General features: G+C 45.7%; 2 protein-coding genes and 2 pseudogenes across 2 annotated transcripts; 3 read left to right on the plus strand and 1 right to left on the minus strand.

Moving 5' to 3' along the window:
• The first annotated feature begins 28361 nt into the window (after nucleotides 1-28361).
• LOC146073490 (uncharacterized) lies at nucleotides 28362-51636 on the plus strand. Its single transcript, XM_083180669.1, has 4 exons — nucleotides 28362-29464; nucleotides 29980-30170; nucleotides 50526-51139; nucleotides 51551-51636. Exons 1-4 carry the CDS (start codon nucleotides 28466-28468, stop codon nucleotides 51634-51636), a joined length of 1890 nt encoding a protein of 629 aa, XP_083036795.1. The 5' UTR covers nucleotides 28362-28465.
• LOC146076104 (5S ribosomal RNA) lies at nucleotides 39421-39538 on the minus strand (annotated as a pseudogene).
• On the plus strand, nucleotides 44348-44465 carry LOC146076105 (5S ribosomal RNA; annotated as a pseudogene).
• A 17909-nt stretch (nucleotides 51637-69545) lies between the features above and the next one.
• On the plus strand, nucleotides 69546-99340 carry LOC146075998 (uncharacterized). The gene is made up of 3 exons (XM_083185756.1): nucleotides 69546-69915; nucleotides 79412-79534; nucleotides 92932-99340. Exon 3 carries the CDS (start codon nucleotides 93102-93104, stop codon nucleotides 94725-94727), a length of 1626 nt encoding a protein of 541 aa, XP_083041882.1. The 5' UTR covers nucleotides 69546-69915; nucleotides 79412-79534; nucleotides 92932-93101; the 3' UTR covers nucleotides 94728-99340.
• Nucleotides 99341-144179: the final 44839 nt, after the last annotated feature.

The following is a 144179-nucleotide window of genomic DNA, read 5'->3' on the forward strand; positions in this document are numbered from 1 at the left end:
TAGATATCCAAGAGGTGTCGCCAGTGGAATGATTGGCAAGTAGTCTACAATGCATGCAGTTATTCAAGTGGAATACTTTTGAGTATTGATAAAATATGCGGTTGTAATCAACTGGGATACATTGTATCAAGAGATGTTGTATATGTAACTGGTCTGTCACTGATACATGCTGAATAAAAACCAATCTGTGTAGTGTTGTACAGTGTACAATGGAGGACCGGTACATGCTAATCTGTTAGTATAATATTGTATAACTATAAATACAGTAATGTGCAATTGTAGCACCCCGTAAATTATAGATATTAGTAATGTTTGTATTGAAAATAAGGGGGAAGTAGAAGAAACGAGCAGAAGGAAAGAGAGGAGGAATATACCGTTCATTTCTAACTGTATTGGACAAGAAAAAAAGGGCTCGTGGCAGAGAGTGAGGACTCTGCTAATGTGATAGTATGTGAGATAGTGAAAACTGGGAAACTGCAAGCAGTGATGAGAACTCATAAAATGTGCGTGATCCTGGTGAGACTACCTAATAATAACATACTATTAGTGTGCCAGAAGTGTAAAGATCACTATGATACCTATAAAATATACATAGAATTTTTAACCACTAATCTATATTTTTATGAGAATGGACAAATAAAAGTGATTCGAAAGGATGGATAAATATATTTGTAAAGGTGCCCATACACGCTGCGATTATCACATGCACCATGTACAAAACGCATCACATGTGCGATAATCGCACCGTGTTTAGGGGGGGATGCGATGTGATGCGCGTACCCGCAAGTGCGATATTGTATAGTACAAAAAGTATGTGCAGGCAATACTTTTTGTACTACATCGTATCGCATTGCATTATACAAAATACAGATCGCTACACAATCTGTAGGAACATCGCACAGCTCCATTGTATGGTACAAAACGCACAGCACACTCCTATCTCAGCGTGTACGGGCACCTTTAGGTATTTACTTTCTTAGTGCAATATTGGTAAATGTGATAACATGTTTGTTACAGGAATTAAAATAATAATAATAATAATAATAATAATAATAATAAATGAATAACAAGAAAATAAAGAGATACAAATGAATGTATAAATAAATATAAAATAACAATGAAGATGTGGTAAAGCCTGTCTGAATAAGTGCCTGCTGTAAAGGGAAGGGATTTCAGACCATGTGATATGGTGATGACAAATGAGAGGGAACAGGTACATGAGTGGTAATCATGGAACAGTTAGTTTATATTGATGTGATACCTTGATGTAATAAGATACCATATCGTTTATATAGTGATTCAATATACGGGCTTACTCCAATGTATATGCGTGTACAGATAACACGGAAGTTTGATGTGTGGGTAGTTTCATGCTATTAATATTTCTGCAAATCTCTGGCACCAGAAGTGTCTGGGAGGTGCTAGATCTGATACAGATGGGTTACAGCAGTGGTTCCCAAACTGTGTGCCTAGGCACCTTGGGGTGCCCCAGGACACTTACAGGGGTGCCTTGGGTTGGTGGACCAGGATCAATTCATATTATTTATGGTCAATGTACCAGGCAAAATCAGTGCTGATGGCTGCCAATCATAATATATGTGGACAAACAGGAGCAAATCCTGTCCCTCACCAGATAACTGTGACATATAAACACAATGTACATAATTTAATTTTTTTTTCTCAATTTCTCGATAAGAAGCATTTGGCCTAGGGGTGCCTTGAAAATATTTTGATGCTCTAGGGCGCCGTGATTCAAAAAAGTTTGGGAACCACTGGGTTACAGGAATGCAGTATAACTGTTTTCTTCATTTAATCCCTTCGGGGACATGGTGTCCATGTTCACACATCCACATCATGGCGGCTCTCATGGACGAAATAACTGCAATAACACACGGTATGTGGTCAACGTTTCATTGCTCTTTTATCAAGAACAGAGCACTGAAACATTGAACACATACAGTGTGTTATTGCCGTTATTTCGTCCGGGAGTGTCGCCGTGAAGTGGATGTGTGTATGTATGTGTGTATATATATATATATATATATATATATATATATATATATATAACAAATGTACGTTGGGCTTGTTTGGGGGCTTTTTAGGATTGGGTTGGGCTTGCTTTGGGCTTGTTTTTCCTAACATTTCAGTTGCTTGTTTTTCATTTCAGAGTTGGCAACACAGGTGGGGACTGACACACACAGGAAGTACAATGGTAGCAGGGACCTTTGCATGGTTGCCAATTCCACTTATTTTTCCTGCTAGTTGTGGGTAGCTTGTTTTTGGACTTGTTGCCTTGTTCTCAGGGCCAGCCATGGATTGGACGCTGCAGAACAAATCTGACTTGTGATTTGCTGTGCAGGGATCAGATGGGTGGGTCTGCAAGCAGCAGGGTAGTGCTGACTGCTCCCTGTAGCTGCTGTATGGTGTGCTGCCTGTTATCTTCAGGAATCAGGGTGACGGATAGAAGCAGGTATGTGTATGTGTGACGGATAGAAGCAGGTATGTGTATGTGTGCTGCAGCAGCCTGTACATCATCAGCCACTCAGCCCTCCACATTCCCTGGGCTTCCTTATAGTTACTTAGCTCACACGGAAGCCGGGGCTGCTCTGGTCGTGCTCTGTGTATTCCTCAGCAGCAGGGAGGGGGAGGACGGGGGACTGAGGAGAGAAGGAGCTGATGAGGAAGTAGGAGATGTAAGTAGGAGACAGAAGCAGCACTGACTCCTCCTGTACTTACATCAGGGTTGCCTACCCTCCCGGAATGGCCGGGAGGGTCCCGAAAATCGGGGCACCCTCCCGGCCCTCCGGAAAGGTGGCCAACCCTCCCGGATTCTGGGGGACCCCTGCTTCCTCCCCCCTGATTGTGGCTCCCCCCCCCTGACCACGGCGTTTAAATTACCTTATGGCTGCAGATCTCTGGGGAGGAGCGGTGCTAAAGCGTCATAATCACGTCATTTAGCCCCGCCCCCTCCCCGGAGATAGGCAAATTGAGTAACTTTCCTTCATGGGGGTGGGGCTTAAGTATATCATGTTTAAGCCCCGCCCCAGAGCTCCTGCTGAAAGGCTCATCTCCGGGCTTCTCCAGGAGAGGAGCTTTTAAAAGTCGGCAACCCTGACTTACACATTAGTACCAGCAGCTGGGAGACCCGGATTACTGTGGTCCTGAGGGGTCTGTAATACCCAGCAAGGTATGTGATTAGTCTGACCATGCAGAGTATTGTGTTATATATGTCTGTTCTACTAACAACGGGCAGTGCTGGGTATAACAGCACTAACCACACTGACTGCTCTCTATATGGGAACCTGTGTGTGTGTGTCTGTGTATATATATATATATATATAAGATGCACACGGTGTAGACGGCACTCAGTCAGAGGGGATTTGTGTAGCGTTGAAAGAAGCTCACACCGGACAAGAGCTCATGTGCTGACAGTTTCGGAACGATTTATTCCTTCATCAGAGTACAATAAGCAAACACCAAGCACTCACCTAAGTAAGCTCCCCTCCACCTATCCCACCACCGTAGGCTCCGGTGTCCCAGCGAGAGTGACCAGGTGTGACGTCATCAGCGCCCCGCCCCGCATCAGCTCCAGCGGGTAACCATGGAGACCTAATAAACAAAATGTGAAAAATTAAAAAAGTGAGACATGGAACGGAGCGGTTACCGCTTAGGCAGTAGGTATCAAAGCTAGATAGATGTACAAGGGGATACTGATATATTATAAACACAAAATGCAACAGTTGCAATAATCAATTGATTATTGCAACTGTTGCATTTTGTGTTTATAATATATCAGTATCCCCTGGTACATCTATCTAGCTTTGATACCTACTGCCTAAGCGGTAACCGCTCCGTTCCATGTCTCACTTTTTTAATTTTTCACATTATGTTCATTAGGTCTCCATGGTTACCCGCTGGAGCTGATGCGGGGCGCGGCGCTGATGACGTCACACCTGGTCACTCTCGCTGGGACACCGGAGCCTACGGTGGTGGGATAGGTGGAGGGGAGCTTACTTAGGTGAGTGCTTTGTGTTTGCTTATTGTACTCTGATGAAGGAATAAATCGTTCCGAAACTGTCAGCACATGAGCTCTTGTCCGGTGTGAGCTTCTTTCAACGCTACACAAATCCCCTCTGACTGAGTGCCGTCTACACCGTGTGCATCTTGTATCTTTTGTTTGAAAGGCACCGGGGGTCATTGACTATGTTTTATGGAGTGCCGGTTACATCGTTGGATATATATATATATATATACATATAGCATTGTACTAACCACACTGACTGCCTTTTATAAGGGAACCAATATGTATATATATATATATATATATATATATATATATATATATATATATATATATATATATATATATATATATATATAAATGGGGACAGAGTACCCCAGCCGTGCTTCTACAAAGGTATGGCAGCAACTCTGAGGAGCCCTCTGTTAGACAGGACCCAGGATAGAGATAGAAAGAAATAGATTCTCAGAATGCGCCCTTCCTGAAGTACAGGTGACAGGATAATTATTTTTGTCCAATAACAAACAGAGTTATAATAACAATATAAAAAAAATTTTTTGACAATAAAAAATTCTTTATTAAAAGATGTCTTCTCAGTGATGGTATAATCCCAACGCGTTTCGTCACCAAATTGACTTCATCAGGGGCATTTTGACAGCAGAACAATACACAGGAATTTCACACCGAATAAGGTTCCTTTAGTAAGGTTCATATATAGCAGACAAAGGATAAGCAACCAACACCTAAGTGTAAGTTGCTTTTAAGAAGCGCAGTTCTGCTTAGTAATTATGACACAGTGAGATTAATTATAAAAATGAAAAATATTTATTTAAAATATATAAAAAAGGTATATTTCATTTATGGAATTGTGCACAATTATAACGTAGACAAACTAGACATACAACAAACAACATATAAGAACTGCAGTATTGCATAAGGTTTTTACTTTGAGGCTACAATAGCAATTCACAGTCAATGAGGCTATGAGGCATTTGATAGTTACCAGTCCTGCACTTGAATATGGACCCTTTTCATTGGGTCAGACGCTTGTGGCATAAACAGCAAAGTCAGTCTCTCCAGTTACCAGATGGTTATCCGGATAAATCTTTCCAAATAGGAGACTTACTCCTGCTTCCAGGCACCTAATTGTAGGTATTTATAATCCACCACAGCGCTGGTACTTGTAAACAATGCAGGGTCAGGTATCAAGAGGCTCACTTCAAAAACGCGTTTCTCCGCCTGATAATACGCTCGGCGGCTTCCTCAGTCATATATAGCAGTCTGTAAGCACCAGTCACTATTTTCTTGTTATTGCACTTAAACCTTGACAAAGGGGTGAATGATACCCCGAAACGTTGGTTTGCTTTAATACACGCTGTTGAAAATCCTTGGAGTGCCGCTGTCTGTTCCTTCCTACGAAACTACCTGTTTGTTCCAGAAGGCACCCAGGTACTGAATCCCAGCTGAGGGAGTGCCAGGCCGTCTACCTCTCTCTCTCACCATATTATCATTGCTATAAACTGTATTCTTGCGCCATAATAATCATGTGGAAACCACTTCTAGTCTCAATCCCTAGCAGTACTGCAGTCTCCAATAGTTCAGTGCTTTTATTTATATGTTGCAGGATCCTTTATAGACACAACTCCTCTGAATGCTGCCAGATATCAACTTTGCAGAAAGTCTTTTAAGGTGAGCTCACTTTAAACTTGTAGCATTGAATTTATATTTGTGTAATCCTCTGCGGAGATAGGTGTATAACGTGTAGTTCCCTATTACGTTATCAGAGTTATAACTTTGGATAGTGACCCTCTTGTATCGAGTCTGTCCCTCTCTATCACTATCTTAGCCAGTGGCGTAAATAAGCCTCCGCAGCCCCACGCTCTAACAGAGCCAGCAGCAAGAGAGCTGCAGCAGCCACTTCTCCGCCTCTGGCTGTGTGAGGACGCAGTGACAGGGTCACTGAGCGTCCTCACACAGACAGCCAGAGAGCGCTCCCCTTCCACCCTGCCTGCTGCCCACCCACCTTACACGCTGCGCTGGCGCTGCTAATTATTCCGGGCTCCCTGTGGCTTTACTGGCTGGGTGAGTGGCTGACTGCTATACACAGTCAGTGCGGGCTGGGCAAGGGACGGCCGGGAGGAATGATAAGTGCTCTCCTGGCTGCTCTGAACGTCTGACACCTGCCCCGCAGCCCCAGCATGTCCTCAGATGTAGAGGTTCAGGGCTGGAGCAGTTGAGGCAGTGTCAGTGTCACAGGCAGCTTCCTGATACACAGCTGCTGCTGTGTCTGTGATTATGGAGCCAGCCCCTCCCCCGGGACCTGCCACCAATGAGCAGAGCTCATATACAAAGTCTTCCCTTCCTGTCCCCTGACCTCCCTTCTGCAGCACTGACTCGTCTCCTCCCAGCCAGCATCAGCCCAGCCTCCGAGTCCTGCAAGGCTCTTCACTTTTAGAATACACTACAGGTAATTGCTTAAGTAGGGTCAAATATACTGTAGATGTGGAGTGTCAGTGTGGCAATCATTTGTGTATTTATTTGTTGTGTGTGTGTGTGTGTGTGTGTGTGTGTCTGTGTGTACAGTACATGGGGGCTGTTTTTTCCATTTATTTTATTTGTTTAAATATACTAAGTGTGAGGATCTCTGAAGATTTCTGATATTTATCATCTCTATATCTATATATATCAGATATATTTATTTATATAAATATAGTCCCAAAAGAATAAGCTCATCCAAAGTATTCATGCAATCCAGCACATACAGATGCACCCACGCGACCTGGGCACACATGGTGGTACATTTACTAAGATGGGCGTGCTATGGATGATGCCCATAGCAACCAAACAGGTTCTACTATTTATTTATTTATTTAGCACATTCTACAAGATAAAAGCTAGAATCTGATTGGTTGCTATGGGCAACATTCTATCTTCAATATAACTCACGTCTTCGTAAAATTACCCCATTGTTTGTTGTGCTGCGTGTGAATCTTAATATACTGGGCGGTGTCTAAACCTAACCTCCCAAGCCCCAAAGCCTGACCATAACCCCTGCCTTGCATGTCCACAAATCTCCCTCCACAGCCTAACCCTAAATCACTAGTACCTAAACCCAATCCCCCCTTGCTTGGTCTTTTTTTGCATATAATTTTGGCAGGGGGGAGCAAAATTTCTAGTTACGCCACTGATCTTAGCTGTATATAATAAAGGTGACAGAGGCTGCTGAAACAAGCGTTGCCTGTATGTCTGTTGATACAAGGAGCTGTCTCTCCCTAGGCAATAACGTATCCTACCAATTAGCTGGTCCTATAACAGGAACAGTCGCTTGTGCTTAGAATATGTTTGCGAAGTACAATAGAATTCTGTGTCTGTAAAGCTGTACTGACTGGAATGTTAGTTCCTAGATTATAACCAATAAACTGACACTTTTTATATTGCTAAAATATACAGTTCAATAGATATCTTCCCCCTCTCCTTCTCTCTTTCCTTATCTACATACTGGTGCTGGGGTAATACTGTCCAACAGGAATTCACTGACAGTGATCTTCACAGATCGTGTATTAACTAAGTAGTGTATCTTGTTCAAATGAGGCGATAACTTTACATCACTGAAGAATGTAACTGGAGCACAATATCTGTAATCTATACTCCGCCTCCTCCACATGCAAACGTGTCCTGCACTGAGAGAATCACTGAGATAATACCTTGCTATATAAGTAGAAACAGAGGATGGTATTATTGCTGCTGATTTGTCCTTTACTCCCACAAGCTCACTGAATTTCCACTCTGCCTTTGCTGGCTCAGGATATGGGTAAAAACCGGCCCAGGACAAGACCCCTGGACTGCCGGGGGGGTGTCCTGTCCGGGGGGGCTGTCTGTGACACCTGTCACCAGGGAGTGGAGGAGGGGGAGAATAAAGCCTCCCTGTATGGTCCGGGCATGTAGCAAAAAACAGAACGTTCCGGACCACACGGGAAGGCTGTAGTCTCCCCTTCCCCATGTCCCTGGTGATAGCTGTCACAGGGACCCCCCGGACAAGACACGCCCGGACCGGACGATACAAGCTCCGGACTGCAGATTTTGATGTCAGGTCCGGCAGTCTGGAGTCTGGTCCGGGTTTTACATAGTTCCGCTGGCTCAGTCTCTGTGTATAGAATTACGGAGGTCTCTGCCCTCCTCTGCTTTAGTGAGCGCTGCACTATCTTTGCATTAGATAACAAGATATGGAAACACTTTGTCCATGTGTAAAGTTAATTAGTCTCCTCTGCCCTGCTACACAAGGACGGGGCACACTGACTGTAAATATGTTCCTGTCGGGCTCTCTGTTAACCCCTTGAGTGGTGGGTTTTGCTGGGGCAGGGCATACCTACTAAGGATGGTTTGTCGTCCTTCCCCAGAAAAACCCACCACAGAATCTAGGAAGCCGCCGCTCCCCCCCCCCCTCACCTCCACTCCGGCGTTAGTACGCCAGAGCTTCCCTGTTGCCGCCGCTTCCCCCTGCCGACTGACAGTCATCACACAGGCGGCAGGCTCTGGGATGTTTCACGGTGGCTCGGGAGGACTCGGGTGCCTGAACTCTCCCTAGTCCTCCCAAGCCGCGCCGACCATCCCCGAGCCTGCCACCTACGTCACAGTGAATGGTGGCTGGCAGGAGCGTGGTACGTTCGCCTGAGCGGAGGGGGTGGGAGGCGACAGGAGGGGGAGGGGGGTGACGGGGGGACCCCTAAAGGTGTTCCCTCCGCCTGGCCACAAAGCCTGCTCACCCTTCCCCCCCGCCTCGTCCGCCCCGCTCTGTCAGGCAGGCTGGCTGGCTTGCTCCACACGGAGGCTGCTTCCTCCGCCCGCCACATAGCCTGCTCACCCCGCCCCCTGCCCTGCTCAGAGCATGGAGCCCTGGCCACCAATGTTATAAGCCAGTAATATATACATTGCTGGCACAGGGCAATGTATATATTACAGGTACCACTGGGCACCAATGATTGCTTATTAGTAGTAGTTTGTATTGCTTGTTTTTTATAAGGCGCCACAAAGTGTCCGCAGCGCCGTACATAGCAAACAAAAAAACAAATGACAAGGTAACTTACAGGGTGTGGTGATAAAATACAGTATAAATAGGGGTATAGCTGGTAAAACTAAAATCAGCATCAGTTCTGAAGTAGGTGTCAAAATGGTCGAGGAGACTGAAGATAAAGTAGAGGAAGGGAAGAACAGGGCAGGAGCGCTGGCGAGGTAAAGAGGTAGGGTGAGTACGTGACGAAGGAGGGCCCTACTCATAAGAGTTAACAGACTAAAAGGAGGTGGGTGGACGAACGAAAAACAATAGGATAAGTAGGAATGGATGGGAATGGATGGAGGAGTAGGGCAGGCAGAATAGGAGGAGCGAAAGAATGTTAGGAGGAGGTATAGGCTAGTCGGAAGAAGTGGGTTTTGAGGGAGCGCTTGAAGGAGGGAAGGGAATCAGAAAGCCTGATGGGTGGCGGGAGGTTGTTCCAGTGCAGGGGGGCAGCACGAGAGAAGTCTTGGACACGGGAGTGGGAGGAGGTGATTAGGTGAGAGGTCAGGGGGCGGTTTACGATTGAGCGAAGAGGACAGGAGGGAGTGTGGATAGAGATCAGTGAAGAGAGGTAATGAGCGGTGGAGGAGGAGAGAGCCTTGTAGGTGGTGGTGAGGAGTTTAAAGAGAACTCGGAAAGGAAAGGAGAGCCAGTGAAGAGATCGACAGAGGGGGGAGGTTGAGGTAGAGCGGCGGGAGAGGAAGATGAGCCTAGCAGCTGAGTTAAGAATGAATTGGAGAGGGGCAGGAAGTAGCCCGGAGAGAAGGATGTTGCAGTAGTCAAGGCAAGAGATGAAAAGAGAGTGAATGAGAATTTTGGTCGCGTGAGTGGAGAGGAATGGTCTGATGCGAAAGATGTTGCATAGGTGAAAGCGGCAAGACTGTGAGAGCGCACAAATGTGGGGGGTGAAAGAGAGGGAGGAGTCAATGATGACACCAAGGCAGCACTTTTTGACGGTGGAGATGATCTCGGGTTCACCAGTGCTGATGGAGAGAAGAGGGGATGTTCGGGAAATGGAAGATTAGAAGTTCAGTTTTAGCCATGTTTAGTTTCAGGAAACATTGGATCATTCAGGCTAAGATGGCTGTGAGGCATTCGGAGATCTTGGAAAGGAGTGATGGTGATAGGTCGGGGGAGGAGAAATAGATTAGGGTATCATCAGCATAAAGGTGCTAATGGAAGCCAAAGGAGCTGATGAGGGTGCCCAGAGAGGTGGTGTAGAGGGAGAAGAGGAGAGGGCCAAAGACTGACCCTTGGGGAACACGACTGGCTGCGGGGTAGTAGGAGAGGAGGAGCTCGGAGTGGAGACGGAGAAGGAGAGATCAGAGAGGTATGAGGTGAACCAACAGAAGACCGTGTGATGCCAAAGGAGCGGAGCATGTTGAGCAGGAGAGGGTGGTCAACAGTGTCAAAGGCAACCGACAGATCAAGCTGGATGAGGATTGAGAAGAGGCCTTTGGATTTAGCCGATAGTAGTACAGATGGAACATGCTCTTTGCAGGGGCTGGCGATTCTATCACCAGCCCCCTCCAGCGGCTGGCTCTCGCCAGGGGAGCGTGCGCACAAGACGCTCGCAGGCGCCCCATGGCCACCTTCCCCCGGTGCCTCTTGCCGCCCCGCCGTCCCCTATCCCTGCCCATCTTCCTGAAGAGGAGACGGACAGGATGCCGCCACGGCGCTGTCCTGAAACTGGGAAGCGTGTGCATGTGAGACGCACTCGTGTCCCAGTCAGATGGAGCACCGGCGAGCGCCAGCGCAGGCATGCTGGCGATCCTCGGCCAAGAATCAGAGGCTCCATCTGTATATACATAGCTGGCACAGACCAGCAATGTATATATTACTGGCCACCATGGGTTAAATTGAGCCAGAACGGGGTATAACTGCGTTCCGTCGGTTCATTTTGGAGGTGAAACGTCCGCTCACTTTGCCCTGCTGTCTGTCCATGCCTGCATCGTTAAAGGAGACAGCCTGCATAGCGGTGGTAAACCTGGCTGTCTATGAGCAGGTCCAACCATCCGCTGTTCGGCTATTTCAAATGGCACGCCTGCTTGCAACTCGCGAGCCACCGTTGCCTGATTGGCTGCGAGTCGCGGACAGATGGACCTGCTCTGAGACAGTCGGATTTCCCCACCGCTCTCCTTTACTGATGCAGGCAGGGACAGACAGCAGGGCAAGGTGAGCGTAAGGATGCAGAACCGCACAGTGCAATGCACATAGCATCTTACCCCTGGCACCGTGCATGTTACCCCTGGCACCGTGCATGAAAACCCTTGCAATGAGCATGTAGGTAAACGGCACTTATGTGGCATTATATGTAATGGGCATTACAGTGTGTGGCATATGTGTATTGGGCATTACAGTGTGTGGCAAAATGTGTAATGGGCATTACAGTATGTGGTATATGTGTAATGGGCATTATGGTGTGCATAGTCCCCTGTCCCACAAAGCCATGCCTTAAATTTTCCGCAGGCCAACAATGTATATGTTACCGCCGCCACTGCCCCCCCCAATGTATATTTTGTTATAGCGTAACGTATACATTGCCGGTGCAAGTGAATGGATTTCTCCCTACGTGCACAGCTACAAATGAAATGTTTGCCGTGCACATGGGAGGGATTTTGCTGCACGGGTGGAGTTTACCTAATTGCTGGGCTCCGAATATATTCAGCTCAGCAATCAGTTCTGAATCAGGCACCAAGAACAGAAATGCACTGAATAAAATGGCCCCTGCTCCCACCCTTGTAATTCAAACCCTGCCCATTATGTAAATCACCTTTTATATGAAAGATTTTTAAGGTCCATACACACTGAGCGACTTTCGCCCTGCCCGGCGCTGATGGAGGGGGGAGAATGGCTTTGCAGAGCTATGCAAAGCCATCCTGAAAGCCGCTCATCTGCTGGTATAACCAGCAGATGAACGGCTTTCCCCGCGATGATACGGGAGCGCGCAATAAACTCCAATAACATGAATTTCTATGTTTATTTAATTGTAACAAACTATATCTTAAATATATACCATATTCTTAATTTCATATATTCTTTTATATTTTATATTTTTTCCTCCTGTTGCTAATTGTGAATAATCGGTACTGCTTTCCGAGCACGGAGCCCACGATCTAGATTGTATGTGTGGGGCTGATATCTCAAGCATCTCATGCATCTTATGTGTTTGTGTGGCATAAGATGCATGAGATGATGCAATCGACGCGATAAACAAGATTTTTACATTGGAATCAATGTAAAAAGCCCCCAATTCCAATTTTAATTGCTAACCCTCCCCCCCCCCGTCATGGGTGAAATGCCCCCCCCCCCATTGTTAATGCCACCCCACTATTGACGCCAACCTGAAGCGTGGCAAACGCAGCTATCCCGCGAGGGGCGGCGGTATGCGCCCTCCGACCTTTTCATACCCCCACTATCCACGTTGGCGTGGAGTTGATTTTATATAGTGTGGCGAGCGCAGCGAGCCACCAAGCCCGAAGCGTGGCGAGCGCAGCGTGCCCCGCGAGCGGACGCGGATACCTTCACAGGTATCCGCGTCCCCTCGCGGGCTTCACAGGTATCCGCGTCCCCTCGCGGGGCTTGCTGCGCTCGCCACGCTTCGGGCTCAGTGGCTCTCTGCGCTCGCCACACTTTGTAAAATCAACTCCACGCCGAAGTGGATAGTGGGGGTATGAAAAGGTCGGAGTATGCGTACCGCCGCTCCCCTCGCTGGCTCGCTGCGCTCGCCACGCTTCGGGTTGGCGTTGATAGTGCTGGTGGCGTTAACAATGGTTATTGGGGACTCACGATTTTTTTTATCTCATGGATCTCATGCATCTTATGGATGCAACTGAATAGAAGGGGATTGACTTGCAAAGACGCAGGTCACAAAAAAGCAAAATGTGCTTTTTGGGCACACTCTTTGTATATAATTATGTAATGTAGTATTGATTCATTAAAACGTAACTTTTATTAAGACTTTACCTAAAAGAAGGATGACTATCTAACTCTTCTTTGAAAAGAAAAATTCTCACTTGAAAGAGAAAAAGATTAAAATGTCCGCAAGTGCCAGTCTTGCTCTGCTATGAATGAGTCAGAGCATATATTGGTCAGGCATGCAGTTAACGTTACTTGTCATAGGCATTCCTTTTGTAACGCTGCCTATTTATTGAGGCGTTGTATAACAGTGATTTCTCACTCCCTCTGATTATTTTTCAGGGCAAGTGCTGACAATTTTATTGTGACTAATAGTGGAATATATGTCCTATTGTGGTCACTGTCAGGTTGCTCCTTGTGTTCAACGCTTGTGGTTATGTATTGATGGTCTAATAGGTCTAAGTATTTGAACCATTAGTTTAATTATTCGCTGTGCAACGGACAATCAAAATAGCCATGTGGGAGTCTTGGCTCGCATTCATTAAAGGAATCTCACACACAGATGGAAATATTCCCCTGCAGTAGGTTTCTCCTTGGCATCATGTCATGACCAACCATGCGTGTACCATACCAGGTGTTCACCAGGGACTTGGCCTCTGATTACTTGTCTGGCCCCCTACTGTATATATTCTATTGTTATATAGAAATATTTAGGGGTATACAGGTACACTGTGTGTTGTGGTCTCTGTTATACGATGTCAGGTTGACTGCTATGGGGAAAAAATAGATAGAACACTTCTGCTGTCGGGTCAGATATATGTCATCCCTGATGCGTCTAGCAGTGCAGGGAAACTATTCATATAACCTGGCCGGATGAGAGAGTGTTGAAGAGATCACAGTTTACTGGAGCATAGTCGGGTAGCTTGTGAACCAAGGCTTCTGCTTTTGAGGATCTGTATTAATACATCGAATCCCCAATGAGAGAGCCTGTTGCTGGTCACCTGCTGATCCCGGGAATTATTAGATACTCTCAAACAGTGCACATACATACATGGGTAATTTTTTTGGGGGTATATTCCCAGTGTGCACATAGATTTTTTAGTAAACTTAATCGTTTGTCATAACAGTCTTTGACCACACTAATACGTATTCCTTATTTGAAGCTGCCTTATAACTCCTCTGTGCACATAAAAAGATGATTAGGTCGATGTCACCACCTTTTGGAGATCAAACAGCACCTGTAACAAAACGCTCTGCACACATAAGTTGTGCTGAATAGTGCTGTAGCCTTGTAGCCACCTGTATCCTATACGTCTATTCACTGCTGGGCTATCACCCTACACAGATAGCTCCACTGTGTCAGGCTACAGCCTGTGATCCCCTACCAACTACTGCTATTTGATTGCAGCTGTTAGGGTAGATTTACATACAAGATTGGTTACTTGCAGCGCATACACATCATGAGATGATTGGATCAATATTGCCACTTTAAGAAATACAGCAGTGGCAATATTGATCCAATCATCTCATGATGTGTATGCGCTGCAAGTAACCAACCTTGTATGTTAACCCCTTCACGACATTTGACGTATATATACGTCATGGTCGGGAAGTACTTCCCGACACATGACGTATATATACGTCATGACTTCTAACTGTCACTGCGTCTAGAGACGCAGTGACAGTTAGGTGATGTCTGCTGTCCCTGACAGCAGACATCCCCCCTCGCTGCCCAGGGGGGGCAGGGGTGCCCCCCCCGGTCGGCGATCGCTGTGATTGGCTGTTCAAATCTGAACAGCCATTCACAGCGTTTCCTGTGTTACCGGCGGCTAAGCCGCTCGGTAACACAGGGATCGGTGGTGATCGGTGCTGTCAAGTACAGCACCGATCACCTCCGATGTGCAGCCCCCCCCTCAAACCCGCCGGGCACTCACCCGGCAGCAGTGGCAGCAGTAGCGGCTCCCCCGGAGCGTCTGAAGCGCACGCAGCGCTGACCTCCTCCCCCCTCCCCCCGCAGCAGCAGCAGCAGCATCAAGCTGCAGAAAAAGTAAAAAAAATAATATATATATATATGTGTGTGTGTATGTGTATATATATATATATATATATATATATATACACACACATATATATATATATATATATGTGTGTGTGTGTGTGTGTGTGTATATACCGCACCGCCAGCCCCCCACAGGCAGCCCCCCTCCCTCCCACCCACCCGGCTGCCGCAGCACCAGCACCCCTCCCACCCCCCCGCCAGCCGCAGCGCCAGCCCCCCTCCCAAAGCTGGTGATTAAAATGGGGTCACTTGTGGGGGGGTTCCACTGTATTGGTGCTTCGGGGGTCTTGCTAATGCGACATAGCACCCACCATTCATTCCACCACCAAAAATCACTCCTTCCCTTCTGAGTCCTGCCATGCACCCAACTGGTATTTTTTGGTCACACGTGAGGCATTTCCGTACTCGGGAGAAATTGGGGCACAGATTTTGGGGTGCTTTGTCTCCTTCATTCCTTGTGAAAATAAAAAATTTTGAGCCAGAACTGCATTTTTTCTTTAAAAAATTACATTTTTTTACACAAAAATGCAGATCTGGCTCAAAATTTTTCATTTTCACAAGGAATGAAGGAGACAAAGCACCCCAAAATCTGTGCCCCAATTTCTCCCGAGTACGGCAATGCCTCATGTGTGACCAAAAAATACCAGTTGGGTGCATGGCAGGACTCAGAAGGGAAGGAGTGATTTTTGGATTTTGCAGCACAGATTCTGGTTGAATGACCCCCGAAACACCCATACAGTGGAACCCCCCCACAAGTGACCCCATTTTGCAAACTACACCCTTCAGGGAATTCATCAAGGGGTATAGTGTACATTTCAAACCCCCCGGGGTTTCACCAATTTTGATACAACTGAGCTGTGAAAATGAAAAATTATTTTTTTTTCATTTTCACTGCCCAGTTGTACCACAATTGGTGAAACCCCTGGGGGTTTGAAATGTACACTATACCCCTAGATGAATTCCCTGAAGGGTGTAGTTTGCAAAATGGGGTCACTTGTGGGGGGGTACCTAACTTTTAGCATCTTATGGTGCCTAGAAACCTACATTGTGCCTAAAAAATAATCTCATAAAAAGGAGGCTCCAAAATCAAGTAGGTGCTCCTTCTATTATGAAGCCTGTGGTTTGGTCACCGTGCACACTAGGGCCACATATAGGATATTTATGAAAACCAAAGAATTGGGGGAATCAATTTTTAGTCACATTTCTCTAGTAAAATCTACTGTGTTCCTTAGAAAAATGTATTAAAATTGAAACTCTGCAAAAAAAAAGAAATTTTGAAATTTCACCTACACTGTTTTAATTCCTGTGAAACACCTAAAGGGTTAACAAACTTCCAAAATGCTGTTTTGAATACTGTGAGGGGTGCAGTTTTTGAAATGGCATCATTTATGGGGGTGTCTCACATACAAGTCACTCAAAGTCACATCATAACTGACCTGGTCCCTAAAAAAATCAGAGTTTGAAATTTTCTTGAAAATTTGAGAATTTGCTATTCATATTTTAAGCCTCCTAGTGTCCAAAAAAATGAAAATGAGGTTGAAATAATGATGGCAACATAAAGTAGACATATGGTCTATGTTAGTTATTCACTATTTTGAGTGGTAAGATTATTTGTCTCACAAGCAGAAAATTTAACATTTTGCAAATCGCAAAATTTTCCATTTTTTTACGACATTTTGGTATTTTTCACAAAAAAACACAGACTGTATCCACGAAAATTTACCACTAACTTGAAGTACAATGTGTCACGAGAAAACAATCTCAAAATCACTGGGATAAGTAAAAGCAAAAAAAAGTTATCCCCACTTAAGTGATACATGCCAGATTTGAAAAAAAGGGCTCTGTCAGGAAGGCAAAAACTGGCTCTGTCATGAAGGGGTTAAATCTACCCTAACAGCTGCAATCAAATAGCAGTAGTTGGTAGGGGATCACAGGCTGTAGCCTGACACAGTGGAGCTATCTGTGTAGGGTGATAGCCCAGCAGTGAATAGACGTATATGATACAGGTGGCTACAAGGCTACAGCACTATTCAGCACAACTTATGTGTGCAGAGCGTTTTGTTACAGGTGCTGTTTGATCTCCAAAAGGTGGTGACATCGACCTAATCATCTTTTTATGTGCACAGAGGAGTTATAAGGCAGCTTCAAATAAGGAATACGTATTAGTGTGGTCAAAGACTGTTATGACAAACGATTAAGTTTACTAATAAATCTATGTGCACACTGGGAATATACCCAAAAAAATTACCCATGTATGTATGTGCACTTTTTGAGAGTATCTAATAATTCCCGGGATCAGCAGGTGACCAGCAACAGGCTCTCTCATTGGGGATTCGATGTATTAATACAGATCCTCAAAAGCAGAAGCCTTGGTTCACAAGCTACCCGACTATGCTCCAGTAAACTGTGATCTCTTCAACACTCTCTCATCCGGCCAGGTTATATGAATAGTTTCCCTGCACTGCTAGACGCATCAGGGATGACATATATCTGACCCGACAGCAGAAGTGTTCTATCTATTTTTTCCCCATAGCAGTCAACCTGACATCGTATAACAGAGACCACAACACACAGTGTACCTGTATACCCCTAAATATTTCTATATAACAATAGAATATATAGGGGGCCAGACAAGTAATCAGAGGCCAAGTCCCTGGTGAACACCTGGTATGGTACACGCATGGTTGGTCATGACATGATGCCAAGGAGAAACCTACTGCAGGGGAATATTCCCATCTGTGTGTGAGATTCCTTTAATGAATGCGAGCCAAGACTCCCACATGGCTATTTTGATTGTCCGTTGCACAGCGAATAATTAAACTAATGGTTCAAATACTTAGACCTATTAGACCATCAATACATAACCACAAGCGTTGAACACAAGGAGCAACCTGACAGTGACCACAATAGGACATATATTCCACTATTAGTCACAATAAAATTGTCAGCACTTGCCCTGAAAAATAATCAGAGGGAGTGAGAAATCACTGTTATACAACGCCTCAATAAATAGGCAGCGTTACAAAAGGAATGCCTATGACAAGTAACGTTAACTGCATGCCTGACCAATATATGCTCTGACTCATTCATAGCAGAGCAAGACTGGCACTTGCGGACATTTTAATCTTTTTCTCTTTCAAGTGAGAATTTTTCTTTTCAAAGAAGAGTTAGATAGTCATCCTTCTTTTAGGTAAAGTCTTAATAAAAGTTACGTTTTAATGAATCAATACTACATTACATAATTATATACAAAGAGTGCGCCCAAAAAGCACATTTTGCTTTTTTGTGACCTGCGTCTTTGCAAGTCAATCCCCTTCTATTCAGTTGTATTCTCTGAATGTTTGGGCGCACCACCAATTGATGACTAGGAGATTTTTCGTCAATAGTTTCAAATATTGGTCTTTCAAAATTAGTCTAACATAATTACTTGATATGAACCATAGTCTGTGCGGATCCACCCTCCACTTACATTACATCTTATGGATGCATAAGATCCATGAGATTAAAAAATCGGGTCCATCGCGTTGATTTTATGCCTTAAGTACCTTAAACTTAAGGCATACAATCAATAAGACGAGCGCCGTGCTAGGAAAGCAGTACCGAAAAATCATTATCAATAATCAGCATCTTTTAGATTAAAACTGTTTTTTATTAATATTATTTACTGTATATTTGGTAGTGGCTCACAGCACAGGATATGCTGTGATCTAGGAATCCTCTCAAAAATGCCTCTTTTGGTCAAAGTGGGACATGCATTGTGTCCCATACATTTTCTATTACCGCAAAAGTTTGTGTTACCATGGTAACCTATATACAGTAGTTCTTACGAGATTAGAAGTAGCCCGCTTGATGTGATAATATATGTAGTCTAAGTTTGCCCATTTTATAGTATTGCCTGCCTTATTATAGATGTAGATATAAGGTTCCTGTTGCAAATTCTCATATCAGTAGCGATAATTGTGGACGAACAACCAGAAACCGGAAGTTGCGTTCCACTCCATCTCTGTTCCCTCCTCCACTCTAAGCCCTATTAATGATACATTTCAATATAGGTTTCCTATGCATTTTTGTATTGCAGGCATGTAATATAAGCTACCTGCGTTCCACCAACCAGAAGTAGGACGCGGCGTGCGTTCCAACAACCGGAAGTGAGGCTCAATTAGATAAACCAATTTTATTTGTGATTCTCTATGAATTGTAATATATATATAATATTTTGACTGCCTCCTATAATGTCATTATTTACACAACCTTATTGTCAGTACCTGGGAATTATGTGGATCCGGGTGACAACCAGGAACGGGTGCAGCTTGAAGGATAGCAGGGTGTATATAGGTCCTTCTCATACGGGACCTGGGAGGAGCTCGGAGCTTGTGGAAACTGACGTGAAGGATGAGTCTCAGGAGTTAGCCACGGGAAAGATAATGAAAGAGCAGGTGACGGACAGGAATCAGGAACCAGTTGTGACCAGGCTGGGAGTACACAGGTGACTGTAGCGGATAGCACCCAGGCAGGGGGTGCGGAGGAGACTGTGTCAGGCTGTAGCCAATCGGGAGGCACACCGGTGGTTGAAGTAAGTTGTACCCAAATGGAAGGTGCACAGGAGGTTGCTTGCAGGCTGCACTCAGACTGGAGGTACACAGGTGATAGCAGGAGATTGTACCCAAACGGAAGGTGCACAGGAGGTTGCTTGCAGTCTGCACCCAGACTGATGGTACACAGGTGATAGCAGGAGATTGTACCTAAACGGAAGATGCACAGGAGATTGCTTGCAGATTGCACCCAGACTGAAGGTACACAGATGAGCAGGGCTGATTGCACCTTGAAGCAAGATGCTGGAGGTGCACAGATGATCAGGACTAATTGCACTTTGAGCAAGACGCTGGAAGTGCACAGGTAGTCAGGAGAGCACAGGACGCTGCTGTTTCCTAAGGAGTGACAAGCGAAGCACTGGCGCCAGCTTGTTTCAAACAAAAGTCCTTTATCCCCCTTGAGAGTCTCTGATAGGCTTCTGACTTCAGCCCGGATTGTTATTGGTGGACTCCAACAAGATGGCGCTGTGGCTGAGGTAGTATGCCCTGAGTCAGAGAAGTCCCCACAGACGTCTGGAAGCACTGCAAGTTCCGCTCCGCCACTTCCGCCATCCAGGGCGAGGAGACCGAGTCGGAATCCAGACCAGAGCACGCCACGCCAGTACAAGGCGACCAGTCAGAGCGGGCACTGTCACCCACGAACCATGGTGACTGCCCAGACTCCCCTGGTGCCCTGCTCAAGCGCCAGAGACCATGCACCTGGACCAGATCCCGCCGTACCACCCGGACTGGTAAGCGTCAGGAAACGGCTGTGACACTTATAAATGTTGTGTAAGATAAATAATGATATCTATTAAGAATGATCAAATGGGTATTTGAGTTATTGTCAAATGATGCACTTCCTGTTTAATGGTATATAAACCCTGACCAGATCCAGAGTGGTACTCCTTTGAAAAAGTTGTCTAAGGATGACGAAATGTGTCAGCCACACTCTCCTGTTGGACATTGGATTCTTTTATTTGCTACCCCACTTGGACCAGCTCTCCTCACCAACCTCCATCTTGGATCCCAACCTCTTGTTGTATACCATTTCAACTGGAAACTTCATTCTGGGACACCACCACCTGCTTATTCTTGGAGCCTATCCCGATTGTGAGTCAGGACCATCTGTATCTCACATGAGCAGAAGCAAGGTACAAGGCATCCAGTCAGGTCTATGGGCACCCACCATACCAGTTCATACATGGACTATCAACTGGGAGATCATGTTTAACAACTGGAGGGGAGCATTACTAGGAACAAGCGGGACTCACACTAAGTATAAATTCCATTGTCCTTCCCACAGTATTGTATAATTGAGTGAATTTTTTGTCTTTATTATATATATTTTTTTAGAAATTTTTTAACATGTCCTAAATATGCAATTACTATATGCTTATTATATGTTAGATTAAAATAAACTATTTTATATGTGATACCCAATTGATCAATCTATTTTTTACACTGCAATTGCAGCATATTCAAGTGCTCCACCACCTCTCTCCTGGTCTCACCAATGCCCTGTAACGAGGCACTATCACATTGGCATCCCTTGAATCCATACCCCTTTTAATGCATGCGTCCGGTTTGCTTTTGCTGCTGCACTTGAGCAGTGTGCACTACAAGCCCGGTGCTAGAGGGTTCGGCGCCCTCCTGCAAACTATACATTTTCGCCCACCCAAACTTTACAAGGGGAGGCGTGTGGCCACATAATAGTGCTCCCACTCCAAATTAAACCACACAGTAGCACAATCTTATTCACCTAACACAGCACCAGTGCCGTAACCAGCCATTTTGGTGCCATGTGTTAAAAAACAGGGACAGTGCGCAAAATTGTAGAAGCGTGGATTCATGGAGAATTGGCGTGGTCATATAAAAGTACCAATTACACCATAATCCCATAACACATTATGCTTCACACCTCAAAGCCCATAACACTCTACAGTAACATTATTCATTATGCCACACATCATGATGCCTCTTACACAATATGCAGCTCTCCATAATGCCCATTACAAATTATGCCACACACCATAATTTCCCTTACACAATATGTCATGCACTATAATGCCCAAATGACATTGACACACATTATGCTACACATAATGCCCCGAGTACTCCTGCATATGCCTACATTTGTAGCATTGCTTATTCTTAACACCCACACAAGTTGTGAAAAGTAGTTGCTCTGCTTATACGTAGTGCCCACACCAGTTGCCGACATTAGTAGCACTGCGTAACTATATGCCCACAGCAGTTGCTGACAGTAATAGCGCTGCCTATACACATGCCAACACCAGTTGCCAAAAGTAGTACCTCTACTTATACATAACACCCACACCAGTTGGCAAAAGTAGTTGTTCTGCTTATACGTAGTGCCCACACCAGTTGCCGACAGAAGTAACACAGTGCTACTTCTGTCGGCAACTGTTGTGGGCACTACGTATAAGCAGATACCCACATCATTTGCCGACATAAGTAGGGCTGCCTACACATGTGCCCACATCAGTTGCTGACAGTAGTAGCGCTGCCTATACATGTGCCCACACCAGTTGCCGACATTAGTAGGGCTGCCTACACATGTGCCCACACCAGTTGCCGACATTAGTAGTGCTGCCTATACACGTGCCCACACCAGTTGCCAACATTAGTAGGGCTGCCTACACACATGGACACACCAGTTGCTGACTGTAGCAGCACTGCGTAACCATATGCCCACACCAGTTGCCGACATAAGTAGCGCTGCCTATACACGTGCCCACATCAGTTGCCGACATTAATACACTCACACTTTACAATGGTGGCAGATCATCCTCCCCTGTTTCCTTGTGTCTTCAGTCAGTCTTGCTCCCTTGTAGCTCTGCCCCTTCTGGTCCGTGTAGCTCCGCCCTCTTTTGGTCCCTGCCTATGACCAGGTTATAAGGAGCTGGGAGGGAGCTAATTGCTTTACATTTTTCAACATTAAACTGCATTTTCCACCTTTCCACACACCTTTCCAGTTTATTTAAGTCACTTTGTAGTGTTTCCACATCCTCTCCTGAGTTTATTTCCTTAATCAATTTCGTGTCATCCGCAAATATTGCCATTTTACTCACTGTCACTTCCAATAACAATAATGAATTTACTAAACAAGGTGGGTCCCAATATTGAACCTTGCGAGACTCCAATTTGAACCTTACCCCAGCTGCAATGTATGCCATTTACCACCACTCTCTGTCCCCAATTGTGTAACCAATTTTTAATCCAATTACAAATTTTATCACCTAACCCTAAATTACCTAGTTTCATTATTAACCTTTTATGAGGCACCATGTCAAAAGCTTTAGCAAAATCAAGCAGTATTGCATCAACAGATTTCCCTAAGTCCAACCCCCTACTGACTTTCTCATAGAAGCTAATTAAATTAGTCTGAAATTATCTATTTTTCACGAACCCATGCTGAGTCTTACTTATCACTTTCTCCTGTTCAGTTGAATCTCTTATCATTCCTTCTAATATTTCCCCACAATGGATGTAAGGCTGACTGGTCTATAATTTTCAGGGTAAGGTTTGCTACCTTTCTTCCATATTTGTACTACGTTAGCTATGCACCAGTCCCTTGGCACCATCCCCGAGTTTATTGGTTCCTCGAATATCACATATAATGGTAGTGCTAGGAAATAACTCAATTATTTCAGTATCCTAGGGTGTATTTCATCCGGACCAGGAGATTTGTTACTATTTAGGTTCTGTAATCTATTTTTGACTATTTCCTCACTCAAACATACAGTTTGGGAGCATTTAAGAGCCGAGCATTTAATCTGTGGGAGATCTTCTGAAAATTCTTCCCTTATAAGTACCGAAGCAAATTACCACGAACCATACCTAAAATACTGACACCAGCATGCAATATTAAGCAATGCAGCACTCAATTTAATTTCATTAACCAATTGAGTAACTGCAAGCCACACTCACCGACATCCACTGTATCTCTGGTTAAGGCTTCCTACATTTGCCCACCACTCTGTAACATGGAATTTGGGAGCTGTTTTGATGGCTGTTTACCACTCTCTATTTTTACACTTTTGGAGGAAACAGACATCTGGCCCTCTGCCACTCACTGTCACTATCCATCACTGCTGTTTAAGAACTGTGCACACATGTTTATTCCTCTCCGAAAAATGTCACATAACCCCATGACTTCATCCACCTCAATACCCGACACAATATGGGAGTGACACACGGACACAATTAATACATTTATGTGCAAGACTGCATAGAAAACATTTCACATCAAACTTGGTTACTTAACTTCTTTTAATTGGTTTTGCTGTTAGGCTTCACAGCACACAAAATAAATAATGTTTGAGAAATGAATATACAAAATAAAAATAAAACCAGACAGGACAAAATGAACTGAAACATCTGGGGCACAACAGCTGCATGCTGAAAGGAAAGTCCACCCCAGCATAGGATCTGCATCATCAGATAATTATGCTAGCCAGGTTACAGGACATCAAACCAAGACCTTGCATTTACAGAGGGAGAACTTGGAATTTTGGTACCCTGTGCACGGGAATAGAACGAGTTTGCCCACAGGAAGTGGCCCTCCACAACAAAGGACAAGATTTGGTACAAAAACAGACAAAGTCAATAGTTGGCACCCTCTTTGGCCCGTGAGGTTTGGGGGGCTCAGATATTGAATATGGGGGTGGTGGTGGGTCCCTTCTGGCAGCACGGGGTGGGGGAGCTAGATTATTGGCTGCAAGGGCCGCAAAAAAGTGCCCTGGTGGTGCAGGCAATCTCTGCAGAATGTCATTCTGGCGTATGGATTGCTGACGCCGTGAAACTACACAAGTGTGTTCTGAGACAGCAGACCCAGGGAGGTCAGCTCAAGATGGGAAGGATAGGGCCCGCCCCCCCCCCCCCCCCCCGGTGGTCTGGCTGTGCACCGTCCACTCAGCTTCCTCTTCAGGGCACATTTGAAGTCCTGCTACCTTAAAAAAATGGAAAAATAAATGTAAATCAACTACATATGTAATGGTCTCAGCTACCACACTGCGTTAGTAGTGAAAAGTTAGCATTGTGGCTGGTATGATCGGAATCAATATAATTTTGCTGCTTCCTGATTGTGGACTCCATAACACAGCATCAAACTATCAAATATTGCAACTAATTGAAGGGAAACATAATCCACATGTTTAACGGCCACAGTTTTGGACATGTTACAGTAAGGTGAGTTACCCCACATAACATTTTACTTTCTCCATTTCCCAAAATCCTTTGTGGGTCATGTTCAAAATACAAACATATTTATTCGCACTCTTTTTTGCACACATAATTATGGCTGAACCATAACCTATACACATCTTGTACATGGTGCAATGTGTCAGTATCACACCACATATACAGCACTCCCTTACATAAATTTGCTCACATGTCTAAATGAACTAACGACATATCAACAAACACACCTTTGTCCTAAAAGATGTATAGTTTTTTTTGTTGTGACACAAACAAATACATATGAGTTAAAAACACACACTTGCCTTTTCCACACACACTTTATATCCCTGTACTGTGGTGCCACCTTATTCACTTCATCTGTGATTTAATGCCAAATCTTGTCCTTCGCTGAGGGGGTTAGCTTCCTGCTGACAAGTGCCGCAGTGGTGGAGTATGAGCGTCACACGGCCAGCAGCCCTGTTTTGAAAGGAGGACAGGGAGTGTGGGGTATGCAGGTGGGATCGGGTTTGGTGCCCATCCTACACAGAGAAAAAGAGCGGCTGGGAAGAGTGGGGAGGAGAAGTACGGGTGTACCTGGCCGTCCGGCCACGGATGGAGCCTGAGGCTTTCACTGAAACCCTGCTGTGGAGGACACCGTGTGACAGACGTCTGGGCTTCATTGACGATCGTTTCACCGGACGATTGTTTCACCAGAAGAGGCTTTCTCAAGGTATACACACACCATGGAGACGCATTGGCCAATGACGCTATCAGCCTCTATAGCACTGGGACAGCACTACAGAGACTGTTAGCTGCGCCGGAGAAAGCAGGCTGTCAGTGCGGGGTGAGCTGGCTATGCAGAAGGGAGACCAGTGCTGGATCCTGGATGGTAAGTATATTGGTGTAAAAGTAAGGTTTGTGTTTATGTGTGAAATAAAGTTATACTTTTCTGTTTGTGCGTGTTTTATTTTAACATTCTTTTTACAGGTGAATTACAAGTCCCAGTGGGCCCATTAATGCCCCGCATGCTGAAACTTGTGGTTCTCCAAGTCCCAGCATGCGGGGGAGGTCTGCTGGCACTTTTAGTTCTCCTGCATAAAGCAATTTTATGTATGTGAGTTGTAACCCTATCAGGCCATGGACGCTGGTGACAGCGCCAGGCTTCAGCCCTGGATGGGTGAAGCTTGTGTGGGCTTTGTTAGGGGATCCCCACTCCTCCTGGTACCTCGTCCAAGGCTGACCAGCCACGGTGCTCATGTTTCAGCCGGGGGACCTTATATAAAAAGTGTCCTCTGGCTGTGGCATGACACCGCGGGCTGTTGGAGCCCGGTGCTGGTTTCAAAATACGGGGGACCCCCAGATTTTGTCCCCCAGATTTTTGTAACCAGGACCGGTCCAAGAATCCGTGGCTGGTTTCAGAAATAAAGGTTACCCCTATGCTTTTTGTCCCCCGTATTTTTGGAACCAGGTCCGGCTCAATGAGCCCGGGGCTGGATATCCTCAAGAGGTGGGACCTCACGACGTTTTGTTTTTAATAAACATAAATTCGCACATTACCTCAAATTCGCACATTTTCATGCCTAAAAATCGCACATTTTCATGCCTAAAAATCGCCCATTAACGAACTTTATCGCACTTTTTTTCCAGAATACGCACCTCATGGGCGATTTTGAAAGTGTGAAAAAAATCACATCCTATTTAATGTCACCCTTGGTGTCGTATTCTTTCTCTCAGAAATTGAGTCGTATGTTCAGTTATTAGAATATATTTTCTCACCTCTATAAATTGCTACAGAATTTGGAGTAGGACCTTAGTTTTAATCAACTATAATAAATAAATAATAAAGGTAATCTCATGATGAGTGTATATATTGTATAGATGGAGATGTTGCAGATTTGTTAGCTGTGTAGAACAGTCCCTGTGTGAGATAGATATAATTGCATTGATAATAAAAATTGACACCGTGCCTCATGATTAAATAAAAAAGAAATAGATGTATTAAAAAAAGATGAAGTTTGATATAGTACTCAGTAATGAGGTGGTCTACAGGGTAATATGAATCCGTAATGTGATAAACTATTAACAAATTGGAAAATAATGTGAATAAGTGTGTAAAATTGATGATCAATTAATAATCAATTGTGTTGAAATAGTTGACAAGAAAGTGTATTTCTGTATTAATAAAGAGAAGAGTTAGTGCATTTATCTATAATAAAGAGAATTAGTGCATTTATTTAATCTATTAGGTGATATTGGAATAATATAAAATATATGACATGGTGAGAGAAACATGCAAACAATGTGTGAATCAAATGAAACCTTAACATAAATGAGATATTTATATCATAACAAGAGTGTGTGATAATGACGAATAATTATATGGTGATGTGTACCATATTTGAAAATCATTAGTGTCATTCAGTGAATTGGTTGGGGGATTGGTGGAATTTTGAAGCCAATATTTGATATCAATTTTATAGATATACATATCTTCCTCATTAGAGTATGCCTATTTATTAAACATGAGAAAATTTCCAATGACAAATGATTACACTGGAAATTGGATGATTACATTAGGAAATACTAACCAAATGATGGTTATATAGGTTGCCCCATAGTTTGTGTAATTATAGGAAAGCTGTGTAACAATTTTCCTCATTTAGACCACCTGTGGTCCGGGTATTCATCAGAAAAATAAGTCTGGCCTCTTGTTTTAGCGATTCCTTATCCAGGTTGCCCCTTCTGATGCCCATTTAGATTTTTTACATCCAAAAACTTGAAGTCCATTGGGGTTTCCTTGATGAAACTTAAGGAAATGTTTAGCAACCGGTGTAAGTGGCTTCATGCAGGTGATCTCTTTTTGCATTCTTGATGCTGGATATGTGTTCCATCAGCCTTCTATGTAACGGTCTTTTCGTTTTGCCAATGTAATGTAAATTACATGGGCATTTTAGATTATAAACAACACCAACCGTGTTGCATGTGATGTAATCTTGGATTTTCCACGTTTTATAGAATTTGTCACAATAGGAAGTTGTGGGTACCGTAATAGCACAGGCCTTGCAGGTTCCGCATTTATAGCATCCTTTTTTGTGGATTTTAGGGACATGGACTCTTTCAAGGTGGCTATGAACCAGGACATCTCTTAGATTACTACATCTCCTCCAACTAATTTGGATACATTCCTCTAACACTTTAGCAAGTCTTCAAAATATTGATATGTTTGTTGAGAATGGTTTGAATTTCCTGCCATTCTAGACAGAATGTACCAATAAAGTGTACGGTGCCCGTGGTATCCTTTGTTTTGTTAATGTTTGGAGTGAGTAGTTGTCTTAAACCTTGTTCCCTTTTTCCTCCCTTCCCCTTGCTTCCACCACAATGTGGCTGTCTTTGCCCTCTATTCTACAATTATTTATTGGTTTAAGGTTTATTACCGTACCCTCCCCCACCTGCCTAGTTTACAGCTTATACAATATAAGTAGTTATCCTGGTAACCATTATGTTTTTATATATTAATTTTCTTACAGGACATATAAGGAGCAGGATTCAAATTAAGAGGACGTGGAAAGGGAAATTGTTCTCCGATCAATCCAACTAAATACATCATATCTCCTTACACCTCAGGAGGAGGAACAAACACTATTTTATTTTCTGGATAGAAGAAACCTTCAGCAACTAATTTGTTTCTCACCTCATACATGATGAGTCTCACAGGAGAGAAACCACATGTGTGCTCTAAATGTGACAAAGGCTTTACATATAAATCACAGCTTCTCAGACATCAGAGGAGTCACACAGGAGAGAAACCACATGTGTGCTCTGAGTGTGACAAAGGCTTTACATGTAAATCACAGCTTCTCATACATCAGAGGAGTCACACCGGAGAGAATCTACATGTGTGCTCTGAGTGTGACAAAGGCTTTACATGTAAATCACAGCTTCTCAGACATCAGAGGAGTCACACAGGAGAGAAGCCATATAAATGTTCTGAATGCAGCAAATGTTTTTCCCGGAAGTCACATCTTGTCCGACATCAGAGGAGTCACACAGGAGAGAAGCCATATAAATGTTCTGAATGCAGCAAATGTTTTCCCCAGAAGTCACAGCTTGTCCTACATCAGAGGAGTCACACAGGAGAGAAGCCATATAAATGTTCTGAATGCAGCAAATGTTTTTCCCAGAAGTCACATCTTGTCCAACATCAGAGGAGTCACACAGGAGAGAAGCCATATAAATGTTCTGAATGCAGCAAATGTTTTTCCCAGAAGTCACATCTTGTCCTACATCAGAGGAGTCACACAGGAGAGAAGCCATATAAATGTTCTGAATGCAGCAAATGTTTTTCTCAGAAGTCACTTCTTGTCCAACATCAGAGGAGTCACATAGGAGAGAAACCATATAATTGTTCTGAATGCAGCAAATGTTTTTCCCAGAAGTCACATCTTGTCCAACATCAGAGGAGTCACACAGGAGAGAAGCCATATAAATGTTCTGAATGCAGCAAATGTTTTTCTCAGAAGTCAGATCTTGTCCTACATCAGAGGAGTCACACAGGAGAGAAGCCATATACATGTTCTGAATGCAGCAAATGTTTTTCTCAGAAGTCACATCTTGTCCTACATCAGAGAAGTCACACAGGAGAGAAGCCATATACATGTTCTGAATGCAGCAAATGTTTTTCTCAGAAGTCACATCTTGTCCTACATCAGAGGAGTCACACAGGAGAGAAGCCATATACATGTTGAGTATCCCTTATCCAAAATGCTCGGGACCAGGAGAATTTTGGATAACGGATTATTCTGTATTTCGGAATATTTTAATATTTCAATGATGTATTTTGAAGTATCTTGCATTTTGCTGTATAAACACATAATATAAACACAAATATATTTTATTACCACATAAAATACACACAAATATATTTTATTTGTTAAAAAAACAAGGTTTCAAAACGTGAAACAAAATGTGTGTACTATCTCAGCACTGAATTTGAATGCCAAGCAATCATTGTCTTGCACATATATAGTGCCAGTTACATATCATGTCCCCAGTGATGCTGTTACAAATGTCCCCAGTGAGTTTTTAGCAAAAAAAAAATTTTTTTTCACTTTCTGGAATGTCTGGTTTTCGGAATAATTCGGATAACGGATATTCGGATACGGGATACTCGACCTGTAAATGTTCTGCATGCAGCAAATGTTTTTCCCAGGAGTCGCATCTTGTCCGACATCAGAGGAGTCACACAGGAGAGAAGCCATATAAATGTTCTGAATGCAGCAAATGTTTTTCCCAGAAGTCACAGCTTGTTATACATCAGAGGAGTCACACAGGAGAGAAACCATATAAATGTTCTGAATGCAGCAAATGGTTTTCTCTGAAGTCACATCTTGTCCTACATCAGAGGTGTCACACAGGAGAGAAGCCATATAAATGTTCTGAATGCAGCAAATGTTTTTCCCAGAAGTCACAGCTTGTCCTACATCAGAGGAATCACACAGGAGAGAAGCCATATTAATGTTCTGCATGCAGCAAATGTTTTTCCCAGAAGTCACAACGGTACTTCTTTACTTTCACGGCGCCAGCATGGCGCCGCGCGTACTTCCGGATTACGCTCGCCACTAATTAAGTTAAATAAACGGAGTTAACGCCATGCCAACATGGATAGTTCATACCCCCACTATCCATGTTGGCATGGAGTTGATTTTAATTAGCGTGGCGAGCGTAGCGAGCCACCGAGCCCGCAGCGTGGGCGAGCGAAGCGAGCCCCGCAAGGGGACTCTGACGCGCGGCGCCATGCTGGCGCCGTGAAAGTAAAGAAGTACCGTCACAGCTTGTCCAACATCAGAGGAGTCACACAGGAGAGAAGCCATATAAATGTTTTGAATGTAGCAAATATTTTTCTTCTGCTCTGTTTCACTCACTGTATGTACAATGCCGCGCTTTGCCTCTCTCCCTGTGTACGTGCACTGCTGGGCTTTGCCTTCCTCCGTATGTATGTACACTTCTCGGCTTTGCCTCCCTCCCTGTGTACATACACTGCTGTGGTCTGCCTCTTTCCCTGTATGTACACTGCGTGGCTCTGCCTCCTTCCCTCTACCAACACTGCTAACTCCCTCTGCCTAACTCCCTGTATGTACACTGCTGTGCTCTGCCTTCTTCCCTGTACGTACACTGCTGGGCTCGGCCTCACTCCCTGTACATACACTGCTGGGCTCTGCCTCCCTCCCTTTATATGTACATTGCTGTGCCCTGCCTCCCTCCCTGTGTATGTACATTGCCGGGCTCTGGGCCTTATTTTGGTTCATTCTTTCTGACAAAATCCTTCTTAGATGGGCAAAACCATGTGCACTGCAGGTGGGGCAGGTGTTACTTGTGCAGAGAAAATTAGATTTGGGTGGGGTTTTACTTTAAAGTGATCTATATTGCAGTGTAAAAATAAAGCAGTCAGTATTTTCCCTGCACAGAAACAAAATTACTCACCCAAATCTAATTCTCTCTGCACATGTTAAATCTGCCCCCCCTGCAGTGCACATGGTTTTGCCCATCTAAGAAGGATTTTGTCAGAAAGAATGAACCAAAATAAGGCCCTCTGTCTCCCTCCCTGTTTACATACACTGCTGGGATCTTCCTCCATCCCTCTATACATACACTGCTGGGCTCTGCCTCCCTCCCTGTACATATACTGCGGGGCTCTGTCTACCCCCCTGTACACACACTGCTGGGCTCTGCCTTCCTCCCTGTACATATACTGCTGGGCTCTGTCTACCCCCCTGTACGCACACTGCTGGGATCTGCCTTTCTCCCTGTGTACATACACTGCCGGGCTCTGCCTCCCTCTCTGTGTACATACACTGCTCGGCTCTGCCTCCCTCTCTGTGTACATACACTGCTGGGCTCGGCCTCCCTCCCTGTACATACACTGCTGGGCTCGGCCTCCCTCCCTTTATATGTACATTGCTGGGCCCTGCCTCCCTCCCTGTGTATGTACATTGCCGGGCTCTGTCTCCCTCCCTGTTTACATACACTGCTGGGATCTGCCTCCATCCCTCTATACATACACTGCTGGGCTCTGCCTCCCTCCCTGTACATATACTTCTGGGCTCTGTCTACCCCCCTGTACGCACACTGCTGGGCTCTGCCTCCCTCCCTGTGTACATACACTGCTGGGCTCTGCCTTTCTCCCTGTATACATACACTGCTGGGCTCTGCCTCCCTCCCTGTGTACATACACTGCTGGGCTCTGCCTCCCTCCCTGTGTACATACACTGCTGGTCTCTGCCTCCCTCCGTGTATACATATACTGCTGGGCTCTGCCTCCCTCTCTGTGTACATACACTGCTGGGCTCTGCCTCCCTCCCTGTGTACATACACTGCTGGGCTCTGCCTCCCTCCGTGTATACATATACTGCTGGGCTCTGCCTCCCTCTCTGTGTACATACACTGCTGAGCTCTGCCTCCCTCCCTGTGTACATACACTTCTTGGCTCTGCCTCCCTCCCTGTGTACATACACTGCTGGGCTCTGCCTCCCTCTCTGTGTACATACACTGCTGGGCTCTGCCTCCCTCTCTGTGTACATACACTGCTGGGCTCTGCCTCCGTCCCTGTGTACATACACTGCTGGGCTCTGCCTCCCTCTCTGTGTATGTTTACTGCTGGACTCTGCCTCCCTCTCTGTGTACATACACTGCTGGGCTCTGCCTCCCTCCCTGTGTATGTTTACTGCTGGGCTCCGAAGCAGTGATTACAGATAAAAAATATATTGCAGTGGGATTGCCTTTGGGGAACCCCAGCCCCCCCAAAAAAGCAGCTGCACCCTCTATAGTTACACCACTGATTATAGGAACCCTGTATGCGGCCGTGTACCACCCTACAGGTCTCCTCTGGTCTCTCTCCTTTCCCTCATGCCTCCATATTGCTGCCTTACCTCATGCACTCTGAATACTATGTACTACCTGTATCACATAGTAACCAATCAGTATTACATGTGTTAGTTGATGACACTAGACTGCTAAGAGTGGATTTCTAGTTGCTATGGGTTACAGCACCTCCTTGCATCTCACATGTTATTAACCAGTTTCTTTTGGGGTGGAGTTGGATTGGCACAGGTAAGGTTTTAATGTTAATTTGAAATGTAAACCAACATGTGTGCCGTTGCTCGGTAATAAATTAAACGGCAAGGGCTAACGGTTGGTGGTGCTCCCAAATGGAGTTCAAATGTTGAACTGAAAAGGAAAGTCAGAGGTGACTTGAAGGGAACCCGACAAGGTTTTTTGGGGCACGCTTGTAAGTAATGATATATGTTTGATATGGTGTCTAATATTTAAAACATAACTTTCTCTACCGTCCAATGGGATACTGGGCTTCACTACTATGGGGATTGAGACCTCCGCAGGAGAGACAGGCACATAAAAAAACTTTCAGTGTGGGTGCACTGGCTCCTCCCCTCAATCTCCCTCCACTAGTCAGTTTTGAAAAATGTGCCTCAGGAGAGGCAGTGCTTCTGGATGCTCCAGAGTTTTTTCCACATTTATTTTCAAGTTTGTTATTTTGGGGCGCTGTAGTGACCACACAGCTGTCCTGCTTCGTGGGTGTCAGGGGAAGGGTCAGTCCCCGACCTCTTCAGGTGCAGAGCTGACCCTGCTACAGGACAATCCAGTCCTGCGTGGGACTTGTCACCGCACAGCATTGCGCTGTAGCGAGCAAGTCCCCTAGCCGCCGCACACCCCTGACAGGTCTGAAGACATCGGTGGTGAGTACAGGCTGGGGGTCCCACAAGGGGTCCCCGCAGCCATTTCTGGTGCGGCAAGACGACGGCTAGTAATGGCGGCTCTCCAGCAGGGACCGCGTGAACACCGCGTCTGATAACTGGCATAGGGGTGCTGCCGCTGGACCACCAGGGACACCCCTCAGGGTAATAATGTATGTTATATATATTTTACACCTTTATTAATGTCAGTATAATTCTTTGTAAGCGCCAGCTCCGTGTAAGGGGGCGGGGCTTCACTCAGAGCGGGACCAAGCTCTGCTGGGCGCGCGCTGTCACTTCCTGCTTCTTCACACGCTGCCAGACTCCATTACAGGGCTCCTCACTGGCGTGGTGGATCCGGGTACTTGCAGCACGGCAGAGACAGCAGGTTTTTTTTTTTTTTTTTTTTATAGCGATTTAGCGCTGCTGCGCTATCTAGCTTAGTCAGACACTGTGTTGTTTATATCACTGTGTTTAGCGTTACCAGCTCACCCAGATCTGTGAGTTCAGGTTAAGGGTGCACTTGGCTCCCCAATTGCTCTGTTTTTTCCCCACTGTTTAGTTACAGACACAGCATAAAGCAAGCACATAGTCTGTTTTCACTCAGAGGAAACACATCCAGCAGTGTGTGCACGTGTGTGACTGCGTGGGGGTTGTGTTTGTTACTACAGACATTGTAGTATTATCTCATCATGGTGAAAAAAGTTCACTTGTATGGTGTGTAGCACCAAGTTTGTGCCCAAGTCACAGTCCCAGGTTACTTGTGAGGCTTGTATGTCACCACAGCCCAGTAGTGCTGACACCCAGATCAGTGGGGTTCCCCCACAGCTTGCGGGGCAATCGCAGGCAGACGAGCAGGAGCCTGTGTGGGCCTCCAACATAAAGACCTTGTTGGATTCTGTGGCTTCACAGCTTTCCACTAACACTCAGCAAACGCAGAGGGTTCAGAGGGAATTATCCATGTTATCTGCTAGGGTGGATATTCTTCATACCCAAAATGTACCTCCCCCGCCCGCACAGCCTCAAAAGAGGCAAGCTACTGCTATGGATCCTGACACAGATGAGGACGATGAGGACATATTGGAGGAGGGTGAGGAGCAGGGTCTGCAGGAACCAGCTCCTGAGACGGCAGTACATGGTCCCGAGCCCCTTATCAGGGCCATTAGGGATGTTTTAGATCTCCCTGTAGAGGCATCCACAGAAGGAGACCCTTTCTTCATGACCCAGAAGAAACAGCCAGTGTACTTCCCTGAGCAGGCAGAGTTAGAAACTGCTTTCAGGGCTGCATGGCAAAACCCTGATAAGAGGTTTACTCTTTCAAAAAGGTTCACAAATGCTTATCCTTTTGAACCTTTGGGCAGAAAGAAATGGGAGGAGCCACCAGTAGTGGACTCCTCTGTTTCCCGCCTCTCTAAGAAGGTGTTGTTACCAGTCCCAGGGGTATCCACCCTTAAGGACGGAAGGCTGGAAGCTACCCTCAAGTCCATATATACGGCTAGTGGAGCATCCCAGCGTCCAGTTTTAGCCAGCTGCTGGATGGCCAAGGCTATTCATACCTGGTCAACCCAGATTCAGGAAGGCTTGTTGGGTGACATGACTGTGGCCCAGATAGGGGACAGCCTGCGTCACATTCAGGACACCGCAAAAATACTGTGCGAGGCACAGAAGGAATTGGGCGCAATCAACGCGCGCAATTCAGCCATGGCGGTGTCAGCCAGACGGGCCTTGTGGCTGCGGCAGTGGTCTGCAGATGTAGACTCAAAGAAGAGTGTGGAGGGTATTCCCTTTACAGGAGAATGGCTGTTTGGCAGTGAATTAGACGGTTGGATTTCCAAAGCCACGGCAGGAAAATCTACCTTTCTTCCATCAGCCCCCACGGTTGCAAAGCGTACCTTCACAGGTGCTTCCCAGCAGTCCTTTCGTGGGAACAGGTTTCGCCCCAAGGCTAGGGGCGCCTCCAATGCCAGCAGGGGCACGAGAGGCAAGTTTAGGAAGCCTAACACCTCCAACACCCAGGACCGTCCAAATGCCGCGACTTCCTCTAAGCCTGCAGCATGACGGGGTTTTCCCGCCACGAGACTCTCTCGCGGTGGGAGCGCGATTGTTGCATTTCAGCCATGTGTGGGACGCCTCGGGTCTGGATACCTGGGCCAGAGGTCTCATTTCTCTAGGTTACAAGCTGGAATTCGACAAACCCCCTCCCAGACGATACTTCAGGTCGGCACTTCCAGCATCCCAGGAGGATCAGGTGCTCCTTCAGGGGGCCATTACCAGGCTGCTTCAGTCTCAGGTAATTGTACCGGTGCCAGTCACGGAGCAGGGCCAGGGATATTATTCCAACTTATTCCTGGTACCGAAGCCAGACGGCTCAGTAAGACCCATCCTGAATCTAAAGTCACTGAACCCCTTCCTGCGCGTGTTCAAGTTCAGGATGGAGTCCTTGCGCTCTGTGATCGCCAGCCTAGAAAGAGGGGAGTTCCTGGCCTCTATAGACGTCAAAGACGCCTATCTACACATTCCTATCTGGCCCCCACACCAAATCTATCTCAGGTTTGCCTTGGGGAACAACCATTACCAATTCCGGGCATTACCTTTCGGCCTGTCGACAGCCCCGCGGGTTTTCACAAAGGTAATGGCGGAAATGATGTCACTACTCAGGCTCCGAAGGGTGAATGTAGTGCCATACCTGGACGACCTGCTAATAAAAGCAGGGTCGGCGGAGGCTTTAAGCAGTGCTCTCAATCTGTCCATACAGGTGCTAAGAGACCACGGGTGGATCCTAAACATGCCCAAATCATCGCTGGTTCCAACCCAGAGGATGGTTTTCTTGGGCATGATCCTGGATACATCAGAACAAAAAGTTTTTCTGCCGATGGAAAAAGTCACTGCAATACAACAGCTGGTCAGGGAGGTCCTGCAGTCACCTCTGGTACAGATCCATCTTTGCCTCCGGCTTCTAGGCAAGATGGTGGCTTCATTCGAAGCAATACAATTTGGCCGCTTCCATTCCAGGACCTTTCAATTGGATATTCTGACAAAATGGTCCGGCTCCCCCATGCAGATGCGCAGAAGGATTGGCCTTGCAACAAGAACCAGGATCTCGCTACAGTGGTGGCTAGATTCATCCAATTTGTTGGCAGGCAGACGGTTTCAGATCCAGGACTGGATTCTGGTAACCACGGACGCCAGCCTGAGGGGCTGGGGAGCTGTGACACAGGGAGTCCGCCTACAGGGTCGATGGTCTCCACTGGAGTCAGGCCTTCATATCAACAAGCTGGAGTTGAGGGCGGTCTACTATGCCCTGTTACAGGCAGCTCCATTGTTACAGGGAAAGGCGATCCAGGTCCAGTCGGACAATGCCACCACTGTGGCCTATATAAATCGGCAGGGTGGTACCAAGAGCATGCCTTGCATGAGAGAAGCGTCAAAAATTCTGTCCTGGGCGGAACAGAATGTCCAGGCCCTGTCTGCCATTTTTATCCCGGGGGTCGACAATTGGGAGGCAGACTTCCTGAGTCGTCACGATCTTCACCCGGGAGAGTGGGGCCTTCACACTCAAGTGTTCAATGCCATAGTGGATCTGTGGGGGCTCCCTCAGATCGACCTGATGGCTTCACGATTGAACCACAAGGTAGCAATGTACTGTGCACGGACCAGAGACCCAGGGGCGATAGCCGTGGACGCTCTCACCTGGACCTGGGATTTCCAATTGGTGTACCTCTTCCCACCTCTCCCATTGTTGGCTCGGGTGCTAAAGCGGCTCCGGCATCAGGGGACGGAGGCCATACTGGTGGCACCAGACTGGCCAAGAAGGGCCTGGTACGGGGACATTCAGGCCATGCTAGTGGAAGACCCGTGGCGTCTGCCCCTAAGAGAAGACCTGCTCCTCCAGGGCCCGTTCGTCTTCCAGGACTTACATCGGCTACGTTTAACGGCCTGGAGGTTGAGCGGCAGATCTTAGTCCACAAGGGTCTCCACCCCTCTGTCGTCACTACAATGATAAAAGCCAGGAAGCCGGTGACGGCTGCTCATTATCATGTAATATGGCGCAGATATATTGCCTGGTGTGAGAAGAATGACTTGCCTCCGGCCAGTTTTCGATTAAACAGTCTGCTACGTTTCCTTCAGGCTGGCCTGGATAAGGGACTCAGATTGGGTTCCTTAAAGGTCCAAATCTCCGCACTATCTGTGTTTTTTCAGAAAAAGATTGCGGCCTTGCCGGAAGTGCAAACCTTCTTACAGGGGGTGCTCAGGATTCAGCCCCCCTTTGTGCCTCCCACTGCACCATGGGATTTGGAAGTAGTTCTTACTTTCTTAAAATCAGCCCGTTTTGTTCCACTGGAAGAGTCTGAGCTGCGACACCTCACTTGGAAGACTGTTGTTCTGCTGGCGCTAGCTTCGGCCAGGAGGGTGTCCGAGCTCGGGGCCTTGTCTTGTCGGAGCCCTTACCTTGTGTTCCACAACGATAGGGCGGAACTCAGGACTAGACCACAATTCCTTCCAAAGGTGGTGTCAGGGTTCCACCTAAACCAACCTATTGTGGTTCCTTCTAGCGCGACACACCCAGATATACCAGATACCTTGGATGTAGTCCTCACCCTTAAGGGGTATGTCAAGCGCACAGCTAGGATCCGTAAGACGGACAGCCTGTTTGTGCTTTATGATGCGCAGAAGAAGGGTTTACCTGCTTCAAAGCGTACCATTGCCAGGTGGATAAGATGTACTATCCAACAGGCTTATGCATCAGCTGGTTTGTCGCTTCCTTTTTCAGTAAAGGCTCATTCAACCAGGTCTGTAGGTACCTCTTGGGCGGCTGCTCGAGGGGTGTCGGCAATGCAGCTATGCAGGGCCGCAACTTGGTCAGGGCAACACACATTTGTGAAGTTCTACAAGTTTGACACCCTGGCCAGGGAGGATTCCCAGTTCGGGAATGCGGTTCTACAGCAGAATCCGCACGTTCCCACCCGTTCTGGTAGCTTTGGGACCTCCCCATAGTAGTGAAGCCCAGTATCCCATTGGACGGTAGAGAAAATAGGATTTTGGGTACCTACCGGTAAATCCTTTTCTCGTAGTCCATATGGGATACTGGGAGCCCGCCTCAGTGCGGCTTTTTCTGCTGTCAGATCTACTTTATGGTTAGGCTTATGCCTTGTTTTCTATAGAATAAATATGTCTATAGATTGTTCTAGTTACAGGTGTCCTCTTAAGTTGTTAGGATTCACCTCTCTTATATGTTTTTTGTTCGTTTGGGTGTGCTGGATGAATCTCACTACAATACATTATCACATACTCCTCACATGCTCTCCTTCGGCACAGTTTTTGCATTAACTGACTAGTGGAGGGAGATTGAGGGGAGGAGCCAGTGCACCCACACTGAAAGTTTTTTTATGTGCCTGTCTCTCCTGCGGAGGTCTCAATCCCCATAGTAGTGAAGCCCAGTATCCCATATGGACTACGAGAAAAGGATTTACCGGTAGGTACCCAAAATCCTATTTTTAATTATCGAAACACTTAAAAAACAGGTTTAGCATAAGAGGGGTTGTACATTTACTGAGGAAATTCAGTTTGTTGGATTAATTCTTCCTCCTCCAAGCAATAAATCAAAGTAATGCTGACTAGGTCAGGTATTTAATTAGATAAGCTTAGCGAAAATTGGTCACACATATAGCTATTTCTTATTCTGACAGTTATAACAAAAAATGATGTCTGTTTATCATCTAGGATTGAAATAGCAATTCAGATGGCGCAGGACACACCACCCCTCAGTAGTCAATTAAAATTGTCTGTAATATCAGACGAGAAGACAGGGGTTTAGAATCACAAATTGACAGGAGAAAATCAGGATAGAAGTAAAGAGGTGTGAATGGAGCGTCACTCTCACAGCTGTTGTCTTCTGCTGTTGCGGTGAATTACGGCACCGACTATTCCCTGTTAGTTCCCCAGACAGGTACTTGGTCGGCCCTTCACTGCTTAGCTTCTGGGTTCGGATGGTACCAGGCGATTCAGTGAGGTATGGCCGTATGTTTGAAGTGCGAGAGCCCTGCTGGTGGAAAGTGGGCTCAAGCGTGCTTCTGCTGTTGGTCCTGCAGTAATAGGATCCTCCCTGTTACCATCGAGGCCTTGCAGGGTGAATAATTAGCAGGAGGGCCAATGAGAGAGTCACTAGGGTGAGATATAGGGTAGTAAGAAAGAGGGGGGATCTTGTGTCTGAGCCCAACTTCTGCTGTCCCCAATCTTACGATGTATAGGATTGGGGATGAGAGAGACGGGGTGAGGCGATCCTCCCTGGAGTGGAAACCACGAGAATTAAGATGAGAGTAAAGAGGTGAATGTACCCTCAGTCCAGGAACTGGGCTAGTGTTCCAGGTGTCAGAATAGGGTTTGTCTGATCACCCAGTTCACCCAGGGGTTTGTTTAGTACTGTTTAGTGAGTAAAGGAAACAGTGACAAATCCTGACATTTAGCCAACTTGGCAGATTTTTGTCGCTGTAGTATTGCAAAGTAACACTTCTTGCGGTTAGACACGGTTAATGGCGTCTTACAGTCAATAGACAAAAAAACCCCGAAAAAACAGAAAACAAAGTAGTTTGATAGCCACAACAATGATTTTTGGGTATACTGTGTACTGAATGGATCCTGACTGATTAACAGTTAGTGGATTAAAGTGGATGTGGACTTAGTCTACAGGTCAAAGTATATGCGAGGTATACTGGACAGCAGGCATAATCTGTCTATTTACAAGGCAGGTTGGTAAGTTGGGTCTGACAGATCCTGACCCTTTGCCAAATCTGCAGATCCTAGTGTGTATATGGCACAAATTGTATGACAGAATCCTATAAGTCCTCTAAGTACATGAAGTAATTTTGTACAATCAGGAAATCCTGTGAAAGTAAAATTATTTAGATCCTGGTGTGTATACAGCACAAATTATATGACAAAATCACATATAAGTCTTCTAAGCACATACAGTAATATTGTGCAATCAGGCGATCCTGTGAAGGTAAAGTTGTTTGCATGTACATATGCACATCCTGTGCTTGGAGCAGTGTAAAGAGGCTCTGGTGAGTGTGCACTGCAGTTCAATATACCGAGCAATCTACAGTGAGAGATCACCTAAAGTTTTCCCAGGCATAACACATATCATTAGCTGATGTGTAAAAGTGGTCCTGTAGCGTTATGCTACTACGCAAGCGCGTCTGTCCTATACACAGAGCTGCGCTAAGTGAAGCGGCTCTGGAGTGTGGGTGCTGCCGATTAAATTGTTTGCAGGCGCAGCCTGCTTTTACCTTGCTGCCCAGATGCAGCGAAGAAGGCGGGAGGTAGTCGGACGCCGGAGCCGGGTGTCCGTAGAGAGCACGGTCAAGGGTGTCCTGAGGGGGGTGTGTCCTGCGAGTCAGAGGACACGTGTTTCGCAGAGAAGCTTGTTCACTGACGCGTGGAGGACAAGGGGGGGATTCCCCTCTTATGACGGAAATGACAGCCAACCCGGAGAGGCACTGCTGATTGACATAGGAAGCAGCCAATCAGAATGGCCTGTGACGCACCTCTCAGCTGTCAAGAATAGCTGGAGTGTGAGTCCCGTGAACAAAGATGAGAAGCGTCAGATCGTTCTGACGTTAGTGTGTTTGATTGGTTTGATCCATCACACATGTAGCCAGGGAGGTGATGCCGCAAATAAACGGCATAATAGAATATAATATATTATAATATATAACGTATAACGCTTGGTAGATACGCGCCCATAATGTAATGATTAATCTTGCAATAGAATGTAGATAAAACGATCTACCAGGCAGGCTTATCAATATTGTGGTTATTCACAAAACAGCATGTGATAGTGGAGGCTTAAACACATTGCCTATTCAGGTGACAGTGACGTTTTTTGAATGGTGCAGCTGCAGGGTTAGCAAAAATTATATACATATAAATATATATATATCTAAAACAAGGAAAATAGAAGAGGGCGCTTCATGGTGCATTAAAAGAGTTTAATAGGATCCAACAATAAAAGCTTCTGATCCACAGTAAAAGCAATCGCTCGTACCACAATAATGAGCGCTGTGGGCTGGTTACCACAAGGCATATATCATGAACCACAAGGGCAATAACAGCTCACTGATCACCGGCAGGCAGGTGGAGGCTCCTGGACACTAGGCTTCTCATACGCTGGGTTGCGCTGGACGGATAGGAGGACCACGGAGACACCGACACGGCTTGGAGCGGCGAAACAGCAAGGACGGGCAGAGAGTCACAGGCCACGCCCTGACGCGTTTCGTCACTGGGACTTCGTCAGAGGGCGTGGCTACTGTGACGTCCGGCTCGGAATTTAAGCAAGACTCCTACCAATGAGATTGCTCTCATCACGGAGTGATGCAATGCTGGTTGTGGCCAGCCTAATTAATTTAGCGAAGCTAATTAAAAACATACATATAAAACAATATTTTTATACTGCACAGAATATCAATAAATTGGACATTCAGCGACCAGCTGGATATACACAAATATTTAAAAAACATTTTTTACAAATCAGCACAATCGCTGATCGAAAAAAATCGACACATGTCGATTAACATACAAACATAAGACGCAGACAAGGCTGCAAGCAATATTTCATAATAATACATAAAACATACTTAAAAAGAGCATAAATAATTCCATTATGAAGGTTAATAATAACCTAAGAAAAAAAGATAAGAAAAAAAGAGGAAAAAAAAAAAGAGAAAAAGAGTTAATACACCAGGATTGTTACAATTTATCTGATGAAAGGCGTAACTTCATAGCCCTCATTTAATCCTACTGGCACTAAAGTTCCCAGCTTCAGAATCCAATAGGTTTCCCTTTTGATGAGGTATTTATCAATGTCGCCTCCTCTATTACCCTGTTTAATTTGTTCTATACCTTTAAACGAAAGGCTAGAGGGATCACAATTATGGAATTCTTTAAAGTGCCTAGGTATACTATGATTCATTACCCCATGCTTAATATTACGTACATGCTCAAGGATACGAATCTTAAGGCATCTTTTTGTCTTGCCGACATATCTAAAACCACATCCACATTTGCTGCATGAAGAAGCCGTCGTAGGCGAAACACGTGTCCAGCCGCCCCCCACGTCACTAAGAGAACCAGCAGCGGGATTACCACTGACCAGCGCTCACAAACTCAACTCTCACCAGCAACGCCTCTGCCGGGACTCCACAGCCTGCACTTGCGGCTTGCTCACCCGGAAGACCTCGCCACTGACACCCGCATTGCCGGAGGAGTGTCAGCGTCACCTCCTACATGATACGCCATCCACCTGCCGGAGCACAAGCAGGTTAAGGTACGGGAGCAGACTGCGGACTCTCAGAGTGTCCCAGTCTTGCTCCGTCAGATCAACTATTACAGTACCCGTTATCATCTGCCAATAGCTTTCACGTATTTGCCACACACGGGTCTGGCTATATTGTATCCATTTGTATACTAGCACTATAGTATCCTCCAGCCTTTAACCTGCATCAAGCTTATTGCCACAGGATACTTAATTTCGGTGTGTGGTTAATTAACTGACTGGGAGCTGTATACTTTAAACCACCACAGCTAACTGGCTCTAAATAACAGTAAATCTTACTGGCACCCGGCAACATAGGAGAATCTATTTTCAGAATGATGGTACAATATATTGTATAACACTGCTGTATTTTCAATTAGAATTTGTGTTATAATCATTTACCTCTCTACAAGCATCATTTGGTATAAACCCTCACCCACAACATAATCTTGTGGATACAATCCGGATGTACCAGGGATTACAGTGACTTTAGAGATCTATCTTTTTACCAATTAATTGCAGTATTACAGGTTTTGTGAGCATAGCTGTGACAGCAATAATCTCGGATACGCAAGCGGTTGACTGAGGCCATTGGGGGTGACTAAGGTCCCCATACAGTATACCACCATACCTCGCTGGCCTGCCCAACACCCTTCCGAACTTGGAAGCCAAGCAGTGAAGGGCCTGGACAGTATTCAGGTGGGTGACCCCTGGAGAAGTCCAGGTGTGGTATCTTTTTGTGTGGGGTCCCGGTGTCACCAAACCAGTGGTTTCAGAGCCGCCTACTGCTTGTGTTCCTTATAAATTAGCCAATTTAGGCCCATTATTGTATACTATATACCTGTTCTTGACGTGGGGCAGCTAATCCCCCCCACAAAAAACAACAATTTCCCTGGGGATTCAACTCATTTTTGCAGCCTACGGTCACTCGGGCTCATGTACCTGAGATGACTACATGCACTGAATGATATACAAAGGTGTGATTGTAACCTATTTTTCATTGGATATACTATACTTAGATATATCTCATACAATCACACAACAAAACCCAAGCAAATCAACATAATATTTGTCAACGCGCCTATTATCTTAAGAGTTTATAATAAAAGCTAAGTTTTAACTTAATTTCATAATACATCAAATTGTTTTTCATTACAAGAGTGCGCCCACAAAGCGTTTACTGTCTTTTGCCTTGCACCCCTGCAAGGTCAAAAAATCCCCCATTTTCAGTTTAGTTACTGAACGCTGGGCGCACCACCAGCACCAGAATCACAAGCATCAGCCCAAGTGGTTTATCACGCTGGTACAAGATTATTTCTAACTAATCCAATTTAAGCTGTCGCGGGTCCATCCCCCCTGTCTTTATACCCTATATCTCACCCTAGTGACTCTCTCATTGGCCCTCCTGCTAATTATTCACCCTGCAAGGCCTCGATGGTAACAGGGAGGATCCTATTACTGCAGGACCAACAGCAGAAGCACGCTTGAGCCCACTTTCCACCAGCAGGGCTCTCGCACTTCAAACATACGGCCATACCTCACTGAATCGCCTGGTACCATCCGAACCCAGAAGCTAAGCAGTGAAGGGCCGACCAAGTACCTGTCTGGGGAACTAACAGGGAATAGTCGGTGCCGTAATTCACCGCAACAGCAGAAGACAACAGCTGTGAGAGTGACGCTCCATTCACACCTCTTTACTTCTATCCTGATTTTCTCCTGTCAATTTGTGATTCTAAACCCCTGTCTTCTCGTCTGATATTACAGACAATTTTAATTGACTACTGAGGGGTGGTGTGTCCTGCGCCATCTGAATTGCTATTTCAATCCTAGATGATAAACAGACATCATTTTTTGTTATAACTGTCAGAATAAGAAATAGCTATATGTGTGACCAATTTTCGCTAAGCTTATCTAATTAAATACCTGACCTAGTCAGCATTACTTTGATTTATTGCTTGGAGGAGGAAGAATTAATCCAACAAACTGAATTTCCTCAGTAAATGTACAACCCCTCTTATGCTAAACCTGTTTTTTAAGTGTTTCGATAATTAAAAGTTATGTTTTAAATATTAGACACCATATCAAACATATATCATTACTTACAAGCGTGCCCCAAAAAACCTTGTCGGGTTCCCTTCAAGTCACCTCTGACTTTCCTTTTCATGTTATTAACCAGGTCTGATGGAGAGCACATTGTGTAATAGGACGATACTAACATCCTCCATAATAATTAGCAGCCCAGTAACAGTATACACGTTACTATGACACAGTATATAGTGATATAACCAGCATGTAGACTGAAGGACGATGATCTAACAATATCTGTAATAACTATGTATATTACTAGTAGCTGTCCCCAGAACAGGGGAATAAAAGCTGATCTGGATAAATGGGATTCTGTTACCGATTGTATAACTATAGACTTTGTTTCTCTATAATACTTTGTACATTCTTCTACATCTTACAGATAGTTAGGTGGTCCTGTAATGATGACCATCTGGTAACCTATAATAACACCCTAAATAAACTAATGATCCTTCAGCAAATGGATTATTGATGTCTTTATTACTGGTGCTGACATATAACCACAGCGTCTACCTGCCAATCGGGGATTGCTCAGTACAGGGAGAGATGCATTATATTCCCTGCTTGCTGTGGTCCTTTCTTGTCTGCTGTCCTCCAGATGGAACACTCAGACTAGATCAGTTGCTGTGACACATAACAGCTTGGCCGTCTTATGTCCCTGGGCCTGATTCAGAGATGATCGGTTTCACGGACCCACTGGTCACTGTTCCAGATACATCAGTCTGAGAATCACCAGCCGTGACCGGGGTTCACTTTGGACACACGGTTCCTCTATATACGGTCACTGCCACCAAAGCAAGTTTGGAAAGAGCGCTTGCATACGCCCAGATACACAATACAATATATAAAAGGCTTGTAGAGAAAACCCGCCCTCAGCGTGAATCCTAAGAACACAAAGTCAGAACTGGAAATATGAATTATTATTCCATGAATACTTCAGAGCTTAGTTATAAAGATGGTTACGAAGATGATTACAAAGATTGTAAAAGTACACACAGTGTCATACAATTTCTAGGAAATAAACTGGAAAAGATCCAGAAATTCTAATACACTTACTCAGACACTCAGGTATTTCTGTCTGTGGGAGACCTTCACAGAGTTGGAGGTATGGTCATTCCCAGCATATAGCCAAAGTCCCCAAAAATGAACACAAGCTATAGGGAGAGCAAAGTAATAATACCTGCAGATTCCGCCCCCCACCTTTGGGATTTTGACCATTTCCCTGCTGGACACTAATGACTGTCCCTAAATAATTGATCTACATGAAAGGATGAGTCCATTGCTTTTAAGTGACTTGTACAAACTCCTTACACAGTGGAATGCAACAGACAGGAAGCCAAGTCTGATATAAGATCTGCATTGAAGGGGGAGAACATCTCTGCCCTCTCTCTGGACAATAGTAATCAAACCCCCAATCGGGTTTATGAGGGGTCTCAGATCCTTATCAGACAGCCTAACTTCAGAGACATTAACAGAACAGTACAGATTTGTTCTGTATTCCCTCAGAGTGACAATCTCCTAGTCTCCCTGGGGTTATGTCCACAATGCTTACAATCTGCAGAGGGAAATGACAGGCAGCCTCCTTAGCCCTCTTTGGGTCACATTAATTCGCAAGCAGAACACAAGAAAACATTTATAATACACAGTAATAGGAAACAAGTTTTTGCGATCTGATCCTGTAATTAGGGCCGGTGTCAGGCACCGGAGCGCCCCAGGCGAGTCCGGGTGGGGGCGCCCGGTTCCCGGGGGTGGGGGGTACCTGTTGCGCTGTCTGGGGAGCGGGCAGGGGGGTCCATGCTGGCGTCTGACAGGAGCCTGCAGTGGTGTCCTTGCCATGCGGGTACCTGTGTATAAACACTGTGTACACTGTGTATAAAGCTGGTGGCGGTGTACACTGTGTATAAAGCTGGCGGGGGCGAGGGGTCCCTGCAGTGAATAAGAAATAACTAGCGCTCTGTGGCTTCACCTGAAGCGCTTCTGTTTTGAAAACAATGGCCGCACGCTGATTGACTGAATCTCAGCCAATCAGCGCGTGGCCAGTGTTTTCAAACCCGGCCACCGCATAGCCCGTCGGATAGTGCTATTTATTTCTTATTCACTGCAGGGACCCCCCACCGCCGCCAGCTTTATACACAGCGCCACAGGTACCCGCGCGGCAAGGACCCCCCTGCCCGCTCCCCAGACGGCGCAGCAGGTACCCCCTTTGAACGAGGGGCAAACTGCCACCCTCCAGTGGCCGGCGTCCTAGGCAAATGACCTGCCTAGTGGTGGCGCCGGCCCTGCCTGTAATGAATCATTAAGAAATGGGTTTGTAATCAGTGCACTGAATCTTGTTCGGCTAGCAGCTGCACTTTAAGGGTGACTAATCCTTTGCTTGTACATAAATAATTGGGTTTTTATAGTGCTGCGCTCTGCCTAAGTATTAAGGTGTGTGCGTGGTCAGAATAACAGTACGTTATTGAACTTGAAAAAAACACACTTTACTGATAAATCAAGGTGCAAATTGACATATACATGCAAGATTTAAAGATAAAATATAAATGAAAGTCAATTCATACACACATTGTCTGCAAGTATAAGTGAATAATAATTTAAATAAGCAACAGTTGCCGATATGTGCACAAACTCCCAAGGAGTCAGATTGGTGGTCTGTCCTGGTTGGGCAGTGTGTACGCTCTTGCGGAGCTGTTGTTTTAAAAAGTAAATTTCACGTCAGAGATGAGACACAACCTTAAGTTGTTAATAGCAACGGGGGAAGGTGAGTTGCAGATGGTAATTGGCAGTCTCGGAATGGTACTGAGCGCGGCGTCCCGCTAACTCAGATGTACTTTGTCAGATCTTCAGGTACCCCTTTAGATGTTAAGAGTGTGTTGGTTTTCGGAGGAGCTGTGGATGGTGCATGTAGGTAAGCCAGGTGGGCTAGTGCACCCACCGATGTTTGCTGTGCGTGTGTGGAGACACAACGCACAGCACCTCGGTCCTTTGGTGACTGCCTGTTTCAAGGATGTGGACCGCGCCGCCTGAGTCACCTTCGGTCACTCGTGCGCCGCGCACCGACCTCCTTGCCTGGGAGTCCTCCTGCCTCTCGTCACACTGGTCTACCTCCTACTTACCCGTCCTCACAGTAACTGCTTCCGGCTGTCTTAGCTTCCGCTCCGTCTCCGTTCTGTTTGCAGCTTGTCAGTTTGCTGCAGCACTGCGGGAAATTGCGGGATGGTTTGATGTTCTCCTCTCTGGTGTGGAACAGTCCAAATGTCTAATGGATATCACTCCAACGCGTTTCGGCCTTATTAGCCTTCTTCTAGGGAGATAGATGTATGTCCAAAGTTGTGGTTTTTATCTGTCCCTCCATTTAAACAAGCTGTCTGTCATTGGTTCATTTCCGTATGTTCTCATTGGTTAATTTCCATGCTTGTGCAAGATTGGTTAGGTCATATGTCAATCATGATTGACATGTTAAGGTGTGTTGCTAATCAGTTGATTAGTTACACAGTGTGTAGATTGCCATGACAGGCTGTCTTCACATTCTGGTGGCAAGTAAATGAAAACTTGTGCTTTGTATTCATCATCCTAACATTTTAAACATTTAGTCATAAAAAATTGGTTTTATAAGTACTGTTTTAATGAAAGTTGGACTATGTTCTAGTTATGCATTGCTGCAACACCTTAATCATTTCTTACCTACTATTGCTTTTACCTCATTATCTAGATTTAAGCCTCTGGGTTTCAAGGTTTTTAGTGTATACATCCACTTTAGTTCTAGCTTGTTAATTTTAAGTGTGAAGTCGCCCCCTCTCCAGTTTTGTTTCACTTCTTGAATGCCTATAAACCTCAAACTGCTAGGGTCCCCATTGTGGTGGTCACAGAAATGTTTTGAGAGATTATGTTCCTCATGTTTTTTCTTTATGTTGCGTACATGTTCTGCTATTCTGGTTTTGAGTGTCCTTGTTGTTCTGCCTACGTATTGTTTGTGGCACCCACATTCCATAAGATAGATTACCCCCTTACTGTTGCATGTTATCATGTTCTTGATTATAAATGACTCTTGTGTGATGGATGATTTGAATTCAGTAATAGGTTTTGTTGATTTTATTTGCTGGTTGGTACATCCTACACATGTCCCGCAGTGGAAGAAGCCTTTACTGGGTTGGCTAGTGCCTATTGTTGTCTGTGTTTTAGTCTTGGGGGGAATGTGGTTGGTGACAAGTTTACTCCTGATGTCTGGGGCTTTCCTGAATACCACTCTGGGTTGTTTAGGCAAAATGTCAGATAGTGTTTCGTCTTCCAATAGTAAGGGCCAGTGTTTCCTAAGGCTTTTTTGTAGTATTTTGGATTCCTTAGATTACTGTGTGATAAATAATGTCTCTTGGTATGTGTCTGATTTCTTTTTCTTTGTAGCTTAGAAGGTCCTTTCTGTCTAAAGTTTCTACTTCTTGTATCGCTAGCTGTAAGTCTTTCTCTTTGTAGTCTTTCTCTCTGAATTGGTCTGCCATTACTCTACTTTGTTCTATAAAGTCTTCATGTTTCGAGCAGTTACGTTTTACTCTTATGAATTGGCTCTTTGGTATTGATTGTAGCCAGCTCGGGTGGTGCCAGCTGCTTGACCTTATGAAACTATTAACATCAACTGATTTCCTAAATGTGTTGGTATGAATTTGGTTATTTTCTATAAAGATGTTCAGATCTAAAAATTGTACATTGGTCTTACTGTACTGCGTGGTGAAAACTAGATTGTTGTGATTGTTATTCATGGATGTCAGAAAATTTTGTAGTGATAATTCGTCCCCTCTCCAAATGAATATGACGTCATCTATGAATCTATTCCAGAGCACGAGATTCTCCCCCGGGCCGTCCGTACCCCATATGTGCTGGTCCTCCCACCAGCTCATAAAGAGGTTTGCGTACCCCGGGGCGAATCTCGTGCCCATAGCTGTGCCAGGGTGTCAACAGCATTGCATACCATTTAACAAAAGACCAAACAATCCCACAAGACCAAATTGAATTTATTTTGCACAGTATCAATTTCATTTTAAAACACAATTATGTTTGGTTCGAGAACAATTTCTACCTGCAGACAACTGGCACAGCTATCATATTCATTTGGAGAGGGGACGAATTATCACTACAAAATTTTCTGACATCCATGAATAACAATCACAACAATCTAGTTTTCACCACGCAGTACAGTAAGACCAATAAAAAAAAAAAAAGGGGTTGTTGTTCACTTGATAGAAGCGAACCAAAGAAAGAAAAAAGCTTTGTGGGCGCACTCTTATATAAGATAAGAGTGCGCCCACAAAGCTTTTTTCTTTCTTTGGTTCGCTTCTATCAAGTGAACAACAACCCCTTTTTCAGTTACAATACTGAATTTTGGGGCGCACCACCAATCAATGACTATTAGAATTTACTATGGATAGTCCTTCATATTGGTTCTACAATTAATACTTTAGCATAATTTTCAGTCTGTGCGGGTTCTACCACACCCCCCCTTACCATTACAAGTTACTGAGGTTTCTCTCAGCTCTTGAATCCAGCACGACCAGAGTATTTATACTACCAATATCGATCCTTGTCCTTTATCCAATCATCAACACCCAATTAAATGTCTACCTTCAGTTTGAAGAACGAATTACAACAAAAACGAAGAATTGACAATCTAGATAACATCTTCCCCACGACCGTAAGTGAGACAGTCCCGGATGTAAACTGGACTGAAGACTTAACAAAATTAAAATTCACTCTGCAACGCCAAACTAGAGTGAACTGGGACTTAACCAGTCTTGAAAACTATTGCCGACAAAAAATCACGCCAAGGGGACTTAGACCTAAGACCTTTCCAGCCTTTGAGCTATGCACTGATAACTTGAAAAAAGAGTGGGAAAACAGTCTTCTAAAATGTTCGCAAGAACTAATGGCCATTCTGATTCAACATGACCACCTAACTCTGGAAGCCATCACAAAAGAGATCGAAATCCTGGGCAAAAAATTGGAACCCTGGGAACAATCGGCAGCCTTCCAACAGCAATTTGAAAAAAACAAAAAAGAACTTGAGGATTACGAAAAAACCATTATTGAACGAAAGAAAAACAAGTTCTTCAGAGACCAAACCGACTTCCATACAGGCCGAGTCTTCCACTGGGGCAAAAGGAACAACCAACAAAGAACATACAGACATCCTCTATCAGCATCCGAAACTGATTTTTCAAGCACGGATGAGCAGAGCGACGACAGTTCATTTCAGGGAGACGAACCAACACTGAGACAACCTACCAACCCGAGCCAATTTCTCCAAACAACAGGCCAAACACCATCAGGGCATTTTTTAGAATTCGGTCGTGGAAACAGAGGCCCAAAAGAAAAACAAGACGGGCCAAAAAGAAGGGAAAGAAAAAGAAGGGACTTCTCAAGATGGGTACCACGACCACAGAACCGTTACCCATTGAGGGGAGTGGACGCAGTGAATCCGAGATATCCAAATTACAGATCATAAATCTCTCTAATCACATCCTTTCCGAAACCCAAATCAATGTACTACAAAAAGGCCTGACTTTCTGTCCAAATAGTCCCTTTGACCGCTTTCAATGGGAAACAAATTTGCAACTCTTCAGTAGGAAACTACTATTAACGAAATTCTTTTCCAGAAAGGAAGGATCAGCATCGGATAGTTCATGGTCAGCACAAGAACAAGAAGCCATCAGGGCATTGGAAGATTTGGAGGGAGAAATAGAAACAACAAGTAGACCCCTATGCAAAAAAAGATCCACTTTTTTTCCACCGATCAATATCTGCCCGGAGGTCAGAGTATTCACAAATATGGTCTCAAAGGACCTTGATGATTTACACAAAAAGAAAAAATACACCAGATATGGCAAAAATATCAGCAAGGACGAAAAACAGGCCATACTAGAGATCAAAAATTGGGATGACGTGATAATCAAAGCCTCAGATAAAGGGGGAAATATTGTATTGTGGCCAACCGATCTATACTTGACTGAGGTCAATCGCCAACTGGAAGACAAGACTTGTTATACTAAGACACTTTTTGACCCTACATCCAATTTCAAGACACAATATGAAAACATCATCAAGAGGGCCTTTGAAAATGGCATTATTACCAAAACAGAATATCAATTTCTGCAAACCCCCAACCCCCGGACAGCCACTTTTTATTTACTGCCGAAGGTCCATAAAAACCTCACTGCCCCCCCAGGTCGCCCAATAGTATCAGGCAATGGGGCCCTGATTGAAAAAGCCTGCATCTTTCTTGATACTCACTTGAGACAACATGTCACCTCCCTTCCATCATATACACAGGATACGGCAGATGTTTTAAGAAAACTACATGATGTACGCTTAGAGGAAACTGAGATCTTAGTAAGCCTTGACGTTGAAGCCCTGTACACATGCATTAGACACGATCTTGGCATTGCTGCAGTAAAATACTTCCTCCAGATGGAAGGTTTCGGTGACTTCCAGAATTTCCTTGTGGAATTAATGGAGTTTGTACTCCACAAAAATTACTTTACCTTCAACAACCGCTTCTACATCCAGGGGAGAGGCACGGCGATGAGGGCGGCTTGTGCGCCCACATACGCTAACCTCTTCCTTGGATGGTGGGAGCGGGAGTATGTCTTCCATGAGAACAACCACATGTACGAGAGCTCGATAACTTTGTGGATGCGTTATATCGATGATGTCCTCATGATTTGGAATGGTACAGAAGAAAGGCTACAGAAATTTATTGATCACCTTAACAATAATAACCTCAATCTCAGACTAACATCGGACCATAGCAGCACCACCATAACCTTCCTGGATCTGAGGATATACCGAGGAGAGGAAAACATGATCAACACTGAAATATACAGGAAGTCAACAGCAACTAACAGCTTACTGTACAATACCAGCGCTCACTTCCCTCCCACCATCGCCAACATCCCCAAAGGGGAATTTTTAAGATTACGGCGAAATTGCTCCAGTGAAGAAATATACAAAAACAACTGTGATGATCTTAGCCACAGACTACAACAAAGAGGATACTCAAAAAGATCAATCAAGAAGGCACGAGAGATGGTGGCTAAGACTGACAGGTCAAAAATGCTTTTCAAAGAAAACGAACCTGCTCCAACAAAAGAAGACTCGACCATACGATTTGTCGGCAATTTTTGTACTGAGTGGAGAGAGATAAAACGAATTATTCAAAAACATTGGCCAATCATTCTGAGTGACCCTGACTTAGCCCAAAAACTTAACACCAAAGTCGACATGAGTTGGAGAAGAGCTCCAAGCCTAAAGGACCAACTTGTGCACAGTCACTACTCTGGCCCCAAAACCAAGAACACTTTCCCTTCCGGTAGCTACCCGTGTGGAGGGTGTAAGGCATGTGAATTCATAAAAAAGGTCACAACAATCAATGACAAATATGGACAACCAATTCCCCTCAAAGGTTATTTCAACTGTAAGAGCAAGAATTTAATCTACTGCATCATGTGCGACTGCAACACACTATATGTTGGAATGACCAGCCGTATGTTGAAACAAAGAGCCCTTGAACACCTGGGGAATATACGCAATGCCCATACTGACATCACCAAGATGAAACAACTGACTACTGTGGCTAGACATTACCATCAACAACATGGAGGCAAACCTGTTGGTTTCAAAATCTTTGGTCTCGAACAAGTCCACCTTGGCCTAAGGGGCGGAAACTTGAATCAAACACTTCTCCAGAAGGAGGGCAAGTGGATTTTCCGTCTAGGGTCACTAGCCCCACACGGCCTCAATGAAGATATAAAATATGGTGCTTTCCTCAAGTAAATCCTCAAGTAAATCTTTCACCTATCTCACTTCCTACCTGAACACCTTACTTTCCATTATAATTATCACATACCCATGGTAGCCACCTATAAACACCCTCTCATCCTTCATTAGATTCATCCCCATCATCACCATTTACCACCAGCTCCATCACCTCACCTACCATATCCTCACTATACAATAACACACCACTTACATCACACTTTTTTCACCTGGCCCCGATATTTCTCAATCACACTACACCCCCACTTTAGGAAGAGCACCTACTTTTCATATTCAATTGAATCGCCATCAATCCACAGCGTTCACACTCACTTCACTACTCCCAATACCATCACCTTATACACCTCTGATAGATTTATATTCAATCACCCCACAAAATATTTAACACCCTTATATCATTTTATAAATCAACAAACCTGATATCAGGTATCAAATACAAACTAAAGGAATTTTGAAAAAACACAGGTGTCGACACGCTGGTCGACAATTTTGCATTTAGTCAACGGTTCAGGTCAATCCTCTTTACAATTATTATATGTTGTCTTGAAAATAACAAACCCTAATTCAGGTATAAAATATTAATAAAATGAATCTTGTAAAATACAGGTGTCGACACGTGGGTCGACACACTCAATAGGACATTGAGTCAACTGTTCAGGTCATTCTTCGTTATTTTTGTTATTTTTTATTGTCATAGTCTTTGCCAAACAAAGGAATTCCACTTTTAAATGCCATCAGAGTACAAAATACTCCTTACAGCAGCCAAATAGCAACCAACTCACTAATTATTTAAAGTCCAACAGCAGACACGCTGTACAGAACTACTATAACATGTTGATTTAACTAGAAACAGTCAAACACCAATCGAGGTTGCTTCAGACAAAAGACTCCCGCTGATTGGACAGCGGCGATGTCAATCAAACACAAAAGGATGATGATTGGATCTACTTCACAATAAGAGTAAGGGCACTTGCCCACAAACAAAATGGCGCATACTGACGAAGCCTAAATCGGCGAAACACGTGTATTGACGGACCCCAGCTACAGCAGCAGCGGCGATCCAGTGCCCACCAGCTCCCTCACCAGCTTGGATACCCCAGCCCCCCACCACGGACCCCCGAGGTCCCTCCACATCCAAACGCCAGGACCCGGCGTTGAAGGTACTGGTGTCCCCTGCCTGCACTTAGCGGCAGAGTGACACCCCTCTCTCTAACTACCGCACTAATTCAGTGCTTATGCTTCCAGTACTCAAGCTTATCTATTAGTTGGACATAAATTTATTATAACATAAAGACTGCCAGCATTTCTGGCATTAGCGCTGGGTCACAGTGCTCTTTTCCTATCTGCAGCATATGATCATCAACTGCTAAACACCACTGACACTAACGCTGGGTCATAGTGCTTTTTTCTCCTGCAGCAGCAGCTCCCAATGAAATAACTTTGTTTGCCAGGGGATATTATTGTTGAGTGGCTGGTATTTTCCATTACCTGAATACAGGTTAATAACATTCATCTCACTGCCTAAATACTGGTGACCATTAAATTGTGACTATACCACCCAGATTAAGATTTAAATCCTGCATTTAATTCCTATATTTCTCTGCTCCTCACCCAATTCTTTCTCTTCCCCTTCTCCATCCCCTGCTCTTTCCCTCCCCCCCCCCCGCGCACCTCAATTCTTTACCCTTTCTTTACTCTTCCTTCTGTATTTTTACCTCGTATATATTTTCATTTCCTCACTTTATTCCATTTCATAAATTTGTGCACCTCTTGCCTGTGTCTTCACTTACCATTATATATTCCCAAAGGTACACTCGGCTCCCAATAAGGGCAAATCTCTGTTGCCACGTACAGTTGCAATTTGCCAAATACTGACCTCCTTGGATTTCTTTGTAAACCATATGGTATGAAATTAGCTATAAATGCTCTAATTGCAGTTAACCAGGCAACCGCTGAATGGGAATTTAGTCCTAATTATACCACCATACCTCACTGGAACTGCCCAAAAACTTCCCGAACTTGGAAGCAAAGCAGTGAAGGGCCAGTTCAGTATTTTGGTGGGAGACCCCTGAAGAATTACTGGTGTGGTATCCAAAAATTGGACAAGTATATTCCCCAAATAGATTGCACTGGATACGCCTACTGTATGAGCAATACAAGCTACAAATACCAATAAACCCTGTCGCTGGGGCAACCGATATCTCCTTAAGGCAATTCCAGCCTTCCAATTGTGGGATACTAACCATTCAACTTCGCCTATAATCACATTGTGTATATATACCAATGAAGATTAGGAACTAATGCGCTGAATGGAGATTAATGTGTGAAAAAGCTACTAGTGCTATCACACTACATTTTATAAATTTAATTATAGACTTTGTTCTAATTATTTTCTCTGTCCTTCCATTCCTTGTAACGGCTCTTGTTACTTCATTTTATCAGGATCTTAATAAAAGTTAAATTTTAAATCAACATCATATTTACATACAAAAAATAAGAGTGCGCCCACAAAGCTTTTTTCTTTCTTTGGTTCGCTTCTATCAAGTGAACAACAACCCCTTTTTCAGTTACAATACTGAATTTTGGGGCGCACCACCAATCAATGACTATTAGAATTTACTATGGATAGTCCTTCATATTGGTTCTACAATTAATACTTTAGCATAATTTTCAGTCTGTGCGGGTTCTACCACACCCCCCCTTACCACAGTAAGACCAATGTACAATTTTTAGATCTGAACATCTTTATAGAAAATAACCAAATTCATACCAACACATTTAGGAAATCAGTTGATGTTAACAGTTTCATAAGGTCAAGCAGCTGGCACCACCCGAGCTGGCTACAATCAATACCAAAGAGCCAATTCATAAGAGTAAAACGTAACTGCTCGAAACATGAAGACTTTATAGAACAAAGTAGAGTAATGGCAGACCAATTCAGAGAGAAAGACTACAAAGAGAAAGACTTACAGCTAGCAATACAAGAAGTAGAAACTTTAGACAGAAAGGACCTTCTAAGCTACAAAAAAAAGAAATCAGACACATACCAAGAGACATTATTTATCACACAGTATTCTAAGGAATCCAAAATACTACAAAAAAGCCTTAGGAAACACTGGCCCTTACTATTGGAAGACGAAACACTATCTGACATTTTGCCTAAACAACCCAGAGTGGTATTCAGGAAAGCCCCAGACATCAGGAGTAAACTTGTCACCAACCACATTCCCCCCAAGACTAAAACACAGACAACAATAGGCACTAGCCAACCCAGTAAAGGCTTCTTCCACTGCGGGACATGTGTAGGATGTACCAACCAGCAAATAAAATCAACAAAACCTATTACTGAATTCAAATCATCCATCACACAAGAGTCATTTATAATCAAGAACATGATAACATGCAACAGTAAGGGGGTAATCTATCTTATGGAATGTGGGTGCCACAAACAATACGTAGGCAGAACAACAAGGACACTCAAAACCAGAATAGCAGAACATGTACGCAACATAAAGAAAAAACATGAGGAACATAATCTCTCAAAACATTTCTGTGACCACCACAATGGGGACCCTAGCAGTTTGAGGTTTATAGGCATTCAAGAAGTGAAACAAAACTGGAGAGGGGGCGACTTCACACTTAAAATTAACAAGCTAGAACTAAAGTGGATGTATACACTAAAAATCTTGAAACCCAGAGGCTAAAATCTAGATAATGAGGTAAAAGCAATAGTAGGTAAGAAATGATTAAGGTGTTGCAGCAATGCATAACTAGAACATAGTCCAACTTTCATTAAAACAGTACTTATAAAACCAATTTTTTATGACTAAATGTTTAAAATGTTAGGATGATGAATACAAAGCACAAGTTTTCATTTACTTGCCACCAGAATGTGAAGACAGCCTGTCATGGCAATCTACACACTGTGTAACTAATCAACTGATTAGCAACACACCTTAACATGTCAATCATGATTGACATATGACCTAACCAATCTTGCACAAGCATGGAAATTAACCAATGAGAACATACGGAAATGAACCAATGACAGACAGCTTGTTTAAATGGAGGGACAGATAAAAACCACAACTTTGGACATACATCTATCTCCCTAGAAGAAGGCTAATAAGGCCGAAACGCGTTGGAGTGATATCCATTAGACATTTGGACTGTTCCACACCAGAGAGGAGAACATCAAACCATCCCGCAATTTCCCACGGTGCTGCAGCAAACTGACAAGCTGCAAACAGAACGGAGACGGAGCGGAAGCTAAGACAGCCGGAAGCAGTTACTGTGAGGACGGGTAAGTAGGAGGTAGACCAGTGTGACGAGAGGCAGGAGGACTCCCAGGCGAGGAGGTCGGTGCGCGGCGCACGAGTGACCGAAGGTGACTCAGGCGGCGCGGTCCACATCCTTGAAACAGGCAGTCACCAAAGGACCGAGGTGCTGTGCGTTGTGTCTCCACACACGCACAGCAAACATCGGTGGGTGCACTAGCCCACCTGGCTTACCTACATGCACCATCCACAGCTCCTCCGAAAACCAACACACTCTTAACATCTAAAGGGGTACCTGAAGATCTGACAAAGTACATCTGAGTTAGCGGGACGCCGCGCTCAGTACCATTCCGAGACTGCCAATTACCATCTGCAACTCACCTTCCCCCGTTGCTATTAACAACTTAAACAATTTAACAATTTTAAAACAACAGCTCCGCAAGAGCGTACACACTGCCCAACCAGGACAGACCACCAATCTGACTCCTTGGGAGTTTGTGCACATATCGGCAACTGTTGCTTATTTAAATTATTATTCACTTATACTTGCAGACAATGTGTGTATGAATTGACTTTCATTTATATTTTATCTTTAAATCCTGCATGTATATGTCAATTTGCACCTTGATTTATCAGTAAAGTGTGTTTTTTTCAAGTTCAATAACGTACTGTTATTCTGACCACACACACACCTTAATACTTAGGCAGAGCGCAGCACTATAAAAACCCAATTATTTCTGTAATGAATCAGGACAATCGGTAATCATGCTGGGGTTAGCCACACCCACCAGCCAATAAGGAGTGGCCATTGGCTGGTGGGTGGGACTAACCCCTGGCATGTGGGAGGATCCGCAAATGTAAACAAACATTTATCAGCCTGATGCCCACCGCCCTCCCACTATTCTGGGAGGGGGTCCCCACTTCTCCAGGGTCCCTTCCTGTGCTGACCAGCAACAGGAATAAATGCAGTGGTCATGGGAAATGACATAAAAATTTTCTCACGGCTGTAGCATAACCCTGTTTGCTGTTTGGGTCTGGTGCTGGTTGCAAAAACACGGGGGACCCCTAGTCATATTGTCCTGGTCTGGTGCTGGTTTTAGAAAACCGTGGAATCCCCTATGTCAGGACAGGCCAACCTGTGGCTCTCCAGATGTTGTGAAACTACAAATCCCAGCATGCCTTGCCACAGTTTTAACACTCCCTTATAGCTAAACTGTGGCAAGGCATGATGGGATTTGTAGTTTGACAACATATGGAGAGTCACAGGTTTGCCAGGCCTGCCCTATGATTTTGCTCTCCCGAATTTGTAAAACCAGGACTGTTTCTATGAGCCACATTTTTTTAACATTACCATGTACATATCGCACTGTCAAACTCAACATGTTGAAATGGGTCTATTTGTTTGTGATAATGTTTTCCAAAATTTGCATCCAATTCAATTTGTATACTGATAATGGGAAAACATTGGGATGTGTATTGAAATGTGACAAAAAGTCGACAGATCAGAATGTGAGATTAAACAAAAACTGCATTTTTTTTTATTAATTCGTATCCTTTTAAGTTGCGATTTTGGGAAAACATGCGAATTTCAGCCTTTTTTTTTTAACATAAAATCGCAAAAGTTGAAATACTTCATCCCAGTAAATGTCACCCCTTGTGTCCATTAGCGAATGTATTGCAACACTATCACAGATCGCTATCCACTCACAAATCCATATGCAATTCCTGATGCATTGAAAGGACTTTGCTGTCTGTGACAATGAGAGGTAGGTCTGAGGCTTCCACTAATCTGCGACTGAGATGGGCAGAACGATGCCAGCGCAGACATCAAAGATCCTCTATTATAAGGCCTAAGAAATTGTCAGGTTCCCACTCCCACACGCTGGCTTCCTGTCAGACAACCTCTGGCCATTTTGGGCGGTATTCAATGAGGCTGATTCGCCATGTTTTTATGGCGAATTTGTGCTGTTTGGCGAATTTTTTACTAAAACGGTGAATCACCCTATTCAATGACCAGATGGCGAATACATTTGAAGGTTTTTTTCGCCATGATTCACCGAGTAGCAATCGCTATCTTTTTATGGTGAAGTGGAAGGTGAACTTTTAAAATAAAGTGTTTGGTTTTTTACATTTGGTGTAAAAAAATCAGGAATTTTATTCTGAGGAGGGGCATGCTATTTTTATTCATGTGCTGTAAGCACATGAATATATATTTAATTTAAAAAAAAATATATATATATATTTTTTTTTACACTGTCCAGCCAGAAGGGGGCGGCGGAGCCGAGCCGCTCATTAGATATTCATATATTCACTGCACCAGATCGTTACATATGCATGATCGGGTGTAGTGAATATACCCGGTCCCCTGCTGGCACCCCCGGGGGGCAGCCTGTGCTGCCTGGCACCCGGGGAGCCCACCTCCCCCCCACATACGCTCTGGGGCAGGCAGGGAGACTTCCATCTCCCTGCCTGACACCGTCCTCAGGCTCCCTGCGGCGTTCGCCGCAGGAGCTCATATTCGCCGGTCAGGGGCAGCGAGCCCCTGACTCGTTGAATACCGGAGCCGGCGAGGCTCCGGAACGTGGCGAATGTGCAGAGAATCCTAAACAGGATACGCTCCACCCCTACCGGTATTCACATTGAATACCGCCCTTTGTGTACCTATTGCGACAAGGAAGCATATACACTGGAACCGATGAAGTTGTGGTCTTTATTTTTGTAGCAGGTACACAGCATACCAGGTAATCACAGCAAGAATGGTTCCAGCTTTGCAGCATACAGGTGTTACAGCATAGTACACCTCCTTCACTCACAGATCCTTATTCAGAGCTGAGCTCAGTACAAATTTGTTTGGAAAATGGGCAAAACCATGTGCTCTGCAGGTGGGGCAGATGTAACATGTACAGAGTCAGTTAGATTTGGGTGGGGTGTGCTGGAACTGAAATCTAAATTGCAGTGTAAAAATAATGCAGCCAGTATTTACCCTGCGCAGAAACAAAATAACTCACACAAATCTAACTCTCTCTATACATGTTACATCTGCCACACCTGCAGTGCACATGGTTTTGCCCATTTTCCAAACAAATTTGTACTGAGCTCAGATCTGAATAAGGGCCACAGTCACATAATTAGAAATTGACTCTATTAGGATTTTTCCCCTTTCTCTCTCCGTGTTGCTGCTGCTGTTGTACTCGTCCTACAAGCTCTCTCCTGGATGGCAATGCTTTCCTCCTGATATGCCTCCACAACCTCTCTGTTGGAGGCCATGGGCCTATCCCGGCATGTCACCAATATTTTCAGCTCCCCTCTGCTGAAGAGCCTAGCTCTCCTCGGTGCACTACCATTAGCAGCCATACTGTTTATTGTAGTAGAGAGGAGACAATAAAAATGGCGCCCACATGCATCCTGTGCGGAGCAAGCGTCGCATCCTGCGCGCCCGCCAGTGAGGAGTGAAAACCAAACCAATGGGAAGCATTAGCGTCTCATTATAACCTGCCCATACCAAGTAATAAAATAGTGTAATGATACTGTACACAATTCAATGTAATTGTATTTATTAGTGTCTACAGTACTGTAGCTTACTGGACAGTACAGTAGTAGCAGAGTAGTTCCTGCGCTACAGAGCTTTATAACACTGCAGTCACTTCATGCACACGCTGCAGCACACATTCCACTCATGCGCAGTGAAGATTTCAAAAAGTGACGACTGGTGGATGATTACTGGTATTACACACTTCCGGAGACGCCACTGCGAAGCACCAAGATTTTAAAATGTATTGCGCACCTTGAGCTGTGGGTCGCCATGGCGGGCTGGCGGGACAACTGCCATACTGTAGGTAGAATGAATGAACGACGCTACATCTGTTAATGTTAATTGATAGGGGTTTGTTGATCAATGACAGGGGCTTCATAATTGATGCCACAAAGGATTACATGCTCGCTGCCACAGGGTAGTGAAATGATAGTTGCCATGGGGGAGTGGAATGCTCATTGCTATGGGGGAGTAGAATACATGTTGTCAAGGGGGAGTGTAATCAATGCTTATTGCCAAGGGGAAGTTAAGAGCAGTGAATGAGGTTGCGGCAGGCATCCGGGCAAGCAATCAGGGCAGATCCATGCTATTTCAAATCTCCCACCAGCTCACGGTCTGGCAGCCAATAAGGAGCCACCACTGCCACTCCCAATTGGCTGCCAGACCGCAAGCTCCGATTGGCTTACCAGACGACACATGATATGAAATAGCCAACCCAAAGAGCAGGTTCGCGGCTAACTCCTCTCATCCCACCCGCCAAGTGGAGGCACGGTTCCCAATTATTGGGGGTTATTCTGATTGTGTCGGATGGCTGCGTGTACAGATGGACAGTCGATGTTGTGTGTGTGCGCGCGCAAGTGCGAATGCCTCGCATGTCTGAACACGGCGTGAATTCCGTGCGGAAAATGATCGTACACAACCATCCAAGCAGGGGGTGGAGAGGGGCGTGAAGGGCTGTTTGGGCTCATTACCATATGCATACGCCCCATGTTTCATGGGCGTTCCCATAAATAAATCACTGGGCGGGCATATGGAAATCCGGCCGTGACGCATGCGTGGGGGCGGACAGCTGACATAGAATGTAAGCTGCCCGTCCATATCCCTGCTTTCACACGGATAATTGTCTGAGTGGTCTGGCTGACCACTGGGTCCATCATTCGATGGTCAGAGACTATCGGAGGATGAGGGAGGTTCCCACAGGCCAGCGAGTGGGTGTTCACATAAAACATCCACTCGCGGTCCATTTGCTTGGCGTCCTACCGCATGCGGATGGCATGAGCGATCTGTCCGACTCAATCAGAATAAGGGTCATTGTATAGTCCGGGTACGCCACCCTTCTGGACTATGGACATCGAGCTTGATTACCAGAGTATGCGGAGCAATCTTGGATGGGTGGTAACCCTATCGGCATAAGTGGGCAGGTCAGAGCGGAGGTCTCAGAAGCCAGGCTAGGGCAAGCCCATCAGGAGCAGCAGCTGCAGGACTCACCTGAGGGCTCTTCAGCATCCTCGGCTCAGAGTCAGCCTCACTCAGGCTGGGAGGAGCAGAGGGGTTTAGGGCAAGAGCAGAGCCTATGGCTTCTAGGGCAGGGGCACCGAGCTCAGCTATACCACAGCGAGGCCCTGGGGCGGATTGGGAATTAAAACCAGCCGGGAAATATCTTGAAGCAGCCCTAATGGGGGGGGGGGGGGGGCAGGGCAGATGTTGCGTGCCATTTTCGCAGGGAGGGAGGGGGCAGTGGGTGGCATAGAATGCTGGAAGGGGAGATGCAGGGTGGCTGAGGACAAGGGGAGGAAGGACGTACACAGGGTGGCACAGGATGCAGGGTAGGAGGGGGTATGCAGAGTGGCAGGGGATGCAGGGAGGGGAGTCGCAAAGTGGTGGAGGATGCAGGGAGGGGAGACGCAGAGTGGCGTTGGTTGCATGGCAGCAGAGGATACAGGGAGGGGGAACGCAGGGTAGCGTAGGATGTGGGGTGACAGAGGATTCAGGTAGAGAGGGGGAAGCAGGGTGGCGGAGGAAGCAGGGTGGGAGGGGGTATGCAGGGTGGCATATATTTCACTGAGGCCACAAATTATTATCCAGTGCCATGTTTACCCTCCTGTGGCCGCCCTCAGAGTCAGATCGTCACCTGCTGGCTGCTGTTTAGTATCTGGTGCACTGCCTGCTCCTGCTGCCGCCGCCCATCGGATCCATCCAGCCCAGCGTGCGAGCCATTCCTACGCGCTGCTCCTGGGATGTCACGTGGGCATCGCAGGGCTGGCAACAGAAATCTTGGGGCCCCATACACTAATATCTGTGCGGGCCCCCATCACCCATGCTGGAACATAAACTGTGCCCATTACTGGATTGCTGGGGAGCAGGGAGGGATGGTTAGATTGGGATGAAAAAACAGCCAAGGAAATTTCAGGAAGCGGCCCTATTTTCTGCGGCCTGTGCTCTATCACACTGATGCACTCCCTCAACCTGCGGCCTGCCCTTTATCACACTGATGCACTCCCTCAACCTGCGGCCTGTGCTCTATCACACTGACGCACTCCCTCATCTGGTGGCCTGCACTTTACCCCACTAACGCACTCCCTCAACCTTCGGCCTGCACTCTATCACACTAACGCACTCCCTCATCCTGCAGCCTGCACTCTATCACACTGATGCACTCCCTCACCCCAGGTCCTGTACTCTATCACACTGATGCACTCCCTCATCCTGCAGCCTGCGCTCTATCACACTGATGCACTGCTTCATCCTGCAGCCTGTGCTCTATCACACTGACGCACTCCCTCAACCTGTGGCCTGCGCTCTATCACACTGATGCACTGCCTCATCCTGCAGCCTGTGCTCTATCACACTGATGCACTCCCTCAACCTGTGGCCTGTGCTCTATCACACTGATGCACTCCCTCAACCTTCGGCCTGCACTCTATCAAACTGACGCACTCCCTCATCCTGCAGCCTGCACTCTATCACACTGACGCACTCCCTCATCCTGCAGCCTGCACTCTATCACACTGATGCACTCCCTCATCCTGCAGCCTGTGCTCTATCACACTGACGCACTCCCTCAACCTGTGGCCTGCGCTCTATCACACTGATGCACTCCCTCACCCTGCTGCATGCATTCTCTATCACACTGATGCACTCCCTCATCCTGCAGCCTGCGCTCTATCACACTGATGCACTGCCTCATCCTGCAGCCTGTGCTCTATCACACTGACGCACTCCCTCAACCTGTGGCCTGCGCTCTATCACACTGATGCACTGCCTCATCCTGCAGCCTGTGCTCTATCACACTGATGCACTCCCTCAACCTGTGGCCTGTGCTCTATCACACTGACGCACTCCATCATCTGGTGGCCTGCACTTTATCCCACTAACGCACTCCCTCAACCTTCGGCCTGCACTCTATCACACTGACACAGTATTAAGAGAAAGTGCAGCCTGTCTTACTTTTGTTGATGAAAGGCAGACACAAAACAAGCCTGCACATGGTTCCTCTTCCTGTAGCAGAACTGCACTCTTCTGCAGCGACTCCCATCCCAAACGCTGAGGCAGGGCCAGGATCCCACCTCCTTCTTTCCTAGGCACCAATGAACTGATGCACTCCCCTGTCCTGATAGGTGGCGCCGGCGGCTGTCAATCATGGCAGCAGGAAGCCAAGTTGCGCGGGCCATAAACGCAGCACCGCAGAACAGATTGGTGAGTGATCCAATCTGTGTTGGTGGTGGGGGGGTCGGGGGCCTGTGGCAGCGCACCCATACGTCTTCCGGACTGCAGGAGTAGCTGTGTGCGCCCGCGCATGCGCACCAGCCCTCCTGCTGCCATTTTAAATTTTGGAGATCCCGAGGCTGGCTGCGGCCATCTTTAATTAGGGCACAGTGCCGCGGCCCAGCACGGAGATGGCGCGGCTCAGTTAGGGAGGGTGGGAGGTCCTTTCTACTAAAAATTGTGCCGGCCCACAAGTTAGGAGGCAGGAGTGGAGGTGGCTGAGTGCAGACTTTAAGAACCAGATTGCAAATGGCATAAGTGCCCGGTCACAAACGCTGAGGAGCCAGAGCACATGTGCCGGGCACAGGAAAGATCCAGCTTGAACCTGCAGATTAATATGCAGGTTACACAGCAGAATGCATATTCGGCGGCTATCTCTCGAGTCCCGCCTGCACAGCATCTCAGAGGGAGCAGCAGTGACAGACTGACTTTTTTGATGGACAGTCTGGTCCATTCTTCTGCCGGACTGCCAGTTTCCAGACATTGTATAGTCCAGGAACACCACCAGTCCAAACTCTGGGCTTAATTACCTGACTGTCCGGAGTAATCCTGGATGGGTGCTAACCATGTCTAGATTACATCAGCCTGCTGATGGTGTACTAGAGATTTGCAGTCAGTCTCTCTCTCTCTGCCAATACCTTCAGCCTAAGTCTGATCTATATTTTTATTAGATCTAAACCTACATATCTAAAAAATAAAACAAAATTTATTATACATGTATTCCTTCAATATTAAGGATATGTTAGGGACCTCGGAGGTACCCACCGAACCTGAACCCTAACTCTGTTTGTCTCTCCCCGTGGTTAGCGGACAGGTGCAGTGCTATGCTTCACCTTTAGCAGCCGTGTTCGAAGTAGCTGGTTGGGCCAGCTCCAACCCCGATGCCCCCAGGTCTTATGTGAGACAACTCATCCACGAGACAGAGAGATGAGCAAAAGGATTAACTAACTAAACCAAAATGGAACAGTGGAATACCTCCACAAGCAACAAACTTCCAGCGAGGAATCCAGGAGCAAGGCCCCACAGAACCCCTGGGAATGCAACAATGCACAAGATGGAACCGAATAACCCAAATAGTAAATGTAACAATACACAGGATGGTAACAGTGGTCAAAATATACCAACTGAGAAATGAATGCAACAATGCAAAAGATGATACCACAAGTGATAAATGCAATCAACCCCTGACTTATCTGGAAGATGGGAATCACAGGTATCAAAGAGGTTGAGCAAGCAGGAGAGCTGAGACTGGAAGCTGGCTGAGATGCTGCACACAAGAACACTGGACAGCAGGACACTGGAACTGGGAACACTGGTAGTCACAAGAAACACAGAACTATAACCAGCATCTGTGCTCAGCAGACGCCGGCCTTATATTTCAAAAACGCTGCCCTGCGAAGTGTGATGTCAGCCACTGCCACTGATGCGTGCTGTCGTCTGCAGAGGGTGGAAGGTCGGGCCATTGCCTAACAACGGACCCAACTGTTCCTCCCTACCCACCTGGCTACTGCCAAGGAACATGGCCACCGCCTGCTGTGTCCCAGAGCCTCTGGCTCTGTCACTGACAGCAGCACTGCCGGAGGCAGAGGAGCAGCAGCGGTGGCGCCAAACAGGATGTGGTGGGAGAAAATAATAATAAATATATTAACACATCACATGTGAATTAGAATACAGATCTTAGTAAATTTTCCCAAATGAGTTAAATATTAAACTGCAAACTGTCATTACCTTCGAAACTGTCTTGTACTGTAATTTGTTATGTGTTTTTGATTATAACTATGCTCTGTAAAGCGCTGCGGAATCTGTGTGCGCTATATAAGAAACTGTTAATAAATAAATAAATAAATAAGACTGAACTGTGGGCAAAAGTATATAGCTCTCACCCATTTCTACACTTGCCTGTCCTGAGACAGCTGTAACCCAACTGAACCAGACTCTACAAACTGCCCTTGATGAAGCTGCTCCAGCTACTCCCCACAATCCACGTAGGCTTAGATGCCAACCATGGCACTCTAAATTAACAAGACACCTGCAAAAACTATCACGTAGATTTGAACGTCAGCGGCGTAAATCTCAAAATCCAAGTGACTGTCACATTTAAGACAACCTACCACTCCTATCGTAATGCTCTAGACAAACTAAACAAACTTATTTTCAATCTCTCATCTCTTCTCAGGCCACTAACCCCAAGCGACTTTTGAATACATTTAAATCAATTCTTTACCCTCCTTCACCCTCCCCACCTGCCAATATCAGGGCGCAAGAGCTTGCTTCCTTGTTCAAGGAAAAGATTTCTAAAATCCAAGAACAAATGGCATGCTCTTCCTCAGCCAGTGGCTTGCTAACTTAATTCCAGAGCCCTTTGCCACTTTCTCCTCATTTGACCCCACAAGTGAGGATGAAGTATTCACACTATTCTCATCTTCCAACTCCACTAACGCTCCTCTTGATCCTATACCCTTACAAGTCAGTAAAGCTCTGTCTCCTGTGCTTATCCAAAGCTTAACTAAAATCTGTAACCACTCTCTCTACTGGTATCTTTGCTTCTCTGTACAAGCATGCACTTATTATTCCCATTCTAAAAAAAACACAATTCTGATCCAAACTGTCTCTCTAACTACCGTCCTATCTCTCAGCTCCCATGCCTCTCCAAGCTAGTTGAGAAATTTGCCTACACTCGCCTCACAAATTTTCTTAACTCCTACAACTTATTGGACCCACTTCGGTCAGGCTTTCGCTCTCAACACTCCACAGAGACAGCACTGACTAAAGTAGTCAATAATCTGGCCACTGCTAAATCTAAAGGCCATTTCTCACTTCTTATTCTTCTAGATCTCTCAGCTGCCTTAGACACTGTCGAACACTCTCTTCTCATACACACACACTACAATCCCTAGGTCTTCAGAACACAGCCCTTTCTTGGTTTACTTCCTACTTATCTAATCGCTCTTTCAGTGTTCCTTTCTCTGATTCTACCTTTCTCCTCACTACCTCTGTTTGTTGGCGTACCACAAGGTTCAGGTTTAGGTCCTCTGCTTTTCTCAATCTATCCCTCCTCACTAGGGAAACTATTCACTTCTTTTGGACTTGAGTATCATCTGTACACTGATGATACTCAGATCTATCTATCCTCCTCGGAATTGTCACCTACAGTATTGCTCCGTGTCTCTGAATGTCTTTCTGCCAATTCATCTTGGATGTCATTTCACCACCTCAAACTCAACATTTCCAAAACAGAATTAATTATATTCCCATCAGCCAAGAGTAGTTACCAACCTGATATCTCTATCACTGTTGAGAACACAACAATTAATCCTACTCCACAATCTCACTGCCTAGGGTTCATCCTCGACTCTGAACTGTCCTTGATTCCTAACATTCAATCTGTCTCTAAATCATGCTAACTTCATCTATAAAACATATCCAAAATTGGTTCGCACCTTACACAAGACACTGCAAAAACTCTAATCCATGCACTCATTATATCATGCATTGATTATTGCAATAGACTCCTTACCGGTCTTCCTAAGAAGAGACTCTCACCGCTACAATCTACTTTGAATGCAGCTGCGAGGCTGATCTTCCTGGCTAGATGCTCATCATCTGCTGATTCGCTCTGCCAGTCCCTCCATTGGTTGCTTGTATATTACTGCATTCAATACAAAATACTACTACTTACATACAAAGCCATTACTCTGACTACACCGACTTATATCTCTTCGCTTATCTCAAAATATATCCCCACCCGACCTCTCCGCTCTGCACAAGATCTGCGTCTCTCATCCACACTCATTACTCGCTCCCACTTACACTTGCAGGATTTTTGTTGGGCAGCACCCACCTTATGGAATGCCCTTCCACGCATACTAAGACTCTCCTCTAGCTTCCAAAATTTCAAGCATTCCCTGAAAATTCACCTCTTCAGGCAAGCTTATCATATTCAGTACCCCCCACACAACCTCCTGTAGCATTTACAGTGTATATTTAATTGCATCCCACCAGGACTGTTTTGTAATCTGGTGGGACTGCCATGCTATGGAATTATATCCTTATGTATCCCTCCTATTAGCCCTATAGAATGTAAGATTGTGAGCAGGGCCCTCCTACCTCCATGTCAGTTTGTATCTACCCAGTTTGTTTAATCACTGTAGTTTGCAATTGTAAAGCGCAACGGAATATGCTGCGCTATATAAGAACTGTAAATATAGCCATCTTGGATTTGCCCTTAGGCAAAATGGCCACTGTAGCATCACCATATATACACCTCTCTAGAATAAAAAGGGGGTGGGGACTGACACAAACAGGAAGTGCAATGATAGCTGGGACCTGCATAAGAGTGCACCAGTGTGGCCATTTCCGCTTACAATTCTGCTTGTTTTTTCCCAATTAGCTTGTTTTTCCTGCTAGTTGTGGGTAGCTTGTTTTTGAGGTTGTTGCCTTGTTCTCAGGGCCAGTCGTGGATTGGACGCTGCAGAACAAAGCTGGCTCGTGATTTGCTGTGCAGGGATCAGGTGGGCACGTCTGCAAGAAGTGATCACTGCTCCCTGCAGCTGCTGTTTTGTATGGTGTGTTGCCTGTTATCTGCAGGGACCCAGGTGATGGATAGAAGCAGGTATGTGTATGTGTGCTGCAGCAGCCTGTACATCAGCAGCCACTCAGCCCTCACATGTTCCCCTGGGCTTCCTTATAGTTACTTAGCTCACACGGAAGCCGGGGCTGCTCTGGCCGTGCTCTGTGTGCTGCTGTACATTCCTCATCAGCAGGGAGGGGGAGGACGGGGACTGCTGCACTAATCTCACCCTGTACTCGGGCTGAGAACACAGACTTATCAGAGGTGCAGCAGGGAGGGGGAGGACGGGGGACTGCTGCACTAATCTCACCCTGTACTCGGGCTGAGAACACAGACTTATCAGAGGTGCAGCAGCAGCAGGGAGGGGGAGGACGGGGACTGCTGCACTAATCTCACCCTGTACTCGGGCTGAGAACACAGACTTATCAGAGGTGCAGCAGCAGCAGGGAGGGGGAGTACGGGGGACTGCTGCACTAATCTCACCCTGTACTCGGGCTGAGAACACAGACTTATCAGAGGTGCAGCAGGGAGGGGGAGTACGGGGACTGCTGCACTAATCTCACCCTGTACTCGGGATGAGAACACAGACTTATCAGAGGTGCAGCAGGGAGGGGGAGTACGGGGACTGCTGCACTAATCTCACCCTGTACTCGGGATGAGAACACAGACTTATCAGAGGTGCAGCAGCAGCAGGGAGGGGGAGTACGGGGGACTGCTGCACTAATCTCACCCTGTACTCGGGCTGAGAACACAGACTTATCAGAGGTGCAGCAGGGAGGGGGAGTACGGGGACTGCTGCACTAATCTCACCCTGTACTCAGGCTGAGAACACAGACTTATCAGAGGTGCAGCAGCAGCAGGGAGGGGGAGGACGGGGACTGCTGCACTAATCTCACCCTGTACTCGGGATGAGAACACAGACTTATCAGAGGTGCAGCAGGGAGGGGGAGTACGGGGACTGCTGCACTAATCTCACCCTGTACTCGGGATGAGAACACAGACTTATCAGAGGTGCAGCAGCAGCAGCAGGGAGGGGAGGACGGGGGACTGCTGCACTAATCTCACCCTGTACTCGGGATGAGAACACAGACTTATCAGAGGTGCAGCAGCAGGGAGGGGAGGACGGGGACTGCTGCACTAATCTCACCCTGTACTCGGGCTGAGAACACAGACTTATCAGAGGTGTAGCAGCAGCAGGGAGGGGGAGGACGGGGGACTGATGCACTAATCTCACCCTGTACTCGGGCTGAGAACACAGACTTATCAGAGGTGCAGCAGCAGCAGGGAGGGGGAGGACGGGGACTGCTGCACTAATCTCACCCTGTACTTGGGCTGAGAACACAGATATCAGAGGTGCAGCAGCAGCAGGGAGGGGGAGGACGGGGACTGCTGCACTAATCTCACCCTGTACTCGGGCTGAGAACACAGACTTATCAGAGGTACAGCAGCAGCAGGGAGGGGGAGGACAGGGGACTGCTGCACTAATCTCACCCTGCACTCAGGCTGAGAACACAGACTTATCAGAGGTGCAGCAGCAGCAGGGAGGGGGAGGACGGGGGACTGCTGCACTAATCTCACCCTGTACTCGGGCTGAGAACACAGACTTATCAGAGGTGCAGCAGCAGCAGGGAGGGGGAGGACGGGGGACTGCTGCACTAATCTCACCCTGTACTCGGGCTGAGAACACAGACTTATCAGAGGTGCAGCAGCAGCAGGGAGGGGGAGGATGGGGGACTGCTGCACTAATCTCACCCTGTACTGGGCTGAGAACACAGACTTATCAGAGGTGCAGCAGCAGCAGGGAGGGGGAGGACGGGGGACTGCTGCACTAATCTCACCCTGTACTCGGGCTGAGAACACAGACTTATCAGAGGTGCAGCAGCAGCAGGGAGGGGGAGGACGGGGACTGCTGCACTAATCTCACCCTGTACTCGGGCTGAGAACACAGACTTATCAGAGGTGCAGCAGCAGGGAGGGGGAGGACGGGGGACTGCTGCACTAATCTCACCCTGTACTCGGGCTGAGAACACAGACTTATCAGAGGTGCAGCGGCAGGGAGGGGGAGGACGGGGGACTGCTGCACTAATCTCACCCTGTACTCGGGCTGAGAACACAGACTTATCAGAGGTGCAGCAGCAGGGAGGGGGGGGACGGGGGACTGCTGCACTAATCTCACCCTGTACTCGGGCTGAGAACACAGACTTATCAGAGGTGCAGCAGGGAGGGGGAGTACGGGGGACTGATCCACTAATCTCACCCTGTACTCGGGCTGAGAACACAGACTTATCAGAGGTGCAGCAGAGGGAGGGGGAGGATTGGGGACAGAAGCAGCACTCCTCCTGTACTAAAGGTGCCCACACTCTAGAAAGATCTGCTATCATAAGATGTGCGCATAAATTAGCCTTCAAATCTTTTGTCTGTCCTGGACAAAAGATTTCAGGCAAGCGCACCTCTTTACCAAAGATTTTTCTTAAGATCCCATGCGCGTTCCTATAGATCTTTTGTCAAATCATCTGATCTTTCATGCAGCACGTAAGATCAGAAGATTTAGCAAAAGATCCACGGGAGCGCGCATCGGACCAAAACCGGCCGATGTTCGACCGATTATCAGTAAACATCGGATGATATATCGGCCAATTTATCGTAAATCGGCCAATCGGCCAAAAAATGTTCTAGTGTGTAGGCACCTTTACACAGATTACTGTGGTCCTGAGGGGTCTGTAATACCCAGCAAGGTATGTGATTAGTCTGACTGCTGAATATCTCTTTTATTTAGCCATTCATTATATTTATCTGTCACTCATCCCCACTGCGTATAATGCTGGGTGGTATTAGAAGAGTGATTGACAGCGTTATACACACAAAGTTCCCACCAAGCGTTATACACAAACCCGCCCCCCAGGGAAAAGACCAGTGTTATACACACCACCACCCCCTTGACATCACCTTCCCCCACCCATCCAGGGCTACAGTACACTGCCACCATCCACCATTACTCCACAGCTACCAGGTGAGCGGCAGGTCTGCCCGCACCCCCGCGACCCACCCTCCCATGATTCGTGGGCCCCCGCGCCCCCCCTCGCGATTTGCGGACCCCTGTGACCCCCCCTTCCCGCGATTCACGGCACCCCTTGTGACCCCCCCTCCCACAATCTACGGACCCCCATGACCCCCCTACCGCGATTCGCAGCCCCTCTCCTGCATTTCAAGGACCACCACAACCCCCCTCCCGCAATTTGCAGCCCACCACTACCCCCTCCCATGATTCACGCCCCCGCGATTCATAACACCCCCCCCTGCGCCCTCCTCCCGCAATTTGCGCCCCCCCTTCTGCAATTTGCGCCCCCCCTTCCCGCAATTTGCGGACCCCCCTTCCCATGATTCACTCCCCCCCCCGTGCCGCCCCCCTCCCGCGATTGGCAGACCCCCACAATCCCCCTTCCCGCGATTCACGGCACCCTCCACCCACCCCCGTTCTGCGATTTGCGGACCCCCGCGACCCCCCCTCCCGCAATTTGCGGACCCCCCTTCCCGGGATTCGAGCAACATTCAAAAGGTCGACATGGGGTTTTTCACTGTTTTTTTTACCCGAATGTCAACACATTCGACATGGACACAGTTTAAAGTGCACCACATCTCCTCGCTACACTCGGCTCACTATTCTATTCTCCCACCAAGCCCTAGAGCATGGGTCTTCAACCTATGGCCCTCCAGATGTTGTGAAACTACATGTCCCAGCATGCATTGCCACGTTTTTTCCTATAAGAGCATGCCAAAACTGTCAGGGCATGCTGGGACATGTAGTTCCACAACATCTGGAGGGCCACAGGTTGAAGACCTGTGCCCTAGTGGATGGTAGGGTATGAAATACCGCCTGTCGGCACAGGGCAGTTAAAAAACTGTGGAAAACCCCATGTCCACCTTTTGAATGTCGTCCTAGACACGGTCGAACTAATGACCTGTCGAACTAATGACCTTTTGACCTAGAATCATGTTCACCTTTTCCCATGTCGATCTAGACCTATGTCGACCTAAAGACTGTCGACCATCATTCTGTAGACCAAATGACCGCATCCCGTACTAGTGATAGCACTAACCACACTGACTGCCCTCTATAAAGAAAAAATTAATTGATAACATTTAGAATGTAAATTTGTTTAAAAATTGTAAAAAACAAAAATGGACGGTACTTATGTAATATCTGGATTCCTCGCGGGGCTCGCTGCGCTCACCACGCTTCGGGCACGGTGGCTCGCTGCGCTCGCCACACTATATTAAATCAACTCCATGCGTAGTTGGATAGTAGGGGTATGAAAAAATGGGGTGCATTTAACATGGGAGTCCAGATAATACATAAGTACCAAATGGACTACATAATGGCATACTGGTACAGTACATTTTTTGGCTACATATATGTCATGATTTATTTACATGAAAGGGATAAAAACATCAAGGGAGAAAATGGAGACAGGCGAACAGACATGGAACAGCAAAATAGATATACCATTTATGGTACAAGATAATGTGGTTAATTACATACCGGATCGTAAGGATTTAATAAGGCAGTCTTTCCCAAGAGGAATTAATTCCTATTAGGTGGTAAGTGAGTCCTTGAAACAGTATAACACCTAGTAAGGGATATTGAGAATTCCTTATCATAAATAGGTTTATTCCTTATCATAAATAGGTTTCACCTACTCTAATGTGGAGTTAATTCTCCCATTCAAATGGAGATTATTTGTTAAGCTATCTGTACAATGTGAGAGGAGTGCCCCACTCCATTGGTTGAGTAGACAAATGAAAGAAGTACCAATTAGTGGGTTTTCTGTGGATAAACCAATCGGCTGGGTGGCGGAAGACCTTTCTCCTGGATATGCTGCTAATATATTTGCAGTCTGATGTTACGTTAGTGGATAAGGTCTCTCTTTAATGGCAGTACCTATGTACATGTCCATTTTCCAGACAATGTTTTGCCACTGGTTTATCCATTTTACCAGTCTCTAAAGCCAGTCTGATAGTATACCTGTGGTTGGCCATGCGATCTCGGAATGGTCTTGTAGTCATCCCAACATAATATGACCCACAGGGACATCTCAGCATGTATATAACAAATGCCAAAGTACGTGTTAATCGATATCGGATCTTTATCCGCTTTCCAGTTAGTGGATTTGCCAATGTCCCTCCAATCAGCATTGCACTACAAGTAGTGTATCCTTTGTATCACACACATCCAGGTTTATTGGCCTGCAGCCATTGTGAACAACTGATAGGGACACCTTGCTACAAGCCACCAGCCAGCATCTGGTACAACTAAAGTAAAATTTACTGATTTCCCAATTTTTACGGGTTTTACGAACAAACTCCCCAGAGGAACTTTTGGTGATACAACTAAATGAAATGAAGTTTAGATCTTAGTATGACCAACTTCAAAGGGTTCACAATGGCTGCGGCCCAGTAATACATCTCATGTGAAATAGAAACTCCCATCTTAGTGACCTTCCCCCACAGAGCGTGAATCCGCATCAGATTTCCACTGTTCTCTTAATGGTTAGACCCATCTGTGTGCAGAGACAGCAGTGTCCGGTGAGCGTATCCATCACCATGGTAACTGTAACTAAGCAACACTAAGAGCATATTGATTGGCTTATACTATACAGGTAGAGATGCAAACCTAGAGGGCAGAGAGACTGAATGGGGGAAATTTACTAAGATGTGTATTCTACTTTACATGTGATGTTGCTATGGGCAACCAATCAGAATCCACTTCTTATTTATTTCGCACCCTCTAGAAGATAGTAGACAGGATCTGATTGGTTGCCCATGGCAACATCACATGTGAAGTAGAATAAACATCTTCGTAAATTTCCCCCTTTGATTCCTATTGGGAGAAAATGCTGTATACTGCAAATAACACATTATTATTTATTATTATTATTTATTATTATTATATACAGCACAAGCATTAGAGAGAGCTGTTGTTGCAGGGAGGTGGAAAGTTGTGGAGAATGAATAGCATTAGTGTTTCTGCTTTCCAGTATCATACGCTAGTCATCAAATACTGGATGAGAGATTGCACCATGTCCAAGGCACTGAGGTATCGATGCAGGATAGTATTAGCTTCTGCTTGTCACATATGACTGCTCTGTTGCATTTATTGCAGTGCAGAGTGTCCGCTCGGCTGTCTGATAAATGTAGGGTAGGGATTTATATCACTGTATATGTCCCCTATAGATAGAGAGAGTCTGGGAAATTAGACAGTATCTGTTCTGCTGTCTGACATCTGCTATATAAGCAGATATATAAATTATAGGCCCTTATTCTGGTTGGTGCGGTAATGGCCGCGTGCGGTCGGTCCGCCGATGTTTTGTGTCTGCGCATGTGCAGAGGCGTCTCTGCGCATGTGCGAACGGGACGCACGGCCACATTCCGCATGAAATGTGTACACTAAGAACAGGGGGTGGAGAGGGGCGTGAAGGGCTGTTTGGGCTCATTACCATATGTTTACACCCCGCGTTTCATGGGCGTTCCCATGAAAACGCTGGGCGTACGTATGGTAATGCGGTCGTGACGCACGTGTAGGGGGCGGACATATGACATCGCCGGATGTCAGCTGCCCGCCCAGATCCCTGCCTTTGCATGGAGAAATGCCCGTGTGGTCTGAGGTTGCAGGAGCTGCCTGACCACTCGGTCCTGCATTCGATGGTCTGTGACCATCGAATGATGGGGGAGGTTCCCTGAGATGGAGGAGGTGTATACATGAGAAATCCACTTGTGCTCCGTGCGGTCAGCGGCTTACCGCATTCGGACGGAATGAGCAATCCGTACGAAAGGGGGGTTTAGTACGCACGGTCCTGGCCGCATATTCGGCTCCGTCCGCACCGACCAGAATAAGGCCCATAGAGACAGGTAGCGGTTTCTGCTGTCCTGAACTGGCTGTAATCACTATTTTCTAATGCTCTGGCAGCGTTTCTAGCTGTCAGAATGAGAGAACCGTTGTAGTAGAGAGATCTATGTATAGAGCCACTTAGAATGCGTCAGATCGGATTTTAAAGCAGTTTGTTTAAACTATCTAAACAGTATTACACATGAAGGCAATTTGATACAATCGTTTATAAAAAGTAGCTTTCTCAGCACACATGAAGCAATTTAAAACAATTGATATGCAGAGGTACTTGTTTCTGTTTATTCAGAATCTCTAGTTATCAAATGAATACACCCAAAATGCGAGATCTATGTATAGAGCCACTTGGAATGTATCAAACAGGATTTTTAAGCAGTTTGTTTTAAACTATCTAAGCCAGGGGTCTTCAACCCACTCATGGCCCGCGGAGCTGATCTCAGTGGCCCCCTGCCCGCCAGCCCGCCATGCACAGTAAAAGAAAATGCTGCCGAGGGAGGCAGCGTAATGGAGTCCCCCCGGGTGCCGCCTACCCGATTTCCATTGGCTGCAGGCAGGGCAGAGGAGTGGATCCAGCGCGGCTGAGGGAGGAGGAGGCACGTCTGGTCACGAGCTGGGGAGTTGGGACCCGGCGAAGCTGCGGGAGGAGGAGACGCAGCTGGCGGGAGCAGGGGACCCGGTGCTGGAACTGCAGGAGGAGGAGGCACAGCTGGCGGAGGGGACCCGGCGAAACTGCAGGAGGAGGCATGGATGGTGGAAGCAGGTGACCCGGCAAAGCTGCAGGATGAGGAAGTACAGCTGGCGGGAGCAGGGGACCTGGCATTGTGTGTGAGGGGCACTGCTGGGGCATTGTGTGTGAGGGGCACTGCTGGGGCATTGTGTGTGAGGGGCACTGCTGGGGCATTGTGTGTGAGGGGCACTGCTGGGGCATTGTGTGTGAGGGGCACAGCTGGGGCATTGTGTGTGAGGGGCACTGCTGGGGCATCATATGTATAAGCAGGAGTACTGCTGGCATTATGGTCTGTGGCATAATGGGCATCAGTGTGGGGCATAATGTGCAATGGGCATAATTTTTGTGTGGATTAATGTGTAATGGGCATCACGGTGTGCGGCATAATGTGTAATGTGTATTATGGATAAACAGTGTAACAGTGTATATTGATTTAAGTAGCCTTTCATTGTTTGGGTTCGATCTGTGAGGCGTACTAGGTCACTGTGTGGGCCTTCATGTTTATATGACATTGTGCAGCCTTCAGTCAACTTAAGCGTGTGAGGACAATGACCATTCCTGCGGTAACCAATGTCTGGTCATGCAGGTTGAAAAGTGAGGTGTCAGGTAATTGTTTTCCTGCTAGTTCACACTCGTTATAATTAGGCCACACCCCTTTTTTGGGAGCGTGCCTACGGCGCGTGCAATTTATTCAATATCAAATTATATATGGGGGGGGGGGGGGAGCACAAATTTTACTGTTTGCACTGGAACCCAAATTGGCTGCTGATAACTATTTGGGTATGTGTGTGTGTGTGGGGGGGTTATGTGCTGAGTATGGGCGGCTGTGCCAACTATCTATGAAGGAATGTGCTGACGTTATAGGGGAGCTGTGATTCTATGAGGCTGTCCGAAATACCGCAGTAGAGTATAGTGGCCCTCGGGCTTCACTGGATTTTGTTAGGTGGCCCACGCTGTCTTAAAGGTTGAAGACCCCTGATCTAAGCAGTATCCAATATAAAGGCGAATTGAAACAATTGTTTCTGCAAAGTAGCTTTTTTTTATCACATATGAAGGAATTCAAAGCAATTGATATGTGGAGGTACTGTTCTGTTTATTCAGGACCTCTAATTGCCAAATTAATACACTCAAAATACCAATTTCAATGCTACTGAGAAATATAACAGTATATCAGTATATCTAGAGCAAAGTTCAAAGGATAAGAGGGTAAGGAAGACCCGGGACCTTCCTATGTGGCAGGAACACATATGATATATTGTATGCAGCCCTTTCACAAGTGATGTATCACATGCGACCCCTGTTCCCCGCATGCAGGTCCGACCTTCGACTCAGGCCTGATATGCACAGGGCATCGCATCGGATTCGATGGCATGTCATACAGATGGGGCCATTCTCCACCGTGCCACCAGCTCACCATATCTCAGTAGCTGGTGGGTTAGGATGTGTGGGCACCCCGTTCTGTCGGACAGTACGATGGGAGCCACTCTAATGAGAGTGGCCCCATCTGTACACATCTAGTTTGGGCCAATTTCTCAGCCCGATCCATCGGAGATGGATGAAATTGGCCCAAATCGCTGTAAAACTTCTCCGAGCTTTGTATCTCTACCCGTATAATATAAGCTAAACGATGTGCTCCTAGATCAGTATTGATTATTTACAGTTACCATGGTGATGTATACACTCTGTTAATTAAGAGAAGAATGGAAATTCGGGGCAGATTCACGCTCTTTGAACCTACACCGGAAGGTAACATTTATACCGTTGTGTCTGACGACGGTTGGAATAAAGTGAAACGTTATATGAGGTGACGGACTATCTGACTCAGTGAGACCAGTCTGTGAGTGCCGCCAATTTACACCAGTATATGTGAGTTATTCCTATAATCATTTCCTCCATTTTCTCATTTGCAGAATCTGTATTGCCGTGACTTGCTGTATGATCTCTGTAACTGGAGGCAGAAATATAACCGGATCCTCCTCTCCCCTCCGGTGTATGTGGGAAACTGCGGCCGGCCAGTGATACGGGAGAGTAAGGTGAGCAGAGCAGCTTTTTATGCCAAGCCAGGCAGTCCTGAACTGAAAGTGACAGAGCAGGTCGTGTAGCCAAGCCAGGCAGTCCTGAACTGAAAGTGATAGAGCAGGTCGTGTAGCCAAGCCAGGCAGTCCTGAACTGAAAGTGATAGAGCAGGTCGTGTAGCCAAGCCAGGCAGTCCTGAACTGAAAGTGACAGAGCAGGTCGTGTAGCCAAGCCAGGCAGTCCTGAACTGAAAGTGACAGAGCAGGTCGTGTAGCCAAGCCAGGCAGTCCTGAACTGAAAGTGACATAGCAGGTCGTGTAGCCAAGCCAGGCAGTCCTAAACTGAAAGTAACAGAGCAGGTCGAGTAGCCAAGCCAGGCAATCCTGAACTGAAAGTGACAGAGCAGGTTGTGTAGCCAAGCCAGGCAGTCCTAAACTGAAAGTGACAGAGCAGGTTGTGTAGCCAAGACAGGCAGTCCTGAACTGAAAGTGACAGAGCAGGTTGTGTAGCCAAGCCAATCAGTCCTGAACTAAAAGTGACAGAGCAGGATGTGTAGCCAAGCCAGGCAGTCCTGAACTGAAAGTGACAGAGCAGGCCGTGTAGCCAAGCCAGGCAGTCCTGAACTGAAAGTGACAGAGCAGGTCGTGTAGCCAAGCCAGACAGTCCTGAACTGAAAGTGACAGAGCAGGTCGTGTAGCCAAGCCAGGCAGTCCTGAACTGAAAGTGATAGAGCAGGTCGTGTAGCCAAGCCAGACAGTCCTGAACTGAAAGTGACAGAGCAGGTCGTGTAGCCAAGCCAGGCAGTCCTGAACTGAAAGTGATAGAGCAGGTCGTGTAGCCAAGCCAGACAGTCCTGAACTGAAAGTGACAGAGCAGGTCGTGTAGCCAAGCCAGGCAGTCCTGAACTAAAAGTGACAGAGCAGGTCGTGTAGCCAAGCCAGGCAGTCCTGAACTGAAAGTGATAGAGCAGGTCGTGTAGCCAAGCCAGGCAGTCCTGAACTGAAAGTGATAGAGCAGGTCGTGTAGCCAAGCCAGAAAGTCCTGAACTGAAAGTGACAGAGCAGGTCGTGTAGCCAAGCCAGGAAGTCCTGAACTGAAAGTGACAGAGCAGGTCGTGCAGCCAAGCCAGGCAGTCCTGAACTGAAAGTGACAGAGCAGGTCGTGTTGCCAAGCCAGGCAGTCCTGACCTGAAAGTGACAGAGCATGTCGTGTAGCCAAGCCAGGCAGTCCTGAACTGAAAGTGACAGAGCAGGTCGTGTAGCCAAGCCAGGCAGTCCTGAACTGAAAGTGACAGAGCAGGTTGTGTAGCCAAGCCAGGCAGTCCTGAACTGAAAGTGACAGAGCAGGTTGTGTAGCCAAGACAGGCAGTCCTGAACTGAAAGTGACAGAGCAGGTTGTGTAGCCAAGACAGGCAGTCCTGAACTGAAAGTGACAGAGCAGGATGTGTAGCCAAGCCAGGCAGTCCTGAACTAAACATGATAGAGCAGGTCATGTAGCCAAGCCACGCAGTCCTGAACTGAAAGTAACAGAGCAGGTTCTGTAGCCAAGCCAGGCAGTTGTGAACTGAAAGTGACAGAGCAGGTTGTGTAGCCAAGCCAGGCAGTCCTGAACTGAAAGTGATAGAGCAGGTCGTCTAGCCAAGTCAGGCAGTCCTGAACTGAAAGTGATTGAGCAGGTCAGGTAGCCAAGCCAGGCAGTCCTGAACTGAAAGTGACAGAGCAGGCCGTTTAGCCAAGCCAGGCAGTACTGAACTGAAAGTGACAGAGCAGGTTGTGTAGCCAAGACAGGAAGTCCTGAACTGAAAGTGACAGAGCAGGTTGTGTAGCCAAGCCCGGCAGTCCTGAACTGAAAGTGACAGAGCAGGTCGTGTAGCCAAGCCAGGCAGTCCTGAACTGAAAGTGACATAGCAGGTCGTGTAGCCAAGCCAGGCAGTCCTAAACTGAAAGTAACAGAGCAGGTCGAGTAGCCAAGCCAGGCAGTCCTGAACTGAAAGTGACAGAGCAGGTTGTGTAGCCAAGCCAGGCAGTCCTGAACTGAAAGTGACAGAGCAGGTTGTGTAGCCAAGACAGGCAGTACTGAACTGAAAGTGACAGAGCAGGTTGTGTAGCCAAGCCAATCAGTCCTGAACTAAAAGTGACAGAGCAGGATGTGTAGCCAAGCCAGGCAGTCCTGAACTGAATGTGACAGAGCAGGCCGTGTAGCCAAGCCAGGCAGTCCTGAACTGAAAGTGACATAGCAGGTCGTGTAGCCAAGCCAGGCAGTCCTGAACTGAAAGTAACAGAGCAGGTTGTGTAGCCAAGCCAGGCAGTCCTGAACTGAAAGTGACAGAGCAGGATGTGTAGCCAAGCCAGGCAGTCCTGAACTAAACATGATAGAGCAGGTCGTGTAGCCAAGCCAGGCAGTCCTGAACTTAACGTGATAGAGCAGGTCGTGTAGCCAAGCCACGCAGTCCTGAACTGAAAGTGACAGTGCAGGTTGTGTAGCCAAGCCAGGCAGTCCTGAACTGAAAGTGACAGAGCAGGCCGTGTAGCCAAGCCAGGCAGTCCTGAACTGAAAGTGACATAGCAGGTCGTGTAGCCAAGCCAGGCAGTCCTGAACTGAAAGTGACAGAGCAGGATGTGTAGCCAAGTCAGGCAGTCCTGAACTTAACGTGATAGAGCAGGTCGTCTAGCCAAGTCAGGCAGTCCTGAACTGAAAGTGATTGAGCACGTCAGGTAGCCAAGCCAGGCAGTCCTGAACTGAAAGTGACAGAGCAGATTGCGTAGCCAAGCCAGGCAGTCCTGAACGGAAAGTGATAGAGCAGATTGCGTAGCCAGGTCAGGCAGTCCTGAACTGAAGTGATAGAGCAGATTGCGTAGCCAGGTCAGGCAGTCCTGAACTGAAAGTGATAGAGCAGGTCGTGTAGCCAGGTCAGACAGTCCTGAAGTGAAACTAAACTGTGCGTGTGTGTGTGCGTGTGTGTGTGTGTGATTGGATAGTGAGGTGCAGGAGAGGAGTGGAGGGGCAAATATTTAACCAATATTTTTTGTTGCTCTAAGTGTCACAAATATTTGCAGTAGATTTTTCTACTGAACTCTATTCTGACGAATAAGATTATACAATTTATCCTACCCAAGCAAGGGGACATAAATTCATAACCTGAAAGGTGGTCTTCTAAGAAGTGTAAATATTATATGTTTTGTGTGTCCTTATGTATGTGTGTGTGTGATGTATAGACTTATCTTATAAAGAATTAATAAAAGCGAAGTTTTACTAAAAAAAAATCCATAGGGGAATTCCCCCTACTACACCCCAATAAACACTAAATTACCACTTAGATTCCTAGCACTTGTACAACCCTCTAATTGACTGAACGCTATCATAACAATCATATTGTCTGACAAGAGTGCCCCAACAAAAAGGGTCTTTTTCTTTCTATCTTCCACACTCAGACTGATACAAGCACTCACATACTCTGCCAAACAAGTGCATACTGAGCACTGGCATGGAGGGCCTTGTGATTACGTCAATGGGTCACGGATACTGACTCAAAATGCAGTGTGGAGTGTCTACTCTTTATGGGGGAAAGGTTGTTTGGGAGCGAATTAGATGACTGGATTTCTAAGGCTACTGCCAGGAAATGTACATTTCTACCTATGGCATCCAAGCAGGTCTGCCGTCCCTTCTCAGGACCTAGCCAGCAGTCCTTTTGGGCTTCCAGGTTGTGCCCAAAGGTCAGAGGTGCCTCCAATGTCAACAAACTAGGGTGTAGTGCTCAATGTAATATATTGCTCAATGTAATATAGCAACAAAAAAGGCCAACAAAACTCTAGCATGTATCAAAAGGGGCATGGAAACTAGGGACTCAAAAGTAATTATACCTCTGTACAAATCATTGGTTAGACCGCACCTTGAATACGGAGTACAATTCTGGGCCCCGCACTATAAAAAGGATGTCATAGAATTAGAAAAAATCCAAAGAAAAGCCACAAAGCTTATTAGGGTAATGGAGAATATAAGCTACGAGTAAAGATTAAGCAATCTGGGACTATTTACACTAGAGAAGAGACGTTTAGGGGAGACATACTCAATGTGTATAAATACATTAGGGGCCAATATAAGGAACTGTCAAACACCCTTTTTTCTGCTAGACAGGAATCTAGGACGCGAGGGCATGAGTTTACATTAGAAGAAAAAGATTTACTTCATCTAGAAGAAAAAAATTATTTACAGTCAGAACAGTCAAACTTTGGAACTCTCTTCCTGGAGAAGTGGTGTCAGCAGACACTATAAATACATTTAAAATAAGGTTGGATAAACATTTATTGGTTAAAAACTTCCACGGGTATGAATAAGTAACATAATCTGTCTTTAAAATATCGGAACATACTATACAACAAGGGAGAAACTATTATAAACATAGGTTGAACTAGATGGACGCAAGCCTTTATAAGCCTCACCTACTATGTAACTATGTAACAATGCCAATAGAGTTCCATGAGAAAAAATCAGAAAAGCTCTGATGTTGGGGTCCCAAGACCATAGCTCAAGTGCAGCTGCGTCTAAGCCCTCTGCATTACGGTGTTCACCCACCCAGAGAAATGCTCATGGTGGGAGCTTGGCTGTTGCACTTCAGTCACATATGGGATGCCTCGTGCCTAGGTTGCTGGATCTTATTTCACAGGGCTACAGACTGGAGTTCAACAGATCGACTCCCTGAAGATATATCAGGTCAGGACTTCCAGCAGCTGTGAAGGACAAGGTTATACAGCAGCAAGCAATCACAAAGCTGGTGCAATCCTGGGTCATAGTACCTGTCCCATTGCAGGAACGGGGTCTGGGGCATTACTCCTACGTCTTTGTGGTACCAAAGCCGGATGGTTCGGTCAGGCCAATCCTGAATCTGAAATCCTTGAACCCCTATCTAAAGGTGTTCAAACTCAAGATGGAGTCATTGCAGGTGGTAATCGCCAGTTAGGAAGAAGGAAAATTCCTTGCTTCCCTAGACACCAAAGATGCAGATCTTCATATTCCACTTTGGCCAACAAACCAGGCATACATAAGGTTCGTTCTATGGGATTATCAGTTCCAAGTCTCGACTTTCGTACTGTCAACAGCTCGGTGCATCTTCACGAAGGTGATGGCAGAAATGATGCTCCTGCTCAGGTCACAAGGGATAAATGTGATTCCCTACCTGGATGACCTACTGCTAAAAGCAATGTCGGAGGGTGAATATATTCTCACAATCAATCATACAATACAGGTGCTATCAATGCGCAAGTGGCTCTTGAATCTACCAAACTCCTCCTTGGTCCCGAGCCAATGTATCCAATTTCTGATGATCTTGGAAACAGTGGACCAGAAGGTATACCTCCTGGGGGACAAGGTGATAGCACTTCACTAGCTGATAGCAGAAGCTCTTGCTCAGGACCTCATTTCAGTCCATCAGGTTATTGGGCAAGATGGTGGCATCCTTCTAGGCAATCCAATATGGGAGATTCCACTCCAGTATTTTCCAATTGGATGTGCTGAGCAAGTGTCCGGCTCACACCTCCACATGCACAAGAGGATAAGTCTGTCGTCTCAAGCCAAGCTATCTCTGCAGTGGTGGTTTCAGTCTTCCAACCTGTTGGTGGTACCGATTTTTGGGCTCCAGGACTGGATTCTACTCATGACAGACACCAGTCTGCTAGGTTGGGGGGAAGTGACATAAGGGTACACTTCTAGGGCAAGTAGACTCTGCGGGAATACAAGTTGCATGTAAACAACTTGGAATTAAGAGCAGTGTACTCTTCTGCAGGCTGGCTCTCTGCTGAGAGGCCAAGCAATACATGTCCAGTCGGAAAACGCAACAACGGTTGCGTATATCAACTGCCAGGGAGGTACACAGAGCCTAGCGTGCAAGAGAGAAGCACCAAGATTCATGGGCAGAACATCATGTGAGGGCTATCTCAGCAATCTTTGCTCTGGGAGAGGACAACTGGGAAGTGGACGATGCTCTGACAACAGGTTGGTCATACAATGTAGTCTATATCTTTCCTCCAATCCCCTTGCTCGCAAGGGTCCTAAAGAGAGTGTGAAGTCTAAGATTAGAGGCAATACTGGAGCACCAGACTGGCCTCGAAGGGCCTTGTACGTGGATCTTCAGGCCATGTTAGTAGAAGATCCTTGGCATCTACCTTTCAGAGATGACCTATTCCTCCAAGGCCCGTTTGTGTACCAGGACTTAGGGTGGCTTTATTTGGCAGCCTGGAGGTTGAGCAGCAGATTTTGGCCCACAAGGGCCTTCCTGCCTCTGTAATCTGTACCATGACCCAGGCTAGAAAACTGGTAACTGCATCCCACTACCATTATATTTGGAGAAAATACTGTATATTGCCTGGTGGGAAAAAGAGAGCTTTCCATTGGCAGACTTTAAACTAGACTGCTTCTTGCAGTTTCTGCAGGCAGGTTTGGAATTGGGCCTTCGTTTGAAATCTTTAAAGGCTCAAATCTCGGCTCTGTCCATTTTCTTTCAAAATAAGTTGGTGGTCTTGCCTGAGATTCAGACCTTTCTCCAAGGGGTTCTAAAAATCCAATCCCCCCTTTGTGCCATCTACGGCACAAAGGGGGAGTTTGATGCGCTGTTATCATTTCTGACGTCATCCTGGTTCAAGCCTTTGGAAACATCAGAAATGAAGCACGTCACGTAGAAGATGGTGGTGCTTTTGGCACTGGCTTCGGCTCCATGTGCAGTGGCGTAACTACAATGGGTGCAGGGGATGCAATTGCTATGGGGCCCGAGGGCTTGGGGGGCCCAAGGACCTAGCACGCTATCTCCTGCTCCCTTTTAATTATTTTCTATATTGCCGCGTTGCCGTCCGTGCCCATCCGCCACCCCCTCAGTGGCTATTAGCGCAGATGACAAGCAGCCAGCACACAGGAGACCTGCGGGGTGCAGAACACCACACTCGCCACCACTGCGATTGCTGGAGCCGGCGCTGGGGAAGACACTCATCAACCGACTGCTACAGCTGGTGCACAATAGACCCACCGGCGCACAGTACACCAAACCCACCACCTCCATGATTGCTGGAGCTGGCACCAGGGAACAGGACACTGCACCGGTCACCCCAACTGCTGCAGCTGGTGTACAAACTGCCGGCATTGGGACGCAGTTACACACTACTGCAAGTGCTGGAGCCGGGGCTTTGACCCGCTGACGCCTGGACACAGTACCGACCACACCACCACTGCCGGAGCCTGCTTGAGTAGAGGAGATTCATCCACTACTTCCAACGCAGGTGAGAAATAGACCAGTCTTGGAGGGAGGGAGGTGAGGGGAATTAAAGTGATGCCTGGCCACTGTTCCAAGTTTCAAATCATTGCACACCCCTCTGTCTGCTCTATCCCCTCCCCCCATGTATCCCGCTCTTCCTCCTCTTCTGTCCCCCCTTCCCCTCTACTCCTCTTTTCCCATTCTACTCTCCTCCTCGCCCCTCCCCTCCTCTCTCCTCTTCTTCCCTTGTCTCCACGTACCCTCTTGCCTTGTCTCAGCTCCTCTATCTCACTCCCTTCCCCTCCCCCCTTTCCCTGTCTCACTCCCTCTCTCTCCCTCTTTCCCCTGTCTCACTCACCCTCTCTATCTCATCTATCTCCCCTCTCTTTTTCTCCCACATCGTTTTTACTCTCTACCCATCCCCTTCTCTCTCCCCTTTTTTTCTCTCCCCTTCTCTCTTCCCCTTTGCGATGAAAAATGCAAAGGGCAGCTCTCCTGGTAAGAGCTGCCCTTTGTGATCCCTGAAGCTGCCCTTTGTGATCCCTGAAGCTGTCTGGACTTTAGGGTTTGTGACACAGGACTCCGCCTGCACATGGGCAGAGACGCCTGTGACTGCAGGGCATGTTAGGAGGGATCCATGTCAGATTCCTCACCCAGCACTGCAGAGAGAAGCCATAGGTTTCTATGGGTAATGTCAGTTACAGCTGGCACTACCCTCAGCAGCGGAGCAGGGTTTTTAATGCATTTGTACTTTAATGCATCATGGCCTTTGCCACTCAGTTCCCTCACGCTTTGTTCTCTCCCCCTAATGTGCATTGTAGTGGCAATTTCAAAATGTTGCTATGGGGCCCATAAAGTTTTAGTTATGCCCCTGTCCATGTGTGTTGGAATTGGGAGCCTTGTTATGCAAGAGCCTGTATCTTGTCTTTCATGAAGATAGGGCAGAGCTTTGGACTTGTCCGCAGTTCCGGCCTAAGGTGGTTTCGGCATTACATCTGAACCAACCCATTATGGTTCCTTTTAGTTCCAATCATCCTGGAATTCCAGAATTCTTGGATGTGGTTCGAATGCTTAAGGCGTATGTTAAATGATCTGCTCGAGTGCGTAAGACAGAATGGCTTTTTGTGTTTTATGGTGCACACAAGAGAGGTTGTCCTGCTTTAAAGCAGATGATTGCCCGTTGGATTTGTTCTACTATACAACAGGCTTATGGGGCAGCAAAATTGCCTACACCAACCTCATTGAAGGTTCATTCTATAAAGGCAGTGGGATCATCCTGGGTGGCTGCCCATGGGGTTTCAGCCCTGCAGCTCAGCAAAGCTGCTACGTGGTCAAGTTTGATACTCTGGCCAGAGAGGATACCCAGTTTGGGCAGGTGATGTTACAGAAGTCTCCACACATTCCCGTCCGTTCTGGAAACTTTGTGACATCCTTATCGTATTGAGACCCCATATGGATGATAGAGAAAATAGGATTTTATTACCTACCAGTAAATCCTGTTCTCATAGTCCATACGGGATACTGGGCGCCGGCCTCAGTGCGGATTTCTTCTGCATCTGGTTGTCACTATTATAGTTGTGACGTTCTTGCCTGTTGCCTAAAGTATGTTGTCACTTGAGTGACTTTATGTTTATTATGTTTCTATAAGTTTTTAACAGTTCTGTTAACTGTTATTGTGTTTGTTGTGTTGTGCTGGTATGAATCTCACCACATATCATGTATACGCATATCCTTTTCTCACATACGTTCATTCTCCTTTGGGCACAGTTTTCCTTAACTGGCTTGTGGGTGGGGATGTGGAGGGGAGGAGCCAGTACACCCATTCTGAAGAAAGTTATATGTGCCTGTCTCCTGCGGAGAACCCTCAATTCTCATTATATTGAGACCCCAGTATTCCATATGGACTATGAGAATAGGATTTGCCATTAGGTAATTAAAATCCTATTTTTGTTTTTTTTGTATTTGATTCCCAAGCACCAAACCTCTCCAGATCTCTAACATAGAAATGTGTGAACCCTGGTTCCTCTGCACACTTCACACTGAGCTGAGTGAATGTGAGATGATCACTTTGTTCATATCCCTATGGTGTGCCTGGAGAGTGTGGTGACATCCTACTGCATCAGCTGACCATAGGGGGATAGGATCACTAGCATGTGCTACCCATGTATGGTCAGTATTGTATGTTCTGTACATCTGAGGTCAGAGGAAAAACATTATACAACAATTATAGACACATTAATAAACTGTGTATACTGTAGGAGGGTAGAGGTCTTTGTGCTGCACGTGTGACTGCAAATAGAGTCCCAGCAATTTGGGAACACAGAGATGTGTCCACATGCATCTATCCTCCATTCACCACAAGTCGGGTTACACATAACATGTGAGCGCACTATGACTGGGTACCGCCAAGCGTCTGATCATGTGACTTTTTTTGTTATGCGCATTATTCACAAAGTGATGCGAATAGGACACACAAGCAGCTTCTGCTTATTAAAATATGTGGCATTCCTATATATTGTGTGTGACCACTGCTGTATCTGCATATGAAAAACTGGAAAACACTAAAGTAGCATTTCTTATGTAGACACAATGCAGGGATTCCACATATTTTAATTATCAGAAGCTGCTTGTGCGTCCTTGTCACATCGCTCTGCGAAGAAGATGCATTTTAATGGAAAAGACCGGTGTTTAAGCAGCGCTGGTTGGAAAAAAAAATGTGTGATCAATTGGAATGGTTTCACAATAGAAGCATACAATTTATTATACACAATGTAGTCAAATGATTAAGAAATGAGCAGTATTTGTATTACTAAGCAATTGCTGTAAGATAATAAAAAAATTAAAAAATTAAAAAATATATAAAAATTATAAAAAAAATGCTAGTGCACTAGACTAATGTCCCATGATTCCTGGTGTAGTAGGGGGGATATGTGGCAATATTTGTGGGATCAGTCTGTTCATATTATGCCCTTTTTACATCATACCCAAATTATTGAGTGTATTACCGTCCACTGGTGGGTAGCCGTCCTGTGCTGTCAGCAACCTCCTCAGCAGATGTTATGCTGTCCAAGTGGATGTCCAAATTAACTTGAAAGGTGCAAGGCGCTGGCAGTAAATGGAGATACGGCTCCTGTTCTGGAACTAGTGGAGGTTTCCAATAAAGGGCTGGTTCGGATAGGTCCCAATCGAGAGTGACAGGAAAACAAATGCCAGGAATCTGGGTAGTACTCCTTCAATAGGGTCTGGGTGGCATGACTGACGCGTTTCGCTGTATTCCACAGCTTTACCAAAGGATAGGGTGTGTTTGTTCCCAGGGGGGTATTTATACTGCTTCGGGAAGTAGTAATTGATCACATGATACATGGTCACATGGTACATAAGAATGAAAAGGAGGCAAAGTACATTCATATCAACAACATACATAATGTTTTTTTTTTATAAACTTTCTAGAATGGGAGTTGTTTAAGGATATTTCTAATATTATGGTGGTGATTCATTGGTGGACAGAGGTCATGTGTCCCGGCTAGTCTCGCAATAATCTGTGTTCTTACAGGTGTTGTTAGTATTGTTAGCCTGTATTGGCTGTTATACATTCACGTCTGGGGATTCCCGAAAAAAACGCCACCAAAAAGTGTGGCGTTTATTTACTCTTTCTATAGGTTAGTTGACCAAATGGGGTGGAAGTGTTAGCAGGAATGCCGCACTTCATTCTCCCTCCAGAGAAGTGAAGGAGCATGCACCCGGTGACCGGAAGTGTATACAGCGCACACGCCAAGGACGGAAGTGCGTCATTCGAAGTGCGGGTGTTCCCAGGAATAGTGCCCTGCATAACACTATGGTTTGGCTGCCGGAAGTGGGGCTTTAATGGGACTATAGGATGACAGAAGTGGGGCATATATGCGTCCCATGTGGGATATATAAGGATACATGTACAAAAAAAGGGTCTTTGCAAAGAATTATTGCTGAAAGTGAAAAAGAAGAGATTTTAATTTTATGTATACAGTGGCAGATTCTTATAATACAAATATACAATATTTGTATGAAATATTTTTGATGTGAGATTGTGTTATCGGTGAACAATTATTTCCATTCAAGTCCTTTAACTGACACATTTCCTATCAAAATATACAGAAGGGAAAGAATGGGGAGAGAGAGAGGGGGGGGGGGGGTGAATGATTAGTGTTCTAACAGCTCAAACTGTTGCAATATGGATTTATTTCGCATAATCTTAGTAAATAGTGATTTATGACAGAAAAAATATTTTCCTAATCAGTTGTTTATTTTTTATTAATATTTAAATCATAAATTCTATGCATTATTTATTTATTGTAAAGGTTCCTTTTTCACTTTTTTATTATCTCAGTCATTTTCTCCTTTGAGAAAGCAGGGAAGGGGAGGGGGGAGGAAGGGAGAAAAAGTGGGGGGAGTGGGGATATATCGAAAATAGGTTTAATTATCAACAGATAGCTTAGTTAGGCAAACTCATAATAGAATATTTAGTTCAGCAGACTCCTTTCGGCCTCCTGGATGAATTGAACCTAGTTGATGCTTCCAGAAGACCTCCTGACGGGCAAGGCTTCTAAAGAGGTCTCCCCATCTTGGTGTTGCGGCAATGTGTTCTATCCCGACAATTTTCAATTCTGAGGGGTCCATATTATGGTGAAGGAAGAAGTGTTTTGATACACTATGCGTTAGAATCCCTTTCATAATATTTTGTCGGTGCTCAAGGAACCTAATTTTTAGTTATCTGGTCATGCGACCTACATAGTGAAGGTTACGGTTACACCTCAGAACATATATGATATAAGTGGAGTTACAGTTTATGAATTGTGTTAGGACATAAGGTTTTTCTTTTTGTGAAACTTGTTAAGTCTTTGTGTTCATCATATGTGTGCACGTGTTACATTTATAGCAGCCCTTTGGTTTGGTTGGAAGCCATGTGTTCATAGAATCCGGAATCTGATCTATATTTTTCAAAAAGCTGGGAGCCAGTTTTTTGAGAGTGGTGTTCTTCTTGAAGATGAATGGGGGTTCAACTAGAAGGGATTGGTTCAGTATTGGGTCTTGTTTGAGGATGTTTGTAGTTCTTTTTTTATGATTTTTGATCTTACTGCTTGCACTGTTATAAGTGGCAATGTACGCCAGTTTTCTAGTCAGAGGTCTCTGAGGGCCTTCATCCTATCTCCTATTCTTCCCTTTAAGGAGTTGTTCTCTTTCGCAGTTTAGTGATTCCGTGTATGCTTTCTCTCTTAGGCCTGGAGGATAGTCTCTTTGTAAAAAGGCGGAAGTCATTTTTTTGGACTGGAACATGAAATTTTGAGTGTTGGAGCATTTCCTTCTCAGACATGTAAACTGACCTTTAGGTATTGCTCATTTCCAGGGGAGGTAGTGCTCACTTTGAAAGTGTAAATAGGCATTTATCCCTACTTCTTTGTTATGGTTCTTTGTGGCTATCTGATTTCCCATGATCTCCAATGAGATACCCAAAATTAAATATTGGTGGGGTGAAAGTGATGGGTGAACTTGAAATTATTATCATTGTGATTTTAAATAGTCTACAAAAGATTGTTCTGAAAGTGCATCCCCATCCCAAATAATAAAAAGGTCATCGGTGTACCGCCCATAGAAAACCAGGCTTGCGCCAAACTCTCTCCCCCAAATCAGTTGGTCCTCAAATTGCCCCATATATAAATTAGCGTAGCTTGGTGCAAACCTGGTTCCCATTGCGGTATCCATGACTTGTAAATAGTGCTTGTCCAAAAAAAGAAAATAATTGTGTTGTAAAATAAAAAGAATAGCATCCCGAAGAAGGTGTTGGTGTTCCACTCTCAGGTCATTATCCTTACCTAGCCTTTCGGCTATAGCTTGGACTCCTAAGTGATGTGGAATATTGGAGAATAAGCTTTGGACGTCCAAGGTTAGAAAATGTAAGAGCTTTTCCAGGTTTGTTAATGGAAAAAATGCTCAGTGCTACAGTCCCACTATGGAATGGAGCAACTAGAAGTACTGTTTAACACACAAGGAGGCTGGATGTATGTGGTCACATCTGTACACAAATGTAACATCATTGTCAGTGTCTGTGACATTTGCTATTGTGTCATTATATATACGTCTTATACAATAAAAGTAGCGTTATCCTGGTAACCATTATGCTTTTACATATTAACTTTCTTACAGGACATATAAGGAACAGGATTCAAATTAAGAGGACGTGGAAAGGGAAATTGTTCTCCGATCAAGCCAACTAAATACATCATATCTCCTTACACCTCAGGAGGAGGAACAAACACTATTTTATTTTCTGGATAGAAGAAACCTTCAGCAACTAATTTGTTCTCACCTCATACATGATGAGTCTCACAGGAGAGAAACCACATGTGTGCTCTGAGTGTGACAAAAGCTTTACATATAAATCACAGCTTCTCATACATCAGATGAGTCACACAGGAGAGAAACCACATGTGTGTTCTGAGTGTGGCAAAGGCTTTACATGTAAATCACAGCTTCTCATACATCAGAGGAGTCACACAGGAGAGAATCCACATGTGTGTTCTGAGTGTGAAAAAAGCTTTACATGTAAATCACGGCTTCTCATACATCAGAGGAGTCACACTGGAGAGAAGCCAAATAAATGTTCTGAATGCAGCAAATGTTTTTCCCAGAAGTCAAAGCTTGTCATACATCAGAGGAGTCACACAGGAGAGAAGCCATATAAATGTTCTGAATGCTGCAAATGTTTTACCCGGAAGTCACATCTTGTCCTACATCAGATGAGTCACACAGGAGAGAAGCCATATAAATGTTCTGAATGCAGCAAATGTTTTTCCCGGAAGACACATCTTGTCCTACATCAGATGATTCACACAGGAGAGACACCGAATAAATGTTCTGAATGCAGCAAATGTTTTACTCAGAAGTCACATCTTGTCCTACATCAGAGGATTCACACAGGAGATAAACCATATCATTGTTCTGAATGCAGCAAATGTTTTTCTCAGAAGGCAGATCTTGTAAAACATCAGAGGAGTCACACAGGAGAGAAGCCATATAAATGTTCTGAATGCAGCAAATGGTTTTCTCTGAAGTCAGATCTTGTCCGACATCAGAGGAGTCACACAGGAGAGAAACCATATAAATGTTCTGAATGCAGCAAATGTTTTACTCATAAGTCACATCTTGTCACACATCAGAGGAGTCACACAGGAGAGAAGCCATATAAATGTTCTGAATGCAGCAAATGCTTTTCCCTGAAGTCAGATCTTGTCCTACATCAGAGGAGTCACACAGGAGAGAAGCCATATAAATGTTCTGAATGCAGCAAATGCTTTTCCCTGAAGTCACATCTTGTCCTACATCAGAGGAGTCACACAGGAGAGAAGCCATATAAATGTTCTGAATGCAGCAAATGTTTTTCCCAGAAGTCACTTCTTGTCCGACATCAGAGGAGTCACAAAGGAGAGAAACCATATAAATGTTCTGAATGCAGCAAATGTTTTTCCCAGAAGTCACATCTTGTCCTACATCAGAGGAGTCACACAGGAGAGAAGCCATATAAATGTTCTGAATGCAGCAAATGTTTTACTCAGAAGTCACATCTTGTCACACATCAGAGGAGTCACACAGGAGAGAGGCCATATAAATGTTCTGAATGCAGCAAATGTTTTACTCAGAAGTCACATCTTGTCACACATCAGAGGAGTCACACAGGAGAGAAGCCATATAAATGTTCTGAATGCAGCAAATGCTTTTCCCTGAAGTCACTTCTTGTCCGACATCAGAGGAGTCACACAGGAGAGAAGCCATATAAATGTTCTGAATGCAGCAAATGTTTTTCCAAGAAGTCAGATCTTGTCCTACATCAGAGGAGTCACACAGGAGAGAAGCCATATAAATGTTCTGAATGCAGCAAATGTTTTTCCCTGAAGTCACATCTTGTCCTACATCAGAGGAGTCACACAGGAGAGAAGCCATAGAAATGCTCCAAATGCAACAAATGTTTTACCCAAGAGTCACATCTTGTCCAACATCAGAGGAGTGTGTTGGCAGTATTGATAAACAGATGGACAGACAGCACTATATGGGGTATATACAGACAGCGCCATATAAAGCAGATTGGAGGTGGTATACACAGACAAATGTATGCATAGAATACCATAAGGGGGTTTTGACGGATGGATACAGTAGGTGACTAGACAGACAGAGCACCATATGGGGGAATAGCTTGCCAGGAGAGGGCATACAGACATTCTCTGTTCTCTGCCTCCCTTCCTGTGCATGTACACTGCTGGGCTCTGCCTCCCTCCCTGTGCACGTACACTGCTGGGCTCTGCCTCCCTCCCTGTGTACATACACTGCTGGGCTCTGCCCCTCTCCCTATAAATACACTGCTGTGCTTTGCCTCCCTCCCTGTGTACATACACTACTGGGCTATGCCTCCCTCCCTGTGCGTACACTGCTAGGCTCTACCTCCATCCCTGTGTACATACACTGCTGAGCTCTGCCTCCCTCTTTCCCTGTGTAAGTAAGCTGCTGTGCTCTGCCTCCCTCCCTGTGTATGTACACTGCTGTGCTCTGCTTTCTTCCTGTACATACACTGCTGGGCTCTGCCTCTCTCCCTGTGTAAATACACTGCTGGGCTTTTCCTCCCCCTCTGTACATACACTGCTGGTCTCTGACTCCCTCCCTGTGTTAATACACTGCTGGGCTCCGCCTCCCTCCCTGTGTTTGTGCACTGCTGGGCTCCGCCTCCCTCCCTGTGTTTGTGCACTGCTGGGCTCTGCCTCCCTCCCTATGTACATACTCTGCTGGGCTTTTCCTCCCCCCCTCCCTCCCTTTGTACGTGCACTGCTTGGCTCTGCCTCCCTCCCTCTCTGTGTTGTGCTCTACTTTCCTCCCTGTACATACACTGCTGGGCTTTGCCTCTCTCCCTGTGTACATGCACTGCTGTGCTCTACCTCCCTCCCTGTGTATGTACACTGCTGTGCTCTGCCTCCCACCCTGTGTATGTTCACTGCTGGGCTCTGCCTCCTTCCCTGTATACGTGCACTGCTGGGCTCCACCTCCGCCCCTGTGTATGTGCATTGCTGGGCTCCTGCTCCCTGTACATACACTTCTGGGCCCTGCTTCCCTTCCTCTCTGTGTTTGTGCAATTCTTGGCTCTGCCTCCCTCTCTCCCTGTGTACCTACACTGCTGGGCTCTGCCTCACTCCCTCTACATACACTGCTGGTCTCTGCCTCCCTCCCTCTCTTTGTACATGCACTGCTGGGCTATGCCTGCATCCCTGTGTACATACACTGCTGGGAACTGCCTCCCTCCCTGTGTTCATACACTGCTGGGCTCTGCCTCCCTCCCTATATGTGCACTACTGGGTTCTATCTCCCTCCCTGTGTATGCACAATGCTGGTTTCTGCCTCCCTCCCTGTACATACAATGCTGGGCCCTGCCTCCCTCCCTCCCTCAGTACTTGCACTTGCTTCCCTCCCTGTGTACGCGCTCTGATAGGCTCTGCCTCCCTTCCTCTCTGTATATATGCACTGCTGGGCTCTGCCTCCCTCCCTCTCTGTGTATATGTGTATATGCACTGCTGGGCTCTGCCACTCTCCCTGTGTATGTACACTACTGGGCTCTACCTCTCTCCCTCCCTGTGTATGTGCACTGCTGGGCTCTGCCACCCTCGCTGTGTACATGCTTGGCTCTGCCTCCATCCCTCTCTGTGTATGTGCACTGATGGGCTCTTCCTTCCTCCCTCCCTTTGTATGTGCACTGCTGGGTTCTGCTTCCCTCCCCATGTAGGTGCACTGCTGGGCTCTCCCCCTCCCTGTGTATGTGCACTGCTGGGCTCTGCCTCCCTCCCTCTCTTTGTAGGTGCACTGCTGGGCTCTGCCTTCTACCTCCCTGTGTACGTACACTGCTGTGCTCTGGTTCCCTCCCTGTGTATGTACACTGCTGCGCTCTTCCTCCCTCTCTGTGTACACTGCTGGTAACTTTCTCCCACACTCTCTTTGTATGTGCACTTCTGGGCTCTGCCTCCCTCTTTGTGTATATGCACTGCTGGGCTCCACCTTCCTCGCTGTGTGCATACACTGCTTGGGCTCTGCCTCCCTCCCTCCCTCCCTGTGTACATGCTCTGCAGGGCTCTGCCTCCCTCTCTCTCTTTGTATGTGCACTCCTGTTCTCTGCCAACCTCCCTGTACATACACTGCTTGGCTATGACTCCCTCCTTGTGTACATGCACTGCTGGGCACTGCCTCCCTCCCTGTGTAAGTACACTGCTGGGCTCTGCCTAAATCCCTCTCTGTGTACACTGCTGGTAACTTCCTCCCACCCTCTCTTTGTATGGGCACTTCTGGGCTCTGCCTCCCTCCTTGTGTATATGCACTGCTGGGCTCCACCTCCCTCGCTGTGTGCATACACTGCTGGGCTCTGCCTCCCTCCCTGTGTACGTGCACTGCTGGGCTTTGCCTCCCTCCCAGTGTGCGTGCCCTGCTGGGCTCCGCCTCTCTCCCTGTACATACACTGCCGGGCCCTGCGGCCCTCCCTTTGTATGTGCACTGCTGGGCTCTGCCTCCCTCTCTCCCTGTGTACGTACACTGCTGGGCTCTTCCTCCCTCCCGTTGTACATGCTCTTTTGGGCTCTGCCTCCCTCTATCTGTGTATGTGTACTGCTTGGCTCTGCCTCCCTCTATCTGTGTATGTGTACTGCTTGGCTCTGAATCTCCCTCTATCTGTGTATGTGTACTGCTTGGCTCTGCCTCCCTCTATCTGTGTATGTGTACTGCTTGGCTCTGCCTCCCTCTATCTGTGTATGTGTACTGCTTGGCTCTGCCTCCCTCTATCTGTGTATGTGTACTGCTTGGCTCTGCCTCCCTCTATCTGTGTATGTGTACTGCTTGGCTCTGCCTCCCTCTATCTGTGTATGTGTACTGCTTGGCTCTGCCTCCCTCTATCTGTGTATGTGTACTGCTTGGCTCTGCCTCCCTCTATCTGTGTATGTGTACTTCTTGGCTCTGCCTCCCTCTATCTGTGTATGTGTACTTCTTGGCTCTGCCTCCCTCTATCTGTGTATGTGTACTGCTTGGCTCTGCCTCCCTCTATCTGTGTATGGGTACTTCTTGGCTCTGCCTCCCTCTATCTGTGTATGTGCACTGCTGGGCTCTGCCTCCCTCTCTCCCTGTGTACGTACACTGCTGGGCTCTTCCTCCCTCCCGTTGTACATGCTCTTTTGGGCTCGGCCTCCCTCTATCTGTGTATGTGTACTGCTTGGCTCTGCCTCCCTCTATTTGTGTATGTGTACTTCTTGGCTCTGCCTCCCTCTATCTGTGTATGTGTACTGCTTGGCTCTGCCTCCCTCTCTCCCTGTGTATGTTAACAAGTATTTATTTTTACAGAGTGCAGTGGAATTACCTTTGGAGATCCTTCCAAGCAGCCAGGCCCCATAGTAATCTCTATAGTTACACCACTGATTATAGGAACCCTGTATGCGGCCTTGTACCACCCTACAGGTCTCCTCTCGTCTCTCTTCTTTCCCTCATGCCTCCATATTGCTGCCTTACCTCACGCACTCTGAATACTATGTACTACCTGTATCACATAGTAACCAATCATTATTACATGTGTTAGTTGATGACACTAGACTGCTAAGAGTGGATTTCTAGTTGCTATGGGTTACAGTAAATCCTTGCTTTTCACATGATATTATCCAGGTCTGATGGAGAGCACATTGTGTAATAGGCGAATACTAACATTCTCCATAATAAATAGCAGCACAGTAACAGTATACACGTTACTATGACACAGTATATACCGATATAATCTGCATGAAGGACGATGTTCTAACTAGAGATGTGCGTGCTCGGATTCCTCAGATCCGACCCTGCACAAACAGTAGCAATCTGAGCCCGGGTCCGAGCACCGCTCTGAGCTTCCCGTCTGACTCGGATCCAGGCACGTGGGCAAAATGTCATTGCCCGATGCTGGATTCTCGCGAGATCTGGACCGCTATGTAAATAGCAAGTGCCCGGCACCATTTGTCACTCGTGAGTTAGGAGGGTTAGGGATAGGAGTGTGCTTAGTACTGTGCAGAGCTTTGTTAGGTTAGGTAGGTTAGGGACTGGAGCTGTGTTTTTATTTTTGCTGCTGGGTCAAAAGTCAGTGCCTACTAATGTCACTGTCTGCTCTGCTCTCTGCTGTTGTGTGCTCTGCACTACCAGTGGCTGGCTGCAAGCCCAGTCAGTATTACCTCTACCTGGCCAATTCAATCAGACGTGTATATGACTGTGCAGTGTACACTGTTGTTAAACTTATTAACCACTTGTATACCAGTCTGCTGGTGCATCTGCTGGTGTATTTTTTACCTCCCTGCTGGTGTATTTTTTTTACAGCGTTATATAACTAGTAAAGATATTCTCTGCTGGTGCATCTACTGTACTGAGTCTGACATATAAATAAATATTAATGAATTAACAGTGTACTGGTGCATCTACTAAATAAAATAATATCTCTGCTGATGCATATTAATTATACTGCCGTGTATATATAATATCTCTTTGGTGATGCCTAATTAATTTGCTGCCGCATATATAATATCTCTCTGGTGGGGCATAATTAATTTACTGCCATATATATAATATCTCCCTGGTGGTGCCTAATTAATTTACTGCCATTTATATAATATCTCTCTGGTGGGGCATAATTAATTTACTGCCATATATACAATATCTCTCTGGTGGGGCATAATTAATTTACTGCCATATATATAATATCTCTCTGGTGGGGTCTATTTAATTTACTGCCGTATATAAAATATATCTCTGATGGGGCCTAATTAATTTACTGCCGTATCTTTCTATATAATAAGTTGAAGAGTCTGTGTGCGTGCGTGTGTGTGTGCGTGCGTGTGTGTGTGCGTGTCCGTTGCATTGCGGACACACCGTGGCACTCAGAGCCACCAAATTCTGCAACAAGATACCTCTGTACCCGGTGGTGTGCACCTCGAAGCCGTTTTTGGGAAATTTCACTTAGAAATTTAAAAAACACCAAGTTTTAATTTGCCTTAATTGATGATCTGGGAAAAGGATCGACGATCTGGGAAACCGTTGCGAAGGAACAACTCCACACCTGATTTCATTGCTGTCATTGAGTATGAATGACACATTCTAACACTATGGCGGAGACTTTAAGCAATTAGGAATGAATGAGGATATACATAGACCACACATCACACACAAATGTACACATTGTACACGTGCACACACACACACAGTACACCACATACGCACACATAGTACACAACACACACATATATACGTAGCGAGCTTCACACACTTACACATTGGACAGATACAAACACAACAAAACACACACATAACACACCACATGCAGTACATCACAAACCCATATACACTACAACACACACTCAAAAACAGTACAACAAACACACACACTTAAACATTGTGCAGATACAGAAACACACACAAACATTGCCAGGATAGGCACAGCACACTACACTACACACACATGTATACGTAGCGCACCTCACAAACTTACACATTCGGCAGATACACACAACACACACACATAACACACCACTCACAGTACAACACACACCCACATTCACTACAACACACAGCCAAAAACAGTACAATACACAGATCACACACACTTAAACATTGCACAGATACACACGGCACACTACACACACACATTTATACGTAGCACACCTTACGCACTTACACATAGGGCAGATAAACACAGCACACACACACATAACATACCTCTAACAACACAACACACACCCACATTCACTACAACAAACAGCCAAAAATAGTACAATACACAGATCACATACACTTAAACATTGCACAGATACACACGGCACACACATTTATACGTAGCACACCTTACGCACTTACACATAGGGCAGATACACACAGCACACACACACATAACATACCTCTAACAACACAACACACACCCACATTCACCATACACACCCAAAAAACAGTACAACATACACAAAACACACACTTAAACATTGCACATATACACAAAGACACAACATACACATACTGTATATACATAGCACACCTCACACACTTACGCATTGGACAGATACATGCAACACACACAACCACATACACTACATCACACACACAAAAACAGTACAACACACAGAACACATAAAAAATTGACGTTTATTTAACAGTCTGTACCAGCAAATAAAAACTGTACCTAATGTACCGTTTTTTTCTTTTTTCCGCATATCCGTCTCTCCAGTCCTCCAGCCTGTCACTGCACTCCCCAGCCAGTTGCACTGAGAAATCTTTGTCCTGGCCAATGCACCCCTTGATCAATACAAAGTGGGTACACTGCACTCACCCTGTCAGTTGTATGTTAGGCACTGCTCTGCCTTGAGGGTTTCCCAGACTCTTTTGGCTCATAGATAATGTTTGGTCGATGGGCATGAGCGCTGCATGTATTCGTTTGAATGTTATGAGTGTAAGAATTTGAAGAATAATACTGAGATGAAGATTTGCCACGTTAAAGTGTACAATTTACTCAATAAATCGTGAAAAAAATATATGTACATAGAAGTACAACCAAGAAATAAAAGTAGGTTTAAAAAATAAATTCTAATTCAAACTGATAATTGTTTGGATGGGGTGGGTTGCCAAACAAATCTATAAGTGGAGGGGGGTATGGATTTTGTGGGCATAATTGGTGTTTGGTACACCTACAGGGGGTCCCCAGTTGATGAGAAATTTTCACTACAGTGTCACCGTAGGGGGAAATCCAATTGGGGTTCAGGTGGTCTTTTAGGGACCCCTTTACAATCCCGTTGGTCTCTTCTCCTAAAGCCTATGGTCTCCCTCAGTGAGTAACAATTATTAAGGGAGACCGTAGGCTCAAGGAGAAGAGACCTACGGGATTGTAAAGGGTTCCTAAAAGACCACCTGGACCCGAATTGGGAATCCCCTTATGGTGACACTGTGACCATGACACTGTAGTGAAAATCCCATCAAATGAGTAGCCCCAGTAGGTGTACCAAACACCAATTATGCCCACAATATCCATATCCCCTCCTTCTATAGATTTGTTTCACAACCCACCCCCATCCAAACAATTATGAGTTTGAATCAGAACTTATTTTTTAATCCTACTTTCATTTCTTGATTGTACTTCTATGTACACTTATATCTTTTCATGATTTATTGAGTAAATTGTACACTTTAACATGGAAAATCTTTATCTCAGTCTTATTCTTCAACTTCTTACACTCCAAACCTTATCAATGCACCCATTGATGATTGCGATGGCTGGATCGGTGGATTGGCCCGGCGGGTGTAGGGAAGAATTTGGCCCATTGCACCCATTCCCAGTGGTGCATTGCAGTGTTGTGCGGGTAGCCTGCGTCGCGTTATGACGTCATGTGGCCAGGCCTGCGGACATACTCCCACACTCAGGGGCTGCCCCACTGGTAGAGATGACCGGTGCATGTGCTTTACAGATCTCCAGACCTCAGAGACTGCTGCAGGCTGGATTGGTGAGGGGAGTGGCAGGGAGCGTTGAATTTTTTAATAATTATGGCGCGGTAAGTAACGCCCACCCCGGTCTCCACGCACTCAGCACCTGTATTTACACATCGTAGAAACTGTACCATTGAAAGTATAGAAATGGAGGTGTGGCCACATCCCTTTCTGATTTTGTACCGATTTCTGACCCTCAGATGTGGAGGCTATGTCATAGGTGCTAAATCTCAGGAGTGGATGTAGAATTCATCAACACATACAAGTTATCAACTCAGGATCGTTGTGTTTCAAACAACACCACCACACCTGAATTCATTGCCGTCATTGAGTATCAATGCAAACACATTCTACACAACACTTTTATGGCAAGCTGCTCAATCAGAGGTCTGCCATTCAGGTGCCAACAGGGAGGGGTAAATCTGGTTAGGAAAAAAAACAGTTTGTATCCCTATTGCACACTGAATGAGAAATATACATATAATAATCAGGGCCGGCGCCACCACTAGGCAAATCTAGGCATTTGCCTAGGGCGCCGGCCACTGGAGGGCGGCATTTTGCTCCCCCTCCCCCGTGCCGCGGGGGTAGCTGTCCTGCGGCGCTGTGTATTTAACCCCTTGAGTGGTTTGCCCAGAGATTTTCCGGGCTCAGCTGCGCTGCCGCAGCGGGCTGTCCCGGAAAATCTCCGGGCAAACCACTAACATACAATAGGTGCGCGCCAGTGGTGTCCAGGTGTGCACCACTGGCGCAGCACCTCTAGTGCCCACCCCCCGCCACAAACCTTGTGTCCCCCCCTGTCTCCAACATGACCTTTTGTCCGGCGGCAACGATCCCCTGCCGCCCGCTAGCCGCCCGCCGCCCGTCACTCATTTTACAGTGACGTCGGCGGCAGGCTCGGGTATGGTCGGCGCGGGAGGACTCGGGAGCGCTCAGGCACCCGAGTCCTTCCAAGCCACCGCGATCATCCCTCAGCCTGCCGCCGACGTCACTGCTAAAAGTGACAGGCGGCCGGGAGTCTGACAGTGCAGCGGCAGCACGGGAGCTCCGGCGTACTAACGCCGGAGCAGAGGTGAGGGGGGGGGGGGAGAGGCTTACAAATACACAGCGCCGCAGGACAGCTACCTTCCCCCCCCCCCCGGCACCGGGGCGCCCCCACCCCGACTCGCCTGGGGCGCTCCGGTGCCTTGCACCGGCCCTGATAATAATCAGATAATACAGAGATCTTTGTTGCATATATCTGCAGATATAGGGTTAAGCCCCCAGGCCGTACGTCAAGGCATCTCTGTCACTGGGGGTCCCTAACACTGGGTATGGGTCTGGGGTGTGGGCCCCCAATATGCCGGCACAGGCTGACTACTCCAGGGCAGCACACAAATGAAAGTTAGTAGGTGTTAAATAAGAAACACATAAGTGCTATGTAAGGAGGTGAAGGTGTGGTTAAAATAATACATACAATGTGATAGGGAAAAACATAAATGTTAATAAAGTGTTAGGGTGTGCTAACCTGGAGCAGACCAGCCATACCAACAAAGAGGGAATCACACTCCCAAACCCATCCCATGCACAATAACAAATTTATGGGCCTAATAGCCCAGTGTAAGGCCACATGATAATGGCTTACAACATCTGAGAGCCAGCTTACCTGGAGATACCCCTGGCTTCTCCAATGGCACTCAGGTGTCAGCAATCCCTCCTAATGCTGACCCATCTATGCCTCTCTCAACTGCACAACACTTTTATTGGCAAGCTGCTCAATCAGAGGTCTGTCATTCAGGTGCCAACAGGGAGGGGTAAATCTGGTTAGGAAAAAAACAGTTTGTATCCCTATTGCACACTGAATGAGAAATATACATATAATAATCAGATAATACAGAAATCTTTGTTGCATATATCTGCAGATATAGGGTTAAGCCCCCAGGCCGTACGTCAAGGCATCTCTGTCACTGGGGGTCCCTAACACATTCTAACATTATGGTGAAATCTACAACAAATTACAATCTTAGGTCTTTGGCACAGCATACTGTAAGATTACATTTTTCAGCAATTTTGGAAATAAAAAAACCCCAAGGTTTTCCCGGGCAACGCCGGGAGGGTCAGCTAGTATATAATATAACTCTGATGGGGCCTAATTAATTTACTGCCGTATATATAATATTTATCTTTTGGTGCATCTACTGCCGTATATACTTGCACTCCAGTGGTGCTGTCCTGTAGTGTAATATATTGCACAACTCCACAAAAATAATGGAGATCCAAAATATGGAGAATCAAATTGGGAAAGATGAAGGGCCGCTTCCTCTTCTGAATCTGCTGCAAATGCAAGTAGTAATGATGACATAGACGATGATATGCCATCAACGTCATCTGCCAAGGCTGATGTCCAGTGTCAAAGTACGGGGCATGTAAAATCCAAAAAGCCAAAGTTGAGAAAAAGGAGGACCAAAAAAAATAAATTCAAATCATTGGAGGAGAAATGTAAAATTGGCAATGTGCCATTTACGACACGGAGTGGCAAGGAACGGTTAAGGCCCTGGCCTGTATTCATGACTGGTGGTTTAACTACACATGACCATGCAAGCCCTCCTACTCCCCCCTTTAGAAATTTGAAGAGATTTCAGCTGTCATCAAAAACACAGCAAACATCTCTGCCTACTAAAGAAGACATGTTGTCACAAACCCCCAAGCAGAGTCCAAGGGTGTTGGTGGTTGCGATGCTTGACCTTACCATCGCTGTATAGGAAGAGCTGGCTCCTTCCACCATTTCAGCACTCCCTCTGCATATGCTGGAGGGATCACCCACAGTGCAGTTCCTGATTTAGATAATGAAGGTGTCAATGTTGTAGACCGAGGAGGATATTGATGTAGCTGGCGCTGAGGAGGAAGTTGACGAGGAGGATGCTGAGGTGGTTTGCTTAAATGAGGCACCAGAGGGGGAAACAGTTGTTGTCCATGGGATGAAAAAGACCATCGTCCAAAAAATCCACCTCTATGGTCTGGAATGTATTGCCATATGTATGGCCTATTGGCAGAGGACCAATAAATCCACCTCCTACAGAAGAATCATTGGCTCAGGTAATAAACACTCTCTTTGTTCTTATCAGTGGTACCCAGAAACAAAAGAAGAGAGAAACACAATAGTGTAATACATTAAGTCACATAAGTGAATATAAATGTTCACACAGGTGGTATGACTCGTACCCTTGGTGTAAGTCTACTTTTCAAGGTAGACTACAATCGCATATAAGGGAGCGGTAACGTCACCGTCACATCCAAACAATTCCAGATCCCAACAGCATATAAAATGAAGAAAAAAGCTGATATGGTGAAGTACAGGTTTTTATTATTAAAACAATTTCATAAAACAAAGAACAAGGTATGCCACAGCTGACTCTCACCGAGTGGTGTTGTCTACAGCAGAAGTGGTAGACAATATGCGCAGATGTTACAACAACAAACAGGCGTCCCTTGAAGTTGATCACCCCAGCTGGTCAGATGTCCTCCTTGCTCTCCACAAAGCCAACGTGCTTCGAAGCTCCAAGGCTTCTTATTCAAGGCATGAAAGGGATATGTGCCTAATCCCGTATTTATACTTCTATTGGGGAATCCTAATGCCAGACACAAAGTAATCTATCCTTATAATCCCGGACCTCCCCATAGAGTTGATAAATTCCCCGATTCCATGTTTTCCTGAGCACAATGAATAGCTGTAAATTTCCCGCAATGTTATTTCCGGTTTCCGGCCTCCGCCGGAACCAGAAGCGACTTTTTACCGCCCTCCGTCATCAGCTGGAACCGGAAGTGATGTTATGCGGTTCACCGGCGGCTTGTTTGTGTTCCACTGAGTTTTATTCTCTATTTCCTGTCTTTGGTCCCGGCGGAAGTGATGATAATTTTTGCGGAACACCAAAACCGCAAAAACACCAATGTTACGAGTCATACCACCTGTGTGAAAATGAATATTCACTTATGTGACTTACTGTATTACACTATTGTGTTTCTCTCTTCTTTTGTTTCTGGGTACTACTGATAAGAACAAAGAGAGTGTTTATTACCTGTGCCAAGGATTTGTCAGTATACTCTTTTCTTCTGTATCGATGTTTGTATGATTGGTGATTCATACTACTGATTTGAATCCATAGGCTGCGGTTAGCACAAGGATCTATCCAATAGTCTTCTTTTGTAAAATCCTCCTCTACGGTTTGGATTTTTTTTTATCCGAATCCGGACGACAAATGTATTGCCATATGTAGCTTATGTAAAGCTCCAATAAGCAGGGGTAAGGATCTTACCCACCTAGGGAGATCCTCCCTTATACGTCACCTCAAGACCCTTCATAAATCAGTGTTTAGTTCAGGAACTGTGGCTAGCAGTCCACGGACACCTAAATCCCTTGGTCCTCCTTTTGGAGCCAAGCGCCTGAAAAGCACACCACCAACTCCCTCCTCGTCAAATTCCTCCTTAATTCGGATCGGGGGGAGTCCTGCAGGCCATGTCACCAGCATGACTGACTCCTCTTCTATCCACGATTGCTGCAGCGAGAATCCTGCAGCGCTACGCTGTAAGACGGCTACGTCTTTCACTAAGCAATTGACCATCCAACGGTCATTTGCCATGAGGATGAAATACATCAGCAGTCATCCTATGGCAGCTATGTTGGTTTTAGATGTGCATCCAGTGTCCGCCATCAGTGGAGTGGGATTTAGACGGTTGATGGAGGTATTGTGTCCCCGGTACCAAATCCCATCTAGATTCCACTTCACTAGGCAGGTGATACCCGCGATGTACAGGGACGTCAGAAAAAGTGTCCTCAGTGCCCTGAAAAATACGGCTGTACCCAGTGTCCACTTAACTACGGACATGTGGACAAGTGGATCATGGCAAACTAAGGACTATATGACTGTGACATCCCACTGGGTAGATGCATTGCCTTCCTCAGCAGCAACATATCCTGCATGCCAGCTCCTTCCAAGGCAGTCTATGCTGTGTATCCCCACTTTCAGGAAGAGGCACAACGCCGATAACCTCTTAGAGAAACTGAGGGAAATCATCTCCCAGTGGCTTACCCCCCCTTAGACTCTCCTGGGTATTTGTGGTGTCGGACAACATGCGGGCATTACACATGGGCAATTTCCAGAAAGTGCCTTGTTTTGGCAAGCGATACATTTGGTGGTGCAGCATTTCATCAGAAGTGACAGGAGCGTGCAGGAGATGCTTGCTGTGGCCCGCATAATTTGCAGGCACTCGGCATTCTGCATCTGCCACTCCACCCTCTATATGATGCAGAGAATGGAGGAGCAGCAAAAGGCAATTCAAGCCTACACGGCCACCTATGACATAAGCAGAGGAGCGGGGCTGTACCTGACTCAAGTGCAGTGGAGGCTTATTTCCATGTTGTGCAAGGTTCTACAGCCCAAAACAGAAGAATAGAAAAGTCCCAAGGCGCAATAGATCCTTGCAGCCTCACTTCCAAATGGAGGACCACCCAGTAATCCTCACTCGCCAACTCTCCAGAACAAATGAGAAAGTGCAGGCGCTTGACTTGTATGTTCCGTAGTGTGATTTTTCTCTCACGTGAAAAGTAAACAGAAAAATGTGTATCAGTGACACAATATTTAATATTAAATTATGGGGGTAACATGAACCCAGGGAAGGAAATCACTCTGCAGTGAAGTGTGACAGGTGTATAGCGGTTTCTTTTAAAGGTTCACCACAGTGATGAATTTAGAAATATGTACTAAAATCAAGTGCCAATGACTGCTTAAAGACTCCTGAAATATCAGTGAGTACGGTATGCATCTGAGCTCATTGGCACTTGATTTTGTTCTGGCCAGTACAGGAGAGTGGAGCAGGATTTGGAAAGGATTGTCATCTTCCTCCAGAGACTGAACTCTGTCACTTCTGTGTATTGGTTTCTGGTCTGGTTCTGGACGCTGCACTCTGTTATCTTCATCTTCAGAGCCAGTGTTTCAGCTCGGATTCCACATCTAGTGGTTTAGCTCAAATACCATCTGAGAGCAGGTGTCTGGATTGGTCTTGGGCACTGGGCTCTGCTGTTCCCTCCTGCAGAGTAAGTGCTTCCAATCCAGACTCCATCCTGTGATTTACTTCCAGCCTGCCCGTGGTTCAAGTGGGTCAGTTTCGTCTCACTTTTACACTTGAACGCAGAGGGAATTCTTCCTGGTAAGGAAGTTCATGGTTTTGTTATTATTAACTCCTTCCTGAGTATTGTTGCTCCAAGTGAAAGCACATTACATCTTGCTGGTTCACTTTATCTGTGTGTCTGTTTGTTCCCCATTTGTCCCCAGTGTTTGTCAGTGACACTCATAACAGATGACAAGTGACTATTAAATCTTGTCTCTTTACAGCCAGTTTATACAGGGAGATATGTGTGGGGGCCCAAACAAACCAATCATTTCAGCCACAGTTTTGTAGGCCCTGTCGCTGAAATGTTTGGTTTGTTAAAGTGTGCATGTCCTATTTCCACAACATAAGGGTGGGTGGGAGGGCCCAAGGACAATTCTATCTTGCATCACCATTCATTAATCCCAATGCTGAGAGTCATTGATATGTGAGATAAGTGGACTTGTCTTTAATCACATACAACTGCAGAGAGTCATTGATTGCTGCACGAATCGGCCACTGCTCCTCGGCTGGTCGTCACCTGGTTATGTCTGGTCAGTAGGTTCCATTCCATTCTACTGCCGTACATACAGTATAATATCCCTCTGCTGGTGCATCTACTGCCTTAGATAGGGTGTTAGAGGTGTCTCTGGGAAGCACTGTACCTTAAGCACAGATAACACGTACATGACTGTCACATTCACAGACTCTGTAATGCAGATGATGATATTCCCTATATTATTCTGGGAGTCCACCGCTGCCACTCTCACACTGCATCACACAACCAGACGCCGTCGGAAGATGGCCTAGGTGACAGGAGAGTTTCTGCCACTGCCTGCAGAAGGCTGCCGAATCGCCCACTGCTCCTTGGCTGGTGGTAAACACCATCAAGCCAGATAGTGGTCTTATTGGATATTAAACTAATAAAAACAGATACACAGCACAGCACCCTCACAGATGAACTAAATACTGTAACAATTTGCCCACTTCTCCTCGGCTGGTCATCGCCTGTGGTCAGAAGATTCAACCCCTTTGCAGCTATTGCATTGCTGCACCAATCACCCACTGCTCCTCGGCTGGTCATCGCCTGTGGTCAGAAGGTTCCACCCCTTTGCAGCTATTGCATTGCTGCACCAATCACCCACTGCTCCTCGGCTGGTCATCACCTGTGGTCAGAAGGTCCCACCCCTTTGCAGCTATTGCATTGCTGCACCAATCACCCACTGCTTCTCGGCTGGTCGTCACCTGTGGTGAGAAGGTCCCACCCCTTTGCAGCTATGGCATTGTCTTTTTGGGGCCTAGTTTTTCAAACTGTTATTCTGTCTGCAGCTGCAGTGACACTCTTACATGCACCACGTGTTTGTGCTGCACACTTGTGTGGCTTAGCATAGTTATCCAGCTACCTCGGCGCAACCTTTTGCCCTAAAAACAATATTGTGAGGTGTTCAGAATAGACTGGAAATGAGTGTTATTGAGGTTAATATAGCATAGGAGCAAAAAAAAAAAAAAACAACTTTTTTTAATGCTTTTTTTTATAGCATAGGAGCAAAAAAAAACTTTTTTTGTATAAAACCCAGAACCCAAAACGTTTAGGGGGTGTTTTGGCAAAACCCATTAGAACCCAAAACCTGAGGGTGATCAGAACCCAAAACATGAAAAGTGGTCGGTGCACATCCCTAGTTCTAACAATATCTGTAATAACCATGTATATTACTAGTAGCTGTCCCCAGAACAGGGGAATAAAAGCTGATCTGGATAAATGGGATTCTGTTACCGATTGTATAACTATAGACTTTGTTTCTCTATAATACTTTGTACATTCTTGTACATGTTACAGATAGTTAGGTGGTCCTGTAATGATGACCATCTGGTAACCTATAAGAACACCCTAAATAAACTAATGATCCTTCAGCAAATGGATTATAGGGGCGAAATGTAATAGGGTGCGATTTTTTTTGTAAGAAAAAAATCTCACCTTTAAAAATCGTGTTTTTTGCAGCGAATTCGCATATGTAATGAGATGCGAATTTGCGGCAAAAAAGTGCGATATGGTGCGATTTCGGGCGATCTTTAAGTCCTAAAAATGTGCGATTTTCAGTCATGAAAATCGGCACATTTTCAGTACTGTGCGGTGTGTTGATAAAAAAAAAAAAAGAAAAAAAACGGCGTGCGGTCCCCCTCCTAAGCATAACCAGCCCCGGGCTCAAAAAGCCGGTGCTGGTATCATAAAATCCGAGGGAGAAACAAATAGGGGTTCCCTTGATTTAATGAAACCAGCACCAGGCTCAAGGTCCAGCGCTGGTTCCCAAAATACGGGGGACAAAATGACTAGGGGTCCCCCGTATTTTAAGAACCAGCACCAGACCCAACCAGCCAGCAGGGTAATGCCACAGCCGGGGGACACTTATTATATAAGGTCCCGCGGCCAAAGCATTATCCCCGTGGCTGGTCAGCATGGGCAGGGGTCCTGGAGAAGTGGGGACCCCCCCAATGAAGGGGTCCCCCCCTCCAGGACTTACCAGCCCATGCTGAAAGTCCGGGGCTGTCCCCGATGCCCCTTGGCGGTGGGCATCGGGCTGATGAAAAGTGTAAAAAAAAGAATAAAAACTATTGTTTTATACTGTAGAACTATGAGTCCCAGCAAACCTACCCCGCATGCTGGGACTTGGAGAACCACAAGTCCCAGCATGTGGGGCATTAAAGGGCCCGCTGGCACTTGTAGTTCCACAGTACAAAAAATAGTTAAATAAAACACACTGACACCCTGAAAAATAAAAGTTTAATACATCCACAGCCCACACATACTGATACTTACCTACCTTGAGCCCGTAGGTCGGTCCCTGGATCCTGGGTCCGGGGCTCCAGGGCTGAAGAGTCCGGTTCCGGGGCCTTGGTCCTGGTTCCGGGGCTGGTTCGGGGCTCCAGGGCTGAAGAGCCCGGTTCCGGGGCCTTGGTCCTGGTTCCGGGGCTGGTCCGGGGTCCTGGGCTCCAGGGCTGATGTCTCCGGGGTCCAGGATCCAAAGTAATCGGAAATCCTACTCACCTGGTCCCCGGCGACGACCCCGGCATCTTCTCCGGCAGACGCGCTGCTCCCGGCTGGTACCCGCTCATGGACTGGAGAGGCGCAGAGATGTTTCATCTTCTGCGCCTTTCCTCGGGATGATTATATTGGCTGCCTAGCGGCCAATCAGGAGCCGAGAAAGTCGGCTCTTGATTGGCCGCTAGGCGGCCAATATAATCATTCAGAGGTGCAGCAGCAGCAGGGAGGCGGAGGACGGGGGACTGCTGCACTAATCTCACCCTCTACTCGGGCTGAGAACACAGACTTATCAGAGGTGCAGCAGGGAGGGGGAGGACAGGGGATTGCTGCACTAATCTCACCCTCTACTCGGGCTGAGAACACAGACTTATCAGAGGTGCAGCAGCAGCAGGGAAGGGAGGACGGGAACTGCTGCACTAATCTCACCCTGTATTCGGGCTGAGAACAGAGACTTATCAGAGGTGCAGCAGCAGGGAGGGGGAGGACGGGGGACTGCTGCACTAATCTCACCCTGTACTCGGGCTGAGTATACAGACTTATCAGAGGTGCAGCAGCAGCAGGGAGTGAGGACGGGGACTGCTGCACTAATCTCACCCTGTACTCGGGCTGAGAACACAAACTTATCAGAGGTGCAGCAGCAGGGAGGGGGAGGACGGGGGACTGCTGCACTAATCTCACCATGTACTCAGGCTGAGAACACAGACTTATCAGAGGTGCAGCAGCAGGGAGGGGGAGGACGGGGACTGCTGCACTAATCTCACCCTGTACTCGGGCTGAGAACACAGATTTATCAGAGGTGCAGCAGAGGGAGGGGGAGGACGGGGACTGCTGCACTAATCTCACCCTGTACTCAGGCTGAGAACACAGACTTATCAGAGGTGCAGCAGCAGCAGGGAAGGGGAGGACGGGGGACTGCTGCACTAATCTCACCCTGTACTCAGGCTGAGAACACAGACTTATCAGAGGTGCAGCAGAGGGTGGGGGAGGATGGGGGACAGAAGCAGCACTCCTCCTGTACTAAAGGTGCCCACACTCTAGAAAGACATTACAACAGAGCGCACTCGACGAGCGTGCGCACATACATTACAATAGAGCGCACAAAGCAGCAGTGGTCCCTTTTTGCAGTTGTGGACTCAATTAACCCCTTCCCGCCGCAGCCTGTTTTTGCCTTCCTGACAGAGCCCTTTTTTTCAAATCTGACAGGTATCACTTAAGTGGGGATAACTTTTTTTTGCTTTTACTTATCCCAGTGATTTTGAGATTGTTTTCTCGTGACACATTGTACTTCAAGTTAGTGGTAAATTTGGGTCGATACAGTCTGTGTTTTTTTGTGAAAAATACCAAAATGGAAAATTTAGCAATTTTTAAAATGTTAAATTTTCTGCTTGTGAGACAAATAATCATACCACTCAAAATAGTTAATAACTAACATAGAACATATGTCTACTTTATGTTTCCATCATTATTTCAACATCCTTTTAATTTTTTTGGACACTAGGAGGCTTAAAATATGAATAGCAAATTCTCAAATTTTCAAGAAAATTTCAAACACTGATTTGTTTAGGGACCAGTTCAGTTCTGATGTGACTTTGAGGGACTTGTATGTGAGACACCCCCATAAATGATGCCATTTCAAAAACTGCACCCCTCACAGTATTCAAAAAAGCATTTTGGAAGTTTGTTAACCCTTTAGGTGTTTCACAGGAATTAAAACAAAGTGTAGGTGAAATTTCAAAATTTCATTTTTTTTGCAGATTTTCAATTTTAATACATTTTTCTAAGGAACACAGTAGATTTTACTAGAGAAATGTGACTAAAAATTGATTCCCCCAATTCTTTTGTTTTCATAAATATCCTATATGTGGCCCTAGTGTGCACGTTGACCAAACCACAGGCTTCATAATAGAAGGAGCACCTACTTGATTTTGGAGCCTCCTTTTTATGAGATTATTTTTTAGGCACCATGTAGGTTTCTAGGCACCATAAGATGCTAAAAGTTAGGAACCCCCCCACAAGTGACCCCATTTTGCAAACTACACCCCTCAGGGAATTCATCTAGGGGTATAGTGTACATTTCAAACCCCCAGGGGTTTCACCAATTGTGGTACAACTGGGCAGTGAAAATGAAAAATTATTTTTTTTTACACAAAAATGCAGTTCTGGCTCCAAATTTTTCATTTTCACAAGGAATGAAGGAGACAAAGCACCCCAAAATCTGTGCCCCAATTTCTCCCGAGTACGGCAATGCCTCACATGTGACCAAAAAATACCATTTGGGTGCATGGCAGGACTCAGAATGGAAGGAGTGATTTTTGGATTTTGCAGCTCAGATTCTGGTGGAATGTTGGTGGGTGCTATGTCGCATTAGCAAGACCCCCGAAGCACCAATACAGTGGAACCCCCCCACAAGTGACCCCATTTTGCAAAGTACACCCCTCAGGGAATTCATCTAGGGGTATAGTGTACATTTCAAACCCCCAGGGGTTTCACCAATTTTGATACAACTGGGCTGTGCAAATGAAAAATTACATTTTTTACACAAAAATGCAGTTCTGGCTCAAAATTTTTCATTTTCACAAGGAATGAAGGAGACAAAGCACCCCAAAATCTGTGCCCCAATTTCTCCCGAGTACGGCAATGCCTCACATGTGACCAAAAAATACCATTTGGGTGCATGGCAGGACTCAGAAGGGAAGGAGTGATTTTTGGATTTTGCAGCTCAGATTCTGGTGGAATGTTGGTGGGTGCTATGTCGCATTAGCAAGACCCCCAAAGCACCAATACAGTGGAACCCCCCCACAAGTGACCCCATTTTGCAAACTACACCCCTCAGGGAATTCATCTAGGGGTATAGTGTACATTTCAAACCCCCAGGGGTTTCACCAATTTTGATACAACTGGGCTGTGCAAATGAAAAATTACATTTTTTACACAAAAATGCAGTTCTGGCTCCAAATTTTTCATTTTCACAAGTAATGAAGGAGACAAAGCACCCCAAAATCTGTGCCCCAATTTCTCCCGAGTACGGCAATGCCTCACATGTGACCAAAAAATACCATTTGGGTGCATGGCAGGACTCAGAAGGGAAGGAGTGATTTTTGGATTTTGCAGCTCAGATTCTGGTGGAATGTTGGTGGGTGCTATGTCGCATTAGCAAGACCCCCGAAGCACCAATACAGTGGAACCCCCCCACAAGTGACCCCATTTTGCAAACTACACCCCTCAGGAAATTCATCTAGGGGTATAGTGTACATTTCAAACCCCCAGGGGTTTCACCAATTTTGATACAACTGGGCTGTGCAAATGAAAAATTACATTTTTTACACAAAAATGCAGTTCTGGCTCCAAATTTTTCATTTTCACAAGGAATGAAGGAGACAAAGCACCCCAAAATCTGTGCCCCAATTTCTCCCGAGTACGGCAATGCCTCACATGTGACCAAAAAATGCCATTTGGGTGCATGGCAGGACTCAGAAGGGAAGGAGTGATTTTTGGATTTTGCAGCTCAGATTCTGGTGGAATGTTGGTGGGTGCTATGTCGCATTAGCAAGACCCCCGAAGCACCAATACAGTGGAACCCCCCCACAAGTGACCCCATTTTGCAAAGTACACCCCTCAGGGAATTCATCTAGGGGTATAGTGTACATTTCAAACCCCCAGGGGTTTCACCAATTTTGATACAACTGGGCTGTGCAAATGAAAAATTACATTTTTTTACACAAAAATGCAGTTCTGGCTCAAAATTTTTCATTTTCACAAGGAATGAAGGAGACAAAGCACCCCAAAATCTGTGCCTCAATTTCTCCCGAGTACGGCAATGCCTCACATGTGACCAAAAATACCATTTGGGTGCATGGCAGGACTCAGAAGGGAAGGAGTGATTTTTGGATTTTGCAGCTCAGATTCTGGTGGAATGTTGGTGGGTGCTATGTCGCATTAGCAAGACCCCCGAATCACCAATACAGTGGAACCCCCCCACAAGTGACCCCATTTTGCAAACTACACCCCTCAGGGAATTCATCTAGGGGTATAGTGTACATTTAAAACCCCCAGGGGTTTCACCAATTTTGATACAACTGGGCTGTGCAAATGAAAAATTACATTTTTTACACAAAAATGCAGTTCTGGCTCCAAATTTGTCATTTTCACAAGGAATGAAGGAGACAAAGCACCCCTAAATCTGTGCCCCAATTTCTCCCGAGTACGGCAATGCCTCACATGTTACCAAAAAATACCATTTGGGTGCATGGCAGGACTCAGAAGGGAAGGAGTGATTTTTGGATTTTGCAGCTCAGATTCTAGTGGAATGTTGGTGGGTGCTATGTCGCAAAAGCAAGACCCCCGAAGCACCAATACAGTGGAACCCCCCCCACAAGTGACCCCATTTTGCAAACTACACCCCTCAGGGAATTTATCTAGGGGTATAGTGTACATTTCAAACCCCCAGGGGTTTCACCAATTTTGATACAACTGGGCTGTGCAAATGAAAAATTACATTTTTTACACAAAAATGCAGTTCTGGCTCCAAATTTTTCATTTTCACAAGGAATGAAGGAGACAAAGCACCCCAAAATCTGTGCCCCAATTTCTCCCGAGTACGGCAATGCCTCACATGTGACCAAAAAATACCATTTGGGTGCATGGCAGGACTCAGAAGGGAAGGAGTGATTTTTGGATTTTGCAGCTCAGATTCTGGTGGAATGTTGGTGGGTGCTATGTCGCATTAGCAAGACCCCCAAAGCACCAATACAGTGGAACCCCCCCACAAGTGACCCCATTTTGCAAACTACACCCCTCAGGGAATTCATCTAGGGGTATAGTGTACATTTCAAACCCCCAGGGGTTTCACCAATTTTGATACAACTGGGCTGTGCAAATGAAAAATTACATTTTTTTACACAAAAATGCAGTTCTGGCTCAAAATTTTTCATTTTCACAAGGAATGAAGGAGACAAAGCACCCCAAAATTTGTGCCCCAATTTCTCCCGAGTACGGCAATGCCTCACATGTGACCAAAAAATACCATTTGGGTGCATGGCAGGACTCAGAAGGGAAGGAGTGATTTTTGGATTTTGCAGCTCAGATTCTGGTGGAATGTTGGTGGGTGCTATGTCGCATTAGCAAGACCCCCGAAGCACCAATACAGTGGAACCCCCCCACAAGTGACCCCATTTTGCAAACTACACCCCTCAGGGAATTCATCTAGGGGTATAGTGTACATTTCAAACCCCCAGGGGTTTCACCAATTTTGATACAACTGGGCTGTGCAAATGAAAAATTACATTTTTTACACAAAAATGCAGTTCTGGCTCCAAATTTTTCATTTTCACAAGGAATGAAGGAGACAAAGCACCCCAAAATCTGTGCCCCAATTTCTCCCGAGTACGGCAATGCCTCACATGTGACCAAAAAATACCATTTGGGTGCATGGCAGGACTCAGAAGGGAAGGAGTGATTTTTGGATTTTGCAGCTCAGATTCTGGTGGAATGTTGGTGGGTGCTATGTCGCATTAGCAAGACCCCCGAAGCACCAATACAGTGGAACCCCCCCACAAGTGACCCCATTTTGCAAACTACACCCCTCAGGGAATTCATCTAGGGGTATAGTGTACATTTCAAACCCCCAGGGGTTTCACCAATTTTGATACAACTGGGCTGTGCAAATAAAAAATGACATTTTTTTACACAAAAATGCAGTTCTGGCTCCAAATTTTTCATTTTCACAAGGAATGAAGGAGACAAAGCACCCCAAAATCTGTGCCCCAATTTCTCCCGAGTACGGCAATGCCTCACATGTGACCAAAAAATACCATTTGGGTGCATGGCAGGACTCAGAAGGGAAGGAGTGATTTTTGGATTTTGCAGCTCAGATTCTGGTGGAATGTTGGTGGGTGCTATGTCGCATTAGCAAGACCCCCGAAGCACCAATACAGTGGAACCCCCCCCACAAGTGACCCCATTTTGCAAACTACACCCCTCAGGGAATTCATCTAGGGGTATAGTGTACATTTCAAACCCCCAGGGGTTTCACCAATTTTGATACAACTGGACTGTGCAAATGAAAAATTACTTTTTTTACACAAAAATGCAGTTCTGGCTCCAAATTTTTCATTTTCACAAGGAATGAAGGAGACAAAGCACCCCAAAATCTGTGCCCCAATTTCTCCCGAGTACGGCAATGCCTCACATGTGACCAAAAAATACCATTTGGGTGCATGGCAGGACTCAGAAGGGAAGGAGTGATTTTTGGATTTTGCAGCTCAGATTCTGGTGGAATGTTGGTGGGTGCTATGTCGCATTAGCAAGACCCCCAAAGCACCAATACAGTGGAACCCCCCCACAAGTGACCCCATTTTGCAAACTACACCCCTCAGGGAATTCATCTAGGGGTATAGTGTACATTTCAAACCCCCAGGGGTTTCACCAATTTTGATACAACTGGGCTGTGCAAATGAAAAATTAAATTTTTTACACAAAAATGCAGTTCTGGCTCCAAATTTTTCATTTTCACAAGTAATGAAGGAGACAAAGCACCCCAAAATCTGTGCCCCAATTTCTCCCGAGTACGGCAATGCCTCACATGTGACCAAAAAATACCATTTGGGTGCATGGCAGGACTCAGAAGGGAAGGAGTGATTTTTGGATTTTGCAGCTCAGATTCTGGTGGAATGTTGGTGGGTGCTATGTCGCATTAGCAAGACCCCCGAAGCACCAATACAGTGGAACCCCCCCACAAGTGACCCCATTTTGCAAACTACACCCCTCAGGGAATTCATCTAGGGGTATAGTGTACATTTCAAACCCCCAGGGGTTTCACCAATTTTGATACAACTGGGCTGTGCAAATGAAAAATTACATTTTTTACACAAAAATGCAGTTCTGGCTCCAAATTTTTCATTTTCACAAGGAATGAAGGAGACAAAGCACCCCAAAATCTGTGCCCCAATTTCTCCCGAGTACGGCAATGCCTCACATGTGACCAAAAAATACCATTTGGGTGCATGGCAGGACTCAGAAGGGAAGGAGTGATTTTTGGATTTTGCAGCTCAGATTCTGGTGGAATGTTGGTGGGTGCTATGTCGCATTAGCAAGACCCCCGAAGCACCAATACAGTGGAACCCCCCCACAAGTGACCCCATTTTGCAAAGTACACCCCTCAGGGAATTCATCTAGGGGTATAGTGTACATTTCAAACCCCCAGGGGTTTCACCAATTTTGATACAACTGGGCTGTGCAAATGAAAAATTACATTTTTTTACACAAAAATGCAGTTCTGGCTCCAAATTTTTCATTTTCACAAGGAATGAAGGAGACAAAGCACCCCAAAATCTGTGCCCCAATTTCTCCCGAGTACGGCAATGCCTCACATGTTACCAAAAAATACCATTTGGGTGCATGGCAGGACTCAGAAGGGAAGGAGTGATTTTTGGATTTTGCAGCTCAGATTCTAGTGGAATGTTGGTGGGTGCTATGTCGCAAAAGCAAGACCCCCGAAGCACCAATACAGTGGAACCCCCCCACAAGTGACCCCATTTTGCAAACTACACCCCTCAGGGAATTCATCTAGGGGTATAGTGTACATTTCAAACCCCCAGGGGTTTCACCAATTTTGATACAACTGGGCTGTGCAAATGAAAAATTACATTTTTTACACAAAAATGCAGTTCTGGCTCCAAATTTTTCATTTTCACAAGGAATGAAGGAGACAAAGCACCCCAAAATCTGTGCCCCAATTTCTCCCGAGTACGGCAATGCCTCACATGTGACCAAAAAATACCATTTGGGTGCATGGCAGGACTCAGAAGGGAAGGAGTGATTTTTGGATTTTGCAGCTCAGATTCTGGTGGAATGTTGGTGGGTGCTATGTCGCATTAGCAAGACCCCCAAAGCACCAATACAGTGGAACCCCCCCACAAGTGACCACATTTTGCAAACTACACCCCTCAGGGAATTCATCTAGGGGTATAGTGTACATTTCAAACCCCCAGGGGTTTCACCAATTTTGATACAACTGGGCTGTGCAAATGAAAAATTACATTTTTTTACACAAAAATGCAGTTCTGGCTCAAAATTTTTCATTTTCACAAGGAATGAAGGAGACAAAGCACCCCAAAATTTGTGCCCCAATTTCTCCCGAGTACGGCAATGCCTCACATGTGACCAAAAAATACCATTTGGGTGCATGGCAGGACTCAGAAGGGAAGGAGTGATTTTTGGATTTTGCAGCTCAGATTCTGGTGGAATGTTGGTGGGTGCTATGTCGCATTAGCAAGACCCCCGAAGCACCAATACAGTGGAACCCCCCCACAAGTGACCCCATTTTGCAAACTACACCCCTCAGGGAATTCATCTAGGGGTATAGTGTACATTTCAAACCCCCAGGGGTTTCACCAATTTTGATACAACTGGGCTGTGCAAATGAAAAATTACATTTTTTACACAAAAATGCAGTTCTGGCTCCAAATTTTTCATTTTCACAAGGAATGAAGGAGACAAAGCACCCCAAAATCTGTGCCCCAATTTCTCCCGAGTACGGCAATGCCTCACATGTGACCAAAAAATACCATTTGGGTGCATGGCAGGACTCAGAAGGGAAGGAGTGATTTTTGGATTTTGCAGCTCAGATTCTGGTGGAATGTTGGTGGGTGCTATGTCGCATTAGCAAGACCCCCGAAGCACCAATACAGTGGAACACCCCCACAAGTGACCCCATTTTGCAAACTACACCCCTCAGGGAATTCATCTAGGGGTATAGTGTACATTTAAAACCCCCAGGGGTTTCACCAATTTTGATACAACTGGGCTGTGCAAATAAAAAATAACATTTTTTACACAAAAATGCAGTTCTGGCTCCAAATTTGTCATTTTCACAAGGAATGAAGGAGACAAAGCACCCCTAAATCTGTGCCCCAATTTCTCCCGAGTACGGCAATGCCTCACATGTTACCAAAAAATACCATTTGGGTGCATGGCAGGACTCAGAAGGGAAGGAGTGATTTTTGGATTTTGCAGCTCAGATTCTGGTGGAATGTTGGTGGGTGCTATGTCGCATTAGCAAGACCCCCGAAGCACCAATACAGTGGAACCCCCCCACAAGTGACCCCATTTTGCAAAGTACACCCCTCAGGGAATTCATCTAGGGGTATAGTGTACATTTCAAACCCCCAGGGGTTTCACCAATTTTGATACAACTGGGCTGTGCAAATGAAAAATTACATTTTTTTACACAAAAATGCAGTTCTGGCTCCAAATTTTTCATTTTCACAAGGAATGAAGGAGACAAAGCACCCCAAAATCTGTGCCCCAATTTCTCCCGAGTACGGCAATGCCTCACATGTTACCAAAAAATACCATTTGGGTGCATGGCAGGACTCAGAAGGGAAGGAGTGATTTTTGGATTTTGCAGCTCAGATTCTAGTGGAATGTTGGTGGGTGCTATGTCGCAAAAGCAAGACCCCCGAAGCACCAATACAGTGGAACCCCCCCACAAGTGACCCCATTTTGCAAACTACACCCCTCAGGGAATTCATCTAGGGGTATAGTGTACATTTCAAACCCCCAGGGGTTTCACCAATTTTGATACAACTGGGCTGTGCAAATGAAAAATTACATTTTTTACACAAAAATGCAGTTCTGGCTCCAAATTTTTCATTTTCACAAGGAATGAAGGAGACAAAGCACCCCAAAATCTGTGCCCCAATTTCTCCCGAGTACGGCAATGCCTCACATGTGACCAAAAAATACCATTTGGGTGCATGGCAGGACTCAGAAGGGAAGGAGTGATTTTTGGATTTTGCAGCTCAGATTCTGGTGGAATGTTGGTGGGTGCTATGTCGCATTAGCAAGACCCCCAAAGCACCAATACAGTGGAACCCCCCCACAAGTGACCACATTTTGCAAACTACACCCCTCAGGGAATTCATCTAGGGGTATAGTGTACATTTCAAACCCCCAGGGGTTTCACCAATTTTGATACAACTGGGCTGTGCAAATGAAAAATTACATTTTTTTACACAAAAATGCAGTTCTGGCTCAAAATTTTTCATTTTCACAAGGAATGAAGGAGACAAAGCACCCCAAAATTTGTGCCCCAATTTCTCCCGAGTACGGCAATGCCTCACATGTGACCAAAAAATACCATTTGGGTGCATGGCAGGACTCAGAAGGGAAGGAGTGATTTTTGGATTTTGCAGCTCAGATTCTGGTGGAATGTTGGTGGGTGCTATGTCGCATTAGCAAGACCCCCGAAGCACCAATACAGTGGAACCCCCCCACAAGTGACCCCATTTTGCAAACTACACCCCTCAGGGAATTCATCTAGGGGTATAGTGTACATTTCAAACCCCCAGGGGTTTCACCAATTTTGATACAACTGGGCTGTGCAAATGAAAAATTACATTTTTTACACAAAAATGCAGTTCTGGCTCCAAATTTTTCATTTTCACAAGGAATGAAGGAGACAAAGCACCCCAAAATCTGTGCCCCAATTTCTCCTGAGTACGGCAATGCCTCACATGTGACCAAAAAATACCATTTGGGTGCATGGCAGGACTCAGAAGGGAAGGAGTGATTTTTGCAGCTCAGATTCTGGTGGAATGTTGGTGGGTGCTATGTCGCATTAGCAAGACCCCCGAAGCACCAATACAGTGGAACCCCCCACAAGTGACCCCATTTTGCAAACTACACCCCTCAGGGAATTCATCTATGGGTATAGTGTACATTTCAAACCCCCAGGGGTTTCACCAATTTTGATACAACTGGGCTGTGCAAATGAAAAATTACATTTTTTTACACAAAAATGCAGTTCTGGCTCCAAATTTTTCATTTTCACAAGGAATGAAGGAGACAAAGCACCCCAAAATCTGTGCCCCAATTTCTCCCGAGTACGGCAATGCCTCACATGTGACCAAAAAATACCATTTGGGTGCATGGCAGGACTCAGAAGGGAAGGAGTGATTTTTGGATTTTGCAGCTCAGATTCTGGTGGAATGTTGGTGGGTGCTATGTCGCATTAGCAAGACCCCCGAAGCAACAATACAGTGGAACCCCCCCACAAGTGACCCCATTTTGCAAACTACACCCCTCAGGGAATTCATCTAGGGGTATAGTGTACATTTCAAACCCCCAGGGGTTTCACCAATTTTGATACAACCGGGCTGTGCAAATGAAAAATTACATTTTTTACACAAAAATGCAGTTCTGGCTCCAAATTTTTCATTTTCACAAGGAATGAAGGAGACAAAGCATCCCAAAATCTGTGCCCCAATTTCTCCCGAGTACGGCAATGCCTCACATGTGACCAAAAAATACCATTTGGGTGCATGGCAGGACTCAGAAGGGAAGGAGTGATTTTTGGATTTTGCAGCTCAGATTCTGGTGGAATGTTGGTGGGTGCTATGTCGCATTAGCAAGACCCCCGAAGCACCAATACAGTGGAAAACCCCCACAAGTGACCCCATTTTGCAAACTACATCCCTCACGGAATTCATCTAGGGGTATAGTGTACATTTCAAACCCCCAGGGGTTTCACCAATTTTGATACAACTGGGCTGTGCAAATGAAAAATTACATTTTTTTACACAAAAATGCAGTTCTGGCTCAAAATTTTTCATTTTCACAAGGAATGAAGGAGACAAAGCACCCCAAAATCTGTGCCCCAATTTCTCCCGAGTACGGCAATGCCTCACATGTGACCAAAAAAATACCATTTGGGTGCATGGCAGGACTCAGAAGGGAAGGAGTGATTTTTGGATTTTGCAGCTCAGATTCTGGTGGAATGTTGGTGGGTGCTATGTCGCATTAGCAAGACCCCCGAAGCACCAATACAGTGGAACCCCCCCACAATTGACCCCATTTTGCAAACTACACCCCTCAGGGAATTCATCTAGGGGTATAGTGTACATTTAAAACCCCCAGGGGTTTCACCAATTTTGATACAACTGGGCTGTGCAAATGAAAAATTACATTTTTTACACAAAAATGCAGTTCTGGCTCCAAATTTTTCATTTTCACAAGGAATGAAGGAGACAAAGCACCCCAAAATCTGTGCCCCAATTTCTCCCAAGTACGGCAATGCCTCACATGTGACCAAAAAATACCATTTGGGTGCATGGCAGGACTCAGAAGGGAAGGAGTGATTTTTGGATTTTGCAGCTCAGATTCTGGTGGAATGTTGGTGGGTGCTATGTCGCATTAGCAAGACCCCCAAAGCACCAATACAGTGGAACCCCCCCACAAGTGACCCCATTTTGCAAACTACACCCCTCAGGGAATTCATCTATGGGTATAGTGTATATTTCAAACCCCCAGGGGTTTCACCAATTTTGATACAACTGGGCTGTGCAAATGAAAAATTACATTTTTTTACACAAAAATGCAGTTCTGGCTCAAAATTTTTCATTTTCACAAGGAATGAAGGAGACAAAGCACCCCAAAATTTGTGCCCCAATTTCTCCCGAGTACGGCAATGCCTCACATGTGACCAAAAAATACCATTTGGGTGCATGGCAGGACTCAGAAGGGAAGGAGTGATTTTTGGATTTTGCAGCTCAGATTCTGGTGGAATGTTGGTGGGTGCTATGTCGCATTAGCAAGACCCCCGAAGCACCAATACAGTGGAACCCCCCCACAAGTGACCCCATTTTGCAAACTACACCCCTCAGGGAATTCATCTAGGGGTATAGTGTACATTTCAAACCCCCAGGGGTTTCACCAATTTTGATACAACTGGGCTGTGCAAATGAAAAATTACATTTTTTACACAAAAATGCAGTTCTGGCTCCAAATTTTTCATTTTCACAAGGAATGAAGGAGACAAAGCACCCCAAAATCTGTGCCCCAATTTCTCCCGAGTACGGAAATGCCTCACATGTGACCACAAAATACCATTTGGGTGCATGGCAGGACTCAGAAGGGAAGGAGTGATTTTTGGATTTTGCAGCTCAGATTCTGGTGGAATGTTGGTGGGTGCTATGTCGCATTAGCAAGACCCCCGAAGCACCAATACAGTGGAACCCCCCCACAAGTGACCCCATTTTGCAAACTACACCCCTCAGGGAATTCATCTAGGGGTATAGTGTACATTTAAAACCCCCAGGGGTTTCACCAATTTTGATACAACTGGGCTGTGCAAATGAAAAATTACATTTTTTTACACAAAAATGCAGTTCTGGCTCAAAATTTTTCATTTTCACAAGGAATGAAGGAGACAAAGCACCCCAAAATCTGTGCCCCAATTTCTCCCGAGTACAGCAATGCCTCACATGTGACCAAAAAATACCATTTGGGTGCATGGCAGGACTCAGAAGGGAAGGAGTGATTTTTGGATTTTGCAGCTCAGATTCTGGTGGAATGTTGGTGGGTGCTATGTCGCATTAGCAAGACCCCCGAAGCACCAATACAGTGGAACCCCCCCACAAGTGACCCCATTTTGCAAACTACACCTCTCAGGGAATTCATCTAGGGGTATAGTGTACATTTCAAACCCCCAGGGGTTTCACCAATTTTGATACAACTGGGCTGTGCAAATGAAAAATTACATTTTTTACACAAAAATGCAGTTCTGGCTCCAAATTTTTCATTTTCACAAGGAATGAAGGAGACAAAGTACCCCAAAATCTGTGCCCCAATTTCTCCTGAGTATGGCAATGCCTCACATGTGACCAAAAAATACCATTTGGGTGCATGGCAGGACTCAGAAGGGAAGGAGTGATTTTTGCAGCTCAGATTCTGGTGGAATGTTGGTGGGTGCTATGTCGCATTAGCAAGACCCCCGAAGCACCAATACAGTGGAACCCCCCCACAAGTGACCCCATTTTGCAAACTACACCCCTCAGGGAATTCATCTAGGGGTATAGTGTACATTTCAAACCCCCAGGGGTTTCACCAATTTTGATACAACTGGGCTGTGCAAATGAAAAATTAAATTTTTTACACAAAAATGCAGTTCTGGCTCCAAATTTGTCATTTTCACAAGGAATGAAGGAGACAAAGCACCCCAAAATCTGTGCCCCAATTTCTCCCGAGTACGGCAATGCCTCACATGTGACCAAAAAATACCATTTGGGTGCATGGCAGGACTCAGAAGGGAAAGAGTGATTTTTGGATTTTGCAGCTCAGATTCTGGTGGAATGTTGGTGGGTGCTATGTCGCATTAGCAAGACCCCCGAAGCACCAATACAGTGGAACCCCCCCACAAGTGACCCCATTTTGCAAACTACACCCCTCAGGGAATTCATCTAGGGGTATAGTGTACATTTCAAACCCCCAGGGGTTTCACCAATTTTGATACAACTGGGCTGTGCAAATGAAAAATTACATTTTTTACACAAAAATGCAGTTCTGGCTCCAAATTTTTCATTTTCACAAGGAATGAAGGAGACAAAGCACCCCAAAATCTGTGCCCCAATTTCTCCCGAGTACGGCAATGCCTCACATGTGACCAAAAAATACCATTTGGGTGCATGGCAGGACTCAGAAGGGAAGGAGTGATTTTTGGATTTTGCAGCTCAGATTCTGGTGGAATGTTGGTGGGTGCTATGTCGCATTAGCAAGACCCCCGAAGCACCAATACAGTGGAACCCCCCCACAAGTGACCCCATTTTGCAAACTACACCCCTCAGGGAATTCATCTAGGGGTATAGTGTACATTTCAAACCCCCAGGGGTTTCACCAATTTTGATACAACTGGGCTGTGCAAATGAAAAATTAAATTTTTTACACAAAAATGCAGTTCTGGCTCCAAATTTGTCATTTTCACAAGGAATGAAGGAGACAAAGCACCCCAAAATCTGTGCCCCAATTTCTCCCGAGTACGGCAATGCCTCACATGTGACCAAAAAATACCATTTGGGTGCATGGCAGGACTCAGAAGGGAAGGAGTGATTTTTGGATTTTGCAGCTCAGATTCTGGTGGAATGTTGGTGGGTGCTATGTCGCATTAGCAAGACCCCCGAAGCACCAATACAGTGGAACCCCCCCACAAGTGACCCCATTTTGCAAACAACACCCCTCAGGGAATTCATCTAGGGGTATAGTGTACATTTCAAACCCCCAGGGGTTTCACCAATTTTGATACAACTGGGCTGTGCAAATGAAAAATTACATTTTTTACACAAAAATGCAGTTCTGGCTCCAAATTTTTCATTTTCACAAGGAATGAAGGAGACAAAGCACCCCAAAATCTGTGCCCCAATTTCTCCCGAGTACGGCAATGCCTCACATGTGACCAAAAAATACCATTTGGGTGCATGGCAGGACTCAGAAGGGAAGGAGTGATTTTTGGATTTTGCAGCTCAGATTCTGGTGGAATGTTGGTGGGTGCTATGTCGCATTAGCAAGACCCCCGAAGCACCAATACAGTGGAACCCCCCCACAAGTGACCCCATTTTGCAAACAACACCCCTCAGGGAATTCATCTAGGGGTATAGTGTACATTTCAAACCCCCAGGGGTTTCACCAATTTTGATACAACTGGGCTGTGCAAATGAAAAATTACATTTTTTACACAAAAATGCAGTTCTGGCTCCAAATTTTTCATTTTCACAAGGAATGAAGGAGACAAAGCACCCCAAAATCTGTGCCCCAATTTCTCCCGAGTACGGCAATGCCTCACATGTGACCAAAAAATACCATTTGGGTGCATGGCAGGACTCAGAAGGGAAGGAGTGATTTTTGGATTTTGCAGCTCAGATTCTGGTGGAATGTTGGTGGGTGCTATGTCGCATTAGCAAGACCCCCGAAGCACCAATACAGTGGAACACCCCCACAAGTGACCCCATTTTGCAAACTACACCCCTTAGGGAATTCATCTAGGGGTATAGTGTACATTTCAAACCCCCTGGGGTTTCACCAATTTTGATACAACTGGGCTGTGCAAATGAAAAATTACATTTTTTACACAAAAATGCAGTTCTGGCTCAAAATTTTTCATTTTCACAAGGAATGAAGGAGACAAAGCACCCCAAAATCTGTGCCCCAATTTCTCCCGAGTACGGCAATGCCTCACATGTGACCAAAAAATACCATTTGGGTGCATGGCAGGACTCAGAAGGGAAGGAGTGATTTTTGGATTTTGCAGCTCAGATTCTGGTGGAATGTTGGTGGGTGCTATGTCGCATTAGCAAGACCCCCGAAGCACCAATACAGTGGAACCCCCCCACAAGTGACCCCATTTTGCAAAGTACACCCCTCAGGGAATTCATCTAGGGGTATAGTGTACATTTCAAACCCCCAGGGGTTTCACCAATTTTGATACAACTGGGCTGTGCAAATGAAAAATTACATTTTTTTACACAAAAATGCAGTTCTGGCTCAAAATTTTTCATTTTCACAAGGAATGAAGGAGACAAAGTACCCCAAAATCTGTGCCTCAATTTCTCCCGAGTACGGCAATGCCTCACATGTGACCAAAAAATACCATTTGGGTGCATGGCAGGACTCAGAAGGGAAGGAGTGATTTTTGGATTTTGCAGCTCAGATTCTGGTGGAATGTTGGTAGGTGCTATGTCGCATTAGCAAGACCCCCGAAGCACCAATACAGTGGAACCCCCCCACAAGTGACCCCATTTTGCAAACTACACCCCTCAGGGAATTCATCTAGGGGTATAGTGTACATTTCAAACCCCCAGGGGTTTCACCAATTTTGATACAACTGGGCTGTGCAAATGAAAAATTACATTTTTTTACACAAAAATGCACTTCTAGCTCAAAATTTTTCATTTTCACAAGGAATGAAGGAGACAAAGCACCCCAAAATCTGTGCCCCAATTTCTCCCGAGTACGGCAATGCCTCACATGTGACCAAAAAATACCATTTGGGTGCATGGCAGGACTCAGAAGGGAAGGAGTGATTTTTGGATTTTGCAGCTCAGATTCTGGTGGAATGTTGGTGGGTGCTATGTCGCATTAGCAAGACCCCCGAAGCACCAATACAGTGGAACCCCCCCACAAGTGACCCCATTTTGCAAACTACACCTCTCAGGGAATTCATCTAGGGGTATAGTGTACATTTCAAACCCCCAGGGGTTTCACCAATTTTGATACAACTGGGCTGTGCAAATGAAAAATTACATTTTTTACACAAAAATGCAGTTCTGGCTCCAAATTTTTCATTTTCACAAGGAATGAAGGAGACAAAGCACCCCAAAATCTGTGCCCCAATTTCTCCCGAGTACGGCAATGCCTCACATGTGACCAAAAAATACCATTTGGGTGCATGGCAGGACTCAGAAGGGAAGGAGTGATTTTTGGATTTTGCAGCTCAGATTCTGGTGGAATGTTGGTGGGTGCTATGTCGCATTAGCAAGACCCCCGAAGCACCAACACAGTGGAACCCCCCCACAAGTGACCCCATTTTGCAAACTACACCCCTCAGGGAATTCATCTAGGGGTATAGTGTACATTTCAAACCCCCAGGGGTTTCACCAATTTTGATACAACTGGGCTGTGCAAATGAAAAATTACATTTTTTACACAAAAATGCAGTTCTGGCTCAAAATTTTTCATTTTCACAAGGAATAAAGGAGACAAAGCACCCCAAAATCTGTGCCCCAATTTCTCCCGAGTACGGCAATGCCTCACATGTGACCAAAAAATACCATTTGGGTGCATGGCAGGACTCAGAAGGGACGGAGTGATTTTTGGATTTTGCAGCTCAGATTCTGGTGGAATGTTGGTGGGTGCTATGTCGCATTAGCAAGACCCCCGAAGCACCAATACAGTGGAACCCCCCCACAAGTGACCCCATTTTGCAAAGTACACCCCTCAGTGAATTCATCTAGGGGTATAGTGTACATTTCAAACCCCCAGGGGTTTCACCAATTTTGATACAACTGGGCTGTGCAAATGAAAAATTACATTTTTTTACACAAAAATGCAGTTCTGGCTCAAAATTTTTCATTTTCACAAGGAATGAAGGAGACAAAGCACCCCAAAATCTGTGCCTCAATTTCTCCCGAGTATGGCAATGCCTCACATGTGACCAAAAAATACCATTTGGGTGCATGGCAGGACTCAGAAGGGAAGGAGTGATTTTTGGATTTTGCAGCTCAGATTCTGGTGGAATGTTGGTGGGTGCTATGTCGCATTAGCAAGACCCCCGAAGCACCAATACAGTGGAACCCCCCCACAAGTGACCCCATTTTGCAAACTACACCCCTCAGGGAATTCATCTAGGGGTATAGTGTACATTTAAAACCCCCAGGGGTTTCACCAATTTTGATACAACTGGGCTGTGCAAATGAAAAATTACATTTTTTACACAAAAATGCAGTTCTGGCTCCAAATTTTTCATTTTCACAAGGAATGAAGGAGACAAAGCACCGCAAAATCTGTACCCCAATTTCTCCCGAGTACGGCAATGCCTCACATGTGACCAAAAAATACCATTTGGGTGCATGGCAGGACTCAGAAGGGAAGGAGTGATTTTTGGATTTTGCAGCTCAGATTCTGGTGGAATGTTGGTGGGTGCTATGTCGCATTAGCAAGACCCCCAAAGCACCAATACAGTGGAACCCCCCCACAAGTGACCCCATTTTGCAAACTACACCCCTCAGGGAATTCATCTAGGGGTATAGTGTACATTTCAAACCCCCAGGGGTTTCACCAATTTTGATACAACTGGGCTGTGCAAATGAAAAATTACATTTTTTTACACAAAAATGCAGTTCTGGCTCAAAATTTTTCATTTTCACAAGGAATGAAGGAGACAAAGCACCCCAAAATTTGTGCCCCAATTTCTCCCGAGTACGGCAATGCCTCACATGTGACCAAAAAATACCATTTGGGTGCATGGCAGGACTCAGAAGGGAAGGAGTGATTTTTGGATTTTGCAGCTCAGATTCTGGTGGAATGTTGGTGGGTGCTATGTCGCATTAGCAAGACCCCCGAAGCACCAATACAGTGGAACCCCCCCACAAGTGACCCCATTTTGCAAACTACACCCCTCAGGGAATTCATCTAGGGGTATAGTGTACATTTCAAACCCCCAGGGGTTTCACCAATTTTGATACAACTGGGCTGTGCAAATGAAAAATTACATTTTTTACACAAAAATGCAGTTCTGGCTCCAAATTTTTCATTTTCACAAGGAATGAAGGAGACAAAGCACCCCAAAATCTGTGCCCCAATTTCTCCCGAGTACGGCAATGCCTCACATGTGACCAAAAAATACCATTTGGGTGCATGGCAGGACTCAGAAGGGAAGGAGTGATTTTTGGATTTTGCAGCTCAGATTCTGGTGGAATGTTGGTGGGTGCTATGTCGCATTAGCAAGACCCCCGAAGCACCAATACAGTGGAACACCCCCACAAGTGACCCCATTTTGCAAACTACACCCCTCAGGGAATTCATCTAGGGGTATAGTGTACATTTCAAACCCCCAGGGGTTTCACCAATTTTGATACAACTGGGCTGTGCAAATGAAAAATTACATTTTTTTACACAAAAATGCAGTTCTGGCTCAAAATTTTTCATTTTCACAAGGAATGAAGGAGACAAAGCACCCCAAAATCTGTGCCCCAATTTCTCCCGAGTACGGCAATGCCTCACATGTGACCAAAAAATACCATTTGGGTGCATGGCAGGACTCAGAAGGGAAGGAGTGATTTTTGGATTTTGCAGCTCAGATTCTGGTGGAATGTTGGTGGGTGCTATGTCGCATTAGCAAGACCCCCGAAGCACCAATACAGTGGAACCCCCCCACAAGTGACCCCATTTTGCAAACTACACCCCTCAGGGAATTCATCTAGGGGTATAGTGTACATTTCAAACCCCCAGGGGTTTCACCAATTTTGATACAACTGGGCTGTGCAAATGAAAAATTACATTTTTTTACACAAAAATGCAGTTCTGGCTCAAAATTTTTCATTTTCACAAGGAATGAAGGAGACAAAGCACCCCAAAATTTGTGCCCCAATTTCTCCCGAGTACGGCAATGCCTCACATGTGACCAAAAAATACCATTTGGGTGCATGGCAGGACTCAGAAGGGAAGGAGTGATTTTTGGATTTTGCAGCTCAGATTCTGGTGGAATGTTGGTGGGTGCTATGTCGCATTAGCAAGACCCCCGAAGCACCAATACAGTGGAACCCCCCCACAAGTGACCCCATTTTGCAAACTACACCCCTCAGGGAATTCATCTAGGGGTATAGTGTACATTTCAAACCCCCAGGGGTTTCACCAATTTTGATACAACTGGGCTGTGCAAATGAAAAATTACATTTTTTACACAAAAATGCAGTTCTGGCTCCAAATTTTTCATTTTCACAAGGAATGAAGGAGACAAAGCACCCCAAAATCTGTGCCCCAATTTCTCCCGAGTACGGCAATGCCTCACATGTGACCAAAAAATACCATTTGGGTGCATGGCAGGACTCAGAAGGGAAGGAGTGATTTTTGGATTTTGCAGCTCAGATTCTGGTGGAATGTTGGTGGGTGCTATGTCGCATTAGCAAGACCCCCGAAGCACCAATACAGTGGAATCCCCCCACAATTGACCCCATTTTGCAAACTACACCCCTCAGGGAATTCATCTAGGGGTATAGTGTACATTTCAAACCCCCAGGGGTTTCACCAATTTTGATACAACTGGGCTGTGCAAATGAAAAATTACATTTTTTACACAAAAATGCAGTTCTGGCTCCAAATTTTTCATTTTCACAAGGAATGAAGGAGACAAAGCACCCCAAAATCTGTGCCCCAATTTCTCCCGAGTACGGCAATGCCTCACATGTGACCAAAAAATACCATTTGGGTGCATGGCAGGACTCAGAAGGGAAGGAGTGATTTTTGGATTTTGCAGCTCAGATTCTGGTGGAATGTTGGTGGGTGCTATGTCGCATTAGCAAGACCCCCGAAGCACCAATACAGTGGAACCCCCCCACAAGTGACCCCATTTTGCAAACTACACCCCTCAGGGAATTCATCTAGGGGTATAGTGTACATTTCAAACCCCCAGGGGTTTCACCAATTTTGATACAACTGGGCTGTGCAAATGAAAAATTACATTTTTTACACAAAAATGCAGTTCTGGCTCCAAATTTTTCATTTTCACAAGGAATGAAGGAGACAAAGCACCCCAAAATCTGTGCCCCAATTTCTCCCGAGTACGGCAATGCCTCACATGTGACCAAAAAATACCATTTGGGTGCATGGCAGGACTCAGAAGGGAAGGAGTGATTTTTGGATTTTGCAGCTCAGATTCTGGTGGAATGTTGGTGGGTGCTATGTCGCATTAGCAAGACCCCCGAAGCACCAATACAGTGGAATCCCCCCACAATTGACCCCATTTTGCAAACTACACCCCTCAGGGAATTCATCTAGGGGTATAGTGTACATTTCAAACCCCCAGGGGTTTCACCAATTTTGATACAACTGGGCTGTGCAAATGAAAAATTACATTTTTTACACAAAAATGCAGTTCTGGCTCCAAATTTTTCATTTTCACAAGGAATGAAGGAGACAAAGCACCTCAAAATCTGTGCCCCAATTTCTCCCGAGTACGGCAATGCCTCACATGTGACCAAAAAATACCATTTGGGTGCATGGCAGGACTCAGAAGGGAAGGAGTGATTTTTGGATTTTGCAGCTCAGATTCTGGTGGAATGTTGGTGGGTGCTATGTCGCATTAGCAAGACCCCCGAAGCACCAATACAGTGGAACCCCCCCACAAGTGACCCCATTTTGCAAACTACACCTCTCAGGGAATTCATCTAGGGGTATAGTGTACATTTCAAACCCCCAGGGGTTTCACCAATTTTGATACAACTGGGCTGTGCAAATGAAAAATTACATTTTTTACACAAAAATGCAGTTCTGGCTCCAAATTTGTCATTTTCACAAGGAATGAAGGAGACAAAGCACCCCAAAATCTGTGCCCCAATTTCTCCTGAGTACGGCAATGCCTCACATGTGACCAAAAAATACAATTTGGGTGCATGGCAGGACTCAGAAGGGAAGGAGTGATTTTTGCAGCTCAGATTCTGGTGGAATGTTGGTGGGTGCTATGTCGCATTAGCAAGACCCCCGAAGCACCAATACAGTGGAATCCCCCCACAATTGACCCCATTTTGCAAACTACACCCCTCAGGGAATTCATCTAGGGGTATAGTGTACATTTCAAACCCCCAGGGGTTTCACCAATTTTGATACAACTGGGCTGTGCAAATGAAAAATTACATTTTTTACACAAAAATGCAGTTCTGGCTCCAAATTTTTCATTTTCACAAGGAATGAAGGAGACAAAGCACCCCAAAATCTGTGCCCCAATTTCTCCCGAGTACGGCAATGCCTCACATGTGACCAAAAAATACCATTTGGGTGCATGGCAGGACTCAGAAGGGAAGGAGTGATTTTTGGATTTTGCAGCTCAGATTCTGGTGGAATGTTGGTGGGTGCTATGTCGCATTAGCAAGACCCCCGAAGCACCAATACAGTGGAACCCCCCCACAAGTGACCCCATTTTGCAAACTACACCCCTCAGGGAATTCATCTAGGGGTATAGTGTACATTTCAAACCCCCAGGGGTTTCACCAATTTTGATACAACTGGGCTGTGCAAATGAAAAATTACATTTTTTACACAAAAATGCAGTTCTGGCTCCAAATTTTTCATTTTCACAAGGAATGAAGGAGACAAAGCACCCCAAAATCTGTGCCCCAATTTCTCCCGAGTACGGCAATGCCTCACATGTGACCAAAAAATACCATTTGGGTGCATGGCAGGACTCAGAAGGGAAGGAGTGATTTTTGGATTTTGCAGCTCAGATTCTGGTGGAATGTTGGTGGGTGCTATGTCGCATTAGCAAGACCCCCGAAGCACCAATACAGTGGAACCCCCCCACAAGTGACCCCATTTTGCAAACTACACCCCTCACGGAATTCATCTAGGGGTATAGTGTACATTTAAAACCCCCAGGGGTTTCACCAATTTTGATACAACTGGGCTGTGCAAATGAAAAATTACATTTTTTGACACAAAAATGCAGTTCTGGCTCAAAATTTTTCATTTTCACAAGGAATGAAGGAGACAAAGCACCCCAAAATTTGTGCCCCAATTTCTCCCGAGTACGGCAATGCCTCACATGTGACCAAAAAATACCATTTGGGTGCATGGCAGGACTCAGAAGGGAAGGAGTGATTTTTGGATTTTGCAGCTCAGATTCTGGTGGAATGTTGGTGGGTGCTATGTCGCATTAGCAAGACCCCCGAAGCACCAATACAGTGGAACCCCCCCACAAGTGACCCCATTTTGCAAACTACACCCCTCAGGGAATTCATCTAGGGGTATAGTGTACATTTCAAACCCCCAGGGGTTTCACCAATTTTGATACAACTGGGCTGTGCAAATGAAAAATTACATTTTTTACACAAAAATGCAGTTCTGGCTCCAAATTTTTCATTTTCACAAGGAATGAAGGAGACAAAGCACCCCAAAATCTGTGCCCCTATTTCTCCCGAGTACGGCAATGCCTCACATGTGACCAACAAATACCATTTGGGTGCATGGCAGGACTCAGAAGGGAAGGAGTGATTTTTGGATTTTGCAGCTCAGATTCTGGTGGAATGTTGGTGGGTGCTATGTCGCATTAGCAAGACCCCCGAAGCACCAATACAGTGGAACCCCCCCACAAGTGACCCCATTTTGCAAACTACACCCCTCAGGGAATTCATCTAGGGGTATAGTGTACATTTCAAACCCCCAGGGGTTTCACCAATTTTGATACAACTGGGCTGTGCAAATGAAAAATTACATTTTTTACACAAAAATGCAGTTCTGGCTCCAAATTTTTCATTTTCACAAGGAATGAAGGAGACAAAGCACCCCAAAATCTGTGCCCCAATTTCTCCCGAGTACGGCAATGCCTCACATGTGACCAAAAAATACCATTTGGGTGCATGGCAGGACTCAGAAGGGAAGGAGTGATTTTTGGATTTTGCAGCTCAGATTCTGGTGGAATGTTGGTGGGTGCTATGTCGCATTAGCAAGACCCCCGAAGCACCAATACAGTGGAAAACCCCCACAAGTGACCCCATTTTGCAAACTACATCCCTCACGGAATTCATCTAGGGGTATAGTGTACATTTCAAACCCCCAGGGGTTTCACCAATTTTGATACAACTGGGCTGTGCAAATGAAAAATTACATTTTTTTACACAAAAATGCAGTTCTGGCTCAAAATTTTTCATTTTCACAAGGAATGAAGGAGACAAAGCACCCCAAAATCTGTGTCCCAATTTCTCCCGAGTACGGCAATGCCTCACATGTGACCAAAAAAATACCATTTGGGTGCATGGCAGGACTCAGAAGGGAAGGAGTGATTTTTGGATTTTGCAGCTCAGATTCTGGTGGAATGTTGGTGGGTGCTATGTCGCATTAGCAAGACCCCCGAAGCACCAATACAGTGGAACCCCCCCACAAGTGACCCCATTTTGCAAACTACACCCCTCAGGGAATTCATCTAGGGGTATAGTGTACATTTAAAACCCCCAGGGGTTTCACCAATTTTGATACAACTGGGCTGTGCAAATGAAAAATTACATTTTTTACACAAAAATGCAGTTCTGGCTCCAAATTTTTCATTTTCACAAGGAATGAAGGAGACAAAGCACCCCAAAATCTGTGCCCCAATTTCTCCCAAGTACGGCAATGCCTCACATGTGACCAAAAAATACCATTTGGGTGCATGGCAGGACTCAGAAGGGAAGGAGTGATTTTTGGATTTTGCAGCTCAGATTCTGGTGGAATGTTGGTGGGTGCTATGTCGCATTAGCAAGACCCCCAAAGCACCAATACAGTGGAACCCCCCCACAAATGACCCCATTTTGCAAACTACACCCCTCAGGGAATTCATCTAGGGGTATAGTGTATATTTCAAACCCCCAGGGGTTTCACCAATTTTGATACAACTGGGCTGTGCAAATGAAAAATTACATTTTTTTACACAAAAATGCAGTTCTGGCTCAAAATTTTTCATTTTCACAAGGAATGAAGGAGACAAAGCACCCCAAAATTTGTGCCCCAATTTCTCCCGAGTACGGCAATGCCTCACATGTGACCAAAAAATACCATTTGGGTGCATGGCAGGACTCAGAAGGGAAGGAGTGATTTTTGGATTTTGCAGCTCAGATTCTGGTGGAATGTTGGTGGGTGCTATGTCGCATTAGCAAGACCCCCGAAGCACCAATACAGTGGAACCCCCCCACAAGTGACCCCATTTTGCAAACTACACCCCTCAGGGAATTCATCTAGGGGTATAGTGTACATTTCAAACCCCCAGGGGTTTCACCAATTTTGATACAACTGGGCTGTGCAAATGAAAAATTACATTTTTTACACAAAAATGCAGTTCTGGCTCCAAATTTTTCATTTTCACAAGGAATGAAGGAGACAAAGCACCCCAAAATCTGTGCCCCAATTTCTCCCGAGTACGGAAATGCCTCACATGTGACCACAAAATACCATTTGGGTGCATGGCAGGACTCAGAAGGGAAGGAGTGATTTTTGGATTTTGCAGCTCAGATTCTGGTGGAATGTTGGTGGGTGCTATGTCGCATTAGCAAGACCCCCGAAGCACCAATACAGTGGAACCCCCCCACAAGTGACCCCAATTTGCAAACTACACCCCTCAGGGAATTCATCTAGGGGTATAGTGTACATTTAAAACCCCCAGGGGTTTCACCAATTTTGATACAACTGGGCTGTGCAAATGAAAAATTACATTTTTTTACACAAAAATGCAGTTCTGGCTCAAAATTTTTCATTTTCACAAGGAATGAAGGAGACAAAGCACCCCAAAATCTGTGCCCCAATTTCTCCCGAGTACAGCAATGCCTCACATGTGACCAAAAAATACCATTTGGGTGCATGGCAGGACTCAGAAGGGAAGGAGTGATTTTTGGATTTTGCAGCTCAGATTCTGGTGGAATGTTGGTGGGTGCTATGTCGCATTAGCAAGACCCCCGAAGCACCAATACAGTGGAACCCCCCCACAAGTGACCCCATTTTGCAAACTACACCTCTCAGGGAATTCATCTAGGGGTATAGTGTACATTTCAAACCCCCAGGGGTTTCACCAATTTTGATACAACTGGGCTGTGCAAATGAAAAATTAAATTTTTTACACAAAAATGCAGTTCTGGCTCCAAATTTTTCATTTTCACAAGGAATGAAGGAGACAAAGTACCCCAAAATCTGTGCCCCAATTTCTCCTGAGTATGGCAATGCCTCACATGTGACCAAAAAATACCATTTGGGTGCATGGCAGGACTCAGAAGGGAAGGAGTGATTTTTGCAGCTCAGATTCTGGTGGAATGTTGGTGGGTGCTATGTCGCATTAGCAAGACCCCCGAAGCACCAATACAGTGGAACCCCCCCACAAGTGACCCCATTTTGCAAACTACACCCCTCAGGGAATTCATCTAGGGGTATAGTGTACATTTCAAACCCCCAGGGGTTTCACCAATTTTGATACAACTGGGCTGTGCAAATGAAAAATTAAATTTTTTACACAAAAATGCAGTTCTGGCTCCAAATTTGTCATTTTCACAAGGAATGAAGGAGACAAAGCACCCCAAAATCTGTGCCCCAATTTCTCCCGAGTACGGCAATGCCTCACATGTGACCAAAAAATACCATTTGGGTGCATGGCAGGACTCAGAAGGGAAGGAGTGATTTTTGGATTTTGCAGCTCAGATTCTGGTGGAATGTTGGTGGGTGCTATGTCGCATTAGCAAGACCCCCGAAGCACCAATACAGTGGAACCCCCCACAAGTGACCCCATTTTGCAAACTACACCCCTCAGGGAATTCATCTAGGGGTATAGTGTACATTTCAAACCCCCAGGGGTTTCACCAATTTTGATACAACTGGGCTGTGCAAATGAAAAATTACATTTTTTACACAAAAATGCAGTTCTGGCTCCAAATTTTTCATTTTCACAAGGAATGAAGGAGACAAAGCACCCCAAAATCTGTGCCCCAATTTCTCCCGAGTACGGCAATGCCTCACATGTGACCAAAAAATACCATTTGGGTGCATGGCAGGACTCAGAAGGGAAGGAGTGATTTTTGGATTTTGCAGCTCAGATTCTGGTGGAATGTTGGTGGGTGCTATGTCGCATTAGCAAGACCCCCGAAGCACCAATACAGTGGAACCCCCCCACAAGTGACCCCATTTTGCAAACTACACCCCTCAGGGAATTCATCTAGGGGTATAGTGTACATTTCAAACCCCCAGGGGTTTCACCAATTTTGATACAACTGGGCTGTGCAAATGAAAAATTAAATTTTTTACACAAAAATGCAGTTCTGGCTCCAAATTTGTCATTTTCACAAGGAATGAAGGAGACAAAGCACCCCAAAATCTGTGCCCCAATTTCTCCCGAGTACGGCAATGCCTCACATGTGACCAAAAAATACCATTTGGGTGCATGGCAGGACTCAGAAGGGAAGGAGTGATTTTTGGATTTTGCAGCTCAGATTCTGGTGGAATGTTGGTGGGTGCTATGTCGCATTAGCAAGACCCCCGAAGCACCAATACAGTGGAACCCCCCCACAAGTGACCCCATTTTGCAAACAACACCCCTCAGGGAATTCATCTAGGGGTATAGTGTACATTTTAAACCCCCAGGGGTTTCACCAATTTTGATACAACTGGGCTGTGCAAATGAAAAATTAAATTTTTTACACAAAAATGCAGTTCTGGCTCCAAATTTTTCATTTTCACAAGGAATGAAGGAGACAAAGCACCCCAAAATCTGTGCCCCAATTTCTCCCGAGTACGGCAATGCCTCACATGTGACCAAAAAATACCATTTGGGTGCATGGCAGGACTCAGAAGGGAAGGAGTGATTTTTGGATTTTGCAGCTCAGATTCTCGTGGAATGTTGGTGGGTGCTATGTCGCATTAGCAAGACCCCCGAAGCACCAATACAGTGGAACACCCCCACAAGTGACCCCATTTTGCAAACTACACCCCTCAGGGAATTCATCTAGGGGTATAGTGTACATTTCAAACCCCCAGGGGTTTCACCAATTTTGATACAACTGGGCTGTGCAAATGAAAAATTACATTTTTTACACAAAAATGCAGTTCTGGCTCAAAATTTTTCATTTTCACAAGGAATGAAGGAGACAAAGCACCCCAAAATCTGTGCCCCAATTTCTCCCGAGTACGGCAATGCCTCACATGTGACCAAAAAATACCATTTGGGTGCATGGCAGGACTCAGAAGGGAAGGAGTGATTTTTGGATTTTGCAGCTCAGATTCTGGTGGAATGTTGGTGGGTGCTATGTCGCATTAGCAAGACCCCCGAAGCACCAATACAGTGGAACCCCCCCACAAGTGACCCCATTTTGCAAAGTACACCCCTCAGGGAATTCATCTAGGGGTATAGTGTACATTTCAAACCCCCAGGGGTTTCACCAATTTTGATACAACTGGGCTGTGCAAATGAAAAATTACATTTTTTTACACAAAAATGCAGTTCTGGCTCAAAATTTTTCATTTTCACAAGGAATGAAGGAGACAAAGCACCCCAAAATCTGTGCCTCAATTTCTCCCGAGTACGGCAATGCCTCACATGTGACCAAAAAATACCATTTGGGTGCATGGCAGGACTCAGAAGGGAAGGAGTGATTTTTGGATTTTGCAGCTCAGATTCTGGTGGAATGTTGGTGGGTGCTATGTCGCATTAGCAAGACCCCCGAAGCACCAATACAGTGGAACCCCCCCCCACAAGTGACCCCATTTTGCAAACTACACCCCTCAGGGAATTCATCTAGGGGTATAGTGTACATTTCAAACCCCCAGGGGTTTCACCAATTTTGATGCAACTGGGCTGTGCAAATGAAAAATTACATTTTTTTACACAAAAATGCACTTCTAGCTCAAAATTTTTCATTTTCACAAGGAATGAAGGAGACAAAGCACCCCAAAATCTGTGCCCAAATTTCTCCCGAGTACGGCAATGCCTCACATGTGACCAAAAAATACCATTTGGGTGCATGGCAGGACTCAGAAGGGACGGAGTGATTTTTGGATTTTGCAGCTCAGATTCTGGTGGAATGTTGGTGGGTGCTATGTCGCATTAGCAAGACCCCCGAAGCACCAATACAGTGGAACCCCCCCACAAGTGACCCCATTTTGCAAAGTACACCCCTCAGGGAATTCATCTAGGGGTATAGTGTACATTTCAAACCCCCAGGGGTTTCACCAATTTTGATACAACTGGGCTGTGCAAATGAAAAATTACATTTTTTTACACAAAAATGCAGTTCTGGCTCAAAATTTTTCATTTTCACAAGGAATGAAGGAGACAAAGCACCCCAAAATCTGTGCCTCAATTTCTCCCGAGTATGGCAATGCCTCACATGTGACCAAAAAATACCATTTGGGTGCATGGCAGGACTCAGAAGGGAAGGAGTGATTTTTGGATTTTGCAGCTCAGATTCTGGTGGAATGTTGGTGGGTGCTATGTCGCATTAGCAAGACCCCCGAAGCACCAATACAGTGGAACCCCCCCACAAGTGACCCCATTTTGCAAACTACACCCCTCAGGGAATTCATCTAGGGGTATAGTGTACATTTAAAACCCCCAGGGGTTTCACCAATTTTGATACAACTGGGCTGTGCAAATGAAAAATTACATTTTTTACACAAAAATGCAGTTCTGGCTCCAAATTTTTCATTTTCACAAGGAATGAAGGAGACAAAGCACCCCAAAATCTGTACCCCAATTTCTCCCGAGTACGGCAATGCCTCACATGTGACCAAAAAATACCATTTGGGTGCATGGCAGGACTCAGAAGGGAAGGAGTGATTTTTGGATTTTGCAGCTCAGATTCTGGTGGAATGTTGGTGGGTGCTATGTCGCATTAGCAAGACCCCCAAAGCACCAATACAGTGGAACCCCCCCACAAGTGACCCCATTTTGCAAACTACACCCCTCAGGGAATTCATCTAGGGGTATAGTGTACATTTCAAACCCCCAGGGGTTTCACCAATTTTGATACAACTGGGCTGTGCAAATGAAAAATTACATTTTTTTACACAAAAATGCAGTTCTGGCTCAAAATTTTTCATTTTCACAAGGAATGAAGGAGACAAAGCACCCCAAAATTTGTGCCCCAATTTCTCCCGAGTACGGCAATGCCTCACATGTGACCAAAAAATACCATTTGGGTGCATGGCAGGACTCAGAAGGGAAGGAGTGATTTTTGGATTTTGCAGCTCAGATTCTGGTGGAATGTTGGTGGGTGCTATGTCGCATTAGCAAGACCCCCGAAGCACCAATACAGTGGAACCCCCCCACAAGTGACCCCATTTTGCAAACTACACCCCTCAGGGAATTCATCTAGGGGTATAGTGTACATTTCAAACCCCCAGGGGTTTCACCAATTTTGATACAACTGGGCTGTGCAAATGAAAAATTACATTTTTTACACAAAAATGCAGTTCTGGCTCCAAATTTTTCATTTTCACAAGGAATGAAGGAGACAAAGCACCCCAAAATCTGTGCCCCAATTTCTCCCGAGTACGGCAATGCCTCACATGTGACCAAAAAATACCATTTGGGTGCATGGCAGGACTCAGAAGGGAAGGAGTGATTTTTGGATTTTGCAGCTCAGATTCTGGTGGAATGTTGGTGGGTGCTATGTCGCATTAGCAAGACCCCCGAAGCACCAATACAGTGGAACCCCCCCACAAGTGACCCCATTTTGCAAACTACACCCCTCAGGGAATTCATCTAGGGGTATAGTGTACATTTCAAACCCCCAGGGGTTTCACCAATTTTGATACAACTGGGCTGTGCAAATGAAAAATTACATTTTTTTACACAAAAATGCAGTTCTGGCTCAAAATTTTTCATTTTCACAAGGAATGAAGGAGACAAAGCACCCCAAAATCTGTGCCCCAATTTCTCCCGAGTACGGCAATGCCTCACATGTGACCAAAAAATACCATTTGGGTGCATGGCAGGACTCAGAAGGGAAGGAGTGATTTTTGGATTTTGCAGCTCAGATTCTGGTGGAATGTTGGTGGGTGCTATGTCGCATTAGCAAGACCCCCGAAGCACCAATACAGTGGAACCCCCCCACAAGTGACCCCATTTTGCAAACTACACCCCTCAGGGAATTCATCTAGGGGTATAGTGTACATTTCAAACCCCCAGGGGTTTCACCAATTTTGATACAACTGGGCTGTGCAAATGAAAAATTACATTTTTTTACACAAAAATGCAGTTCTGGCTCAAAATTTTTCATTTTCACAAGGAATGAAGGAGACAAAGCACCCCAAAATTTGTGCCCCAATTTCTCCCGAGTACGGCAATGCCTCACATGTGACCAAAAAATACCATTTGGGTGCATGGCAGGACTCAGAAGGGAAGGAGTGATTTTTGGATTTTGCAGCTCAGATTCTGGTGGAATGTTGGTGGGTGCTATGTCGCATTAGCAAGACCCCCGAAGCACCAATACAGTGGAACCCCCCCACAAGTGACCCCATTTTGCAAACTACACCCCTCAGGGAATTCATCTAGGGGTATAGTGTACATTTCAAACCCCCAGGGGTTTCACCAATTTTGATACAACTGGGCTGTGCAAATGAAAAATTACATTTTTTACACAAAAATGCAGTTCTGGCTCCAAATTTTTCATTTTCACAAGGAATGAAGGAGACAAAGCACCCCAAAATCTGTGCCCCTATTTCTCCCGAGTACGGCAATGCCTCACATGTGACCAACAAATACCATTTGGATGCATGGCAGGACTCAGAAGGGAAGGAGTGATTTTTGGATTTTGCAGCTCAGATTCTGGTGGAATGTTGGTGGGTGCTATGTCGCATTAGCAAGACCCCCGAAGCACCAATACAGTGGAACCCCCCCACAAGTGACCCCATTTTGCAAACTACACCCCTCAGGGAATTCATCTAGGGGTATAGTGTACATTTCAAACCCCCAGGGGTTTCACCAATTTTGATACAACTGGGCTGTGCAAATGAAAAATTACATTTTTTACACAAAAATGCAGTTCTGGCTCCAAATTTGTCATTTTCACAAGGAATGAAGGAGACAAAGCACCCCAAAATCTGTGCCCCAATTTCTCCTGAGTACGGCAATGCCTCATATGTGACCAAAAAATACAATTTGGGTGCATGGCAGGACTCAGAAGGGAAGGAGTGATTTTTGCAGCTCAGATTCTGGTGGAATGTTGGTGGGTGCTATGTCGCATTAGCAAGACCCCCGAAGCACCAATACAGTGGAATCCCCCCACAATTGACCCCATTTTGCAAACTACACCCCTCAGGGAATTCATCTAGGGGTATAGTGTACATTTCAAACCCCCAGGGGTTTCACCAATTTTGATACAACTGGGCTGTGCAAATGAAAAATTACATTTTTTACACAAAAATGCAGTTCTGGCTCCAAATTTTTCATTTTCAAAAGGAATGAAGGAGACAAAGCACCCCAAAATCTGTGCCCCAATTTCTCCCGAGGACGGCAATGCCTCACATGTGACCAAAAAATACCATTTGGGTGCATGGCAGGACTCAGAAGGGAAGGAGTGATTTTTGGATTTTGCAGCTCAGATTCTGGTGGAATGTTGGTGGGTGCTATGTCGCATTAGCAAGACCCCCGAAGCACCAATACAGTGGAACCCCCCCACAAGTGACCCCATTTTGCAAACTACACCTCTCAGGGAATTCATCTAGGGGTATAGTGTACATTTCAAACCCCCAGGGG

The sequence above is a fragment of the Crinia signifera genome, chromosome 4, assembly GCF_055691185.1.
Source record: "Crinia signifera chromosome 4, ASM5569118v1, whole genome shotgun sequence".
NCBI classification, from domain to species: Eukaryota; Metazoa; Chordata; class Amphibia; order Anura; family Myobatrachidae; genus Crinia; species Crinia signifera.

Excerpts from the sequence above, each read along its gene's own strand:
- LOC146075998 (XM_083185756.1), top strand. The coding sequence starts at position 93,102 with ATGATGAGTCTCACAGGAGAGAAACCACATGTGTGCTCTGAGTGTGAC.
- LOC146073490 (XM_083180669.1), top strand. The coding sequence starts at position 28,466 with ATGATGAGTCTCACAGGAGAGAAACCACATGTGTGCTCTAAATGTGAC. Across the intron at positions 29,465-29,979 it reads TTTCTCAGAAGTCACATCTT|TCGCATCTTGTCCGACATCA; the intron begins GTCCTACATCAG and ends TTTTCCCAGGAG. Across the intron at positions 51,140-51,550 it reads GGATGAGCAGAGCGACGACA|AAAGGAAGGATCAGCATCGG; the intron begins GTTCATTTCAGG and ends ATTCTTTTCCAG.